The 126,533-nt window shown below is 44.5% G+C and overlaps 3 protein-coding genes and 1 pseudogene across 3 annotated transcripts; 2 read left to right on the top strand and 2 right to left on the bottom strand.

Moving 5' to 3' along the window:
• Positions 1 to 31,628: 31,628 nt before the first annotated feature.
• Positions 31,629 to 31,807, top strand: LOC121139078 (annotated as a pseudogene).
• Positions 31,808 to 52,928: 21,121 nt separating this feature from the next.
• On the bottom strand, positions 52,929 to 59,367 carry Tex43 (testis expressed 43). The gene is made up of 3 exons (XM_005069099.3): positions 58,359 to 59,367; positions 55,905 to 56,013; positions 52,929 to 53,240 (listed from the first exon to the last, which is right to left on the bottom strand). Exons 1-3 carry the CDS (start codon positions 58,442 to 58,444, stop codon positions 53,031 to 53,033), a joined length of 405 nt encoding a protein of 134 aa, XP_005069156.1. The 5' UTR covers positions 58,445 to 59,367; the 3' UTR covers positions 52,929 to 53,030.
• A 147-nt stretch (positions 59,368 to 59,514) lies between these two features.
• On the bottom strand, positions 59,515 to 72,489 carry Phax (phosphorylated adaptor for RNA export). The gene is made up of 5 exons (XM_005069100.4): positions 72,262 to 72,489; positions 69,517 to 70,100; positions 65,950 to 66,070; positions 63,143 to 63,226; positions 59,515 to 60,138 (listed from the first exon to the last, which is right to left on the bottom strand). The coding sequence occupies exons 1-5, from the start codon at positions 72,463 to 72,465 to the stop codon at positions 59,869 to 59,871; spliced, it is 1,263 nt and encodes a 420-aa protein (XP_005069157.2). The 5' UTR covers positions 72,466 to 72,489; the 3' UTR covers positions 59,515 to 59,868.
• An 11,113-nt stretch (positions 72,490 to 83,602) lies between these two features.
• Positions 83,603 to 118,296, top strand: Aldh7a1 (aldehyde dehydrogenase 7 family member A1). Its single transcript, XM_005069101.4, has 18 exons — positions 83,603 to 83,861; positions 84,766 to 84,819; positions 86,185 to 86,250; positions 94,616 to 94,696; positions 95,256 to 95,379; positions 96,903 to 97,035; positions 98,037 to 98,081; positions 100,484 to 100,561; positions 103,261 to 103,358; positions 107,000 to 107,041; positions 108,473 to 108,567; positions 108,947 to 109,031; positions 110,489 to 110,595; positions 112,177 to 112,293; positions 112,447 to 112,544; positions 112,688 to 112,761; positions 115,273 to 115,348; positions 116,224 to 118,296. Exons 1-18 carry the CDS (start codon positions 83,670 to 83,672, stop codon positions 116,276 to 116,278), a joined length of 1,620 nt encoding a protein of 539 aa, XP_005069158.1. The 5' UTR covers positions 83,603 to 83,669; the 3' UTR covers positions 116,279 to 118,296.
• The last annotated feature ends 8,237 nt before the right edge of the window (positions 118,297 to 126,533 follow it).

A 126,533-nucleotide genomic window follows, 5' to 3' on the forward strand; every position in this document is an offset into this window, starting at 1 on the left:
CTCTTTTCTGATTGCTTTGACACTTTACCTTGGCAAATTGAAACTTGTAACATTTCCATAACAAACAATATGACTGATTATTTCTCCACCACACAAAGGGAATTGAAATGGTCTCCAAAACTCAACAGAAACCCAATCTGTTAAAAGGATTATCTTTTGTTCAGAAGTATAAACTCTCTCTCTCTCACACACACACACACAGATACATCATCATCATCATCATCAGAGGACTGTTTCTATATTCTTATCATGGGATGGCATTTATAGAAAATTCTCTTAAACATACCCACGTGTGTTATCTTCTTATATAATCATCCTTGCCCAGACTAGCCTTAAACTCCTGGCCTCAAAGATCCTGCTGAGTCAACTTGCCTACATCCAGCTCTTTATGAAGAGGTGGGACCAGTTCTATAAAGATCAAGGACCTGTCATCTGGACCATTGCAACTATGATGCTTGTACTGGACAGGTTTCACACATCTAAGTGTTCCTTTTAGTTACTTGATTAAATCTACAAAATAATAGATCCCTGTGATATCTAAAGGGTTGGGAGCCTGATGGGAGATGTCCTTCTGAATGCTGTGAATATATGTTTCTCTTATTTGTTGATGAATAAAGCTGTCTGGGCCAATGGACAGGCAGGATGTAGCCAGGTAGGAAGTATAGGCAGGGCTACCAGACTAGGAGAACGCTCAGAAGAGGAACGCAGAGAGGGGTCTCAAGAGAGATGACATGTAGCTAGGCATTCTGCAATAAGCCAAGACCACATGGAAAAACAAACATTTAATAGTTACGGGTTAATAATTAAGTGATAGTAAGCCAATAGAAGCCTGAGCTATAGGCCAAACAATTTATAATTAATATAAGCTTCTGTGTGTTTATTTGGGACTAAACAGCTGCAGGACCAGGCAGAACAGAAACTTCTATCTACAGGAGCCAACAAGATGACTCAGCAGGTAAAAGTGCTTGCCACATAAACCTGATGACATAAGTTCAATCCCTGGAACCCACCTTGGAAGAAAAGAATGGACTCCTGAAAGTTGTTCTCTGACCTCCATACTAGTGCGAAGACAGCGCGTGTGCGCACGCGTGTGCACGTGCACACACACACACACACAAATAATAACAACAGTAGTAGTAATTATACTAAATTGAATCAAAGGTTTTAAACAAAGGATACAGAGAAACAAAAATAAAAACTAGCTATTTAGTAGAAACATCACTCATAAAAATACCTCACAAATAGATGACTGGTAAAAACATAAAGATCTGAGGTATGGTTCAGAAATGTAGCTTGCCTACTGTACTGTCTGTTTTGTTGTTGTTTTATTTTGTTTTGTTGTTGTTTTTGTCAATTTGACACATGCTAGTGCCATCTGGGAGGAGAGAATCTCAATTGAGAAAACGCCTCTAACAGATTGGTTTGTGGGGAAGTCTACAGGGCATTTTCTTGATTAATGACTGATGTAAAAGGGGACAGTCAGGGAAATGTAAATCAAAACAACTCTGAGATACCATCTCACTACTGTCAGAATGGCTAAAATCAAAAACACCAATGACAGTTTATGCTGGAGAGGATGTGGAGAAAGGGGAACACTCGTCCATTGTTGGTGGGAGTGTCATACAGCCACTTTGGACATCAGTATGGAGATTCCTCAGGAAAGTGGGAATCAGTCTACCACAAGACCCAGCAATTCCCTTCTTAGGCATATACCCAAAAGATGTACAGTCATACAACAAGGATGTCTGTTCCACTATGTTCATAGCAGCATTATTTGTAATAGCCAGAACCTGGAAGCAACCTAGATGCCCCTCAACTGAAGAGTGGATAGAGAAAATGTGGTCCATTTACACAATGGAGTACTACTCAGCAGAAAAAAAACAATGGAATCTTGAAATTTGCAGGCAAATGGATGGCACTAGAAGAAACCATCCTGAGTGAGGTAACCCAGTCACAAAAAGACAAACATGGTATATACTCACTCATATATGGATTTTTAGACATGAATCAGGGGAGTGCCAGCATACAATTCCACAGCTAGAGAGTCTGGGAAACAGAACCTTCATCCAGCAACTGATGGAAGCAGAGGCAGACACCCACAGCTAAACACTGAACTGAACTCCTGGAATCCAGTGACGAGAGGGAGGATTGATGAGCAAAGGGGTCAAGACTGGCTGGTTTAACCCACAGAAACAGCTGACCTGAACAAGGGGGAGCTCTTGGACCCCAGACTGATGGCTGTGTGGAAAGCATGGGACTGATCCAGACCCCCTGAATGTGGGTGTCAGTGAGGAGGCCTAGGCAATCTATAGAGTCTTGGGCAGTATTTATCCCTGGCGTACAAATGGACTTTGAGTGCTCATGCCACAATGAGGGATGCTCTCTCAGCCTGGACTCTTGGGGGAGGGCCTAGGCCCTGCCCTGGATGAAATGACAGATTCTGGAGATCCTCCATAGAGGGCCTCACCCTCCCTGGGGATCGGAGTAGGGATTGGGAGGAGGGCTGGGGAGTCTGTGGAGGGTGCTGGGGAGGAAGGGAGAGAGAGGAAGCTGGGATTGACATGTGAAGCAAGCTTGTTTCTAATTTAAATAAACAAACAAACAAATAAAAGGAGACAGTTCACTCTGGGAGGTGCCACCACTAGGAAGATGTTCCTAGGTTATATAAGACAGCAGATTGGCCAGGTTATAGTAGTGTATGACTTTAATTTCAGTACTTGGAAGGTAGAGGCAGGTGGATCTCTCAGCCCGTACCTTTTACAGGGATGGCTGGCATATCCCGCCCTCTACCCTGAACTTTCCAGCCCAGGACTGGGCCACCGTTCTCCTAAAGGCTCTTCCCTATATAATCCAGACATTTTGGTTACCCACCCCCTTTTTGTACCTTTGGCCTCTTGACTGCAGCTCCTGGTTCCCTCTCTCCCCTCTCCCCACATGGCCCAGCTCAGTCCGGTTGTTTCCACTCTGGACCCTCCTAGAAGTCCCTGTCTCTACCTACTCCCTCCCTTCTATCTACAATAAACTTCCTCCTCCACCACTTCTAGGAGCAGTCACGTCCTTTCCTTTCCTTTTTATTTCTTTTTCCCATTCACCTCCCCAAGTTGCTTTGGGTAATGGTGTTTATCACAGCAACAGAAAAGTGACCGAGACTTTGGTTTTGAACCCCATGACCACAAAAAAGAAAAAACATAAGAAATCTCCTTTTCTGTTGTAGGATGCCAGAAATGTCCAGAAAGGTTGAGTAGGCAGCTGGACTGCACACAAATAGCAGTTTCATGTCTTCTGCAACAAGCTAGGATATTAGACTTTATCCTTTTTTTCTCCCCTCTGTGTAGCTCTAGCTGTCCTGGAGCTCATTTTTGTAGACCAGGCTGGCCTCAACTCACAGAGAGCCACCTACCTCTGTCAGTGCTGGGATGAAAGGCATGCGCCATCACTCCCGACCCCAGTTTATACTTCTTAAACTCAGTCGAAAATACTTAAATTTGCATGTTATATGAATTGCCTTAGGGGACAAAATAAAGATTTCTAGGAAGCATGCTTGTTTTTCTTCTGCAAGGAAAATCAGTCTTCAAAAATGTTAGAAACACAGATAATCGCAACACTGTTGGGAGGGAATCTGCATACCACCAGTAAGATACTGGAGGCCTGGGAGCTTACTCTACACTGGGATTTATATCTCACAGGAAACCGTACTACGCTGATGTGCTTAGTGCATGCAGGCAGGATTTTCTCCCCGCCACAAGCATTTCAGAAATAAACTCCTAAGCCAGCGTTGCCCAGGAGCCGAGATAATTCAGTAATCCGCCCGGACAGCTGAGAAGGTAATGTTGGGTCAGAGATAAGCAGTGGCTGACGTTCTGAGCCCATCTCCCACCTGACAGGCCCAGGCCTGGGCTGTGAGGCACAGGTGTGCCCACTGTGTTGCCCAAGTCTTGCGGACACCATGATTCAGCCTCTGAGACTGCAGCTACATGCTCCTCTGGCCCCAAGCATTTGCCAGATAGAATAAATTTCCTAAGCTCATGCACGAGTGCTGAAATAAAATCCTCAGTTTTTGTTTTTTAATACCATAAATTTTACATCTCTCCTGGGTTTTCATGTCCCTCCCTCAATAAATACTTATTGAGTGCCTCCTGTGGCAGTGTTTTCCCTATGGTTGAACCAAACAGAAGACAGGTGCCCACATGGGTCTTGTTCAGTTTTCCCTAAGTCAACTAATTCCCTATGGAGTCATGGTTTAGAGTTGTACTCTGTGGCAGCTCCCAGCTGCAGGGGAGCAAAAGTGTCACAGCTTACTGATGACAGATGGAAGTAACAGCTTGGGCCAAAAAAAAAAAAAAAAAAAAGCCAAGTGTCTGGACCAGCAAGATAGAGAAGTCAGATTTCTTTAATTACACACACATCCAAGCTCCAAAGTAGTATAGAAATCTAATTGAGATGAAGTGTTTCCATGTTGTCACAATACTAATAGATTTGAGAATTAAAATATTGTGCCTATTAAGTAGATTAACATCCTCTGTGTACTCCTGGTTTCTTATGCAGTAGCCAGCACATTTTCCTTTGCAAGCGACAGAAACCCAACTCAAAGCAGCCCGAGCGCGCGACAGTTTATTGGTTTGTGTCATTGGCGTGTGCAAGGTGGGGCTGGTTTCAAGATGAGAGTTGCCCCGTCTCAGATGTGTTTGTGTGATTTTCCTCCCAGTTTAGGCTTGTGTGGTTGTTTGTGAGACTCCGTGTTTCGTTTGCTAGTTTCAGGATATGGTTTCACTATGTAGCTGGAGTTGGCTTTGAACCTTGTGACCACACTGCCTCAGCCTTGCGGATGCTGGGGTGTCGGCATGGAACACAGGGCGGATAAGTTAAATGGTGGTTGTTGTTGCTGCTGGAGTGTCAAGTTCTACAGCCGGTCCCTCCATTGCAGGCGGGCTTCTCCACAGAACTGGGGTGAAGGGTAAAATGTCGGAACCCACTTCCAGGTTTGAATAGTCACCAAAACCCACCAATACCTGAACCCTCAAGCCCACCAATACTTGAGCTTGAAATCCAACCAGTCCCTGAGGTTGTCTTGAAATCCCACCAACCCCCAACCTGGAAAACCCCACCCCCAAGAAACCCTATAGAAAGCTGCCTTCTGCTCAGTTCTCACCAGAGTGGAGGCAGCATCCCTCCCCAAGTTCCTCCCAACAAATCTCTTGTGTGAGTTTTGTTGTGCAGTGTGACTTTGTGGTATTCCTTGGCTCACGACTGCCAGGATGCCTTTCCCCTTAGAGGCACAACTCTTCCACTGGGGAAGACTTTCCCTTCAGAGCTGTAACACTTACATGGTGGAGGTGGTGGTGGGGTTATCAGGCACTATGCCATAGGTTACGTCTGCCCCACCTCCAAAGGAGAAAGCAGTTTTCCCCAGGGACTCTAACTGTCCAGCTTGGGTTTGCATACCCTGACCTGGAAAAATTGGGAAAGCAGGTAGGATGTTAGATGAGAAACGCCAGGAACCCGCTAGCGAGCAGGATCCCTGTTTACTTGCCGCACATAAATCATAAGACTGCATTGCTGTGGAGGACACACACCTTCCCCAAAGGAAGAAGAGATGCGAAAAGGAAAGCAAAAGACACTGCAGAAGGTTCCACTCCTAAACCTGCCCTTCCGTTTTGTTTCAGTCACGGTCCACTAAACTATTGAGTAATGTAGCTATACTTCTATCTCCATGAGTCTTAAACTTCAACACATAGCAGAATCATGTCTGTCATCAAAGCAGAAACAGCTGGGATCCAGCCCAGAGTTCTTTTATTTTTATTTCTAACATTTATTCACATATTATGTATACAGTGTTCTGCCTACATGTGTCCCTGCAGGTCAGAAGAGAGCACCGGATCTCATTACAGATGGTTGTGAGGCACCATGCGGTTGCTGGGAATTGAACTCAGGATTTCTGGAAGAGTAGCCAGTGCTCTTAGAGGCTAAGCCACCCTCTACAGCCCCCAGCTCAGAGTTCTGAGTCGGGGTCACAGATGCTGTTGCAGCATCTGGTGAACCCCTGCTTGAGAATGAACTCCTTTTCAATGAGTAGCATCCCAGGTATTTTACAGGAAAATGTGCTTGCATCTTTTGAGAGCATGTGGAGCTCTCCCACTGATTAACTTTGACCCTTTGGGCAGTTTCTTTCTTGTGTAAAACAGGAACCACTGTGCTTACCTTAAAATTTCATGGCAGAGATTAAGCTATACATAACACACCTAGAAAAGTTCCCAGCATACAGTATGCAATATGCTAACAATTGAAAGCATCTAAGCTGCTTCCAAAATAGTCAAAGAAGAAAATCACCCACGTTACTAATAATGGAATCAAATTATGTGCTAGATTCTAAAGATTATGCACCTCACTGAGTTAGCTGTGAGAAATCCCTAAACATTAGCAAATGGAATCCAGCTGAGCATTCACACACAACTGTGTTGGTCACCTTTGTCACTGCTGTAACAAGATATCTGACAGGAGCGATTAGGAAGGAAGGGTTTATTTTAGCCAACAGTTTCAGGGCCATTTCATCACCGCAGGAAAGTCCTGGAAGTAAGAGAGGGAAGTGTACCCCAGTCAAGAAGCCCAGTGAGAGGCACAGCTTCCGTTCTCTCTCTTTTCTTTTTCTTGTGTGTGTATGTGTGTGTGTGTGTGTGTGTGTGAGTACACTCATGCATGCACACGCAAGCATGCACATGTGTGGTCTGTGTGTGTGCATATGTATGCATTGGTGTGCACGTGCGAGCACGTGTCTATGTCAGAAGAGGAGTGTAAGGACTTCTCTACCACTCTCCCCCCCTTGTTCTCTTGAGACAGTTAAGGCAAGAAATTCCTGTGTTCCCAGAAGGAGTTGATGGACTGCAGGTTCGACATAGGCTTTGCTCTTTGGGGCAAGGTGTGGCCAGGGGGAGCACTGGATCTAAGTAAAAATTTTGTTTGAAGATGACCTTAACTTTATTGTTTTTTCTCTGTGATTTCATGTCTTTTTAAGGTTCAAGCATATCTCAGGACATGTATACTACAGGTAAGTATGAAAAAAATACAATCTAGCTGATGTTAATAAAGAAAGGGAGATGACCAGGACATGTATACAGCTACCACCTAAATTACTAACTGGTTTAGCATAAGGCCTTTTACTCTGGTATTCCAGATTGCAAGTGTGTATTACCATAGATTTTCTTGGTGTAACTGGTTAACCACTAAATGACGATTTCCCAGTTAGTTGTCTTTCTAGAAAATCCACAAGGAGGTGATACACAAAACCAAAACCAAAACCAAATTTTGAAAACTAATTATTTGAGTAAAAAATGACTTGCATCTGTGTAACTTGGCTTGGTGACATGACAGGCATCCTTTCTTTTTTCCTGCAGCCTCCAAGGGACACATCATGTCTTTCCATATTTCTTGGCAACACCTTTCTCCTAACCGCTCAGTGTAGTAGTATAGAGAATAAGCCCTGGGGAGATACAGAATAGAATTCTCTTGGTTCCTGGGGTCTAGCTGATTGAACTTGTTAAAATAAAGCAGGGGGCCATGTGAGTTGCCTTTCTCACTGCTGTGATGGAATGCCCAGCAAGAGACAACTTAGAGAAGCAGGGGCTTCCTTTGGCTCACAGTTTTAGGGATGTGTCCATTATGACCAGGAAGGCATGGCACCAGGCAGCTCCATAACAGTGGGAACTGGCCCTGGGAATTCTCACCTCAGCATCTTTGTGAAACAGGAAGCAGAGACTGGCTAGGGTCATGACAACTCTTTCAATTGTTATGCTAAGGCACCATGACCAAGGCAACTTATAGAGGAGAAAGTATCATGGCGGGATTGTGGCATCCAGCAACCCTCACGGTCTTGGTCAATTCTGAAGATGTTTCACCGACTCAGAAAAGTGGGCCAACTTAAAACACATGCAACGGCCGGGCGTTGGTGGCGCACGCCTTTAATCCCAGCACTTGGGAGGCAGAGGCAGGCGGATCTCTGTGAGTTCGAGGCCAGCCTGGTCTACAAGAGCTAGTTCCAGGACAGCCTCAAAAGCCTCAGAGAAACCCTGTCTCAAAAATCAAAAAAAAAAAAAAACACACACACACACACACACATGCAACGTCTGTCCGCTTCTACACTAGGCGACAGGACTCCAGGAAGGAAATGTACACTATCTCTTTAAAGAACTAATTATTCTGCCTATCTGGCTAGCATGGTTTAAGTAGAATTCACCTTCCTAGGGGTGGTCCTTAGCCAGTGATTGAACCAGCCCAACTGGAATGTTAGGTCTCCACCCAGGCCAGAAATTCCATTCTCTTGACCAGGGGTTTGGTTTCTATGTTAACAGAGGAAGAAAAGGACTCCTGCAAATGGTTCTGTGACCTGCAAACACACACACACACACACACACACACACACAGTCCATCATCTGTCTGTCTAATAAAGCTTTTTTTTTTTTTTTTTTAGCAAATCTAAAGGCTGTCCAACTAGAAGTCCATGCCCTATGATTCTTTGATTGACAAGACCAAGGTCTTCATGGGGTGGAAATGAGATTTCATCCCCTTCACTTTGGACATGACAAGCAAGTGCTTACATCAGACATTAGCTCAGCAGTGATGTCAGGCCTGCAGCACTGTGGCATGGAGGTACCGCCAGCGCTAAAACAGTCATCTTCAGATGAGAATGTCTCTAAGGTGGGGGTGACATGCACACGGGATGGGCATCTGCATTTAACTTAGCAAGCAGGACCAGTCATTGGAGGATTTGTATGCATTTGCAGAGAAGGACTCAGGACATACTCTGAACACACTGATAATCTGACTAAGGATATTCAAGAGGGGGGCAGCTCTGTACTGAAAATTGTGATTTGGAATGCCTTAGTTAGGTTTTTTCCTGAGACAGTCTCACTGCCTAGGTGGCTCTGCAATTTGCAGACTCACATGACAGTCCCACCTCAGCTTCTGAGTAGCTCCAACAACAGCCGCCATGCCTGGCTTAAACGTCAGGCTTTTGGAAACTAAACCCTGAGTCTTGAGCATATTAGGCCGGTGATCTACCACCAAGTTACAACCCAGCACTGTTACATTTTGAAGAGAGTTTACACTATTGCTTTCATTTATTTTTATTGTGAGTATATATCCTTGTGTATGCAAATACAAGGAAGTTAGAAGAGGATGTTGTAGGCTCAGAGGTTAAGAGCACTGGCTGCTCTTCTAGAAGTCCTGAGTTCAATTCCCAGCAACCACATGGTGGCTCACAACCACCTGTAATAAGATCTGGTGCCCTCTTCTGGTATACAGGGATACATCACTGTATACATAATAAATAAATCTTTAAAAAAAGAAGAAGAAGAGGATGTTGTAGCATGAATTATAATCGGTATTAATAGAAAACAAAAATCCCAGAGTCAGATATTAGGGAGTGGGGGTGGGGAGCAGAAAGATCAGAGAGGCAAAACAGTCATCCACAAGTTCTCACCTCTACTGAATCCTCAGACCAAAAGGGCGATCCTGTCTCTAGGAATCCTCAGATTAAATGCATCATCAGACTGACTGACCAGACTGACTGCCTAGACTGCATCCTCAGACTGTTGCCTCAGACTGCCTGCTCCTCAGACTGCCATGAACTGCTGTCTCCTCCCACCTTATAGTCCTCTCTCAGTCCAGTCATATCCTTCCTGTCTCCATCTCCTTAGTGCTGGGATTAAAGCCCTGTCACTCCAAGTGCTGGGATCACCTTCGTGTGAGCTCTGTTTCTCTTTTAGACTGGATCAATTTCATGTAGCCCAGGGCGGCCCTGAACTAACAGAGATCTGTCTCTATTAGAGACATTAAAGGTGCGTGCCACCACTGCATGGTCTCTATGGCTAGTGTGGCTAGCTTTGCACTCTGATCTTCAGGTACGTTTTATTTGTTAGATCATAAACAACAGGACGTCAGATCCTCGAGAACTGAAGTTACAGGCTGCCGTGAGCCTCTTGATGTGGTTTCTGGGAACCAAACTCTGGTCCTCTGCAAGAGCAGTAACCACTGAGCCTTCTCTCTGGCTCCTGCAGGATTGCTGTAAAATTCTAGAGCCCTTGCATTGGTCATGGGGACAACTACCAGTTTCATTTTGTTAAACACACAGCCAAGGCTTAGATCTCGCTGTTGGGTGCCATCCACGCCGTTGAACCAAATCTGGATGGGAACTGGGATTCTGTATCTTCACTCTAAGTTCAGAAAACATTAAGGACGTGTTATTTTGAACACTGAACCTAAACGCTGGGCATAGTGGCTCATGCTTGTAATCTCAGGCACTAGGGAGACTGAGGCAGGAAGATTACTGCTATTTCAGGGTCCCTGTGGACTACATAGCAAATTCAGCCTGACTTACAGAATGAGAAAACAAAACAAAAATCAAACAAACACACAAAGAAATTAAGCTGAAATTTGTCCTTTTGTCTAATGCAATGTAGTCTGAATTTAACCCATCTTCCACAAAACACCCTCAGGCAACCTGCGACCTGTTTTCAAAGCCAAACCTGCTTGAGCTTTAGGGGGTCCTAAGTCTCCTGCTTTCTCTCCGTGACACTCAGCAGCAATCTGGTTTTCCTTGTAAGAACTGACAGCCATGCTTGTGGGGAGACAGGGTGGCAGTTCCCTGTGCCTTTTATTAATTCCGGCCGGGATCACCCTGCTGTGCTGGAGGCTTTGTGTGTGGGAGGCCGAGAAACCTCAAAGTGGGTGTGACTGGTACAGCTTGGCTGCCTTCCCCGGGTCATTTTCATGTGAAGTATCGCTTTTGTTTCCCTCCAGGCAACTACTGGGCTACTTGGCAAACTCCAGGGTCCCTAGGGGTCACAGCCCAGCAACCTAGAAATAGTTGATCCAGGCTTCCAGATTCCAGGCAACCCCGCAAGTCCAGCTGCAGGTTGTAGCTGCTCATAAAGGAATGACTGTGTATTTTCTTTTTTCTTTTTCTTGATTTTTCTAGACAGGGTCTCACTATGTAGCTCTGGCTGTTCTGGAACTGGCTGTGTAGACCAGGCTGGCATTGAACTCAGAGATCTACCTGCCTCTGTCTCCAATGAGCTGGGTCTAAAGGCATCACCACTACCGCTGCGTAACTGGGTATCTTTAAAACACCAGCAAAGATGCATGATTCAGCAAACACCTATTGCTGTCTAAACAAAAGAGCAGCACAAGGATTATGAGCACATTTGGATGTTCACACAAGATTTTTCATTCAATTTCACAGTATCTTTACTATTCCAGTTCTGAAAACTTAATATTGCAGATTCTTAGGGAAAAATAGAAGACAGTAGTAGAGTGTTCCGTGGGAGCGTGCTGAGAGTTGAACCCAGGGCCTCATGCAAGTTAAGCATAATGAATCCTTTACTGAGTTATACCCCTGGCCCTGTAGAATATTTTATGAGGCTTTTTAAAGCCTCCTTTTGGAAGACTTGTCACTGAAATAACAATATTTGTCACCACAAAACCCCGGTGCATTCCTGGAAGCCAGTAATGGTGGTGTATACCCATCATCTCACCACTTGGGAGGGAGGAGAGAAGGATTAGGCTAGTTAGTATGTCTGTGGTGTGTGTGTGTGTGTGTGTGTGTGTGTGTGTGTGTGTGTGTGTGTGTGTGTGATCCACTATTTAGCCTTCAAACAAATGAGAAAGAAAAGAATTAATTAAAATAAGTGACTTTTCAAAGCGCCTGGCTGTTATCCTTTTGTCTTGGCTCAACTTAGTGGTGTGCTCAGAACCTCTGCAGGCGGCATTGCACAAGGAAACCAACGGGGCCAAGTTTGTTAAGAGAAGCTTTTTCTTTTGCTAGCCGCTTTGGTTATCCCCCGCCAGTCGCCTGGGCTCTGCCGCGCCAGCCTGGTTCTAGATCCGCATGAGTCCCAAATAAACACACAGGAGGCTATATTCATTATGAAGCTGTTGGCCTTGTTTGTCTCTTACTGGCTAGCTCTGCCTTAAGTAATTACCCCATAATTGTTAATCTAAGTATGTTTCTTACCGGAGAATAGTTCCCGGTGTCCTACTCCCATGGCGTCACATGTTGACTCTCCTGTGTGTCTCCTACCCAGAATCCTCCTGTATTCCTAGCCCCACCTATCTAGATTCCTATTGGCCAGACAGTGCTTTATTAGCATAAGACTTCCCCAACATCTCCTCTTTTCTGTTTAAACAAAAAGAAAGGTCTTAACTTTAACACAGTCAAATTGTATATAACAGAACAGTTATCAAGTAAGAACATAGTTACAATATTTTAGCAAGATTTAAAGAAAATATCATCCATCCCATCCTTGTGAGTCCAAAGTACTATATGTAGCTTATCTTTTATCATAACTAAGGAAAACTATAATTATAACTATCTGTCTTCAACTCCATCAAAGACAACAGAAGGATAATATATAAACACTAGGATTGACAGAGACATCTTACTGCCTGGACAGTCACCCGAAGTTCCTCTGTAACGTTGGGGCATCCATCTTCAGCCCATAGGGCACAATGTGTCTGGAACACTTCTCAGCAAAGCAGGAAATTTCAAACTGTCCATCTGCATTGGCAGTCTGTCAGTCATTTTTCTTTGTCTTGCAGAAAGTCTCGTAGACTCTTCATCAAGCAGGAACCCTGTAAGACTGAGTTCAGTAGTCACTTTCCTGTGGGTCCTGCATGTCCAGATGATACAACAACAGTCAAACAGTCTAGGCAAGAGCAGTTTCTTGCCCAAATGGCTAATCTTGCCATGTTGAAAGCAAACTCCATAACAAGTTTCTTCGATGCCCATCTTCCTCTCAGACGTAATTGGTGCTGTCAGGAGCAGACATTTCTCATTGTCAAGAAAAGCCCTAAACCATTTTAAATGCCATTTTCTGAAGGTCTTTGAGAGGTTTGAAGACTGTTTATCTATCTCAAATATTTTTCTGTATATCTAGAAAACCTAACTTACCTAACTATAAATTCTGACTATTGTAAGTAACTATCTATAATCTGTATTTAGTTACGCATTACATTTTAAAAGATCAGTATAAGCACAATACTTAATCAAGAGGAGAAATGTACATATCACAAAATTGACCTTGAATTTGTATCAATAAATGAAAAACAATACCCATACCATAATTCCCCTTTTTACCATTAAAAGAAGATTGGCTGTGATCACTAGCCAATTATAAACAATCCCATTTAAATGAAAACAAAGATTTATAAACAAGATGGGAATTGGGACGTCGCTCATTCCAAACTGCTTCCTGCTGGAAGGGGGCGCTGTTTATACCATGGGGATCATGACAAAACTCAGAAACCTGTATAAGTCCATATTTTCGGGGTCTGTAAAACTGCATCATCTTAGCTGTTTCAATTGTTGGAACACCTGGTCCACTGCTTCTGGGGGTCTTGGTTCGTCAAACCACAGAAGCCTGGAAGAAATCCTCAGCTTTTTATGTTCTGTGGAAACATAAATTAAAACTCCTTTTCCGAGTAACATATCCTTGTACTTAAATTTTGAAGTCAAGGCATTTTCAAAAGATAGAAGTTGGATTAATTCAGCAGCATTTATAATCAAGTGTACTTTAGCATTTGTTCCTTCCTTAGCAATCAAAAAACTGAAAAACACAATAGCGTACAGTATCCAGACTCTCTGTGTATTTTCCATCTTTACGTGGCTTATTTATTTATCTAATATTACTTTATTTCTTTCACTTTTATTTATTTTTCTCTGAGACAGGGTTTCTCTGTGGAAACCTGCCTGCCTCTGCCTCTGGAGCAATCCTACCGGCGTGTGCCACCACACCCGGCTTTTGTATTTATTTACCACTTTGCCGTTTCATTTTCTCTCTCAATCTCACGTATATTTTTAAACACACTGTAAACGTTTAGAGATTTTCTTCATCCAAGTCTGACTTTACTGTAAATCTTTACGTTTTTCTGGCCACGTGTCTTAACTGTAAAACCGCGGCTGTTTTAAACTGCCGTTTCAAGATGGCAGGCGTAAGCGTGACTGCAGCTTACCGCCTCAGTCCATGCTGACATCCAGAAAAAGCTGCCACTTCCAGCTGTATGTACAACTTTTCAATCGTTAGTAGAGTCTCTTAAAACAACCTTGTTGGTTTTTTTTTTTTTTATGTCGAGTCAGGAAGACTCCGGTAAGCGAGCCGCGTGAATCTCGGCTTGTGGCTAGCAAAACAGAGCACACCTGAGAAAAATGCTGCCACCAAAAATCTGTGCTTCTCTCCGTTCTTCTGTTTCTAAAATTCCTTTAAAGCTTTTGTCATTCTGCGTGGAAATTCATGATCCCACTCCTGATCACCATTATGTTAAGAGAAGCTTTTTCTTTTGCTAGCCGCTTTGGTTATCCCCCGCCAGTCGCCTGGGCTCTGCCGCGCCAGCCTGGTTCTAGATCCGCATGAGTCCCAAATAAACACACAGGAGGCTATATTCATTATGAAGCTGTTGGCCTTGTTTGTCTCTTACTGGCTAGCTCTGCCTTAAGTAATTACCCCATAATTGTTAATCTAAGTATGTTTCTTACCGGAGAATAGTTCCCGGTGTCCTACTCCCATGGCGTCACATGTTGACTCTCCTGTGTGTCTCCTACCCAGAATCCTCCTGTATTCCTAGCCCCACCTATCTAGATTCCTATTGGCCAGACAGTGCTTTATTAGCATAAGACTTCCCCAACAAAGTTTATAGAGCTTAGAAATGCAGTTCTTAGATACTTGGCACAGAGCAAGGAATCTGTCAAATTCTCAGGAATGTGAGATTCCAGGTTCATGGGTTGGTTTTTTTTTATTTGTTTTTTCTTGGTTCTGGGGATTGAACCAGCCCATATTTGGGTCATTTAGAAAGCCTCATAAAAACTCAACTGTGGCTAACTTAATAGCTCCAAACAAATGACTTCATGCTTCATGATGTAAGTGGCAGCATTTTAGATCACATCTGGACTTCCGCTGTTGTAACCTTCCCCGGCACACACTGCTGAAGGGGGTTGTGTGAGCAATTTGCACACCAGCCTCGGGCCTTGAAATCCTTTGCTTTTCCTATGGGAACTACAGGGGTGCGCCACCAAGGCAGGCTGATATTTCACTCTCTAAAAGTGAGGCAATGACATGAGTTTTGTTTTTTTTTAATTCTGAAGAATAGCCAAACCCAGTGGTATTCATCCCCCTACACACCTCCGAGTGTGCATGGACACAACTCCGTTTAGGACTGGCCCTTCCTCTCCTTATCAGGAGGCCCATTCCTGGGTGGAAGTTCTTTCTACAGGCAGAGTTGGCAGAGAAAGCAGTGTTGCGTGCAATGTGAGCTCCGAGGTTAAATCAGTTCCCCTCCAGCGGTTCCGGCCCTTCTGCCCGCTGCTTGGGTCTAAGATCCGCCGGTGAGTGTAAGGAAGGTGTTTTCCTACTGCTCCACTCCCTGGTGTGTTACACCCGCCTGCCTCTGTCTGGTACAGTCTTTCTCAGGCAAGAGCTGTCAGCCCAGGGAGAGGCCAGCTGAGTACCCGGGTTGAGAGTAGTGGTGGAGGACAAGTCTTTGTGGAGAAAGGAGCTTGTATTCCTCATAGACAAGCAGTGTCTGGGATGTGGACCATTCCGGGTGCCTGACAGGACCAGGAAGGACAGCTAGCAAGGCAACCCAGCAGACCGCGAACCACCACACACGCTGGATGGCCTCTGCTTGTCGCTGACACTGGCTTCCATGTTCCTGAGAGTATTCAGTTTGGTCTTTCCTCTTCCTTTCCTTTGCTCCAACAGATCTTTAAGAATTGTTTTGTCTGCTCTTGTGTGCACGAGGTGACATACTCAGTGTGCATACAGTGCCCAAGGATGCGAGGAGAGTACACCAGACCCTTGCAGCTGTCAGGAGCTGCCCTGTGGTTGCTGAGAACCAAACTCAGGTCCTCTGCAAGAGCAGTAAGTGCTCTTAACTGCTGAGCCCTCTCTCCAGACCATCTAGTGATTTCTTAATTTGGTCGGGGGGTTGGGGGGTGGGGGTGGGAATAGGGTACTATAAATGTTTACCTGAATGTTTGTCTTTGGCTACGCTACTCAGTTTGTAACTCCAGTGTGCAGAAAATGGAATGCTTGGCCTAAAGCCAAGAATGACTCAGATCTAGCTCACTGGCTGAGGCTTTCGAGATACAAGGAAAATATTCAGTGAGCATGGTGTGGGAGAAGGCGTGAAGATCACACGTTTATCCTTTGAAGTATTCTGTGACTAAATGTCCTCAGAGAGAATGGAACGGATAGTGTTTAGTTAATTAAAAAAAAAAACTAGAGTTTTATGATAGTGTCTCTAGATTCCATAAGGAAAATAAAGGAAAAGCAAAGATACTGTACCTAATGGAAACATGCAATTCCTAGGGGGATGATAATAGTGGTGTTAAACTTCCTGACTATTTTCTTTTTTTCCAAGAATCATCATTAGGAAACCAGGCAGTGGTGGCATACACCTTTGGTCCCAGCACTCGGGAGGCAGAGACAGGCAGATCTCTGTGAGTTCGAGGCCAGCCTGGTCTACAAAGCTACACAGAGAAACCCTGTCTCAAAAAACAACAAGAAAAATGAACCATCATTGGGCCATTTGAGTTCTATCCTTGAATGCCTCTTGACAACATTCATTGAATGGGTCTTATAAGCAGTTCACCTCAGGTATTCTTATTCTTTGACAATTCCACCTACGTCTTTACTATGTTTTTAAGATTACTTATTTGGGGCTGGAGATATGGTTGAGCAGTTAAGGCTGCTCTTCCAGAGGACCTGGGTTTGATTCTCAGCATCCACACGGCAGCTCACAACTGTCTGTAGTTCCAGGGAATCTGACATCCTCATACAGACAGACATGCAGGCAAAACACATGAAATAATCATTTCCCAATATATATTTTTTCTTTGAGACAGCATTTCTCTGTGTAGTTTTTGGCTATCCTGGAACTCACTCCGTAGACCATGCTGGACTAGAACTCACAAAGATCCCCCTGCCTCTGCCTCCCTAGTGCTAGGATTAAAGGTGAGTGCCACCACCACCTACCAAAATATTATCATTTTTTTACACCTTTTTGTGCATTCTAGGTCTCCAAGCTTTGCAAGACGTGGCTTTACCCTCTTAGTCTCCTCATCAGCCCAAGACATTTATAAAATGCCACTTACTTTTTTGCTTTCATGAAAATTCTGTCTCCACATATGGTTACATGAGAGTCAGAGCTTTGGCATATTAATTATAGAGACATTCACCATATAACATAAGGAATAAAAATGGGATCATGAGGCTGGAAAGATGATTCAGAGGTTAAGAGCATTGACTTCTCTTACAAAGGTCCTGAGTGGGTCACAACCATTTATAATGGGTTCCGGTACCCTCTTCTGGCATGTAGGCAGAACACTGCATGCATAATAAATAAATCTTTTTTAAAGTTGATTTGGTTGCTAAATACTGAGGATGTTGATCATCTGTCTATGTTTACTTATGCATTTTCTTCAGAGAACTATTTATTCAAAATGTTTGGCAGCTTTTACGTTGGTGCTTCCTTCCTCCACCCCTTCCTTGCTTCCTTCCTTCCTTCCTTCCTTCCTTCCTTCCTTCCTTCCTTCCTTCCTTCCTTCCTTCCTTCCTTCCTTCCTGAGAAAGGCTCCTCTCTGTAGCCCTGGCCGTCCTGGAATTCCCTCTGTAGACAGGCTGGCCTCAAACTCAAAGATCCACCTGCCTCTACCACCAAGTGCTGGGATTAAAGATGTATGTTACTACACCTGGTTGCTTTTGTTTTTTCTTATTGAACTGTCATTTATATATAACAGATACAGTTCCCTTTGAGGAACCTGCCTGAGTCCATTTTGTAGGCAGGAGCTATTATGCTGTATTCTTAAAAATAAGTTTCTATTTACTGAGTTGCTCTGTTTCCTGGAAACTTACTTTCCCCAATTCATACCATTGAGTTGTTTTTGAGAATACCTTTACCTGCTCTGACCTTCTCTGAACCCTCCCCAATCACATGGCGATCACACGATTTTTTTGCGATCTTTTTCAGTATTTCTTTATTGCTCCTTTGTCTCTCTTCTGTAAAACAATTCATTATTTTACTCCTTAAAGGAAGTCCAATAAATGAATTTCAGGATGCTCTCTTTAATCTGACTTAGGAGGCAGTTGCTGGCCTAAGTCAATCTTTCTTCAAATTTGTCTCAAATTATGGTAGTGGTCTTTGTTTGACAGGAACCTCCAGGTCACCCCTGCTGGACCAGGAAAGCCCCATTCCACTCTCTCTAAACCCTGCCCTCCCAGAGAATCTCCAGCAAAGAAGAGGCCCCAGTCCAGCATTCTTATCGACCATGGCAGCCCTCCCCTGAAGTTGCCAGCAGCCCAAGACCCTGCCTAAAGTAGTTAACTTTTGACCATACTTGGGCACAAACCTAGCTTATGGCAGATACATCATCACCCCCCCCCACCTACAGGCTATATAAGTTCCCTGCTTTAGTTCAGACATGTGACTTCTGTACCCTGATTTCTGGGGCTGGAGGACTCACCTGGGAGTTGCTTTGTTCAAATAAACTTGTTCCTTTACATCTCCAATTTGGCTTGATCTGGTCTATTGCATCATCAGATTCCTCAAATTCCAGAAAACTGTTCTTAATCATGAAATTTATTACAAATATAGACTTCTACAAATGCTAGAGTTATCAAAAGAATAAAGAAAACAAATTGCACTGAAAAATATGAAATCATAAAGACAGGAAATAAAAAGGAAGTAACAGAACCAAGACCAGATGTGGCTGTCATATGAGAAAAATGGAAATGTACTTGAAGTCCCATCTGGAAACAAAGAGATCTCCAGACTGGATCACAAAGCAACAATTCAAACCGTAATGTATGTGAAAGAAAAGCACTTTGGGTCACAAAGGGTGAAAATGAAAAGATGGGCAGGAGACATCCTAGTATCACACAAAAGTGATTCACAGGGAAAAGTATGAAAGGAGACCAAGGACAGACACCATTCTTGTTAGTCTTTTGTCAGTTTGTCACAAGATAGGGTCGTCTGGGAGGAGGAACCTCAGTTGAGAAAATGCCTCCATCGGATTAACCTGCAGGCAAATTTATAGGACATTTTCTTGATTAAAGATTGGCGTAGAAAGGCCTAGCTTACTGTAGGCAGTGCCATCCATAGGCAGATGGTCCTGGGTGGTAGAAGGAGACAGGCTGAGCAAGTCACAGAAAGCAAGCTGGTGTGTTTCTCTTATTAGATGGTGAATAAAGCTGTTTTGGCCAATGGACAGTCAGGATTTATCCAGGCAGGAAATCCAAACAGGGATAGAGAAAGACAGCAGGCAGAGTCAAGGAGATGCCATGTAGCTGCTGAGGAAACCAGAGGTCCTGGCATCACCAGTAAGCCAAGATTACATGGAGAAATACAGGTTAATAGAAAAGGGTTCATAATTAACAGAGAGCTAGCCAATATGAAGCTTGAGCAATAGGCCAAACAGTTTGTAATTAATATAAGCCTCTGTGTGTTTATTTGGGACTAACTGGATGTACTTCAACTGCCACCTGCTGCTCCTCTAACACAGACAGCCACCAACAGTTCTTAACCACTAGGTCTCTCCAGCCTCCCCCTTGTCTTTACTCCTCCTCCTCCTCTTCTTTTTCTTTCTCCTCCTCCTTCTCCACCTTTTGTTTATTTTGGTGACAATGAAATTGCGCATGTCAACATATGAGATGCTTCTTTAAAAATAATTATATCCAGCCGGGAGGTGGTGGTGTACTCCTTTAATCCCAGCACTTGGGAGGTAGATCACTGTGAGTTCCAGACCAGCCTGGTCTATAAGAGCTAGTTCCAGGACAGCCTCCAAAGCCACAGAGAAACCCTGTCTCGAAAAAAAAACAAGCAAACAAAAAAAACAAAATAATAGTAGTTATTTCCATTCGCCATTTATTTATTTATTTATTTAGTGTGTGTGTGTGTGTGTGTGTGTGTGTGTGTGTGTGTGTGTGTGTGTGTGCATGCATGCTCAAGTGCCTGATACAAGTGTGGAGGTTAGATGCCCACTTTTAGAAGTCAGGATTCCTCTTCCGCCATGTGGGTTCCAGGGATTGACCTCATTGGGAAGACTGGCAGTAAGAGCTTTGACCTGATGAACCATATCATTGGCCCTACGTCAGTGATATTTAAGGATCTAAATGACAGCATGGTACACAAGCTGAGACCCCAGCCGCTTAGAAAGTGAGGTGGCAGGATGGCAAACACAAGCCAGTCTGCAACTAAGAGAGATCCAAAGTTGGGGAGGGCTTGAGAAGCAGTCACCTGCCTGTCATCCCATCATTCCAAAGACAGGCAGCATTACAAGTTCTAGGCCAGCCTGCAATACTCTGACTCAACACTGAACCAACCCAATCCACACCCAACCCAAACAACAAAGTACCAAGCGTGGGATGTAACTCAATGGTAGAACATTCAGGTAAGCATTCCCAAGGCCCCTGGGTTCAGTCTCCCATAACACATGCAAAAGTTTGTGAGGTAAGATCTTCTAGTACAATCTGTCTGAACTCAGGAGGCATGGAGGGCTCACATGTGAACATGATTATTGTTAGAAGTGATTTAGAAGAAAGTTTCAGACACAGGGTTGCTTTGATCATAGGAGAAACAAATAATAATGAGAGCCCACTTGTCCATCTCCAACCTGAGAAGATGCTCAGTTAATTATAGGATTATTCATTGGGGGTAAGTTTATATGATAATAAATGAGGCTGTGCTACCAAAAATAAAAGGAATGTGCTGTGTCCTCACTCTGAAACATACTCTGAGCTGTCTTTTTCATAGCTGCAGTTAATAGTCTAGCCTGTCATCTGTGAAATGCTATGCATGGGGAAATTACAAGGTAGAAGCATCAAATGATGTAATAATAATGTAGCCAATGAAACATAAGAAAGTTGGGGCCTGGTGTTCCCACCAATTATGTAAATACAGAGGAGAATTGTAAAGTAGCAGATGCTGGTTTTCTTTCTTTCTTTAATTTTTTTCAGGATTTATTGTAATTGTGTGTGTGTGTGTGTGAGAGAGAGAGAGAGAGAGAGAGAGACAGACAGACAGACAGACAGACAGAAGGTGTTGGATCCCTTGTTAACGAAGTTACAGGCATTTGTGAGTCACATGACATGGGTGCTGGGATCTGAACTCAGGTCCTCTGACAAAGCAGTAAGCAATCTTAACTGCTAAGCCATCATCTCCAAGCGTCTTATTTTCTAAACAGAATTATATGGTTTAGGATTCAGTGAGATGGCTTAGCAGATCTTACGGGTGGGTAAGTCAAACTGTTCTCATACCTCAGCATCCCCAGTGTCTGGGGCTGTGGACGCACACCACTGTGCCCAGTTTAGCTGAGGTCTTAAGCAATTCCCCAACTTATTATTCCACTGGGAAGTATTTTAATATGAGTTGTTGATAGATATGGGTTTAAAATTATATAATAAGTGGACAGTAATTTGTTGGTATCTATGTTAATTCAGCATTTCCTTACTATAATTATGAGACAAATCAATTCATAAGGAGAACAGGATTATATATATATATATACATATATATATATATATGTTTTTTTCGAGACAGGGGTTTTCTGTATTGTTTTGGAGGCTGTCCTGGAACTCGTTCTGTAGACCAGGCTGGTCTCGAACTCACAGAGATCCACCTGCCTCTGCCTCCCGAGTGCTGGGTTTAAGGCATGTGCCACCAATGTCTGTCTTATTTTTATATTTTATTTATCTCACTCTGTGTGTATGAGTGTTGTGCCTACATGTGTGTCTGTGGATTACATGTATGTCTTGTACCTGAGGAGCATAGTAGAATGCATCCAATCCCCTGGGACTGAGCTTACAGCTTCAAGGTCCCAGGTGGATGCTGAGAATCAAACCCAGGTCCTCTGAAAAGCAGTCAGTGCTCTTGACTGCTGGGCCATCTTTCCAGCCCATAAGAACAGAATCATTTTTTTTAAAGTTTATTTTATTTGGGAGCTAGAGAGATGGCTCAATGATTAAGATCACTGGCTGCTTTTCCAGAGGATCCAGATTTGAATCCCAACACCTACAGGGCAACTCACAACTGCAGTTCCAGGGGATGTCATGCCCACAATTGCAGTTCCAAGGGATATGATGGCCCTGGTCTCTGAGGGTACCAGGTATGCACATGGTATCCAGACATACATGGAGGCAAAAACCCATACAATAAAATATGGAAATTTAAAAGGATTAACACACACAAACACAAGCATGCATGTGTACACACACACACACACACACACACACACTCATATTTGATTTTTTAAGATAGACTTCTCTGTGTAGTCCTGGCTGTTCTGGAACTTGCTCTGTAGACCAGACTGGCCTCGAGCTCACAGAGATCCACCTGCCTCGTGCTGGGATTAAAGGTGTGTGCCACCACTGCCAGATGGTTGTGTAGATGTATGTGTGGGAAAGGCATTGGATCCTCTAGAGCTGGAGTATCAGGTGGCTGTGAGCTAACAGACTCAGGTGCTGGGAAGTGAACTTGGGTCTTCTGGAAGTGCAGCAGGTGCTCTTAACTGTTGAGCCCTCTCTCTAGCCCTGAGAACAAAATTATTTCACTCTCCACTTTGAAAGTTTCCTTCCACAGTCATTGGACCGCTGGTGAGTCAGCCCATCAGGTAAGGGGATTGCAATAAACTTTTCATGGAGGCCATGTAAGAGACAGAGACAGGCATTCCACCGTGACCTTTAAGGACAAACCTCCAATAACTTAAGACATTGCTCCAGCCCTGGGTCTTCCAGCTTCCATGACCTCCCCGGATCCAATTACAGCATTATTATCTAAAACTCAGTTCATGGAGTTTTGGCTCAGAGGTTAAGAGCATTGACGGCTGTTACAGAGGTCCTGAGATCAATTCCCAGCAACTACGTGATGGCTCACAACCATCCACAATGAGATCTGGTGCCCTCTTCTGGAATGCAGGCATACATGCAGATAGAACACTGTTTACATAATAAATAAATAACCCTAAAAAAAAAAAAGAACAACTCAGCTCATGTCAGATTTCAGTTGAGTGACTGAGAAATGCATATTTTTGTTTGTTTGTTTGTTTTTGTTTTTTCAAGACAGGATTTCTTTGTGTAACCATCCTGCCTGTCCTGGAACTTGATTTGTAGATCAAGCTGACCTCAAACTCTGAGATCCACCTGCCTCTGCCTCCTGAAAGTTGGAATTAAATGTATGAGCTATCACCACCTGAAAAATGCACATTTTTAATCTTTTTCTTTTTGCCTCAGAATTCGAATATGTTATAACAATTTTCTTTGTCTCTTAAATATAGTTTATTTCGCTGTTTTTGAAATGGGGATTTGCTATGTTGCCCAGGTTAGCCTTGGATTTCTAAATGCCACTGCTTATCCCACCTCAGCCTCCTGAGTAGCCAGGACTACCACAGTTCCAGGACTTTTACATCTCTTCTGATCTCATTTAGTGCCCGAAGAATTGAGTAGCATATGAAGTATTAAATTTTATTATTCTTCTATAAACTTTTGTAGTGACCAGCCTCCCTGTTTTAGCAGCCATGATAGGCTACCACGTGCTTGCATGACCTTCCAGCTCCTGTCCTGGTCACTAAGGAGGTCAGATGCCCGCCCAGCGGCAAGGAGCCAATCAGAAGTTAGCTGGTGGGGCTGTGCTTTATGGACAGTGCACAACAGTGACAGTTGACCAATCAACACAGGGCAGGTCGTCCAAACTTAGAAGCGCACCAATCCTGAGACTGTTTCATACCCTTACGCGCTGCCCTTTACCATCCCTGCCTCGAGGTTGCTCCGGGTCTTTCTCCAGCCATCCGCCATGGTGGTGGGATGAAGGGCCCGAGCTAATGGGTTTAGCTCATTAAATAACTTTAATAAAAGACTCTTTGCTTTTACATCGAAATTGACCTCTTGGTGATTTTAGGGTTCAGAATTTGGGCACAACACTTTATTACTAAAAAACGTACAGGAAATTCACATACAGATTTAGACTAGAAAAACACTTAGCTTTATATCCTTTTTTCATAACTCTTGCCCATTTCCTGCATTCAATCCCTCCTTATCCTCTCTTCTAAATCTGATCCTTTAAATCCTAAATCTGAAAGAAAAGAAGAACTTGGGAGGGAGAGGGAGGTGGATCTCTGTGAGTTCCAGGATGGCCAACCAGAGCTGCATACTGAGACCCTGTCTAAAACACACACACACACACACACACACACACACACACACACACACACACACACACACACAACGGATGATTGATACCAAATCAAAACAAATCCATTCTCTCTCCTCTCTCTCTCCTCTCTCTCTCTCTCTCTCTCTCTCTCTCTCTCTCTCTCTCTCTCTCTCTCTCTCTCTCTCTCTCTCCCCATCTCCCTCTCTCTCCCTCTTCTTTCTCTCTCTCCTCTCTCCCCCGTCTCTCTCTCCCTCCTCTCTCTCCTCTCTCTCCTCTCTCCCTCCTCTCTCTCTCCTCTCTCCCCATCTCTCTCTCCCTCCCCTCTCTCTCTCTTTCCCCCATCTCCCTCTCTCTCCCTCTTCTTTCTCTGTCTCCTCTCTCCCCCAGTCTCTCTCTCCCTCCTCTCTCTCTCTCCTCTCTCCCCATCTCTCTCTCCCTCCCCTCTCTCTCTCTCTCTTTCCCCCATCTCCCTCTCTCTCCCTCCTCTTTGTCTCTCTCCTCTCTCCCCATCTCTCTCTCCCTCCTCTCTCTCTCTCCCCCAGTCTCTCTCCCTCCTCTATCTCTCTCTCTCTCTCTCCTCTCTCCCTCCTCTCTCCCCTCCATCTCTCTCCCCCCCTCTCTCTCCTCTCTCCCCCCATCTCTCTCTCCCTCCTCTCAGGTCTTCTGTGGCCCTGGACTGTAACTGAGGGTGACCTTGAACCCCTCTCTCCATAGTGTTGGGGCTCCAGGCGTCCGCCACCATGCCCCACTCCTGCATGCTATGCCGTCACTCTACCAACTGAGCTACATCGCTGTCCCTCAACCTACTTTTAAAATGTAATGGACTCAAATTAAATGTAGCCAAGAATATACAGCTAAAATTAGATAAAGCGGAGCTTTTAAAATATGATGCCGAGTTACTTGCTTAAGGACAGCGACTACACTTATTTATTCTCTTCCCGCCTCTGTCAGGGGTGCTGAGGGAATTGAAGGATCTGTTAGCTGAGACTGGAGGGCTGAGAGTTCAGACCAGCGAGGAGCAGATGACCCTAAACAAGCACTGCCCTCCCCAGAGGGGAGTTCCGTAATGGAGAGGGGGGTCCCCAGGGTCCGCCTTCTATGATTCCAGAGCAGAGAGTCCTGGCCCCTTACCCACTCTAGCCAAGCTATTCTATTTTGTTGTTTTTCAGCAAATGTAAATGTACCTGCCCTGATCTTGAGGGCTGCGGGACCAATTCTGAAGCTAGTGGGGAGCGTTAGTTAGAATTATCATTTGCTGGGAGCTATAGCCTGCCCAGAGGTAGCCCCAGGTCAACGGCTGGCTGCCTGCAGGAATTGGGATAGCAAGTTCTACTTCCCTGTCTCAGTCAGGGACGATGGCAAAAGGCTATCCTAACTTGAGGATGCACCGCGGGACTGGAGAACAGCCTGAGTTCTCAGATGCAATGCCATCGTAGAGCAGCTTCCCTCCAGGCCACGATGCCCTCTTGCTTCCGTAGGCATGTCTCCTGAGGTCACTTGCCAATAAACCTTCTGCACTTAGCTTTTGGTTTTCTGCAACTTTCATCCCGAACTTTTGGTTAAAAAGAACAAAATTATGGGCTGGAGAGATGGCTCAGAGGTTAAGAGCACTGATTGCTCTTCCAGAAGTCCTGAGCTCAATACCCAGCAACCACATGGTGGCTCATAACCATCTGTAATGAGATCTGGTGCCCTCTTCTGGCGTGCAGACATACATGGAAACAGGATGTTATATTCATAATAAATATATCTTTAAAAAAAAAGAACAAGATTAAAGCAGAAGCTCCTCCCACATTTCTTCTCTAGTGCCCCACCCCCAGTTTCTGGTAACTCATAGTTACCAGCCTGTGACACACCCTTACCAAATGTGTATGAGCAGATGTATATGTTCCACCGCTCTTAGTTTTTACACAAATGATAGTTTGCAAACCATTCTACTTTTTGCTTTTTCCCCTTTGAATCATATATTTATCTCTTAATAATATATTTTGCAAAGCCGTCTTATTATTTTTAATGGGTGTTTACAGTGGTTATATCATGCTCTATCTAACCATCACTCTATTATTAATATACATAATATAATATGTATTTCCATCTTTGGTATTACATACAGCGTTGTGTGTTTATTTGTCTTTTCAGACATATGTGATTATATCTCCAGAGTACATATCTAGAAGTTGAATTGCTTGATCAAAGTGTGTGTGTACTATTAAAATGATAGAGGGACTGGGGGCGGAGTGTGCTTAGAATGCAGGCCAGGCCCTGGGTTCAGTTTCCGGAGCCCAAAATAATGATGATGATGATGACAGATGCTGCCAAATTGTTCTCTTTAGAAGTTGAAAAATAAGACTACCTCAGCCAATGCCCCGAGTGACTAATGTTTTTGATTTTTATCAATCCAGTGAAGCAGCTGCTTCATCTTAGCTTTAACTTACATTTAAGAACATTGAATGTTTTATGTTTAAAAGGCATCATAATTATCTCATGTATGTGTATACATGTATGAGCTGTCTCTTCAAATCTATTGCCTCTTTTTCTATTGAGTTGCTGCTATTGTTATAGTAACTATTTTATTAGAATCCTATAGTTTAAACTGCAGCGCTTCTCACAGTTTGTGACCTGTATTTATTTAGGCTTCCTTTGTGGAGGGTTTTGCTATGATTTGTGTTTCATACAGTATGGATATTTTACTGAGAGGCTCGCCCAGTGTTGTCCAGACTGATCTTAAACTTAGGATCCTTGTCCCATCTCTTGAGCAGCTGGCATTACAAAACATGTGCCACCATACCCAGTGATTTTGTTTGGTTTTCCTTTTTGAGATGAGGACTCATTGTGTAGCTCATTCTGACCTTGAACTCAGGATTCTCCTAATTCACCCTCCCCTGTAGCTAGAGGTTTTCAGAATTGAGGTATAATGGTACAAAAGAAAAAGGGGCTGAGATAAAATTTGAGATGTGCTGGGAAGAACTGTGCCAATTAAACTTTGTGGTAAGATCAGAACTGTCCTATCATCCGCAGCCTCATCAGACCTGTCTTCCCTCCATCCCAACTTTTTTTTTTTTTATTATATATACAGTGTTCTGACTGCAAGTACACCTGCAGGGCAGAAGAGGGCACCAGATCCATTACAGATGGTTGTGATCCACCAAGTGGTTGCTGGGTATTGAACTCAGGACCTCTGGAAAAACAGTGTTCTTAACCTCTGAGCCATCTCTCCAGCCCTTTTTTTTTTTAAAGATTTATTTATTTATTATGAATACAACATCCTTCCTCCATGTATGTCTGCAGACCAGAAGAGGGCACCAGATCTCATTACAGATGGTTTTGAGCCACCATGTGGTTGCTGGGAATTGAACTCAGGACCTCTGGAAGAGCAGTCAGTGCTCTTAACCTCTGAGCCATCTCCCCAGCCCTTGTTTTTGTTTTTCGAGACAAGGTTTTTTTTTGTGTGTAGGCTTGGTTGTCCTGGAACTCTCTCTGTAGACCAGGCTGACCTTGAATTCACAACACCCACCATCCTGCTGCACCAACGCTGCCCCACTCATTCCATCTTCTAAATCCTCCTCCTTTCCTAGTTTGCTAATGCTCGGCTCACTTTCACCATTCTTGCATAGGCCAAGGCCTGGCTGGTGGAATGGTGCCACCCACACTCAGGATGTATTTGCCCCCTTCACAGGCATGCCCACAGATCAATTCATCTCTGCAATTCCTCACTGAAACTCTCTTACCAAGAAACCCTAAAGTGTATCATGTTAATGATTAAAACATTCACAGTACACATGTTTGGAAAGGCTCAAAGTCTTCCAGGTGCCTATATTAGAACAGGTTTATGAAATTAACTTGAGAAAATTAATGCTGGAAAATGCAAATTTGGCTTAATTTACAGGGAGTTAAGGGTAATGTTATACTTAAATATATGTGCAATAAAGAAACAGAAGAAATGAGTAGAAATTAATATACTGTCAAATAGGTCTTAAATGGCTGCTGTTTACTATTATGTCAAGATTCATGGGAACTGCCTGCATCAAAGCCAAATGTATAGTGTCACATAGGGGGCCTGAACTAAGTGGTGATGGCTTCAGAAAGGAAAGACATGGAAAACCTTGTGTATGCTGAACAGAATCAAACTAGCAAGTGATTGGTTGCAGAAAATAAGGAAGAAAAGATGTTGGGGCTGGAGAGATGTCTCAGAGGTTAAGAGCACTGGCTGTTCTTCCAGAGGTCCTGAGTTCAATTCCCAGCAATCACACAGTGACTCACAGTGATCTGTAATGAGATCTGGTGCCCTCTCCTGGCTTGCAGGGATATATGCAGGCAGAACACTGTATACGTTACAAATAAAAAAGGAAGGAAGGATGGAAGGATAATGCTGTATTTGAAATGTGGGCCATGTACACACATATGTTTCATGTACAGAATCTCATTCCTTAACAGTGGGACATGGATGCTGTTAGTTCCTTATGGAGCAAGCTCTTCCACCCTTAAAGGTCTCTTGTAGGTGTCTGGAGATAGATATTCTGAGATGGCTCCTCAGCAGAGAAAGTCAGAGATGCCTTAACTCTACATTCCTCCTTTTGCACTAGTGAAAGGAGTATAAGGAAGGTGGGGACCCAGGTCTGCAGCAAGTAGAGAAGATGTGTGACCAAGAGGCAGAAGAAGGCTTGAGACGTAGCTCAGGGATAAAGAGCTTGCATAACACGTCTGAAGCCCTGGGTTTGATGGTCTGACCCACACCCGAGCATGCGCGCTTCCAGTTTTCTGTACGTTCAAGTACGTTTATGAGTGGCCGTTGCTCATGGGGCACATGACCTCTATAATTTGAGAATATATGACACAGCTATTAAGCAAGACTTAATGTGATAGCCCAGGCTGAATTCAGTAGCTCTTCATACTATTGGAGATGGCTCAGCACCCTTCGCTGGAGAAAGTCATCCCAGAGAAAACACGCATGTTATAGAATGGGTCACACACAAGAAGCCAGAAAAAGGTCAGAAAAAAACTTTTTCTCACATGCATTTGGCCTAAGTTTCTTATACAAACCACAGGCAACCGAAAGCCTTGCTGTGAATGCAAAAACAAACCTGTGATCCTGAGAAGCAGATTATCTATGACAGCGTGCGGAACTTTTTCTTTTCCTGATTGTACGCTTTCCCAGGTCGTTTCTTTAGCTTGCTCAATTTTTTCCCCTTTGGCAGATGATTACTGATACATGCAATTTCGATTTTATTGGAACACAACTATGCCTGCTTGTTCATAAAGAAAACAAAACCTCACTCAGCTTGTACCTTAACGATGGATCCATTCTCAGCCTGTACTGTACGCCGGTGACATGGTCCTGGCCAGGTGCCTTGACTGATTTTGGCATTGCCTAACAGCCGTTCCCACTGGTCTTTCTTGGCTCTCATTAAGCCTTCTCTGAAGCATAAATCTTTCCCAATTACTCCCTTAACTGAACAGAATATCAAAACTCTCAAGACAGCCTCCAAAGCCACAGAAAAACCCTGTCTGGAAAAAACAAAAAAAGAAAAAGAAAAAATGTGTATATACATATACCTATATACACACACATTTATATTCTAGAAAGGTCATATTGTCTCCTTTTGCACATAATTTTGCAACTGATAAGACTGAGTCTAAGCAAAATAAATTTTTTAATTAATTTATTTATTCATTTTAGTTTAGTGGCTTTGGAGGCTGTCCTGGAACTAGCTCTTGTAGACGAGGCTGGTCTTGAACTCACAGAGATCCACCTGTCTCTGCCTCCCGGGTGCTGGGATTAACCCACCACTGCCTGGAACAAAATAATTTTTTAAAGATTCATTTATTTTACATATATGGATATTTTGTTTGCATGTGTGTCTACACACCAGTATAGGACCCTGCAAGACTATTGTTATAGATGGTGGCGAGCCACCATGTGAATGTGGGGAGTTGATCTCAGGACCTATGGAAGAACAGCCAGTGAGTGTAAACCCTGAGCCGTCTCTCTGGTAAACACTGAGCCATCTCTCTAGCCCAAAGATAAAATTATTAAACCAGGGGCTAGAGAGGTGGCTTGGTGGTTAAGAGCACTGGCTGCTCTTCCAGAGGACCTGGGTTCCATTCCCAGCAACCATATGGGAATTCATAACTATCCATAACTTCAGTTCCAGGGAATTCAATGTCCTCTTCTGGCCTTTGAAGGTACTAAGCATGTACACGGTGCACACACACAGATTCATACAAAACACCCATAACCATACATTAAAATTATAATTTAAAACATTTATTTAAACCAGACCTTATAGCAGGTTGGTAGAGAAACTAAGATTGGAATCCAGTTCCTCTGACTGAGAGGCTCTTAGCCTTTATGATATATGCTATAGGTGAATAAAGAGACTAGCAAGGTAGCTCTCAAGTGAAATGACTCCTAAGCCCATCAGTGGCATCTCAAAGGAAATGCTGCAGAGACTCTGCATCAGAAGGGACCTAGGGAGCATCAGGCTGATTCCCTGGAACATCCCTGGAGTTCACAGTGGAGTAGGACCCGCTACCATGACCACTCCTGAGCTAGGGGCTAAACACAACACACGTTTATTTGCTACTCCATAACCATCATAGATGCTCCTGGCTTATGACAGCCTTCTACACGGTGATTCAGGAATCCAGAAACTCCCTACTCCTGGCTTCCAGGCCTTTTGCAGACAGAAAGAGAATACAGAGTCAGCACAGAGAACTTCTCAGTCCTCTTGACCTTGGGAAGATACAATCCATTTCACACATTACGCTGGCTAACACTCTTCATGCAGCCTCATCTCACCAGGGCAGTCTGGGAGATACAGTCTATGAACGACCACTGACTTTGTACTCTTGGGAGTGGCAAGCACCAAAGTTTGGTGAGCCCTCCCAAAAGCAAGGGGGCTGGGCCTACACCCTAGCAACAGTTACCAATCCCAGGGAATGTATAAGGTGGGGGAGTGTAGCGCAGTAACTCTCTAGTTGTACCTGGTACAGACAGCATCCCTCAGCCCAATGCTAACCCTTGGAAGGAGTATCACGTCCAGGACAAGCCAGCCTGTGGGGACGATTTAGCAGGGCCAAAGCAGCATCTGGTTCAGCCAAACATTTGCACCACTCAGCTCCAATCATTTCTCATGGCAATGTCACTCCATCTGGTTTCTAATCGGCCAGGATTCTGACTGGTGCAACTTCTGAGCACTTGTGAGAGGAGGCTTAGTGTAATAAACACCCTGAATGGTTTGTTGCAGCTGGTCCTGAGCCGACAATAATGACAATCATCCTTAGGATGAATGCTCGCTTGTTGCCCCGTGAAAGGCTCTGATGTCATCCCTTTAGCCTACACAAGTGGCTGGTCGATTTCCTCCAAGGACTGTCCTCCACCGAGGCTCAGCACTGCTCTTTCTCACTTCCGGTTACTAGTGCAGTAGCGGCAATAGCCATGTCAGCTTTGCTGGGGGTGTGCTGTTGAGCCCATTCATAGCTCTGTTTGCTATCCTGTTCATAAGACAACTGTGGAAGAACTGGAGTGGCCGGATGTGCTGACCCCTGCGATTTCCCCAAATGCGGGAAACTCGACTGCATAATTTGTGGTAGTGGGGGACTGCGTTCGAGCTCTTCCTTGGGGGGCCGGGGGAGAACTGGCTGAGGCCGAAAGCTAGTTGAAACCTTCTAGGTGATAGTTCTGTAACGTTAATTTTAAAAATGATTTTATGGGGCTGGAGAGATGGCTCAGAGATTAAGAGCACTGACTGCTCTTCCAGGGGTCCTGAGTTCAATTCCCAGCAACCACATGGTGGCTCACAACCATCTACAATTCAATCTGGTGTCCTCTTCTGGCATGTAGGCAGAACACTGTATATGTAATAAATAATCTTTAAAAAAATGATTTTATGTGTTTAGGTGTTTTGGCTGCCCGTGTGTCTGTACACCAAATGCATGCCTGGTACCCACAGAGGCTGGAAAACAGCATGGGTTGCTTTGGAACTAAAGTTACACGGAGGTGGTTTTGAGTCTCCATGTATGTTCTGGGACTCAAACCCAGATCCTCTGTAAGAGCAGCCAGTCCTCTTAACCTCTGACTCTTGCTTATTGCCTCGTCTACTGTGGTTAATTTTGGTGTGCTTTACTGATATTCTTTTAAAAATTACATTTATTTGTTTATTGTGCGGAGGAGCTTGCCACAGCATGGGTGTAATAGAGGTCAGAGTATGACTTGTCCAACTCAGTCTTCTCTTTCCAGTATGTGGTTCCAGGAGGATGTAATTCTTTCTTTCTTTTCTTTTAATTTTTTTTTCTTTTTTGAGACAGAGTCTCACTATGTAGCTCTCTGGAACTCACAATGTAAACCAGGCTGGCCGCAAACCTATAGAGACCAGGCTGCCTCTGCCTCCTGAGTGCTGGGACTAAAGGCATAGGCCATGATGCTCAGGTGAGGATGGAATTCTGGTTGTCCGGTTTGGCAGCAAGCCCTTTTACCTGCCATGCCATCTTGCTGGCCCAGCAGCACTGTGGCTCAGAATCACAGATCTGACACATACTGGTTCTTCGAACCGTGCACGGTTCCTCCGATGGTGCTTTCTATTGGAACAGCTTCCTCTCCACTCACAGAGAATAACAGGGAGCCCCGCCCCAAGTTCTAGCCCCAACACCACTGTCTTCCTTCCCTCTATCTTTTTCTTGCAGTGTTGGAAGACAAGTACTACACCACTGAGCTACACACTTCCCTCCAGCCTTAGTGGTCAGAGAGGAGATGCCCTACCATGACCCAGAACACTGGAGCCTTGGAAACTTTGCCAGTATAACAGGCTCCTCCATGTTTTTTAGGGGTTATCTTCCATTTGCACTGCATGTTGTCTTGGCAGCATTTCAGAACACTGGGAATTTCTTTCTAACCAGGTTCATCTTGTTATCAACAGGATTGACCAATACAAATGTCAATGGAATGTCAATACGGCCCTTGTATGTATTTTTTGGTTTTGTTTTGAAGCAGTATCGCATTATGTAGCCAAGACTGCCCTCCAATTTAGGATCCTTTCCCCTCAGCCACCTCAGTGTTGGGGCTACAGTTTACCCCCATACACGCTGCACTGAGTTTTGCTTCTTGGTTGGTTGGTTCAGCTCAAAGCATCTGGGGAAACTTATAAAGAACCAGCCTAGGTCAGTGAATCACCACACTCTTTCTCTTAGGCCACACAGACCAAAACTTGCTCATTATGATACCAAGCTGAACATGCCAAGGTGTTCGTGTCCACTGTCTTTCCACTTTGACCTGTTGGTTTTAGGCCCTGAAATGAGCATGTCTGTGAATGCATCCACCATCTTTCCTTTAGAAGAACTTTTTATGCTATGGGTGTGAGTATTTTGTCTGCTTGTATATCTGCGTATCACAGTTGTGCTGAGCGTCCTTGGAGGCCATAAGAGAGGATCCCCTGGAATTACAGATGGTTGTCAGCCACCATGTAGGTGCTGGGAACTGAGGTCCAGGTCCTTTGCAAGCCGCAAGTGCTCTTAACTGCTGAGCCATCTCTCCCAATCTTTACCTTTTAAACTATGATCTCAAACTAAGCATGCTCCAAATAGGTATCTTAAGTTGAGCATGCTCAGAAATGTGCCCACCCCTAACACGCTTTCCTACACCAAAATGTATCAGTCCTTCAAGTAAACACCCATTCTTCCTAACTTCAGGGAGAGCATTGCTCTGCAAAGACGCCCCCCCCAACATGGCTTAAATACAAAAAATAACAATACAACTACATGAAATAAATGCAACATGGCTGCACCCACCAAGACAAGATGTGAACCACTGCATTCAGTCACAGAGTGACTAAGGTGGGGGGGGGGTGTAGCACAGTTAAAAAAGCCAAATTAAAAAACAGACTGAATGGAAAAAGGAACTAAAAGGAAAGCTCGCGACTGCTCCTAGGTATGGTGGAGAAGGAAGTTTATTGTAGATAGACGGGAGAGCAAAGTTGAGAGGCAGAGACATCTGGGAGAACAGAATGGACGTGACCCTGAGCCATGTGGGGAGAGAGGGGACCCAGGTGCAGCAGCCAAGAGGGCAAAGGCTCAAAAGGGGCGGGTAACCAAAATGTCTGGATTACATAGGGAAGAGCCTCCGAGAGAAGGGCAGCCCAGCCCCTGAGCTTGAGAGTTTAGGGTAGGGGCGGGATATGCCAGCCATGCCCTGTAACAGGTAGGGACTGAGGGATGCTGGGAGAACCTGGCGGCCAAGTCCGGATTTGATATGCTGTCTAGGCACTTGCGCCATTTGGTCCACGGTTTGATACTTCACGCAGACAAGTATCCATTCCCTGTAAACACAACTGTTGTTGTCTATTGTTGTCTAATGGGAATCGAAAAGAACACACAACAGAATTATCAGGCTAACGTGACATCTCCGTGGCAGTAAAGACGTTGCAGCTAGCGCAGGAGCTCCGGTTAGACTAGCGCAGGAGCTCCGGTTAGACTAGCGCAGGAGCTCCCTTTAGACTAGTGCAGGAGCTCCCGTTAGATTAGCGCAGGAGCTCCCTTTAGACTAGCGCAGGAGCTCCCGTTAGACGACGGCGAGTTGATCGCTTCTGGTGCTCTATGCTCTGCCACACTTCCCTTCACCTTGCCGAGATCAGACTGTTTAATTAAATGCAAATATGTGGGAATCCCTGTCCCTATATCCTGTAGGCTTTGGGAATTGTATTAATATCTACCGTTCTACCCAGGGCTCAGTACTGTTTTCAGTTGTTGCTATTTAGTTGTTTTTAGTGCCGACGATCAGAGACTCACAAGAAGTTGGACACACCGAGCAAGCCGTCCTGTGGGCCCAGCGTCTATATTCCCACATGTCTCCAATGCCAGAGCCAATGCGCCCTCAAGATTTGATGCAGATTCTGTCGATCATATTTCATCCCGGTGAACCACAGAGGAATTAGTTGCTTGCGTTGGTGCTGTGACAAAATACCTGCCTTGTTGCTGTGACAAAATACCTGAGAAGAACAGCCTCACGAAGGAAGGGCTTACATTGGCTTGCAGTCTGGGGGGTACAGTTCATCACAACTGAAAAACAGTAAGACAGGCAGCTGCTCATGTAACATCTGCTGCTGTGAAGCAGAGAGGCATGGAAGCTAGTTCTTAGCTCACTTTCTACCCATTTTGTTTTGTTTTTTGAGACAGGGTTTCCCTGTGTAACAGCCCTGGAGGCTCTGGACTGTGCTCTGTAGACCAGGGTGGCCTTGAACTCACCCGCCTCTGCTTCCAAGTGCTGGGATTAAAGGCACTTTGTCCTTTTTATCCCAGCTCAGGACACCCAATCCGGGGAATGGTTGAAGTGGGTCCACCTAATCCACATGGTCCCTCATAGGCAGGCTCGGAGGTTTGTCTCCAGGGGATTATAGATTGCCACTTTGACAATCAGTATTAGCCTTCATTTTAGCAATTACAGACTAAGAGTTTACCCGCAGATGCTGGGGTTCTCACTGCCATCTAGTGGACGAATGATGCAGTGTTTAAGAAGCACTTGTATCACCAAGCGTTCTCTGAGTGAAGAAGCAGAAGAGATGTTCAGTACTGCAAAGACTCCCAGTCATCACACAGGAATCCACAACCCTCTGTAACTCCAGGGGATGCTCTCTCCCGGCCTCCACAGTACCAAACATGCATGTGGCACATAGATATGCATGCACTCAAAACACTGATACATGTAACTTAAACTCGAGTGGGGTGTGGTGGCGCACGCCTTTAACCCCAGCACTCAGGAGGCAGGTGGACCTCTGTGAGTTCGAGGCCAGCCTGGTCCACAAAGAGAGTTCCAGGACAGCCAGAGCTGTTACACAGAGCAACCCTGTCTCAAAAAACAAACACAGCAACAACAATAACACCCCCCCTCAAAAAAAACCTTTAACAAAAAAGGACTTGTGGTAGGAATTTTACTTCTGTGAATCCAAAGGAAAGACTTCCCACTGAGGTAAAAGGTGAAGAAATCCAGACGCCAGACCCCTGAATGTGGGTGTCAGTGAGGAGGCCTAGGTAATCTATTGAGCCTTGGGCAGAAGATCAGTATTTATCCCGGGTATACAAATGGACTTTGGATGCCCATCCAACAATGTGAGATGCACTCTCACCCTGGACTCTTGGGAGAGGGTCTAGGCCCTGCCCTGGATGAAATGACAGACTATGGACACCCCCATGGAGGACCTCACCCTGGGGAAATGAGAGGATATTGGGGGGGTTGGGGGAGGGGCACGGGAGAAGGGGAGGGAAACGTTGAGGGACCTGGAATTGACTTGTGAGGCAACCTTGTTTCTAATTTAAATTTAAATAATAAAAAAAAAAAGAAATCCAGACTCCAACTAACTAAGCCCATGTCAAGCCCAGAATATGAACTGCACTCAGGTGCCCCCTCGAGAGGCTGATGTCCTCCTTTGTCATCAGTCTTTGCCGGGATCTCCTCTGGGAGCCAGGCATAGCCTTTTAGACATTGTCTCCAGACGCACTTCCACAGAGGAGGCGCCTGTCAAGCAGTGACAGCCCTTCACACAGCGATGGAGGCCCCAGCCCTGGCCGTCAGCAGGTCCACAAAGGGACCATGTGTAGAGTCTGATGAAGGGAATATGGACAGGGCAGCCAACGGCGTCCGCCCTGCTTCACACAGAAGACAAAATGCAATATAGAGACCACACGATAAGAAGGCCGCTGTGTGTGGGGCTCGGGGTAGTGCTGAGATGGAGACAATGTGAGCGAGCGCGCAGGACACCCAAAAGGAAAGACGACATGGGTGGAGTGTGAAGGAGGAGGAGCCGGGCGAGCTGGGCTTGCAAATGCCACAGGGTGTGAGGCGAGAGTAGCTGGCTTTCCCCTGGGGAGCATTGATAAAGTGATTTAGTTCCTATGTTAATGAATAATTTATACAGAGAGACACTTCTCCTTAGTAGTTGGAGGAACGCGAGGCATAGTATTAATTTGGTAGGCACTAAGACACAGAGAAATTTGAGTTCGTGACCTGGTTGGATTTGTTGTTTCTGCTTTCATTAGAATTACTCATCCACACATCAGCTCGTAGCTCATTCCAAATGTATCAGATCTTAGCTATTGCTGCTCTCATGAATTTTTATGAGATTACAAAGCAAGTCCAGGGCTGACCTTGAGTGTCTTGTCTATCTTCTCTTCATTAGGCTGTGCTCGAAGGAGCCGTTCCCGAAGGAGAAAACGTATTAGTCATACTGAAACGCTCCAACACAAAGGGGCCCTGGCCTTGTCGCTTCTGACACGAACACTGACCTTCCCCTCTGTGTCGCCGTCTGCCTTTGTAGTAGAAGCATTTTATCCCACTTGAAGTGATTCTCTGATAGCGCTTTCCTGACCTCACTTAGGAAGGCAAATGTCATGAGCAGTTCAGCCATTCTAGTGTGGTCCTCGCCAGCCTCCTGTGGTGTGTGCTTCATTCATACCGCCAAGCCCCCCTCTGGAAGAGGTAGATGGATCTCTGAGTTCGAGGTTAGCCTGGTCTACAGAGTCAGTTCCAGGACAGTCAGGGATACTCCTCATGTTCTTCTCTCTCTCTGGTGGACAAGACTTCTGTGTCATGCATGCACACTGAGGCACACATGAAAACACTCCAAGCACAGCTCAAAGCCAAATTAGGGGGTACAAATGTTCTATAGGCAAAAATAATTATTAAACTGACTCATCCACATATTTTTTGTTTGTTTTCCTTTTCAAGACAGGGTTTCTCTGGGTAACAGTCCTGGCTGTCCTGGAACCCACTTCATAGACCAGTCTGGCCTTGAACTCACAGAGATCTGCCTGCCTTTGCCTCTCAAATGCTGGGATTAAAAGTGTGAGCCACTACCGCCCGGTAAACTGTTTCTTCCAAGTGGAATCTTTGGATTTATTTCTTTCATGTGACATCACCTAGTCCACGGATTTCTCTCACTTTGTGAGTGGGGTCTGAGGATAAACATACATTTTTAACGAAGTCAGAAATTCCAGATTTTCTTTTATGGTTAGTGCTTTTTGTATCCCATTTATACACCATTAAAAGGCATGTGGGGACTGGGGATTTGACTCAGTCATAAGGTGCTTGCATACATGAGGTCCTGGGTTCAATCCCCAAACCACTGCAAATTTAAAAATGCACCATCACACCTACCCAGAGAGAGTGGGGGAGCTTTCTGAGCAGCATTTTGAGATGTAGCTTGCACAAAATGGTATGTATGGATGTTTAGACAATTAAGGGCTTCCTCTCCCTTGAGGAACCCATGCACATGCAGGCATGTCTTAAACTCCCCTACTGTCTCTTGGGAAGCACATACCCCTACCTGGGTGTGCCACGCTTCCTTCTGGGCGCCTTGCTTCTGACTGTTGCTCTTCCGCCTATTAAAATCATCCTAGCAAACTCCCAGCTACGCTCTCTAAGCTAGTCCTGAAATTCTTTTCGGCACTGAAGCCACAAACCCTGGTGTGACCTCAGGCTGTTGTTGGTGGCAGTGTGGAGATGTGTCTGTCCTCTCATCACTGACAAGTACAGGGATTAGGGGGTAGCGATGATAGCATTTGTTGTTGTTTGAGACAGGGTTTCCCTATGTGGCTCCAGCTGTCCTGGAACTCACGGTGTAGACCAGGCTGGCCTTGAACTCACAGATCCTCCCGCCTCTGCCCCTAAGTGCTGGGATTAAAAGTGCGCACCACAACTGCATGTACCACCACTATGTGATGAACACTTTTTAACATGGCATCCCTGGTGGTGCTTGTGCAACGCTGTAAATACACTAGTTACCACTAAATGGTATGAGAAGGGCAATCTTTCTTCAGACGTGTGTCAATGCAAACACACAATTCTCACCCAAAAGGGCAAGAGATAGCTTATTCTGGAGCCAACTCATGACCATGGCCAGGAACAGATTTAGGTCACACCAAATTACATGTTCCAACCTGGAAACAGTATCATGAAGTTTTTATTGTAATGAAACAAAGGAAGTAATAACTCAGGGCGCTTTTCAAACAAGTTAGGGAGACGTCAGAGAAGTGGGTTTCAGCTAAGTAGGGAAACCTCTACTGTAGCCTCCAAGGATGTCTGAAGACATTCTCAGCATTTGGGCTCAGAAGCCAGCGGTGTAAGTCAATACATTCCAAAGGAAATCTAGTCTCTGTTTGGGCATTCCGAGTGATTACCTACTGGTCGAAAGGCTGTTAGGACAAGAACAGAGGAGGGCAATGGATGGCTACTAAGAGGACTAAAGATGGGGTTTGGAGAGCTGGCTTGGTGGCTAAGAGCACTGGTTGCTCTTCCAGAGGACCTGGGTTCAATTCCCAGAACACGTGGCAGCTCACAATCATCTTCTCCCTGGGCAGCAGGCACACACGTGATATATATATATATATATATATATATATATATATATATATGTGTGTGTGCAGATAAAACATAAAATAAGAGCAATAAATTGGTATATATATGCAGAGAAAACATATAGACACATAAAATAAGAGCAATAAATAAATAGGAGGAGGACAAACCCACAAAAGCTGGAACAAGATAATTAGGCTCTGGTCCTGCAACATTGCAACTCTCTACAACCATTGGCCCTCCCCTCAGTCAATCAGGTGGCAGTTTCAGGGGAAGCTCCTTCCTGGGGATTTTTGTCTACATTCTTCCTGGCGACTGAGCATCACATTTTGTGCATATGGGGGCCACATACTGATTATTAAATGTGATTAGTGTCCAGTGACACTCGGAAAGGCTTCCTGGGATCAGATGTAAATGAGGCTGAGTAGCAGGCAGGAAAGCAGTCATCAAGAGAGAGGAGTAGCTGCCAAAGCCATTAAAGAAGAAACCAGGTCATATTAAAATTTACTAGACATTATGATCTGGATCTGATCTTTTAAAATCAATTAATCTTTTGTACTTGATGTAGCATGACATATATAAGAGCAATATTAAGATTAGAACAATATCATAAACACTGAACAAATGAAAAGAATACAAATTTTGTTTGTTTGATTGCTTGGATTTACAGACAGGGTTTCTCTATTTACCCTGGCTGTCCTGGAACTCTTTCTGTAGACCACATTGGTATCAAACTCACAGAGATCCACCTGTCTCTGCCTCCCAAGTGCTGGGATTAAAGGTGTGCACCACCACCACCTGGCCGTAAATTACATTTTAAGCAACCAAAACTTCCACGGTTTTTAAAAATTAGATTGACTATTTATCTGAATCTGAAACACAGGAAATATATGTAAGGTATCATAAGCATCTAACACTTATAAATACAAGTAAAACACATTAATTGCCTTGTGTTTTCTTAGCCAATTTAAATGAGTTAATTTGTTAAAGAATTAAGTCATTATATCGGCTACTTTGAAATTGTCTTTATCTTTTAAAAAGGCATTTACTTCTCATTAAAGTTTATGAGGCATTGAAAGTTGGCATATCTTAATTTTATTCTTTTTTCTTTGTGAGCTAACTGTTGGCATTTGTGGTAAATATATTAACCCTTTAACAAGCCATTTTATCTTTATTTAAAACTAAAAGCACAGAAATGAATAAATGTCCCATGTATATTATTAGGATTATGATTAATAAGATATGCAAATATGTAAAGCTTTATGTAATATATAAAAAATATGTAAACCTTAAGATGACTTTGTAGTAAACCTTGATGCAGTTCTTTAAAAAATGACAATTTAAAAAGGAATATTTAGGATTCTTGGTCTGCCTGCCTGAGCTTGGGGTCTGCCACTGTGGCTTCCATCCCCGGCAGTGGGAACCAAGGAACCTCACCATCCTAGTCTCCTGCTCCAACTATGGAAATAGGACTAGGTAAACCGGGGCCCGTTTCTGGACAGCCTGCCTGTGCTAGGGATCTGTCACTACAACTTCCATCCCAGCATCCTAGTCTCCTGCTCCACCCACAAGACTAAATCTACACTCCTGTGCCTGGGGTCTACCACTGGGGCTTCCATCCATTCTGGTGGGATCCAAAGCACTCCAGCATCGTAGTCCAGGAAGAGGAGAGCTACCAAATCACTGGACTTGCCTACACCCACTGGAAGGGAACCCTGGTCCCATACCCACCAGGAGAGGAAGAGGCTCTTTCTGCACCCACTGGAAGAAGGAATGGGAAGGAGACAATATAAAAACACACTCAGCAACAGAAAAACAAATATGACACCACCAGAGTCTAAAGACCTTACACCAGCAAGACCTGAACATCCCAACACAAATGAAGCAGAAGAGAATGACATTAAAAACAACTTCATGAAAATAATAGAGGCCCTCAAAGAGGATGTGAGAAAATCCCTTAAAGAGATGAAAGAAAAAACAATCCAAAAAATGCAAGAAATGGAGTAAAAGACAAAGCAAAAATTTCAAGAAACAATTCAAACAGTGCAAGGGCTGAAATCTGAAATAGAAACAATAAAAAAAACCACAGTCTGAAGGAATACTGGAAATAGGAAAGCTGGAAAAATTGTCAGATACTACAGATGCAAACATAACCAACAGAATACAAGAGATGGAAGACAGAATCTCAGGTGTTGAAGATACACTAGGAGAAAAAGATTAATTGACCAAAGAAAAATTTAAGTCCAACAAATCCCTAACACAAAACATCCAGGAAATATGGCACACCGTGAAAAGACCAAACCTAAGAATAATAGGTATGGAAGAAGGTGAAGAAACCCACCTCAAAGGGGCAGAAAAATTCAACAAAATCATAGAAGAAAACTTTCCCAACCTAAAGAAAGACATGCCAATGAAGGTGCAAGAAGCTTATAGAACACCAAATGGACCACACACACACACACACACACACACACAAAATCCCTTCAACACAGAATAACCAAAACACCATACATACAGAATAAAGAAAGAATATTAAGAGCAGCTTAGGAAAAAGGCCAAGTAACATATAAAGGAAAACCTATCAGAATAACACCTGATTTCATCATGGAAACTATGAAAGCCAGAAGATCCTGGATAGATATTCTACCAACACTAAGAGACCATGGATGCCAGCCCAGACTGCTATACCAAACAAAGCTTTCAATCACTATAGACAGAGAAAACAAGATATTTCATGACAAAACCAGATTTAACCAATGCATATCCACTAAACCAGCCCTACAGAAAATTCTGGAAGGAAAACTCCAATCCAAGGAAGTTAACTACAACCAGAAAAACATAGGCAATAGATAATCCCACTTTATCAACAGGCAAAAGAAAAAAAGTGTGGAAATCCACATACAATTCCAACAACAACAACCGTTCCAAAACAAACAAGAATGAGCAATCAATGGTCATTAATATCCCTCAATAGTAATGGTCTTAACCTGCCCACAAAAAGACAGGCTAACAGTATGGATTCGAAGACAGAATCCATCCTTCTGCTACATACAAGAAACACACCTCAGCTTCAAAGATAGATGTTTGTTACTTCAGAGTTAAGGGTTGGGAAAAGATTTTCCAATCAAATAGACCCAAGAAACAAGTGGGGGTAGCAATCCTAATATCTAAAATATTAGACTTTAAACTAAATCAAAAGAGATGAAGGAGGTCATTTCATACTCATCACAGGAGAAATCCACCAAGATGATGTATCAATTCTGAACATCTATGCCCCAAATACAAAGACATCCATGTTCGTAAAAGAAACATTATTAAAACTCAGATCACTTATAAAACCTCACACACTTTATAGTGGGAGACTTCAACACCCCACTCTCACCACTAGACAGGACTACCAGACAGAAACTTAACAAGGAAACAAAGGAACTAATAGAAGTTATGACCCAATTGGGTTTAACAGACATCTATAGAACATTCCACCCAAACAAAAAAGAATATACCTTCTTCTCAGCGCCACACGGAACCTTCTCAAAAGTACACCACATACTTGGCAACATAGCAAACCTGAACAGGTACAAAAAATTGGAATAACTCCGTGTGTCTTATCAGACCACCATGCTCTAAAGTTAGAGTTCAACAACACAAATTGCAGAAACTCTGCAAACTCATGGAAATTGAGTAAAGCGTAATTGCACCAGTCCTGGTCAAAGAAGAAATGAAAAAAAGAAATTAAAGTCTTCCTAGATTTCAATGAGAATGAAGATGCAACATACCCATACATATGGGACACTTTGAAAGCAGTGCTAAGAGGAAAGTTCATAGCACTAAGTGCCACATGAAGAAACTGGAGGATACTCACACTAGAGAGCTAACAGCACAACTGAAAGCTTTAGAAAGAAAGGAAGCAAACTCACCCCAGAGGAGCAGACGCCAGGAAACAATTAAATTGAGGATTGAAATCAATAAAATAAAAACTAGGAAAACAATGCAAAGAATCAATGTAGCAAAGAGTTGGTTCTTTAAGAAAAATCAACAAGATAGACAAACCTTTATTCAAACTAACCAAACAGCAGACTGTGAACATGCAAATTAACAAAATCAGAAATGAAAAGGGAGACATAACAAAGGACACTGAGGAAATCCAGAGAATCTTCAGGTCATACTTTGAAAACCTGTACTCACAAAATTTGAAAATTTAAAGGAAATGGAAATTTTCTGGATAGATATCACTTATCAAAATTAAATCAACAACAGATAAGCAATTTAAATAGACCTATAACACTTAAGGAATTAGAAGCAGTCATCAAAACCAAAAAAATTCCAGGGCCAGATGGCCTTAGTGCAGAATTTTGCCGGGAATTCAAAGAACAGCTTATACCAATTCTCCTCAAAGTATTCCATGTAATAGAAGCAGAAGGATCTTTGCCAAACTCTTTTTATGAGGCTTCAATAACCTTGATACCCAAGCCACACAAAGACACAACTAAGAAAGAGAACTTCAGTCCAATATCCCTCATGAACATTGATGCAAAAATACTCAATAGAATACTGGCAAATCAGATCCAAGAACACATCAGAAAAATCATCCACCATGATCAAGTAGGCTTCACTCCAGGGATCCAGGGTTGGTTCAACATACTAAAATCCATCAATGTAATCTACCATATAAACAAGCTGAGAAACAAAAATCACATGATCATCTCACCCGATGCTGAAAAAGCCTTTGAAAAAATCCAACACCCATTCATGATAAAGGTCTAGGAGAGATCTGGGATAACAGGAGCATATCTAAACATTATAAAAGCTATATACAGCAAGCCAACATCAAACTGAATGGAGAGAAACAAGGCAATTCCTCTAAAATCAGGAACACGACATACTTCATACTCTGTACCTCTTCAATATTGTACTCGAAGTTCTAGCTAGAGCTAGAACAAAAGAAGATCAAGAAGATACAAATTGGAAAGGAAGAGGTCAAACTTTCACTATTTGCAGATGATATGATAGTTTACATAAATGACCCAAAGAACTCTACCAGAGAACTCTTACAGCTGATTAACACCTTCAGCAAAGTGGCAGGCTACAAGATCAACTCAAGAAAATCAGTAACCCTACGATATACAAATGATAAAAGGGCTGAGAAAGAAATTAGAGAAACATCCCTCTTTACAATTGCCACAAACAACATAAAATACCCTGGGGTAACGCTAACCAAACAAGTGAAAGACCTGTATCACAAGAAATTTGAGTCTTTAAAGAAAGAAATTAATGACGATACCAGAAAATGGAAAGATCTCCCATGCTCTTGGATAGGTAGGATCAATGTAGTAAAAATGGCAATCCTGCCAAAAGCAATCTACAGATTCAATGCAATCCCACATCAAAATCCCAGCACAATTCTTCACAGACCTTGAAAGAACAATTCTCAACTTTATATTGAAAAACAGAAGATCCAGGATAGCCAAGACAACCCTGTTCAACAAAGCAATATTTGGAGGCATCACCATCCCTGACTTCAAGTTCTATTATAGAGCTACAGTCCTGAAAACAGCTTGGTGCTGGCATAGAAATAGACAGGTAGACCGATAGAATCAAATTGAACACCCTGATATTAACCTACACACCTAGGAACACCTGATTTTCGACAAAGAAGCTAAAATTATGCAATGGAAAAAAGATAGCATCTTCAACAAATGGTGCTGGCATAACTGGATATTGGCATGTAGCAGACTGCAAATAAATCCTTGTCTATCACCATGCACAAAACTTAAGTCCAAATGGATCAAAGACCTCAACTTAAATCCAGCCACACTGAATCTCTTAGTAGAGAAAGTGGGAGGTACCCTTGAACGAATTGGTACAGGAGACAGCTTCCTGAACATAACACCAGTAGCACAGACAGTGAGATCAACAATTAATAAATGGTACCTCCTGAAACTGAGAAGCTTCTGTAATGCAAAGGACACAGTCAACAAGACAAAAAGACAGAATGGGAAAAGATATTCACCAACCCCACATCTGACAGAGGGCTGATCTCGAAAATTTACAAAGAACTCAAGAAGCAAGTTTCCAAAACACTAAAGGATCCAATTAAAAAGTGGGGTACAGAGCCAACTAGAGAATTCTCAATAGAGGAGTCTAAAATGGCTGAGAGACACTTAAGAAAGTGCTCAACATCCTTAGCCATTAGGGAAATGCAAATCAAAACAACTCTGAGATATCATCTTATTCCTGTCAGAATGGCTAAAATCAAAAACACCTAAAATCAAAAACACCAATGACAGTTTATGCTGGAGAGGATGTGGAGAGAGGGGAACTCTCCTCCACTGCTGGTGGTAGTGCAAATTACTACAGTCACTTTGGAAATCAGTATGGAGATTCCTCAGGAAAATGGGACTCAGTTTATGAACAAGATCCAGCAATTCCACTCTTAGGCATATATCCAAAAGCTGCCCATTTATACAACAGGGATATCTGTTCCACTATGTTCATAGCAGCATTATTTGTAATACCCAGATCTTGGAAGCAACCTAGATGTCCCTCAACTGAAGAGTGGATATCGAAAATTTGGTACAATTACACAATTGAGTACTATTCAGCGGAAAAAAACAATGGAATCTTGAAATTTGCAGGCAAATGGATGGCACTAGAAGAAACCATCCTGAGTGAGGTAACCCAGTCACAAAAGGACAATCATGGTTTGTAGTCACTCATATAAGGATTTTAGACATGAATCAGGGGAGTGCCAGCCTACAATCCCACTGCCAGTGAGTCTGGGAAAAAGGGATGTTCTCAAGAGATATATGAGTAATTCCCCCAGAGAAGGAGAATGAGCCAAGGTCTCCTGAGCAAATTGGGAGCATGGAGGGAGGGGAGAGGGAACTGAGAAAAAGAATGGGGGATAAGAGGAGGAGAGAGGAAGACATGGGGGAGCAGGAAGGCTGAGTCAGGGGAAGAATAGAGGAGAGCAGGATAAGAGATACCATAATAGATGGAGTCATTATAGGTTTGAGGAGAGATGTGGCACTAGTGAGATTTCCAGAGATCTACAAGGATGACACCAATTGGCAAAGTAAGCAATAGTGGAGAGACTACATAAATAGCCCCTCCCTGATAATGAGATTGAGGGCTACCTATATGCCATCCTAGAACCTTCATCCAGTGACTAATGGAAGCAGAGGCAGATACCCACAGCTAAACACTGAACTGAACTCCTGGAACCCAGTGACAGAGAGAGAGGAGTGATTCCAAAGGGGTCAAGACCATGCTGGCAAAACCCACAAAGACACCTGACCTAACAAGGGGGAGCTTTTGGAACCCAGACTGATGGCTGAGAGGCCAGCAGGGGACTGATCCAGACCCCCTGAATGTAGTTCCAGTGAGGAAGCCTCAGCAATCTCTGGGGCCTTGGGTAGTAGATCAGTGTTTACCATGGTGTATGAATGAACTTTGGGAGCCCATTCCACATGGAGGGATGCTCTCTCAGTCTGGACACATGGGGAAGTGTAGAGTATAGTTTTTTACTTGTGTGCTGCTTGGTTTTTCCCCCACCAGCTGCCTGGGCTCTGCCACAGTTGCAGTCCCCAAATAACACACAGGATACTATATTAATTATGAAGCTGTTGGCCGTTTGCTTGGTTTCTTACTGGCTATCTCTGACTTAAGTATTTAGCCCATAATTGTTAATATGTATATAATATATATATTCTCTTTTTACAAGAATTTTGACATTTAAACTTAAGAGTTTGTGTTATTCCAACAAAGTCAGATCTTGGACCATCAGCCACCTCAATTAGCTTTACCAAAGTGATCACGTTGAGTGTCTTTCTCTTAGTCCTTTGATATTCTGTCCCTTCAATCTGCATAGCGGATATGTGGCCAAACTTACTTAGCCTGTTCAGGTAGTTGGAGTTAATACTTTTCCTCTTAAAGTTTTAGTTTCACTCCGAGCCAAAAGAAAACTGAGCCAGTTCAACAGCTTTAGTTTGCATGAACACCTACAAGTCGATTTGGTAATGAATAAATGATAAATGGAGATCGTATATACATAAATAATCCTTTATCAGTTCTTTTAAGAAGGAAGCTAAGTAGCTGGCAGGTGGGCAGCTTCCTTTACTGATAAAAATATTTTTTCGATGTTACTTTAGGCCAAAGCTTTTTACTATCTTAATTATATTTACCATGCTTGCTTTTGTGTCTAAAAGAAAAGGGTAAGGAGAGAAATAAAGGAAGTATAGATTCTTGGATCAGGAATTATCGACTGGCCTAGGTCTGGCAATGTTGGCCTGCCTCTGATCTGGGTCAGACATCACAGGCCTGTCCCACACAGCCTTTACCCAGTACAATGAAAGCAAGTGGGGATAAGGAGAGATTAAGGGGAAGTCTCCATCTCAGGAGGAATGAATAATGACATAAAATACAACTGAAGCCAGGACCCAGAGGCAGGGACGATTGTTTCCAACACATAAAGGAAGGCTTCAAGTGCAGACGCCAGCTGAACTGGGCTTGGAGCGGACGTGTCAGGCAAGTGGGGAAAAGAAGAGGAAAAGGCACAACCTGTACCGGAAGTCTGCAGGGAAGCTGCTTCAGAGGAAGCGGTGGGAATGCATCCACAGTGGGAAGTCTGAGAAAAACTCGCAATAAGACAGCCATTCACACGTCCCTTCAGCGTGCCAGAAGCTGTGTGAGTGGAGACTCATTGTGACCGAATGTTGATGGCCTTTCCAGAACACTATTCTGTAGTAAAACAAAGACGACACAAAAAGGCCGTGCCTGTAATCCCAGCACTGGGGAGGCAGAGGCAGAGAGGCAGAGAGGCAGAGGCAGGCAGATCTCTGTGAGTCTGAGGCCAGCCTGGTCTACAGAGCAAGTTCCAGGACAGCCAGAGCTGTTATACAGAGAAACCCTGTCTTGAAAAACAAAAAATAAATACACAAATGAAAATAAATAAATTTGGCCGGGCGGTGGTGGCACACACTTTTAATTCCAGCACTTGGGAGGCTGAGGCAGAGGCAGAGGCAGGTGGATTTCTGTGAGTTTGAGACCAGCCTGGTCTATGAGAACAGGATAGCCTCCAAAGCCACAGAGAAACCCTGTCTCGGACAACCCCCCCCCCCTAAAAAATTACATTTACTTTTAAATCCTTGATGATTTTATACATGTGTACAATGTATCTTGGTCATTCATATTCATCACCCTCCATCATCCCTCACCAACATAGTCCCCATCTTCCTCCATCTTCATGCCCTTTTGTCAATAACCCACTAAGATCAATTAGTGCTGCCCATACAGGCACAGCACCTGCGATTGTCCACTGGGACTTGGACAACCACCATTGGCTTCTCCCCCACCCCCCAAAAAAATGACTCTCCCTTAGCAGTCACCGACTGCCATTAGCTTCTCTTTTCCCCATTATGCAAGGTTTTGTGTTTTTTTACCTTTAAAAATTGTTGTTTTAAAAATAGATTTTTCTCTCTTATAATATATCCTGAGCACAGTTTCCCCTCCCTTCAGTCCTCCCAGCTACCCCTACCTCCTCCCTCCCCCAGATCCACTCCCCCCTCCATTTTCTCTTCAGAAATCAAATTGCATTTTACATGATGCAACAGAGCCCCCTTCTGGTCGAGCTGAGGAACTAGGAGCACAAAGATGGAACTTTCTGGTAAGAAGAGTTGAACGTGGAGTTGAGCATGAAACATCGTCCCATAGGAGTTGGCATTTGTGGTGATTTTTTAACTGTGACAACAGGACAGAGGGAAGAGTATTTCACACCCAAGGAAGAGCTTCTGTTGATGAAATACATGTTTGTACTTGCCTGTACTCCCAGAACTCCAGGGTTCTAGGCTAGTCTGGGCTACAGAGACCAACATCACCTTTTTGTCTCAGAAGACCCAAATTATCACCACCATCATCACCAGTGACATCACCACCACCAGAAGTACTAACACTGGGACCATTTTGGTGTTCTGGCTTCCGGTATTGTTTTTGGTTGTATACATTATTATTCACACACGCGCCTGCTCGTGCACACACATACACACATATGCCACCACTAACGACAACAAAACAGGTAAACTGGCCCCATCATACATAGATCCCCTCTTGTCAGAGCCCGGAGAATGCAGAGAAGGGTAAACAGAACTATTTCAACTCAAGCCACTGCTCACCTTTCTGCCTGCCTCCCCCCCCCCACCCTGTGGACTTTGCCTGCGTTGCTAGTTCTCAAGGCTCCCCAGATGGACAGAAACTAGTCACTGCTGGTTAAATACAATCACCAGGGATTTTAGTGTGGAAGAGCTACACCCACAGGCAGTTTGGACCTTGGAAGTCCCAGGGATTCACAATCACCGGGAAGGACCTCCCTGGCCTAAGTAAGATTCCTCATGTATTCGGGCTCTACTGGGAGGGACATCATAACCTCAAACTAGCCCATCATGGAGGAGGGAAACGTCGAAAGGAAGTGAGCATGAAATTAGGCAAGGGACAGTCTGAAAGGGACGCTCACTGGAAAATAACTTGGCATTCACAGAAACAGAAGGAAAACCACGTGGGATGAAGAGTTCCTTACTTTTGGACAGTTGTGACTAACATACCAGAGAGAACAGTTTAATGGACAAAGATGTATTTGGGCTCATGGTTTCAGAGAGTTTGGCCCGTGTCTCTTAGCCCATGAACTCGGGCAGAGCATTGTGGTAGCAAGAGGTGTGGAGGACCCAGAAAAAGAAGAAAGGACTGTGGCCCAGATGAAACTTTCACAGGCTCATCCCCAGAGACCCACTTCCTCTAGCTGAGTCCTGCTCCTAAGAATAGCTTCCAAAAATAGCTCCATCAACTGAGATCAAGTGTTTAAGCATTTTCCTGTGGAGAACTCTTAGGTCGGGTTTCTGTTGCTGTGAAGAGACACCGTGACCGTGACAGTCCTTACAAAGAAAACATTTGATTGCGGTGGCTTGCTCATAGTTTCAGAGATTCAGTCCATTACGATCATGATGGGGAGCATGGCAGCGTGCAGGCAGACTCGGAACTAGAGCTGAGAGGGCTACATCTTGACTCAGAGGCAACAGGAAGTCAACTGATGGTCACACTGAAGGAAGCTTGAGAAAAAAGAGACCTCAACGCCTGTCCCCCATAGTGACACTTCCTCCAACAAGACCACACCTCCTAATAGTGCCACTCTCTTTGGGGGCCATTTTCTTTCAAACCACAACAAGGACATTTCAGATTCAAACTGTAACAGACAGAAAACTTGATGTCATAGAATCGCTGTCTCAGAGACAGACTTCATAGAGAGTAAATGAGTTATTAGACTGTTCTGGTTACTATACAGTACATCTACAGATATTTATAAAGAAAGGGTTGAATCAGGTGTGGTGGCACACACCTTTGATCCTAGCACCGGAGAGGCAGAGGCAGGCAGAGCTCCGTGAGAGGCCAGCCTGATCTACACAGTGAGACCGTGTCTTGGGAAAAGCAAAGCTTAAACTCAGTGGTCAAGCACTAGCCCAGCACTCCAACACTGTGGAAGAAGGAGAAAGAAAGCGCTCTTTGGTGAAGCTTATCATTTGAAGGCTGAAAGTAAGACAGGGCAGACGAGCTGGTTCAGCTTCGGGTAAGTGGCTTCATAATCTGCCCATGGCCAAGAGTGAGATGATATCCAAAGACAGGCCTACCATGAGGAAGGCCCTAGAGTTGAGCCCTGATAGCAAGAGCATCAACAACCAACCAGGGGACTGGGGTGATTCAAGAGTTCTTACCCTCATTAGAACTAGCTCAGGGGTCCCCCGAGTGCTTAGTCTCTTCTGAGGGTGCACACCCAACTGCCCAAGGCTCAGATTATGCTTCATCACTTGTCACTGACGCTATGGGGACCAGACTTCTACACAAACACATGAACCCTTGTGGGGATGAGAGGACCCAGCCCACAGTATGTTAGTACCACTGGCTGTGAGCAATGTATTCAGAGGTCTCTGTGTGTCCATTTCAACTCAAGATTTTTTCCTACCTAGTCCTAGGGATATATGAAGATTCTGACTCACATCGACTCCCAGACTCAAGGTATCCTTTCACAGAGTTCTTGGGCTCCTTAAGATGTCCTATGGAGTTCCCATTCCTCATCCCTATAAAATTGTCTGGGCTTCATTATTTCTGAGGTTTTGAACACTAGTTGAGTGGCATAAATGTAAAGGCTATCTCCAAAGCTGACACTGAGCCTTTGCTTTCCCTATTTCAGCTGAATTTGCTTTTGTGGTCAATGGTAGAGAGAGCACTGGATTGATTTTCAGCAGGGGCAGGAAAGCTTGCTCTAGAGAAGTGGGTTAATCGGTTCAGATTGGTTTTAGAGGCAAGGTAGTGGTTATCAGTGAAAAAAATCTACACTTGGTGAACTGAACTCCTGGAACCTAGTGACAGAGATGGAGAAGTGATGAACAAAGGGGTCAAGACCATGATGATGAAACTCACACAGACAGCTGACCGGATTAGGGGGAGCTCTTGAATCCCAGACTGATGGCCGAGAGGCCAACAGGGGACTGATCCAGACTCCATGAATGTAGTGCCAGTGAGGAGGCCACAGAAATCACTGGGGCCTTGGGTAGTAGATCAGTGTTTACCATGGTTTATGAATGAGCTTTGGGAGCCCATTCCAAATAGAGGGATGCTCTCTCAGCCTGGACACATGGGGAAGGGCCTAGGTCCTGCCCTGGATGAAATGACAGACTTTAGAGATCCCCCCCCAAGGAGGGCCTCACCCTCCCTGGGGAATGATGTGGGGATGGGGGGGCGGCTGGAGGGCTGGTGGAGGGACAAGGGAGGAGGGGTGGGTGAGGGAGCTAGGATTGACATGTGAAGCATTCATGTTTCTAATTTAAAAACATTAAAAAATCTACACTCGGGGTAACTAACCTCTCGTTTCTTAGATATGTACAGACTATCAAGGAGATGTAGAAAATAAGTCCTCTGTAGGGAACTCCAGCTATTTTTTTTTTCCAAGACAGGGTTTCTTTGTGTAGCCCTGGAACTCTGTGTAGCCCTGGCCTGGAACTTGCTCCGTAGACCAGGCTGGCCTTGAACTCAAGAGATACATCTGCCTCCGCCTCCTGAGTGCTGGAATTAAAGATGTGCACCACCACCGCCCAACTTCTCCAGCTATTTCCTAAGTTTTGGATTGAATTTTGGGGCAGAATGACAGTTATCATGAGCGATGTTACAAACATAGACATGTCTGTGCTTTTCCACGATGTCAGAATTTATAAAACAACAAACTTCGAAGCCATGTTGGTTTCATCCTCTGTAGCTTTTCAAAGAGTTCCAGCTCCCCTTGACAGCAGCATTGGCAGACACAGGTTCTTTTATTCCAGTCTTAACAGCTAAGGTTAACTTTTAAGCACTGAGACAGGGCAAGAGATTGGACTGCTATATCATTTTATTCTTTTTTAGTAGTAATAGGATTTGAACCCTGAGCCTGTTGTACATCAGGCAAGCACACCGCTACCCCCAGGTTGGCACATCAAATCAGCCGCCTCCTGAAGCCATGGGAGATCACAGTGCTCTGGTATCTGGAGAGAGGTGAATGCAAAGGCATGTCGGCAATCTTTATCTCCGGCAGGCCTTTCTTCAGGACGACTTTTCGATCTTCCCCATGGCAAAGCCGCTCGCTGTAGCCCCAGAACAGAGAGTCCTCCAAGGGGCCAGCATAGATCCCACATGCTTCGGCTTGCTAAGAGAGAAAACACTCTGCTGAACAGCACCAGATGCCCTTTTCATGTTAGATTTAAAGACTTTTTCTCTTCTTGTTTTTTTTTTAAGATTTATTTATTTAAGCCGGGCAGTGATGGCACACGCCTATAATCCCAGCATTTGGGAGGCAGAGACAGGCAGATCTCTGTGAGCTCGAGGTTAGCCTGAGTGAGTACTAGGAAAGCTTCCAATGCTACATAGAGAAACACTGTCTCAATAAACAAACAACAACAACAAAACCCAAAATTTGTTTACTTAATGTACACTGGTGTTTTGCCTGTAATATATTCTGTGTGAGGGTGTCGGATCCCCTGGAACTGGAGTTACAGACAGCTGTGAGCTGCCATGTGGGTGCTGGGAATTGAACCCAGTTCCTCTGGAAGAGCAGCCAGTGCTCTTATACTGCTGAGTCATCTCTCCGCCCTACAATACTATTTATTAAGACATCAAATTATATAAAATAGATCCCAATATCAAGATGGAATAAAAGCCAGTTATGGTAGTACACACATTTAATCCCAGCATTTGGGAGGCAGAGTTAGATGGATCTAAGTTTGAGACCGGTCTTGTCTATATGCAAATTTCAGGACAATCAGGAATATACAATTCTCATCCTCTCTCTCTCTCTCTGTCTCTCTGTCTCTCTCTCTCCTCTCTGTCTCTCACACACACAAAACAAAATAGAAGTCAATAATAAGTGTATGCAGACTGGTATTTCATACCCGTGTTTTAATTTCTGTAGTGTTTTGTTTTGTTTTTTAAGTATTAGGTAAATCCCATGTGGGGCAGTGGTGGCACATGCCTTTAATCCTAGCACTCAGGAGGCAGAGAGGTAGGTAGGACAGCTAGGGCTACATAGAGAAACTGTCTCAAAAATGAACAAACAAACCAAAACCAAAAGCAAACCAAAGCAAAAAACTCCCCCCATATATCTCAAGGAAAGCATAACTTCTCTTATTTTATAGCAGTGTACAGGAGCATTTTATAAGGAAACAATTGAGCCATGGCTTTTTGTTTGTTTGTTTTGTTTTTGGAGACAGGGTTTCTCTGTAGCTTTGGAGGCTGTCTTGGAACTCTCGAAGTAGATTAGGCTAGTCTTGAGCTCACAGGGATCCACCTGCCCCTGCCTCCTGAGTGCTGGGATTCAAGGCATGCGCCACCAATGCCCAGCAATTGAGCCACTTATTTTACCCTATGTTGATATTTGTAATTTCTAAGACTTCTTTTATTTTTTAAAGATTTATTTATTTATTACATATACAGTGTTCTGCCTACATGCCAGAAGAGGGCACCAGGTTGAATTGTAGATGGCTGTGAGCCACCATGTGGTTGCTGGGAATTGAACTCAGGACCCCTGGAAGAGCAGTCAGTGCTCTTAACCTCTGAGCCATCTCTTCAGCCCCATCTAAGGCTTCTTTTTGTCTTGCCAAAACATATTCTTATTCAATAGTAGCTATTTATTCTTTTGAAAATTTTCAAATTATTTACACTGTAATACATTCTAACTCTTTAAAGAAATAACTTACTAGAAAGGTATGGTGGTTTCTGTCTTTAATCCTAGCACTGGGGAAACTGAGGCGGGAGGATAGCTGTTGTGATATTTTGTTTGTGCTCTGACAAATAAAGCTTGCCTGGAGATCAGAGGGTGGAGCTAGAGTTGACCATAGAGTTCTGGAGGTCTGTACAGACAGACAGGAAGTGATGTGGCTGGGCAGAGAGAGGAAGTGATAAGGTAGGGTGTAGACAGCAGCTCAGCCCTTTTCCATCTGAGGAGTCAGGGAAGTGAAAGGTGACCATGGCTGGTCCTTTACTTCTCTGATCTTTCAGTTTCTACCCCGCTATCTGACTCCAGGATTTTATTACTAAGACTAATTAGGAACACACTTCAGATAGTCATGAGTTCAAAGCCAGCTTGGGCTATATGGTGAATTCCAGGATAATCTGGATCCAGAGAGAGGGGTGGTGAGAAGGAAGAGAAGAGAGAAGCAGAGGAAGGAGAGAGGAAGGGAGGAAGGAAGGAAGGGAGGGAGGAAGGAAGGAAGGAAGGAAGGAAGGAAGGAAGGAAGGAAGGAAGGAAAGGAAGGAAAAGAAGAGTCCTATAAGGGCCAATCTTAATTGGGAAAACATTTTCAAATTGGCTGGCAGCACTGGGTGGAGTCTTACCTGTAGATCCAGCCCAGCTGTTTCCATGGTTTTCTGCTTGAACATTCGGCCCAATCTGAAAGCATAGCTCCTGTACTTGCAGCTTTACTGCTCACGACCTGCGTGAGTGTATGTGACCTCAAATGCTGTCGTGCGGCCATTCTATGTTTGCATTTGGGTTATTTTTGTTTACGAGCATATGTGAAAATACATAGAAAAATTGTTTTTTTTGTTGTTGTTGTTGTTGTTGTTTTGCAGAGCTATATATGCCTTAGAGAGCATTCTAAACTGGCTTTATTTTTGTTGTCATGTTTGGTTTATTTAGTGAGCATGTATGGGCACATGTGAGCATGTGTGTGTGAGCAGGCCAGAGGACGTCTTGCAGGAATCAGGTTTCTCCTTCCAGCCTGTGGGTCTTAGGTCAGCCTCAGACTGTCAGGAAAACACCTTCCTCTCTGACAGCCACAGGTAGCCTTTAATCTGAATATTTGTAAGAAAATACCTTCAGATTCACATTCCTGAATTTCATGTTTTCTTTCCAAGGCATAACGTAACGTGTCGGGATCATGCCTTGCTTTAGTGAGAACCGTGGTAAGTGAATTTCCTCACACCTGAAGATTAGGAAAGGAGAAAGGAGATTTGTGTCAATTTGTGTCCAAGTCATAATGTGACAATGGTTCTCAACCTGTGGGTCATGACCCTTGGGGGGTGTCAAACAACCCTTTCACAGGGGTCAGCTACGACCATCGGAAAACACATTTTTATATTATGATTCATAACAGTAACAGAATTTATAGTTATGAAGTAGCAACAAAAATAATTTAGTGGTTAGGGGTCACCACAACACGAGGAACTGTATTAAGGGATCTCAGCATCAGGAAGGTTGAGAATCTCTGCTCTAAGAAATGGATGTAGTTGTGTTCCTCACGTCCCAGAGCTGCACGGCAGAGTTGTGCTACTGAGGTTCAACAAACAGCCAGCCAGCCAGCTCGATGTAGTAGTTCAGCCTTTATCCCAGCAGTTAGAGAGCTAGAGACCATCCTACTCTACATACTGGATACTGGGTCAGCTAGGGCTAGAGTGAGACCCTTCCACAAAATAAACCCAAGTATCACCAAGATCAAGTTAGGGCTGGGTAAGTGTACCCCAACTACAAATGTACATACAACCCAGAGTTTTATTTTTATTTGGTGTATGTATGTGTGTGCAAGGATGCCTTTCAGAGGGAGGAAGTGGGCATGAGAGCCCCCGAGACTGCAACTAGAGGCAGTTGTGAGCTGCTCAGTGTGGGTGCTAGGAACTGAACTCTGGTCCTTTAGAACAGCAAGTGCGCTGGACCACGGAGCCATCCCTCCAGCCCCTACAGTCTGTTTCTAAGAGTGAACCAGTTGCTATGCTCCCCAACATGGTGATCATGGACTAAGCCTCTGAAACCACGAGCTTCTTACTAACTTTTCTGTAAATTGCCTTGGCCATGGTGTCTCTTCAGAGCAAAAGCAGCTAAGACAAAACTCAAATTTACTGTACTCTTGCATGTCCTAGACTGCACAACACATGGGCAACAGAAAACTCAGAACTCATCGAGAGTTTGTGGTGGACACCATGGCCCACCAACTCAACTAAGCAGGGCTCAGAGGCTGAACTGGCCTACATGGTTGTACACCAGGTCCTCTGCATATGTTATGGCTGCTAGCTTGGTATTTTTACAGCACCTAACAGTAGGAGCAGGTGTGTCTCTTTTGCCTGCTCGAGACGTTATTCTCCTTTTGGGTTGTTTTGTTTGGCCTTGATATGAGGGCTTTTGCCTTGTCTAATGGTAAAGGTATCTTGTTTTATCCTCTTAGGCTGACCTTTCTTGGAGCCCCTCTCTCTCTCTCTCTTTAATATTTATTTATTTATTTATATTTTTCCAGGCAGGGTTTCTCTGTATTGTTTTGGAGGCTTTCCTGGAACTCGCTTTGTAGACCAGGCTGGCCTCGAACTCACAGAGATCCGCCTGCCTCTGCCTCCCGAGTGCTGGGATTAAAGGAGTGTGCCACCAACACCTGGCCCTGCTCTTTTCTTAAGAGGAAATGGAGGAGTAAAAAGGGGGGCAGAGGGGAGGAAGGGAAGGTTAGGAGAAGAGGAGGAAAGATAAGGAAACTATGCTCAGAATGTATGGGAAGAATCTACTTGCAATTAAAAAAAAAACCAACTTAGGCTGCAGCAGAGATGGCGTGGCTGGGCAGTTAAGAGTACTTGAATGTTCTATCATGAGGACAGGGGTTCAGTTGCCAGCACCCACACTGGGCTGTTCACAAATGCCTGGGATTCCAGTTCCCTCCAAATCTGACACCTGCTCCTGGCCTCCAAGGACACAAACACACACCACACATATAGTGTGCTTGCCCATAAATCCATGCAGACACACACACATACAATGATTTTTTAAATTAAAAAAAAACACACAAAAACTCAGGGCTGGAGAGATGGCTCAAAGGTTAAGAACACTGGCTGCTCTTCCAGAGGTTCTGAGTTCAATACCCAGCAACCACATGCTGGCTCACAACCATCTGTAATGAGATCTGGTGCCCTCTTCTGGCCTGCAGGAATACACGCAGGAATACCACATAAAAAATACATATTTTAAAAAGAAGAAAAAAACACACAGAAAAATAACATTGGGGGCAGACAAGGGCAGGGGATGCAGTTTAGGTGGTAGAGAGTTTGCTTAGCACGCATAAAACTTGGGTCCCATCTTAGCACTTCTTGGTGGTGCATAACAGTTTCCCTAGCACTAAGAGTCCAAGGCCATTCTCAGCTATATGAGGAAGTCAAAGCCAGCGTTGACTTCTCCCGGGGGTGTAATGGTGAAGGCTGGTGAAGCTCAATGATAGATCACTTGCCCAGCTTGTGTGAGGCCCTGTACTCTCTAACACAATGCAAGGAACCACCACCCAGACCCTGAGGTCCTCACTTATTGGCAGGCTTAGATTGGTTCTCTGCTGCGCAGATATTGTCCAATTTCGGTAAAGCAGGACAGGCATCTTTTTCCAAAGCCATCACTGGAAGCAATGACAGAATTCTCACCTAGAACCTCACACAGTCCAATTCTGATGAGACTGCGATCGTTGATGTAACAATTGTCCTGCTAACGCCACAGCAACCTTTAGAAGCTGAGTATGCAGCTCAGAGCTATTTTCAGTGTAAGTCTTATTTTCTCTAAGTCTCTATCATCGATTAAAAAATGAGAATACTTGGAGACATTTCAAATTTGACAAACAGGAAAAATCTGTTGGGCTAGAGCCTACGGATATAGTTTAGTTGGTGGTATTTGCTTAGTATAATGTTCTGAACCTTAAGATTTATTTACTATGTATATAGTGTTCTGACTGCAAGTACATCTGCAGGTCAGAAGAGGGCACCAGATCTCATTACAGATGGTTGTGAGCCACCATGTGGTTGCTGGGAATTGAACTCAGAACCTCTGGAAGAGCAGCCAGTGCTCTTAACCTCTGAGCCACCTCTCCAGCCCTTAAATTCAATCTTGAACACCATATAAACCAAGTGTGGTGGTACGCACCTGTAATCTCAGCATTTGGAAGCGGCAGGAGGATCAGCTGTTCAAGGCCATTATTGGCTACATAGGGAATTTGAGGCCATCCTGGTCTACATAGTGAGTTCTAGGACAGCCAAAGGTACACATTGAGAACCTATTTCAGAAAAAAAAAAAAAAAAAAGAAGCTTCTGATATTTGCTTTCAACAAATGGCAAGCAGAGCTTCCACATAGACTTAAGCTTCCAAGAGTGCTTAAAAGGGCCGGTGAGATAGCTCAGCAGATAGAGACATCTGAGGTGCAGGCCTTATACCCCAGCCCACTTAAAAGGGGAGGATACCTGGCTTCACAAAATTGCTATTTATTATTGTATGCAGGAGGGAGGGAGGGAGGAGGTGTGGGGCCATGCACACAATAATAATAGCTTTTTAAAAGTTGCCAAGAGGTAGCAGAGCATGGTGGCATAAACGCATTATCTCAGCACTGCTCAGGCGGAGGAGAAAGACAAGAGGTAAGTCCATACCAAGACCCTGCCCGCCCTACAGGAACAATCGGATGTAAGAGCTGAGCAATTTATGCATATTATAGCATATTTTAATGGAATGTGTTAAAACCTAAGCATAGTTCACCACAAAGAAATCAGAAAACAAAAGCTTCTTAATGGCATGACAGTGAGCTGGACAGTGCGAGCGCAGGTAGAACTAGGCGTTAGCAGTCACTACATGCAGCAGAATGAGCAATGACACTCATGCTGTACACCTGTCAGACACGGCCGTCAATGGCATCTGACTGCCCACATACAATTTTACTTCAAACAAGAAACACAACAGCTCTCCTTTCTCCACACTCAGTGCATAGTACAGCAATCTCAGTAGAAATGGAAACTTTTTTTTTTACAAAGGTCTATTTTTCAAAACGTCCAAAATGTGCCTAAAAGATGTCCAAGTCCTGAGGATGATCCACCTCAATGGCCTCCTCAGCATCCAGCTTGGTTTCGCCGGTTCCTTCCTGGGCTTCATCAAGAGAGGCCAGGGCCTCATTAGTGTCACTTGCAAAAGTTTCTCGTGATGTATCATCATCTTCTTGAAAATTCAGACTTTTAATAGCTTGTTTCATTTTTTTCCCCAATAACTGTGTTCTTCTTTTTCTAGCAGCTTTTTTATTTTCATATTCTTTTTGATTTTCAATGTAGAAAATTTCCTGAAATAAAAAGAACGTTGGTTAAAAATAACAAGCAAGAAGCCACACCGTATTATTTGTTATATAACGAGGGAGGCCTTTTAAAATCATCTATTTCTCACAAAAAAAAAAACAAGTACTAGTGATCCCATTACCAGAACAGAGTTCATGATATCGTCAACTACTATAGTCAAAGCCAATCTACTGTTAGGTAGGCCATGCTCATTCTACCCTAACACACCGTCCCACACATCTGTTTGCTAAAAGAGGAACTACCTCGGGGAAACTTTGCTTAGAACTTTAACTGATCTCATGTGTGCGCGCGCACACACACACACACACACACACACACACACACACACACACACACACACACACGGAAACTTTGCTTAGAACTTAAATTATAACTGACCACACATACTCACACACACACATACTCACAATAAAAGATTAAAGATGTATTAACTTTGAAACATCCTAACTATACATGGCTACCTGTGCTACAAAATTAAACTGATCTATGTAAGAACATGCCACTTGCAAAATGTAACAATTCCATCTCTTAAAAAAGTATTATTGCAGGGGCTGGAAAGATGGCAGTTAAGAGTAATTGCTGCTTTTCTAGAGGACCTAGATTCAGTTCCCAGCACCAACATGTTGGCTTACAACTACCTATAACTCCAACCCTCCCCCCAGGGCTGAGAGCACTGTACACACATGCAGGCAAACACTCACACACACATAAAATAAAAACCAATACTGAAGAGCACGATGCTTCTTAACACTGGCACTAATGAGTTCCTAGGCTGGGCATCTAGCCTTTACCCACTACTTGTAGTATACGGCTACACCATCCCAAATTGTGAAGGGCAAAAATGTTTTTTGAGGAGTAAAACCAATATAAATAAATATATGCTTGTTAGGAGAGTCTCACTATACTACCATGGCCAGCCTAGAACTCACTATGTAGACCAGGCTGACTTCAAATTGTGAGGATCCTCCTGCCCCTGCCTCCCAAATGCTAGAATTGCAGATGTGTAATCCTGTAATTCTTGAAACCACATGGTGGTTTCAAGAGGTAAAATGTAACTTTACTTTATTAAGCATCTTGATCTTAAAAAACAAAAACAACAACAACAAAAAGACCCTTATATTTGGCAATGAAGTAAACGGTTATGAAGTTCCTTTCCCACCAAACATTGCAAGTCTCATTAAAAGGAAACCATCGGTGGGACATTCAGGATTCAGGAAGCAGAGGCCAGTCAAGGTTGCACAGTGGGACCCCTGTCTCAAAAACCAGAAACTATTACTTTCTGCTTTTCCCCCCAAACATGAACACATGTTTTCTATTTTCTACACTGAGTATTAAACTACAAGGTTCCCAAACAAGGATAAGCAATAAGCAAAAACCCCAAAGAAAACAGAAGAGAAAGAAAATGGAAGGGTCGAAGGAAGAGAGCAGAGGAAAACAGGCAGGGGAGGTACCTGAGTGGGCACCAATCCTGATGAGCCAAGTTCAACCACCAGTGTGGTGATATATATCATTGTTCATGATTTAATAAAGATTGTCTGAAGTATCAGAAAGCAGCGCTAGCCACACTAGCTAGCCATAGAAGCGGGGCAATGGTGGCACACACCTTTAATCCCAGGACTCAGGAGACAGAAGCAGATGGATCTCTGTGAGTCCAAGACCACCCAGGGCTACACGAGAGTGAATCAGTCTAAAAGAGTAACATACTCATACTTTTAATTCTAGTCCTGGAGAGGTATATAAGACAGGAGCCCAGTGTCTCAGGCTGCATTCTGAGATTTAGTCTCTAGCTATGCTGAGGAGAGGCTTGGTGGAGAGTTCATGGAGACAGGATCAGCCCTTTCAGCCTGAGGTAGAGGTGAGAGCTTGGCTGCTTTGGCTTCTGTTCCCTCGGGCAAGCTTTACTAAATAATAACTATCACCACACACCAGGACCAACACGGTGGAAAGACACTGCTCCCACCAGCTGTCCTCCCATCTCTACACAAATGCTATGGTATACACACGCACGCACGCACGCACGCACGCACGCACGCACGCACGCACGCACGCACGCACATGCATCCACAATGTAAACCAAACCAACATTAACAACAAAAAGTCTGGTTTTGGCTTCCAAACTCTACAGACTGACTCTCACCAATGTGACAATTAAAAGAGTAGCTGCAGCATCATGTGGATAGAACATATTGTCTGGGATGGCAAATGCTTTTACCATTGGAGACATCTAGCCAGTCTTACTTGACATTTAAGAAATTCAATCTTTTCTTTATCGAACTTGGTTTTTGTGCATACTGAGCATTCACTACACTACTATACCCTAGCTCTCAAATTCACTTTTATGGCACCTGTAAGATTTTTTCATTACATGCGTCAGAAGTAACTTGCAGGACTCCGTTGTTCACTTCCACCATGGGCTCCTAGGACTAAACTCAGGTTGTACACCTCGCTGTGCTCCTTCAGTCACTGAGCCCTCTTGTCAGCCCTACTCACGTGCTTAAAACTGACTCTCAAAAAGCTAGACTAGCCCGGCAGTGGTGGTGCACATCTTTAAACCCTGCACTTGGGAGACAGAGGCAGAGGCAGGCAGATCTCTGTGAGTTCGAGGCCAGCCTAGTCTACAAATTGAGTTTCAGGACAGCCAAGGCTATTACAGAGAAACCCTGTCTCAAAAACAAAACAAAACAAAAATAACAGAAAGAAAAGGAGACTCAATAGAAGTCCAAAAAGAACTAAGCATCTTTTTTCTCCTTTTTCTGAGACAGGATCTTATGTGGCTCTGTCTAGCTTCAAACTCACAGAGATCACTTTCCCCTGCAAGTGCTGGGATTAAAGGCATGTACTACCATGCTCAGCTTCTCTTTTGAAACGGGATCTTTCCTGGGAAGCAGCAATCCTCCTGTCTCTGCTTCTGGGTGTTGGGATTACAAATGTGTGCCCTAAGTCCTGTGTTTTGATGCATCATAAAGCCAAGGACACAGTCGTTGTCATTACCTTAATTTGTTCTTCACTGACGCTAGGAGTGTTTTTCAGGAGATTCAGGAAAACCCCACCAGGGGTTCTTCTTCGACTACCATTCTACAAAAAGAAACAAAAAATTAATCTATACACATTGCCATAGGCAAGTTTTTGAGACTATTTCAAATTTATTCTTTGACAACTGCACATGTGAAGACTGACTACTTATTAACAGCACTGGAAGCAGGGCGTCAGTGGCGCACGCCTTTAATTCCAGCACTCAGGAGGCAGAGGCAGGTGGATCTCTGTGAGTTTGAGGCCGGGCTGGTCTACAGAGTGAGTTCCAGGACAGGTTCCAAAACAATACAGAGAATCCCTGTCTCGAAAAACCAAAAACCAAAAAGAAGAAGAAGAAAAAAAAAAGTACTGAGACAGAAGTCAGGGCCTCTGTCATGCTAGCAAAGTGCTGAGTCACTGACTAGAACCCAGGCTCCCAGACCACGGCTCCACAAATGACCAGGACATATTTGAATAGAGGTACGCTTATGGAGACAGCCAGAACCAGATTTGAAACCCAGATCTGATTCTGGTTCTTTTTAAGAATTTTAGATTTAATTATATACTCTAAGATATACATACATACATACATACATACATACATATCTACCACTGCTTTACACTGATCATGACAGACTACTTCCCAATATTCTTAAAGCTGTCACAAATACAAATTAGCAAATAGGGCATATTTTGTACAAGACTGGGTTTTAATAAGCCACTGAAGTGAAAACAACAAATCAAAAACCAACCTAACAAACAAAATGCATGCACACACATATAGATTCATTAATACGGACTAATGGCCAAAAACATTATAAATCATTATTAAATGAAGCTTAACGAATATAATTTTTTCCTTAAGGCATGCCACAGTTCTCTAGAATTTACAAGTGTCAGTACCCTCATACTACCCAGCTAACCACCAGAAAATAGAACACAAAGATGCAAAACACATGGCACTACACTGAGAGACCTTGAGAAGGACACTAGCTCCCAGAGCAAGAGGCAACTGACTCATGGCATTAACTCCTGCAGCTAGAATTCAATGTGCACTCAAAGACCTCCAAGAACTACTTCATTCTAAGTAAAAAGTCAAATTTGAGCACAAAGTATTCCCCACGAGAACCTGCTCACAGTTCGAGTCTTACGGGGTGGTCTGAACGAGAATGGCCCCACAGGCTCACGTTTGAATGCTCGGCAGCAGCTAGTGGAACTGTTGGGAAGAATTAGGAGGCACTGGGCATAGGCTTTGAGGTTTCAAAAGACCTGGCCAGGCCCAGTGTCTCTCTCGGTCTCCTGTCTAGTCTTAAGGCGAGAGCTCTTAGTTACTGCTTCAGTGCCATGCCTGCCTGCCACTATACTTACAGACTCTAACCTTCTGAAATGCTGCCCCAAATTAAAAGTCTTTTTATAGGTTGCCTTGGTCATGGTGTTTTAGCACAGCAATAGGAAAGTAACTAAGATACCTTATGTCCTAGTCTCTCATTGATTTTATCCGATCACAAAGACCCCCTTGTTCTTATCAGGCACCAGGAAGATTTTAGGTCAACTGTACATGGTTGAAGCCCACCTTTTATTTAGTTGAATGTGGATTTTCTTACATTTTTAATTTTGAGCCAGGTGTGGGGGGCACAGCTTTGATTCCAGTACTCAGAGGCAGGTGGATCTCTGTGAGTTTGAGGCCACCTGGTCTACACAGTGAGTTCAAAGGCAGCCAAGGATATATAACAAGACCCCCCATCTCAAAAACAAAGAAAAATAAATTTTTAGTTTTGAAAAGATCACATTGAAAATGCCATATACCTTGAGTATTGGTATCCTGCCAAACTTTGCACCCAAGGCAAATTCTTGCTCACCTTGAGCATTTCTGGTCCCACCAGGTATCTCTCTATCTCTCACACCTTCCAAGCTGACACTGACACACACACACACACACACACACACACACACACACACACACACACACACACACACACACGCACGCACACGCACACACACGCAAACACGCACGTACCATTCTTGCAGTACCCTGTTCAGATCGCTACCCTGACCACTTATTTACACTTCTCTGCTCTCTTCCTCACACCTTCATTTGATCTATTTCTTTCCCATCAGGGCATACACTTGCTAATACACTTTAATTATTACTTACTCTTAAAATTTTTATATTAATTTTTTCAAGAAATGCCACAGCAGCTGGGCGGTGGTGGCGCACGCCTTTAATCCCAGCACTCGGGAGGCAGAGGCAGGTGGATCTCTTTGAGTTCGAGGCTGGGTTGGACCGATAGCCTCCAAAACAATACAGAGGAACCCTGTCTCCAGCTCAGCATTTCTCCTGTCTCTGCCTCTCTAGTGCTGGGATTATAGGCATGTGTCACCATGGCTGGCTTTATAATTACTGCAATAAACTGACTTTTTCTTGTCTTTGACTGCAATAGCTTTCAGTACAAAGCAGGCTTTCAATAATTATTCAAAGACAATATATCAAAAGTGCACTTGAATTCACATCTCAATATTCAGTAGACCAGTATTAACTCACTGGAACATATAAAGTTTTCTTTTTAAAAAAAATTACAGCCGGGCGATGGTGTCACATCCCTTTAATCCCAGCACTTGGAAGACAGAGGCAGGTGGATCTCTGTAAGTTGGAGTCCAGTCTGGTCTACAGGAAGAGTTCCTGAACAGACAGGGTTACACAGAGAAAAGCTGTTTCAAAAAAACAAACCAAAACCAATCAAACAAAACCCCCCAAACCAAACCCAGAAACAGTAAAGCAGTCTTACCATTATAAAAAGACCACCGTTCTGTTCAACTTCAGTGGTTTCCATCAAAAGTTCAATGGCTTTTTTGGTCCCAATTATCCTCACTACTCGGGCTATCAGGTCTTTCTTTGGTTCCTGTAACCTATTGAGAACACAAAGCAATTTAGAACTTGTTAAATCTACTTTAATCACCAGAGTAGTTTTCAACTAGAACCCAATCTTACTGACAATACCTGCTTTTCTAAATCTCCATCCATTAATGGTAGGGTCACTGACATGGAACAACCTGCTCTTTAGTCACAAAAAAAGAATGTTAACTCAAGTTCCACACCAACTCTTAAACTAAGGCTCTTTGTTCACCTTGTTGGATTATGGTAGTTCTCAAAATAAATGAACATGCAGAACAAGGTGAATTAATTCAACTCTAACTATAAAGACAAATAACGGACATATAGTATGCTTTCAGTTATTATGCTTCCAGATTAACCTTCCAACATCTACAAATGGTTTCTTACAGTTCAATCCTAAAGGCCTTACCCTCTGCACATACCAATTCTTTCTAATGTTAGACACACTATTTCATTCTACTCTTCAGAGTCGCTGGGAGTAGCGCTTCACAAGGAGTGCTGGGCATGATGGGACACACCTTTGGTCCCAACACTCAGGAGGCAGAAGCAGTGTGATTTCTGTGAGTTGAGGCCAGCCTGGTCTACACATTGAGTTCCAGGACAGGCAAGACTACACAGTAAGACCCTGTTTCAAAAAACAAAAAATACAGGGAGCTCGAGTAACTCTTCTAACTGGGTCAGACAGGGTCCATGGCTCCCAGAAATAAGAAAAACAGTGCAGAAGCCTTTTCAGTTTCCAGTCAGACCCAGACACTGGTTTCTCCTCACGGAGGCAATCTAACACTGTGGGAAAGGCACCAGAAAGGAGGAGCGAGTGACCAAGGTCCAGCTTCCTTATCTCTAGGGAAGATTTTGGTTTATAAATACTACATTTCTTCAGAATACAAACTCCAAACGTCTACTGCCTGCACGTATGTCTCATGTTTGATACCCAGGAGGCCAGAAGATACCAGATCCCCTGTGACTAGACTTGAAAAACCAGACTGATTTTGATTGTGTGTGTGTGTGTGTGTGTGAGAGAGAGAGAGAGAGAGAGAGAGAGAGAGAGAGAGAGAGAGAGAGAGAGAGAGAGAGAGAGAGAGAGAGAGAGAATGTTTTGCCCATATGTGTGCATGGGCACCATGTGCACACAATGCCCACAGAAGCCAAAAGAGGGTGTTGGGTTGCCTGTGACTGACGTTACAGATGGCTGTGATCTGCCATGTGGGTACTGGGAATCGAATCTGGATCCTCTGGAAGAACAGCCAGTGCTCCTAACTAATGAGCTCTCTCAAGCTCCCAAACATCTTCACTATTAAAAAGAAAAACAAACAAAAAACAAAAACAAAACAAAAAAACCTAACCAGTACTGGTGTTGCCTGAAACAGTTTCCCTAACAGTATACTATTTTCAAATACTAGTGACTTAGAGCTAATAAACATTAACTAGAATCTGAGCCTGTGAAAAATGCATGAATTGTCAATTTAGTATCTGCCAAACAATTCTATTTTCCATAACGAAAAGCAAAGGTCATTAACAGCGTTATTCATAATAAATAAATGTAGACTATCCATCCAGTCCGGAGATACATAAATCTATACACATTTAATAAAAATGCAGTGGTGATTGAATGCCTGTAACTCTAGCCCTTGGGAGGTAGAGGAAGGAGGATCAGAGTTCAAGACCCATCTTGCTACATAGTAAGTTTGAGGTATGGGAGACCTTTCTCAAAACAAAACACCCAAATCAAAAAGCAACACTTCTCATTTACAAATTAAGAAAATAAGTGTAGGCATAGTGAGTGGTGCACGCCTTTAATTCCAGCACTTGGGAGGCAGAGGCAGGCAGCTCTCTTGTGAGTTTGAGGCCAGCAAATTCCTAGGACTGGCTTTGGCTCAGGTTCCTTCATCAATTCAGTCTATCTCAAAAAAGAAAAAAAGGAAAGAGGGGTAAAAGTATTAACTAGTTTCTGCTACAGCATGAAGTCCGGCAGTGGTGGCGCCCATCTTTAATCCCAGCACTTGGAGAACAGAGGCAGGCAGATCTCTGAGTCTACATACAACTCCTTCCAGGACAGCAGAGCTACACAGTGAAACCCTGCCTCAAAATAACAAAACAAACAAAAAAAAACAAAACAAAACAAAAAAAACAAAACAAAACAAAAAAAAACAAAAAACAAAAAAAAAAAAAAGAAAAGGAAAAAAAGAAAAGAGTAGCCAGACATGGTGGCAGATGCCAGGACTTGGGAGGCAGAGGCAGGTGGATTTCTGAGTTCAAGGCCAGCTTGGTCTACAGAGCTACAAAGAGAAACCCTATTCAGGGAGGGAGAGAAACTACAAAAATGGATACTGCATGGCTGCATCTGTATGGCAAATTTACTAGGACAGAAAAGTGTATTTGTCTGGGAAGGAGAATAAGGATATTAATAGTAAACGGGCATATGGGTGAGGACACAAAAGATTTTACTGGGTGATGGAGAAAGATTTTTAAAAGCCACAGTTGTTAACAATAAAACTGGGTAATTTGTCTCCATAAAGAAATCAACACCTGAAAATGAATGATTATCATATTAACATATCAGCTATTTTATCTTCCAACTTAAGAATAACAGTAAAAATTGTGTGTGTGTGTGTGTGTGTGTGTGTGTGTGTGTGTGTGTGTGCACGCCATGGCATAAATGTGGAGGTCAGAAGACAACTTTCTACTTCTACCACATGGGACCACGGATTAAACTGACACCAGACTTGATGACAAGAGTCTAAATCAGATGAGCATCTTTTTTTTTTTTGGTTTTTTTCAAGACAGGGTTTCTCTGTATTGTTTTGGAGGCTGTCCTGGAACTTGCTCTTGTAGACCAGGCTGGTCTCAATCTCACAGAGATCCTCCTGCCTCTGCCTCCCAAGTGATGGGATTAAAGGCGTGTCCCACCAACGCCCGGCCACCTGAGCCACCTTGCCAGCTCGTTTTTTTTTTTTTCCTTTTGAGACAGTATCTCATCGGCTGGCATCAAGCTCCCATGTGGCTGAGAATGACTTTAAACCTCTGATCTTCCATTTCATTAGTACTGTGATTACAGGCAGGCAACACCGTGCCCAGTTTATGGGTGCTAAGGATTGAACTCGAGGTCTCATGCATGCTAGGCAAGCACCACACCAACTGAGCTACGTGTCCAGCTCAGTGTTATCTTTAAAAGACACAAATCCAATCACAGTCAAATATGCTTGGGTTAATTCCTTTAAGAAAAACAAAACAAAACGTCAGTCAGGCATGGCACACGCCTTTAATCCCAGCTCTGAGAGGCAGAGGCAGGTGGATCTCTGTAAGTTTGAGGCCAGCCTGGTCTACACAGCAAGCTCCAGACAGCTAAAACTATAGGGAGACCCTAAAACTAAACGAACACATAAACAAAAAAAGTAAAAAAGGAATATGTTAGCATCTGTTTTGCTTCCTGCAAATACGAGACATGTGGTCAAGTGCTTACCTGAAAGCAATTTCCTCAGCCACTTTCTCTGGGGAGTCACCTTCTGTGATCTCATAGCGGCCTTTGTAGTTCATTTCTACTCTGTTACCCAGTCTCTCTTTGACAGGCCGCTTCCGTTTGAGGTGGCCTTGCCCGTTCTCCTCTTCCTTTGACCCCGGTTTTTTGTCACCATGCATATATTCATCTAGTTCTTTGTCTAATTCTTTTGTGTACTCTTGAGATTCCCGCCTAAGTTTCTTAGCAAGCAAATAGTTGTAGGTCTCAGACTGCCTGCTTCTGTCAAGGGTACCTTCCATTCCCAGGATGCCAAGCTCGATGGCCACCGCATCTTGATTTTGTTCCTGAAGCACAGCCCCCCAAATATTGTTCACCTTCTTCCCTCCGTTGAGAGCTGTTTTCTGACTGCTCTGGCCAAACGGAAAAGGCTCTGGTTTGGGAGGAGGGTTAAGACATTTCTGTCGCTTCCGTTTCCAAAGAGAGCAGTCTTCATCCGAATCCACACTCTCCTCACTGGAATCCACGTTTTTAACAGTCCGATAGTGTGACACTGGTGCACACGCAACACTGCCCCCACCTAGCACTTTCTGCAAGTGAAAGAAATCACAGTCAGTTCCACACAGCATTAACTCCACCTACCATGGGCTATTGTTTAGTGATGTAGGCACTACCCATGCATGCCATCTCGGCATTCCAGAGGCAGAAGGACCAGAGGCTTAAAGACAACTTAGGTTCCACAGTGGGCTCAGGCCTGTCTGTGGAGCACAGACTTTATTAAGGAGAAGAGGACTTGACAAAGAGTGTACCAGAGATTCCATGGGAGCATCCAAAATCATCACCATCCAAAGACAGCTGACACTAATCTAGTTTCTGTTAATTTGGTTCTGGAAGATCTCCTCCTAAAAATTTGCCAAAGCCTTTACTTCTCACCTTCAAGAACCACATCTGGGAGGATGACATACATCACTGTTACTGGCAGTTAAGGCAGAGTTTGTTATCTTTCCCTCCAAAAATATATTTTCCAGTTGAATATATCAACTTCCTCTATACGGTTCTGTGGCTACTCCTTTAAGACATGATGGTATCAATCCCAGTACTCTTGGGAGGCAAAGGCAGACAAATCTCTGTAAGTTCAAGGCCAGCCAAGGTCTAAATAAGTGAAGACCCTGTCACAAAACAAACAAACAAACAAAAGATTTGATGGTAAGCTCCCATGGGGAAGAATCCCAGACATAGTACTTTTGTTTGTTTGTTTGTTTTTCGAGACAGGGTTCTCTGTATTGTTTTGGAGGCTGTCCTGGAACTCACTCTGTAGACCAGGCCAGACATATTACTTTTAACTGCAGGTTTCATCGGGTATAGTGGTGCACACTTTTAATCAGAGCTCAGGAGGCCGAGGCAGGAGGATCCTGGTTTTGAGGACACTTTGGGCTATGAAAATTGACCCTGTCCCAAACCAAACAAAAACAATTTCACAATATTATGTCAACCAAACTATTAATGTTGGGAGAGGGGCCTGAAAAATAAGATCCCAGTATTAGTTTCCTACATGTGAAATTAATCACTTGGAAAACTTAACCGACACATAATGACTACACAAATTTATGCAGTATAATATGATACTTCAATTTATGTCTATCTTTCATAATGATCAAATCAGGGTTGTTAGCTTATTTATCACTCTAAACATTTATCATTTCTTTATGATGAAAAAGACCTTATGGTGAACAAAACCCTCTTATGGGGGGGGAGGACACATGTGAATTACACTGGACTTATGAGTGGGAGGACTGGACTCAGGGCCTCCTGCATGCTAGGCAAGCACTCTATGATTGAGCTATACCCCCACTCCCTGGTTATTTAGAAACAGATGCCACTGTTAACTAGTCGCCCTACTATGCAATAGAGCCCCGAGTTTATTTCTTCTAATTGTAACTCTGCCCTCAACCTTTGCTTTTCTATGCTAAACACAAAACCAAGCATCTATTGAATTCCTCTTCGTTATTTAAAACGAGCAAGATGACTTAAGGCAGTAGATGAATAGTCCCCCAGCAATAACCGCAGGCAAAACTGGCCAGGCCTTACAGTGTGCATCATGCCAGTCCCCACCTGAAAACCAAAGCAGGGCAGTCAAAACATTTTGCAGACGACAGCGGCGGTGCCAGGGATTGGGTGCGGGAAGCAGGACTTTCCGAGGAGTAGCAGAAGTCCCAGAGAATTAGGAAGCTGCCTCGAGTGGTGGCGCACTGGGACCTCCCAGCACTTGTGGAGTCTAAGGGGCAGGACGACAGTTCAAGCGCCCGACCAGCCGTGGGATACATAGCGAGCCGCCGTCTACAGCCCTGCGCAGCTGAAACAAAGCCTGGTGCCTCCGTGCCGGCACGCGGAAGAGACCGCAACTCTCAAGACCAGGCCCCGGGTACGCAATGAGCTCCCTGCCCGCCAGGAGCCAATAAAACGCGCATCCGAAGCAGTCTCCGCTCCCCGTCCCCACGCTCCGCTTTGGGCGGCGTCAGTGCCCTGGGGCGGCTGTGCAGGAAGAAGGGAAGCGTGCGGAGGCACGAGCCGCAGGCGAGGGGACGCGCGCCAGTCCCGGAGGCCGCGAGGCCGGCGGCTCCGCGGGGTCGAGTCTCCGCCGGGGCCCCGCGGCCTCCGACTCGCCGCATCCCGAGGCCGCCGCCCGCACCCCTCCTCCCGGCCGCGCTCCCCCGGCGTCCGGCCCGGTCTCCCGCGCGCCCTCTCGCTCACCGCCATTTGCGCCGGCCTGTCGCTGGGTACGACCGTCATGTCGGAGTCCGAGTCGGAAAGCTGCCCGTCTTCCATGTCGCCAGCTTCCAGCGCCATCTTCCCGCGGCGCGCAGTGTCAGGAGAGCGCTTCCGGCGGACGGAAGGGACGCCCGATGGCCGTGCTCCGGCGCCCCCGTGCGGCCGGGCCTCCCAGAGCGTCACCATAACGAAGCCACGCACCCTGGAGATCCACCCCCACCACTCCCGGCACCCACGAGCTCGGGCGGCGCTCCGGGATTCCGCTCCGACCTCCGGCCTCTCACCCGGATGCTCCGGGCGAGCCTTCCGGCTGCTCGCCTCCGCCTCCGCCTCCGCCTCCCCGCCGCACTCGGCTCGCCCCGCTCGCCCCGCTCGCACGCTTGGCTGTGCGGTTGTCACTCGCCCACTTCTGTTCCCAGGCCGCCCTTGCTGCCTTGCTTTTCCTGAATCGCCCGCAGGCCCTTCTTCCAGGGCTGATAAAATGGCCCACCTAGCCCCAGGGTGTTTGGCTAATTACGGCTAGATTATTTTTAAAGTGCTGTTAATATTAATAATAGGCTTTAATAAGCACTCGTTTTAAAGTTTTGTTTTTCTTCTTCCCTTTAACCTAAACTGGTGGAGGCCAGGGCTGTTTTACAAGAAATAAATCATGTTATGTGCTGCCATGCCTTGTACAGAAGAACCATAAGACAAAATAAGCTCTTATTAAATATTAAATGTAAATATTAAAGTCTTATTAAATATTAAAATAAACTTTATTATTAAATAATGGATAAGTAAATAGATTATGTTCGTGAGGTGGCTTAGCGCTCAATTACAGATAATCTGGAGGTGCTAGCCCACCCCCCAACCACACCCATCTCTTCCCTTAGTTGGTAACTGGTGCCTGCGTGTCTAGGTAGTCCAGTTTATCTTAGGGTTGAAAAGTTACAGGCACTCTGACGCGTGACTGAGCCAACGGTGATCAGAAAAGGGGATCCCAAGACCCAGGACATACGGTAGATAAGACTGTACGTTCTGAGCCAATAGGATGGGACGTTCGGTGAGGGTGCTTTAAGAGGTGAGAGCAAAGGTTCTGTACCTCTCTGGAGTACCAGCCTATGGGAAAAAAACAGGATGTTTTGTTTTTGTTTGGTTGGTTTTTGCAATTGGGGCCTTTAAAAACCACTGTTTGTCAAAAAACCAAAACCAAAATAAATAAATGAACAAGTAAATAAAAATCGCTGCTTTGTGCCAACCTGGTACACCACTCCTTTTAGTAGGCCAACATCCATGTCCACAGGATTGTAAAATAAAAACTTTAACTTTCCCTAGTCTCTTGAATTTGTTGTTACAAAGTGAAGGTCTTGTTTCTCACATAATTGAGAGTTTTTAGTCCCTTCCTTGGTGACCTAAGCAAAGGACTGTCAGCCAAGCACCTGAACAGACTGCCCTCAAGCCAGTCCAGTAACTTAAAACATCGTACAAACACGATAGACACACAGACACGCAGACACACGATAGACACACAGACACGCAGACACACGACAGACACGATAGACACGCAGACACGCAGACACACGACAGACACGATAGACACACAGACAGGCAGCAGCATGGTGGGGTGCTCTGTTCAGAGCCTGCGTTTTATTTTTGTGCAAAGCTAGGATTCACACATAGTAGGCAAGAGCTTTACAACTGAGCTGTGCCCTCAGGGCCAAGCTTTCTGGTCCTCAGAACTACCTTTTTTAAGTCCCAGCACACTGTGCTCTGCTCAATACTGAATTTGTCTTACAACACCTCACAGCCCTGTAGCTAAGCATGTCTTGAGCTCCTGATCCTCCCAAGCACTGGGATTGTAGGCCCGGACCACAATACTTGGCACATTTTATCTTTTCTGGTATATTGCATATATGAGGTTATTTATGATGTATCATTTTATATCTGGCCTCTTTTATTTCATGTAATGCTTTTGGTATTTATCTATGACTTTATGAGAATGGCGAAGATTTTTTTTCCCAAATGATTCTATCACTTTTATTTAACTACTAATTAATGAGCATTTTAGTTGAATCTAAGCCAATCTTTGTGATTATAGTTAGTATTGGTCTGAGTTCTACAGAGAGACAATAAACCACATTTAGAGTTTTACAATATAGGACGACTGTATAAATTGGCTCATGTGACTATGGTGACAGGAAATTCACACAATCTTCCATCTGCAGACTGGAAACAGGAGATTTAGTGGCATACTCCTGGTTTGAGTTTGGAGGCTTAAGGAAAAGGAAAATCTATGGTATAAATTTGAGTCCAAGTCTTTTATAATATGGATATTTCCTCCAAGGTGATTGTTTTGTTTTGTTTTTGAGAGAGGGTCTCACTTTGTAGCCTTGACTGGCCTGGATCTCACTATGTAGACCAGCTACACTAGACTGAAACTCACAGATCCTCTGCTTCTGCCTCCCAGGTGCTGAGACTAAAGGTGTTCGTCACCATACCAGGCAGGGTTTATGTTTTGAGGAACTTGTTTCTAGAGTATGTGAGAAGGGCTGAGGAGATGGCGCATTAGGTAAAGTGCTTGCTGTGCATATATGGGTACCCGGGTTCAGATCCTGAGCATTCACTTGGATGCCATGTGGGTCTGGCAGCTCACCTGCAATCCTAGGCCTTAGGAGGTGCAGGCAGGAGATTCCCAGAGGACACTGACAACCTCAACAAGCTGGTTCAAGCTCTGGGTTCAAGTGCTTCAATATATAAGGGGGAGACGGCAGAGGAGAACACCCGATGCCGACCTCTATCTTACACGCACGCGCGTGCGAGCACACACACACACACACACTCATGTCTGCATGCGCACACGCACACGCACACGCACATGCGTGAACTTATGAAATTTAGCCTGGCAGAAATGAGACTGTTTTAAAGAGCTTTCTCTTCACCTAAATCTCTAAGTCTATCAGATTGTTGAAGCAGTGAACCCCAAGAAATGAGAATCTCCCCAGGGATCTCGTGCTGGAAAAAGGAAAAGGCACAAGGCGGGGAGGGACTGGGAAAAAGATTTTCCATGCTTCTGACTTGTCAGACTACAGCATGAGGATGAAACCCAGAGGACGATGGGTGAATGAGCGGCGGGAGGATCACACCTTGGTTCAGACTCTTTACAGTTCACACTCCTGGTTCAGACTATTTACAGTTCACACTCTTGGCCACGATTTAAACTTTACAATCATCTTGGGACCAAAGACGGACTTTAGGGTGAGTCATGGATCTCTTTGTCCTTCTTCCCAATATGGCTGCATTGAATACATCTCCCTTTTCTGATTTTTACTATTAACTTGGCTATTTTAATTGACTTTATGAGGAACTTGACTTCTTAGAGCACAGACTGTGATCTCCAAGTTTGATAACATGCACATAGGCCCAAACATATGCAAACATGCATATTCACAGGTTAAAAAAAAAAGGAAAGAAGAAATGCTATGGTTCATAAGTCTGATTTAAAAAAAAAGTACCTACCTTTAATCCCAGCATTCAGGAGGCAGAGGCAGGAGGATCTCTGTGAGTTCGAGGCCAGCCTCGTCTAGAAAGTGAATTTCAGAACAGCCAGGTCTGGTACACAGAGAAAACCTGTCTTGAGAAACAACAAACAAACAAACGTATCAATTTGCAGACTGTTCTTGTAGGTGTTAATTGTCTTTTGCCCAAATCCCATTTTCCCTCTTGGGACTATGGAACCAATCATCAGCTGAGAAGAAAAAGGAGACTTAGTTTTGGCTAAGAGCAAGAGAAATGGAAGATAAACCTTCAAGTCAGTTTAGCAATTCTTGGGCGTTGAGAAGTAACAGGTACTGAGTTAAAAAGGGAGGAAGAAGCCGGGCGTTGGTGGCGCATGCCTTTAATCCCAGCACTTGGGAGGCAGAGGCAGGCGGATTTCTGTGAGTTCGAGGCCAGCCTGGTCTACAGAGTGAGTTCCAGGACAGCCTCCAAAACAATACAGGGAAATCCTGTCTTGGGGGGGGGGGGAAGAGGGGATGGGTTTAAAAGGAGGGGTTATTCAGATCTTTCCATAGATTGGCTAGTGAGCATTCTGGAATTCAGGTGACACGTCTCCCCCTTCCCATCCCCCTTTTTACCTTTTGGTCACTGCCATGGTAATTGTTAAATGTCACCAATCTGTAGTGGTGAGACATAGGCCAGCAGTGTTTCCCCCATAGCCCGAGGAGTTCCTCACCTTGGGGATATGGAATGGGGTAAAGTTAAACCCTTGACTACACAGAAGAAATAAATTCCAGAACAGCCAGAGAGAAGCAAAGTCAGCAAGCCTGGTAAGAGATAAGGGATAGTACACACTTCAGTTTTAAGTGCTGGCTCTGACAGAGGTGGGGAGCAGGGCTGTCCATACTCAAGATGGGTAAGAGCTCAACAGAGAGTTGTGTGTAGTGGTCTCCAAGGTAAATGTGATTGCAACGTTCTGTTACATTGCTCCAAGAAAAGTAATCTACAGCAAGGTTTAAATATTCAACAAAGGAGCCGGGCCTTGGTGGCGCACGCCTTTAATCCCAGCACTCCGGAGGCAGAGGCAGGCGGATCTCTGTGAGTTTGAGGCCAGCCTGGTCTACAGAGCGAGTTCCAGGACAGCCTCCAAAACAATACAGAGAAACCCTGTCTCGAAAAACCAAAAATAAAAAAATATTCAACAAAGGTTAAGAATTAAGTAAAAATATATAGTCCAGTTTACTTTCTATGTTTTGTTTTTTCTGAGACAGGGTTTCCCCACCATCACCAGCTGGGTTTACCTCTCTTACATTCGAGAATTTCTTTTTACAAATGAAATTGGGAAGTAACTTTTTTTCTTTTTCTTTCTTTCTTTTCTTTTCTTTTTTTTTTTTTTTTTTTTGGTTTTTACTAGACAGGGTTTCTCGTGAAATAACTTTTACAAGATACATTGTTTAGATCTGTGAGAAGCATCCAGACCTGGTAAAACTGAACGCAAACATTCTGGCCCTGAGGTGTCTGTAGGAAAATAAGCATTATCTCTGTAGGCCATCTCGTCTTGTTTTTTTAACAGTGTTGAAATTTTTCTAGATTTTAGGGTGGACGCTCAAATAACAAAGATTTAAAGTTACCTTTTCAGCAAAGTCTCAATTCTTTCACTAGAATTTGAACACTTTGCAGCTAGTTTTCCTTTCTTTTTTTCCTTTTCTTTTCTTTGTTTTTTGTTTTGTGAGACAGGATTTCTCTGTGTAGCCCTGGCTGTCCTGGAACTCTGTAGACCAGGCTGGTCTCAAACTCAAGAGATCCGCGTGCTTATGCCTCCCAAGTGCTGAGACTAAAAGCAAGCACCACCATGTCTGGTTACAACTGGTTTTTCAAGAGTGGACATGACCAGAAAAATGTGATCATCTGGCCAGTTATGCTATAAACTCAAAATCTCCTGGACAGAATATAATTTGCCTGGTCACACTGAAATATGTGACCCGGAGGCATGTTCCATGATTTTGCTATTAAATTGTCCTAAAAGCTCATGTGTTGAAAGATTCTATAAGCGTTTCGGGATGGGTCGGGACAGGATGGAACAAGAGTGGGTCAGGTATTCTGGCACTCGGGAGTCACAGAATACTGAGTGTTACACAGCTCAGGTGGAGCAGGTATCCTGGAGCTCGGGATCCAAGGACCACCACTGGTTGCAGTAAGCTTAGCAGCTTACAGCCCAGCCTCAGAGAAAGGCTTCTCCAGTGTATCAGCTCTGCTCTGACAGGACAGGGTCTTCAGTTGGGGATGTTCGCCTAGTGTAGCAGTTTTGCTCGGCAGGAGGTTTCTCTGGCGAAGTTGCTACAGTTCAGCTCTGCTCCTCAGCAGAGCGCTCTTGAGAGGGGGGGGGGGGCAGAGTGTAACAGCTCCGCTCTGTCAAGGGAAGGTTTCCCGGGCAAGTGTTACAGCCCTGCTAGCTCTGCTCTGCCCAGGGTCGCCTATGCTTGCTCTGCTCTGCCTAGGGTGGCCTCTGCTCAGTCGCCGCTGCAAAAGAAGATCTTCACCCAAAGCTCATCCAAAGGGATTTATTGGAAGGCAGCTGGACCAGCCAAGCTGAACATACACAGGGTTTATATAGGGATTCTTGGGGGCGGGGAAGTTTTTCCAGGGTAGGGATTGGTCCGATTTCAGTGCTGAGCTCAGATTGGCTAGAGCTCTGCTCTGGGATTGGTTACTTTTCTGCATAGGATTAAGGTCAGATTTGGCTCTGGTTTCAGGGCCAAAGTGTGTTTCTTTCTCTGGTCCTTTTTAGCCTTTTGGTTCCAATTTTAGGGCCAGGGTGCATTTCTTTCAGTGACTCTGATTCCAGGAACAAAGTGTGTTCCTTTGACACTGGTTTTAGGGTCAGGGTACATTTCTTTGGTTCTGATTGCAGTGCCAAAGTGTGTTTCTTTGGCTCTGCTCAGGGTATGTTTCTTTGACTGGTCCCTTTTCCCTATAGTTCCCAACTGGTGTCATTACTGAGAAATGATTGATCATAAAAACAAGCTAATCTCATTAACCCATTGATGAATTAATAGCTGAATGGACTATTAGGAGGAGGTGGAGCCTGTAGGGACAAGTGGGTCTCTGGGAGTCCTTTGAGAGGTCTATTTTGTCCCTGCCCCCTCCCCCTTTCCTGCCAGCCATAAGGTGAGCAGATTTTTTTTCCTTCATGGTCCTCTATCTGTCTTTCCATGAGCCCAAAGGCAATACAGCCAGCCATGGACCAAAACCCCTAAAATTGTGAGCCAAACAGAATCTTTCTTCTTTTAAGTTGTTTTTCTCTGGTATAGTATTGCTGTCAAAAAGTGACTGACTTAGAAAATGTGTGAGCAACTCTCCCTTCTCCTTCCTTTATATTCTGCTACCAACTGCTTGGGGAGGGGGGGCAGATATGAGCCTATAACTCCCCCCCTGACTCGGTCAGCTGTACAGAACCTTTGCTGTAGTTTTTAGGGCAATAGCTAAAGACTTTCAGGTACCTTCCTGTGGTCGGCAAAGGACAGTGTAAACGCTGGAGATCAATAATCTGTTGACTATTATGGTCTTGTGAATCTTGAAAATACCTTAGTTACTCTTATCTTGGTGTGCTCAGCCCTGAAGGAGGAAGGTCACCAGCTTTAAATAAACACTCCTTAAATGATTAATATGTTGAAGTGCCAAGCTGAGATGCAAACCTTTGTATCTGGTCCTCAGTGACCCTGAGATATCTACAGGCCTGAGTGAAGAGTCAAGGCTTTCGGGAATAGCAGTTTCAGAGTCCCTATGATATTTCTAACTGTGGCAATGTATGGATTCTATTGATAACTAAGGATGTAGCTGCAGAGTTTGTCACAGAAAAAATATTTCCTATGTTTTTCTCTAAGAATTTTATAATTTTAGCTCTTACTTTTAGGTCTATAGTGTTTTGAATTAGTTTTATATGATGGTCATTAAGATGCCAGCCACTAGGCATGGCTGGCAGGAACTTTTAGGGGACAGACTCATATGCTTACTAGAGAAAAGATACTGCCCCTTACAGGACTGGTAATGTGACCACAAAAAATATGTGGTGTGTGTGTGTGTGTGTGTGTGTGTGTGTGTATGTATGCATGTATGCAAGCACGCACGCTCTCATGTGCAGATGCCTCCAGAGGACAGAGGCATCAGATCCCTTGGAGCTGGAGTTACAGGCCACTGGAGTTATAATGTGGATGATAGGAATCAAACTCAACTCTTTGGCAAGAGCAGTAAGTGCTCTTGACTGCTAAGCCACATTTCTAGCATCAAAGCTATTTCTTAGATCTACACTAAAACCTCTCTCTCTCTCTCTCTCTCTCTCTCTCTCTCTCTCTCTCTCTCTCGGCTTTGCAAAATAGGGTTTCTCTGTGTAGCCCTGACCATCCTGGAACTCACACTGTGGACCAGGCTAGCCTTGAACCCAGAGATCCATCGCCTCTGCCTCCCGAATGGTGGGATTAAAGGTGTGTGCCATTTATTCTATTCCTTAATCTGTTTTTCTCCTTGAATATGGGATGTAGCTCCATTCCACTTCCTGGTTCCCCTTTTTAAATTGTACATTTTGTATTTTTCCTTGCTCAGCTTGCTCCTTTTCAATATCTTCATTAGCGTTAACACTAATAAGTACACAACAGAGGTCTATGCTAGGATGTTTTGAGATTTCCTCTGTCAACAGAATTAATCCAAATATCTTCACTATAGTCTCTGGCAGAATATTTGGACAAGGTCAAAAAGCAGTCACATTCTTCACCAAAACTCACAAGAACGATATCTAGGCAACACACTAAAATTCTTCTCCTCTGAAACCTCTTGAGCCAGGTCGCCACAGTTCAACTCTTCTATGTTCCTACTAGCATGAACCATTAAACTATTCTGTTGTAAACCAAAGTACCTAAGTACAAATTCTTACAAACAAAGCACAGTTCAACCTATCACAGCAATGCCCCAGTCCTGGTACAAATTTTGTCTTAGTTAGGGTTTCTGTTACTGTGAAGAGACACCATAGCCATGCAACTCTTATAAAGGAAAACATTTAATGGGGCTGGCTTGCAGTTTCAGAGGTTTAGTTCATTATCAACATGGTGGGACATGGCAGCATGCAGGCAAACATGGTGCTGGAGAAGAAGCTGAGAGTCCTACATCTTGATTCATAGGCAACAGGAAGTGACCTGTGATCCTGGGCATAGCTTGAGCATAAGAGACCTCAAAGCCCACTCCCACGGTGACATACTTCCTCCAACAAGACCACACCTATTCAAACAAGGCCATGTCTAATAGTGCTACTCCCTTTGGGGTGATATTATGTCAAACCACAACACTAATGAACAGTGTTTGTTTTTTTAAACCCAAACCAAAAAACAAACAAACAAACAAAACCCCAAAAAACCCATGCTGTAAGAATTTTCCTGAAAATTATATTATTTGGTTTTTCTATTTGTCTGAACTAAAGTCCATCACACACACACATGCACGCACGCACGTGTGCCCTACCGCTTCATCTATTTGTTAGTGGATACCTAGGTTGATTCTATAGCTCAGCTATTGTGAATAGTGCCATATTAATTAAAAATGGATGTTAAGCCAGGAGGTGGCAGTGCATGGCTTTAATTCTAGCACTCAGGAGGCAGAGGCAGATGAGTCTCTGAGTTTGAGGCCAGCCTGGTCCACACAGAGAGTTCCAGGTCAGCCAGACTGTTACACAGAGAATCCCTATCTCAAAAACAAACAAAAAAAGGATGCCAGATGTCCATATTACATTATGATATTCTTTGTATATACCCATGAGGGATCTACCTGGATCATGTGACGGTTATACTTTTAGATTTTTTAACCCTCTATTCTAATTTCGCCAACAGCTGCATTAATTTACACTTCCACCAACAGTGTACAAGTGTTTCCTGTCCTCCATCTTCTCCAGTGCTTCCTTGATTTCTTCCTTTTGGCCATTTTCACTGGGATGAGATAGACTGTGCAGTTGTGATTTGCATTTCTTAGATGACAAACAATGTTTAACATTTAAAACAAGCCATTAGACATTTGTACTTCTTTTAAGAACCATCTTTTTTATTAATTTGCTCATTTAATAATTGGATTATTATTTTTAATATTTTAATTAATTTTTATTTCATGTACATTGATGTTTCTTTTCCAGACTTATTTATTATGTATACAGTATTCTGTCTGCATATATGTCTGCAGGTCAGAAGAAGGCACCAGATCTCATTACAGATGGTTGTGAGCCACCATGTGATTGCTGGGAACTGAACTCAGTACCTCTGAGCCATCTCTCCAGCCCTATTTTTTTTGTTTTTGTTTTTGTTTTTCGAGACAGGGTTTCTCTGTATTATCTTGTTGTTGTTGTTGTTGTTGTTTTTTTTCGAGGCAGGGTTTCTCTGTGGCTTTGGAGGCTGTCCTGGAACTCGCTTGGTAGTCCAGGCTGGTCTCGAACTCACAGAGATCCGCCTGCCTCTGCCTCCCGAGTGCTGGGATCTCTGTATTATCTTGGAAGCTGTCCTGGAACTCGCTTTGTAGACCAGGCTGGCCTCGAACTCACAGAGATACAGAGATCCACCTACCTCTGCCTCCTGAGTGCTGGGATTAAAGGCGTGCGCCACCAACGCCTGGCTAGCCCTATTTTTAATATTGTTTAGCGTTTAAAAATTTTTCATAGATTCTGGATATATTTATTTATTTATTTTAATTTTAAATAGCTTGTTTTACATGTTAATCCCAGTTCCCTCTCCCTCCCCCCTCCAGCACTCACTTTGTAACTCTGTAGATCAGCTGGACTCTAACTTACAGAGATTTGCCTATCTGTCTGCCTCTGCCTCCTGAGCGCTGAATTAAAGGCTTGCACCACCACCAGATTTTTAAGTAAAGTGTCATAGCATGTGCAAATAAGAATAGTTTGATTTTGATTCTTCCTTTCCTATTTGTATCATTTTGTGACTTTAGCTTCAGGGTAGAAAGCAATTGAAGAATATTGAAAATATAGGTGGGGATTCATTGAAAAACCCAACTTGGCCTGGGAATCACAAAGGCAATCAACAGGCTGGAAATGACTGAGCCACTTATTTAATTTGAATGCATGTGTCTAGAGTTGATGAGATGCTAGGAGTTCCCTCATACAGAGAGGCCTGGTTATTAGGGAATGACCCAAGGTTATTCTAAGAGGGTGAGGGGCAAGGAGATTGCAGAAATATGGAAGAAACGGAGAGTGAAGGAAGTAACAATATACTCAGGCAGCGTATTTAGAAGATGATGCATTCATGCGATACTTTTCATTTATTAGGAAACGTTTGTAATTTACCAAAGCAGTGAAAATAACCTTCTTCAGACCGTTGATGAGGTCTCCACTCATTGAAAAAACACCCAGGGATACAACAGAAACCAGTGACATTAAGGCTTCTTGAGAGCAATTAGAAATGCTGAGATTTTTTTCAGGTCTCAGCCCAGATCCACGGAATGAGCACGCCCAGAATACCCTGAACACTAGGGCCTAGGAGCATATTGTTTGAAATCTCTACTCTAACCCACTGGACTTCAGAACCAATGGGTGGCGCGTTTCCCCGCCCCCTCCGCCCCGCCCCCTCCGCCCCGCCCCGGCGCCGTCCCCGCCCCCAGACCCTGTGCAACCTTACTGTCCGGAGTGTAAGGTCAGGAAGACCCCGAGGGAGTGGTTGGGGGAGCGTGTCAGCGGGGGGTGGTGGAGTGAGGCTGTCCAATAGGTTTCCGGGGAGGGGTCTGCCCCATGAGCGTTCGCGGAAGGGGGTTGGGGCACGGCCTTCAATGGGCGGGGCAGGGGGCGGGGCCTGCCTTGCAGACTCTCCAGGGCTGGGGGCGGGACTGCATTTCCCGGACTCCCCTGCGGCAGGGGCTTCTGGCGTTCTAAGCTCGGTATGTGGCGTCTGGCTCGCACTTTGTGCGAGCGTACTGCGAAGAGCATCAGGCATTCCCGCCCACCGTGCAGGCCTACCGCCCTCATGTCCACTATGCTGATCCATCATCCTGACTATGCTTGGCTGCAAGAGCTGGGGCTCCGCGAGGAGAACGCGGGCGTGTATAATGGAAACTGGCGCGGCGGGGGACAGGTATGCGAGCGCCCCGGAAAGTTGCAGCCAAGGTTTGCTTGGGAGGCCGCGAGATGGGCGCCCCCATTCCCACCTCCCTACTGGAACTGTGGGAGGATAGACCGGCTGGGAAGTTTTAAATTTGTACAGTAGAAGTTTTCTCACTAAGAAAGACCAAAAACAAGTGAACTTTAGATTTTAGTGCTGTGAGCAATCGATGGAGGTTTGGAGTCGCCGGGAAGGTTAAACCCCAGGGTTTAAAGCCGTATGGCTCGCCCTGGCTAAAATCTTGTAAACTTTTTCCCCTTGAAGATTTGGTTTTCAGAATTTATTGCCTAGACTTGTCACCATAATAAAACGTTTTCTAGAATGCAGTGGACAGGTAAAGTTATAGTTGCCCAAAACTTGGGAGAGTGACGCATATTTTCAAGGGAAAGAAAGGAAGTTTTTTCAGAAACCTGACTTTCAGCTGTGCCAGAATCTGCTTTGGTACAGAAAATGCAAATTCTTTAACGTAGAAGAGCTAGGTAATTTTAATTGTTACGAAATTGTGAGTTTCGCCCTGTTGTCTCTTTTTAAATTTTTTTCCCTCAACCTACTTTTTTTGTAGCGTTAGCCATTAATGTCTGATAAAACCTAGCCTTTTAGCTACACTTTAGTTTTGTCTTTATTTGGAGACCTTTTCAATTTCATCAACACAGGCTTTTTTGTAGCTTGTCTGGACTTGGGCACTGTGTTTCCAGGCCAGAGGGTGTGAATGGATCTTACAGAAAGTTCTGAATGCATAGGTGAGAAACCCACTCCGAGGAGTGTGTTCTTGTAACAGGAAGGCTCCTGTTTTGCTTTTATTTTTCTATTTGGCATCTCCTCAATGGGAATAGTTATAATGTCTGTGCATGATTGTCATCTTTTTGTTTGTTTCAAGGTAATTACGTCCTATTGTCCTGCTAACAATGAGCCAATCGCAAGGATCCGACAGGTAAGTTGCTAAAAGTCAAGCTGTTACAGGGACCTGTGCTAGCAGATGTAAAGAATCATGCACTTCCTTGTCATTGTGAGATTGGGGATCAGCTAGAGAAGGTGACTAAGCGACAGGAGTAGGCAGACGGTCTTTTATTGTTTGGATACAAAGTGTGTAGCCTAGGCTAGCCTAGAGCTTGCTGTCTAGCTGACTTTGGACTTACCCATAGGCATGCAGTGCCATGCTAGATTTTTGCTGGGACTTGAACCCAGAGCTTCATGCATGCTAGGCAAGTTGAACTACATTCCTAGTTTCCCTCTGGGGTATTGTTTCTGAGTTATTCCGGAGTTTTTATTTTATTTTATTTTTTTTGACTGAAAGTTCTGATTCTTATCTGGGTTGGAGCCCAAGACTGAGCTTTCTAATATGGATCATGTGTCGTATCCAGATGAGGGTAGACCTTGATTTGAAACATTTGAAGAGCAAGGCTTTAAAGCACAGCTGGGTTATCTGTTCTTCTGTTAGACTCTAGCTGGTTTTTCTGTTTGTGCTCCAATATTTCTATACCCCTCCCCCACACCATGTGGGAATTGAACCCAGGGCTTCAACCATGCCGGTCAAGAGCTTTGCCCCCCAGCTGCAACTCCAGCCTTATAAACAGTCTTTGATAGGATTGTAGACTGTGAAGTTGCTATCATCTGTGAGTCTTAGGGACACAGAGATTTCCCATTTCTTTTGCAGAGATGTATGTATATTCCATAAGGCAAGTATCCTGTGGTCAAAGCACAAACCACAGCTCTCACCTAAGAGGGAATGGGAGATAGATTTTTTTCCTGGAGCCAAATTTGAGTGACCACCATGCCCTGGGAAGCACAGTTAGGGTACTCCAGGTTGTTCCCTCGGGGAAGCTGTTCTTGGAGTTTTATATATAGTTGCAGGAAAATGAAAGTCATACACATCAGTGCTACCTTAGACTGGTTGTTTCAGCAAGATGGGGGACTCTGCCTGTTATCTGATGACATTCTTTAGCTTTTGGGACTAGTATTCTGCTAACCTGATAGATTGCAAAAGATTTTCATTGTTTAGCCACAGGATGTTCCAGAGATACTCAGGTGAGCAAAGAATTAAAGATGCTGAAACTATCTGCAAGTTTTGTGTTTTCTTTTTGAGACAGGGTTTCACTGTGTAGCCCTGATTGTCCTGGCACTTACTCTGTAGACCAGGCTGGCCTCGAACTCAGAGATCCGCCTGCCCTGCCTCCCGAGTGCTGGGATTAAAAAGGCCTTCCACAGTATTAATCAGTATCTGCAGACACAGCCTCTTTCTAGGAAATCTCACTTATACTTTTTCATTCCTTTTCTCTCACCCCAATTCTTAACTTAGGCCAGTATGGAAGACTACGAAGAGACTATAAAGGAAGCCAAGGAAGCTTGGAAAATGTGGGCAGAGGTAAGTATAGTCCCCACTGCAGAACAGGTCACTTGCCATAATTGTGAAGACAGATAAGCACGTGACAGTGCTGAAATGTGTGATCTTGAGGACTGTGTTAATTCCCTCCATCCTAAAATAGTGTCCTCCCCATTTGGGATGACAAGAATGGGTAACTTCACAATAGATGAAAACTGTTGATCTCGTGTAAACCAGAGCCAAGAATATTCTCCTCTCAAACCTGTAATTGAACAAAAGAAGGGGCACTCTTTGTTCTCTGTTCTTCTTGCCTTTCCTGTCAGACTGACCAGGGATGAGATGTCTTCACAGCAGGTCTGGCTACAGAGCAGCTACACCATTTCCTCAGGGCTAAGGCGTTCCTGTTGGCCTCTGCCTCCTTCATCTCTGAACACCATTAATCATCAGTTGAAAGAGCCAAAGTGTGGCTGCTCTGTGGTGGATCACATAGCACTTCGGAGGCAGAGGCAAGCGGATCTCTGTGAGTTCGAGGCCAGCCAAGTCTATAAAATAAGTTCCAGGATGGCCAGGACTTTTACACGAAGAAACACTGTCTGGAAAAACAAAACAAAACAAAACAAACAAGCAAAGCCAAAATAAGAATTCTGAGGGCTGCTGGGCTGGGCCTCACTTATCTGCCGCTGTAGGTAGGCAGTCAAGGATTTTTCCAGCATCCCTCTGCCTCCATCAGAGTGTATTCATAAAGAGGGGAGACCCAGATACTTGTCTTCTGGAGTTGTCATGAGGATTAAATCATTTAGTCATGCATTGTTTACAAGTGTTTATGGCAGAGCTGGCACATGGCAAGCACCAGTACACCATAATGCCATGCGCTGGAAACTGAACTTAGGTCATCAGGCTTGGTGGCAAGTGGCCTAACCCACTTAGCCATCTCAAAGCTCCCTGGCTTTTTGGTTTTTCTTCTTGTTTTAAGGATGATGCATACCAAATTTAGTCTTCTTAACCTCAGCCTCTTCAGTACAGATGATTGTCAGAGCTGCCTCTGGGTGTTTCTCTCCCAGCTTCCAGGAGTTTACTCCAGAGCCATGATCTTTCCATCATGTTACATGATGTGTGCACAATTTCAGGATCACATTATTATGCCGACAAAGTTAATACATACTTTAAGAAACCTGGAGTCTATTATTGTACGTCTGTGTGCACACGGAGTGTGTGTGATGGTCAGAGGACAGCTTTGTGGAGTGTCTTCTCTGACTTCACGTGGGACGTCAAACTGACATTGCCCGGGGCATCCTTCACTCACTGAGCCATCTCAGTCATCCAGTTACTTTTTCAAAGGTGTTTGTTTAGTCATGTATGTGTTGCACTTATGTGCCTGTGCATGCATGTAGAGAGGCCAGGAGAGGCCATTGTTTCCTCATCTACCTCTGTGTTCCTTCCTCTGAAGCAGGGTTTTCACTAGGTTGGAAGCCGGCAAGAAAATCCCAGTAGTCCTCCTGTCTCTGCCCACTTCAGTGCCTTGAGGTTACTGGAATTTTCTGGGATTCCTGGCATGTTATGCTCCTTAAGATCCTGGAGCAAGTGCTGTTAACCTCTGAGCCATCTCTCCATTAAACTTTGTTTGTTGAGACAGGGTCTCTATTTGTCCTGGCTGCCCTAGAGCTTGTTATGTAGACTGACCTCAGGCTCACATAGATTCTCCTGCCTCTGTCTCCTGAATGCTGGGATTAGAGGCCAAACATTTAAAAAAGATTTTATGCATATGAGGGTTTTACTTGAGTGTATGTCTGTGTATCATGTGCATGTCTAGTGTCTTCAGAGGTCAGAAGAGGGCACTGATGGCTGTGAGCTGTCACATAGGTGCTGGGAACTGAATCTAGGTCCTCTGCAAGAGCAGCAAGTGCTCTTAATTGCTGAGCCATCTAGCCCTGACCTACCTTTTTCCTTTTGTTTTGAGACACATTATATGTGGCCCAAGAAATATCTTTTTGCCTCAGTCTCCCAAATGCTGGAGTCATTCACATGACTTTTAATGAGAAACACTTGTGCTCATGTATGTTTATCTAGAATAAATACAAACATGTTTAAGAACAGTTTGGTTTCAGCGGCTGTTTTCCTGAACTTGTGGTGGTGGTGATGTATGTGCCATAATGTACATATGGAAGTCAGGGGTCAACTTTGTGGAGTTGGTTCCCTCCCTCCCTCTTGTGTGGGTTCTGGGGATTGAACTCAGGTCTCCAGGCTTGAGCAGCAAGCACCATTACCTGTTGAGCCGTCTCATCTCCTGTTAAGTCTGTCTCCCTTGCTGCAGTGGTTGCTGTCATGATAATCTTTCTGGAATGTTGTGCTGTGTTGTTTTTGTTGCTATCTTTGAATTTGGGATCTCATCTGTTACTTCAGAGTCTTGTCCCACGTTGCCACATTGCCCTCAGCATTCCTTCAGCAGCTTGTTCATTTGTGAGTTGAGATGGAGTTGCTAGATAAGTCAGATGAGCCACTCTTGGATGAGAGTAAACTGAACCAGTGGGGGATCTATTTGTTGGAATCTGAGTTAAGCAACTGAGTTCAAAGTTTAGTGTAGAGACAAGCTTTTTCTAACAGTCCTCTTGGGCCCTGGTTAATGTGGCAGTGACTTAGAGATGGAGTGGCTGGGCCTTAGACAAAAAGCCAGAGCAAGCAATCCTGGACTACAGTCTCCCTCCAGGATCCTCGAGCTATCCTGGACTACAGTCTCCCTTGCTGTGGAGCTCCTCTTCTGCCTTCTCTCCTTCTGTTGGCTTTGCTTACATTCCAACAGAACATTGCTTCATTTCATTCCAGTTAAGCCTAGAAGTTTCAAAGGGAACATTATTCCTTAAGGGAAGTATAAGTACAAAGGAAAAGTAATTTATAAAAGCTGCTTCATCCATCCATCCATCCATCCATCCATCCATTTATTTTGAGAGAGAGGGTTTCATGTAGTTTAGGGAGCCAAGGCTGGCTTTGAATTCCTGATGCCTCTGCTTTCCCGAGTGCTGGTGTTAATAGGAGTGCACCTCCATGCCTTCCTTGAAAACAGGTCTCTGTCTCTGTCTCTCTCTCTCCTTTTGGTTTTTCAAGACAGGTTTTCTCTGTGTCGTTTTGGAGCCTGTCCTGGAACTTGCTCTGCTCTTTTGGCTTTTCAAGACAGACTTTCTCTATGGAGCTATGGAGTTGTCCTGGAACTTGCTCTGCAGACCAGAGCTGGCCTCAGACTCAGAGATCCACCTACTTCTGTCTCCTGAGTGCTGGGGATAAAGGCGTGTGTCACCACCCCACAGGTTTCTTTCTCTTAATTACAGTTGCTACAGAGAACCTAGCTCTAAGACTGAAACTCATTGCTTCCCCTCAATGTATGAGTTTTTACTTAGGGCTCTCCTTGTCTTGCTCCTCCAAGTCCCTTGTGTGTCCTCAGTTTCCCCTCTGTTGCTGGTGAGAAAGAGCAAGACTCTTCTGTCCCTTGAGGACAGAAATGGATCATTTCTCCTAAGTAAAAAGAAATAGATACCAGGTAGCTGTGAGTGTGCCTACATTATGTACCAATGTTCCCGTTTGGTTGTTTCTATATGAATGGGACTCACCATGTTATGCAGGCTGGACTTGAAATCCTAGACTCAAGGGATTCTCCTGTTTGAGCCTCCCAGTGGCTGGAACTAAAGATGTGCACCACTGTGCCCTCAGCTTGTATAGTTCCTGCCACCTGCTGTCTTATGTCTATTCTAGATGAGACTTCCTGGGTGGAGTTTACAGGGGTGAGGACTTCTGATGTAAACCACGGGACAGGGTCCTGGAGGTTTTTCTTTTCCCAATTAAAAAAGAGATTTATTTATTTCATTTTATGTGTATGCGTGTACTGTGTGCATGCCCGGGACTCTTGGAAGAGTGATAGTTTCCAGGTACCATGTGGATGATAGGGTAGAACCCTGATCCTTTCTCTGTAAGAGAATCACTTAACTGCTGAGCCATCTCTTTAGTCCCTCAGCTTTCAAAATTACATGTGAAAATTTATCTTGTGTGTGGTGCATGTGTACCCACTGAGCCGGGCAAAGTTTCATGTATGCCAAACTGGCCTCTCACTATGTAACAAGGATAATTGCCTTGAACTTCTGCTCCGTCTGCGTCCATCTCTTGAGTGTTTTGCCATCATGTCTGGCTTTATGTAGTACTGGATATCGAACCCCTGGTCTTACTTGTTCTAGACAAGCATTCTATTATCTTAGCTGTGATTCCAGCTACTGTACTTAATTGATAGCCTCTTCTAGGACAGGTCAAGTCCATACTAGAAATGAGGCCATCTTCTTGCTTCTTATTCCTTTCTTTCTGTTCTCTTCAAACCTTAATCCCGGTGTTCTCAATCCATGTTGTTCATAAGGATAATAAGCGAAACTGAAGATGTCACATTAAGTGATGTTGTTTATTAGTGTGATCTGGCATAGTGTCTTGTGAAAACGCCATGTCTAATCAAGAATCTGTGATCAATCAATTGCTAACTGTCAAGTCTTGAACATTTTAAAATACATGGCTATGTCCTAGTCTGGTTTTGTTTACTATAAATACAATAGACAAGTAATTTCTACAGACATTAAGTGTTCTATAGTATGTGTGTGTGTGGGGGAGGGGCTGGGCAATCCAGAGCTGAGGGCCACATATAACAGAATCCCAAGACAGCACGCAGACATTCTACTTCAGGTCACTTCCTCTGACAAAGTCACTAATGACGCCATAGGGAAGGGTTCTTTCCTTAGGACTTCATCTATCCCTACAGCCAGACCTGCAAACCACTGGCATATGACATTAGCATCTGTCTTAGAGATATACTGCCAACCACAGAGTTATATGCTGTGTTATATATATAGTATTGTAGTACACTTTATACTAACTCTTGTCTGGTCCCATGGTCTTCCCAAATCCTGTCTCTCTCCAGTCACTTTCTACAACTGGAGCTAGAGCGATATACTAAAGTGTATTTTGATTTTTTTGTTTTCCCTCCCTGTTTAAAAACCTCCTTGTGATCCTTGTTGCTTGCAGGATCTTTGGCCCTTGGCCACGTGACTCCTCCTTTTCTTCTCTTGCTTGTTTAAGCTGTTTTGCTTTTCAGAACGACTATATTTTCTCTGCCTTTTGGCCTTTGCGTATGCCTTGCTCTACACTTTCAAAGACCTTCTTCCCCCTCCCTTAGCAACACTAGCACTGGCCCGTCCTGGCTGCTTCCGCTGCACAGCCTTGCTCCTCTTCACTGGTTATCTGTTCTGATAACCACTGCAGTCACCTCACTGAGTTTTCCTCTCTGCTGGGCAAGAACTATAGCCACCGTTGACAGTGATGTTCCCAGGCAGTTTTATAGGAATCAAAAGACTGACTGGAGTAAATTACATGTGTGCCACATGGGACTGGAGAGCCACTCAGTGGTTAAGAGCACTTACCTGCTCTTGCAGAAGACCTGGGTTCGGTTCCCAGCACCCGCACGGCGGCTCTCAGCTGTTTCCAGGAGATCTGATGCCCCGTGTTGACCTCTGTGGGCTCCTGCACACAGGGAGGTAGAAGCCATTATACTTGTTCTCAGCCGGTGTTCATCAGCTTGGCTTCACTTGTAACCATGTCAGCTAAATTCAGTAGCAACATGATGACACCTGTGCCACAATGCCAAGCATGGGATCTGTGTTAATGTCACAAGGAGGGCATGTAGCATAAGGATGACAAACCTGGCCTGGCCGGATGGCCCAGCGGGTAAAGGCAAGCTCTATCCCCGAGACCCACATGGTGGCAGGAGAGAACCTACTGCTGCAAGGTTCAAGCTGTCCTCGGCACCGCTCTCCCATCGAAACAACACATGCTTTAGGGGCTGGAGAGGTGGCTCCGTGGCTGGGTGCTTGCTGCTCCTTCAGCAGACTAGATTTTGGCTCCCAGAACCCATGTTAGGCAGCTCACGAGGGCTGTAACTCTGGCTACAAGGGATCTGATGTCATCTTCTGGCTTCCAGAGATACCCACATGTATGGGTGTACGCACGCGTGCGCACACACACACACACACACACACATATATAAATAAATTTTCAGAAAGGTAAACCTTGTGGTTATATAAAATGTGGTGAACGAGGGTGGAGGGATGGCTCAGTGGTTAAGAGTACTGGCTGTTCTACACAGTGGCTCACAGCCATCTGTAAAGATCAGACACCCTCTTCTGGGTTCTGAGCGCACCAGGTACACAGACATACATGTAGTCTAAACACCCATACATGTAAAATAAATTCTGAAAGATGTGAGTGAGCATCAGCTGTAATTCTAAGAGACTGCCGCTGTGGACATCTTGGTGTAGCCTCCATGTTGAAGCAAAGCATACTTAGGATAGGCATACTGTCTTCTACCTTTCTGCTATACTGTTGAAGCTCTTCTCTGCTTTTCTTATGTACCCATTCATTTTAGAGACTGTTCCTTTTAGGGCTGTTGCATAATTAACACGTCACATTCTGATGGGTATCTCTGTTAGGAAAAGTGTATGACGACTGTTGTTTTAACTGTTTGTTTCAACACACACATAAGTTCAGTGTCGAGAGGTGGAGCTGTCTACTTCAAGAGGAAGAGTGTTTCCAGCATGATGCATTGCCACGCCGCCCTCCACATAAGCCGTTCTAAGATGTGGGGATGCCTCGGGGAAGAGGACAGCAAAGTGGACCCTCGAAGCTTGGTGTGGGTGGGGCTCTGAAAGATGGAGTGTGGGCATGTAATGAGGAGGGGTGGGTGTGGGGAGCCAGCCTACCATCTGTAGGAGGTGCTCTTTTTATTTTTTTCTTCTGAGACAGGATCTCTTGTAGTAGCCCAGGTTGGCCTAGGGCTTAATATGGAACTTATTCCATAGCAGAGGGTGGCCTTGAATTCCTGGTCCCCCTGTCTCCAGTTACTGAATACTGAGAATACGGGTGTGTGATTTTATTTTAGCTGCCTTCTAAAGGGGATATAGAGGAATAGCTAAAGGGGGTTTGTGGCCACTATTGGGGAAGTTGTGTCACTGTTTGTGAGTCACAGATCAGTGTTAACATTGTTTAGCCTACACTTTATCCCCAAATCCTGCCTTTTTCCTCAGTTGTCTATGTAATTAACTTTTCTAAAATATATGTTAGAAATGTACGTATATACATATATATATTTAGGAATATACATATATATGTATATTTTGCTTTTTTAATACAGGGCTTCACTGTGTAGCCCTGGCTGTCCTGTAACTCACTCTGTAGACCAGGCTGGCCTCGAACTCACAGAACCTGCCTCTGCTTCTGGAGTGCTGGGATTAAAGGCATGTGCTACCACACTGCTTGGCCTGTTTTTTTTTTTTTTTTTCAAAGCAGTGCCTCATGTAGCCCAGGCTGGTCTGGAATTGACTATGTAGCAAAGGGTAACCTTGAACTTATGATCTTCCTGCTTCTGTTTCCCAAGTGCTGGGGTTACACTTGTATGCTATCAGTCTAGTTTCTGTAGTGCTGAGGGTGGAGCCAAGGGCTTTGCGAACGCTAGGCGACCACCCCACTCCGAACTGTTTTTCCAGGCTACTCTGTTCTCAGTTGCTATCCCTGGATCTGCTCTTCCCCCTTCAGTTTCTTTTCTGTCCAGCAAAGAGTGGTGCTTAAAGATACAGTAAAGCCCTTTATCCTGTGCGGTAAGAACAAATAGGTTCCACATTGCCCGAGGGTAAGATTCTCTCTCTCTCTCTCTCTCTCTCTCTCTCTCTCTCTCTCTCTCTCTCTCTCTCTCTCTCTCTCTCTCTCTCTCTCTCTCTCTCTCTCTGCCTGGGGGTGGGGCATCAGGGGCACAGAGTCTCAGTTCCTTTGGCAGGCCTGGAACTGGCTCTGTACACCAGGCTGGCCTTGAACTCATAGGGATCAGCCCCCAATGCCCCACCTCCAAAGAGAGAGAGAGAGAGAGTCGGGGGGAAGGGAACCCTGTTTGCTGGATAGAGAATAGTACTGCCTGCCTCTCCAGTACTGGGATCAAAGGCTTGCACCCCCATGCCCAGTTGAGATTCCTTCTCTTTAATGCCTCTAACCTTCCCAACCCGCCCTTTATTCTCCATGATTCATTCTGTATTTCACGGCCAACTCTTTCCATCCTTCAGGATTCAGCACAGGTCTGAGCTTAGGTTTCCCCGTGTCTCACCTTGCTGTTTTCTCTCTTTCAGTGTTTGTCTTTAGACCATCAGCAATTGGTAATAGTTTGTTACCTTTTCGTCTATGCCTCCCAGAAGAGATTAGCTCCAGGGATGTTTAGCCCTGTCACAGTACTGATGTGACCCCAAAGCCTCTTCTGATGTTGCAGGTTCTTCTTCTGCAGTGCACATCTGACAGTGTGGTAGACATGGACATATATTTTGACACCGATATTCTACTCTTTTCTTAGATTCCTGCCCCAAAGCGAGGAGAAATAGTAAGAAAGATTGGCCTTGCCTTGCGGGAGAAGATCCGAGTACTGGGAAAACTGGTAAAGTATCTTTGAAGTCTGTTCGTGATCTCTTGAGTAGAGAGTAGGCTGTCATGAGTTTTCCTATGTACGTTGTGTTTTGTTTGACACTGAGGTTTTTGCTGTGCTGTCTAGCCTTGGCTCAAGTGATCCCTCTGCCTCAGACTCTTCACTGCTGGAGTCTGTGTGCTTCCTTTCTCCTCGAGGTTGAATCAGATTTACAAGGATCAACCTTATACATGTGTCCTAAGATTGTGATTTTTTTAAGAAAAACAAATTTTGAAATTCATTTTTTTTAGAGAAAAGTGAAAAAAATTGTGGTTTAAAAATCCTTAAAACAAAATCCAATGTGCATAAATGGAATTCTCAAAGAATTAATAAACAAAATTATATTTAAAAAATAAGACAAAAAGCAAGTAAATAAAGAAGTAAAAAGAAAGATAAAGAAAAAAAGTCATCAGAAAAGAACAGATTTTCTTAGTTTCTTACCTACATAAAATAACGTTTTTTTTTTGTCTTCAGCTTAATGTTAAATAGGGATTCTACTGGAGAAACAATGCTTTGGTTTTTATATTTCTAGGTGTCTTTGGAGATGGGGAAGATCTTAGTGGAAGGAATAGGAGAAGTTCAGGAGTTCGTGGACATCTGTGACTATGCTGCTGGCTTGTCAAGGATGATCGGGGGACCTGTCTTGCCTTCTGAAAGTAAGCCTGGCATCAGTTAACTGTTGCGCGCCCTGGAGAGATGGCTTGGCAGGACACGGCAATGTCAGTTCCATTCCCAAGGCCCACGGAGTGGAAGGAGAGAACTGAGTTTTGTTGTCCTCTGGCTTCCGCATGTGTGCACACTCAGACTCACACGCCACGTATGTTTTAGAGCGGAGGGCGATGCCAGGGAATTGGCATCTGTAACAGAGAGAGTGGAGGATAGGACCTTAGGCATGTAGGGGACTTCTGACCCAGCCTGGGCATGCTGACGAATAGGCCTCTTCAGGAAGATACCCTAAGGCCTCAAAGGAGATGGAGATGGGGGTAGAATCCTTCGGGTGGGGAAGAGGATTGTGTGACGTCGAGGATGGAGGAACAGGTCCATGTGGGGACTGCCTTGCTTCGGCACAGCTGGAGGATGCAGTGTAATGACCCCTGTTGTGAGGACTTTATCTTGAATGGCTACAGCATCTATACAGACAGTAGACACCTCTAACTAAGCAAGGGACTGATGGCAGCAGGGGCGAGAAGGAAGAGTAGGCTAGCCTTGCCAAGCCGGAGCTAGGGTGCTGGCCTGCAGGATGGCCTCAGTATGTGGTGCTATGCCAGGAGGTTCCCAGCCCTACTTCCGGTGTAAATGATGACAGGAAGTGCCACTTTCCTCCTGTGTGGTAGTGTATCATCTTAACCAGGTCTGTCAGAGTTTCTTGGCTCAACCAGCTATTGATTAAATAAGCCTTGGTGGAATTAGCTTTAAAGCTTGTAATTAAAATGTGAGTTTAGGTTTTTTATTTGTTTCTTTTTTTATACAGTGTCTCATGTATTTCATGCTGGGCTGGAACTTTCTGTGTAGTGGAGTAAAACCTTGAGCTGGTCTTTCTGCCTCCCCCTCCTGAATGCTGGGATTGCAGGCGTGAGCCACCACACCCAGTTTGTGCTGTGCTGGGGATCCAACCCAGGGCTTTATACATGCTAGGCAAGCAGTCTACCAAATGAACCACATATTCTGCCAAAATATAAACACCTCTATTCATACTTTTAATTTCCTTACAGTGAATAGAAAGTTTCTGTAATCCATTCAGCATGAGCCTGCAACACAAGCTTCCTCGTCTTGAAGTTGGAGAGGTCAAGAGACAACATAAGAGAACATAGACCCGAGAATCACATGTTCTATGCTCTGTTTATATTTTACCCTTTGAGTTCACATCTCTTGGGGGAACCTGCTACTAGCTCACTGACATGGCCCTATCTTCCACATGGGTCCCATAATGCCCTTACCTCTGCAGCTCCTGAGGTGTGAGGTGTAATGAACACCATTACAGTTGGTAAAGCAGTGTAGTAAGAAGCAATTCTGTCTTATATTAAGTGATATGTTCATATCTTTTGGCTATGTGAAGAGACCCAAGGAGGTATCAGGAATCGTCTCTGGTATAGTACATGTACCTGACCTGAAGAGGAATGATATAGGATTTTATTCTTAATACATTAATGTCCACTAAGTGAATGTTTACACACCGTAGGACCTGGCCATGCTCTCATTGAGCAGTGGAACCCATTAGGCCTGGTGGGAATCATCACTGCCTTCAATTTCCCGGTGGCCGTGTTTGGCTGGAACAATGCCATAGCGCTGATCACAGGGAATGTCTGCGTCTGGTAAGCCATGCTCATTTCCTGTCTCAGAATAAGACGGTCATGAATAAATATGCTATTCTTATGCAGTGCTCAAAGGGCTACCTTGTCCAGGACTTTTAAAATTTAATTTTTTTGAGATAAGATCTCACTATATATCCCAGACAATCTTATTGCCTCAGATCCAAACCCCACCCCCACCAATGCAGGGTTTACAGGTGTGCAGCAGTATGCCACGCCAAACTTATTAGTGTTAACTAATGCCTTCAATAGAATATTCTGAATCTCTCATAAAACAAAATGCAGTTTGAAGGCTTAATAATTTGTTACCATCTTTCTGAAGGAACCTATGTTTTCTGTTTGAGATTTCCCATGGCTGTGACCAACTGCTTGATAGGAGGGGAAGTTTATTTTGGGTCACAGGTGGGAGGCAGGATAGAGTCCATCATGCGGAGGCGGCATGGTGTGGGACCAGTTTGCTCATATCTGTTCAGCAGAGAAAGGAGAATGCTAGTGTTCATTTCTCCCTTTCCCCTTTCATTCTGTTCTGAGGTCCAGTGATGGGTCGGTTGGTGCTCCCCGTGTTTGGGGTGAGTCTCCCCCCTTCAGTTGATGGCCTCTGGAAGCACCTTTATAAGCACAACTGGTTTCCATGCTGTGTGTTTCAGCACTGGCCTAGGCAATGCTTAGAGCAGTCAAATTGACAGTCCTAAGTAAGACTCATACAGTGTTGAGATCAGCATGCTGGTATGTAGCTGGCTGGCAGATACTATAACAGTTCCGATGGTCCTGCAGCGGGTGGGCTCAGCATTACTCGTTTGCAGAGTTATGCTCATGAAGTTTCCTTATCCATTATGCCCAGAGACGCCACCTGAAGGATAGGTTTCCATTTCAATTACTAGAGTTATTTGTTGTCTAATTGGACAGAACCTTTTCTCCATAACTTTTTGTTTTTCTTTGTAATGAAAGGTAATTGCCTCTCAAGTTAATTTTCTTTCTCTCTCTTATTTTAAAAATGTCTCTAGGAAAGGAGCCCCAACAACTTCTCTTGTTACTATAGCTGTCACAAAGTAAGTATGTGTGGCTTTCTTTTTCCTGGGTATGATGTAATTTTGCATAGGTGATTGACAGGTGCTGGTTTTTTGTTTGTTCATCTTTGTTTATTATTATTATTTTTTGAGACATGATTTCTCTGTGTGCAGCCTGACTGTCCTAGAACTCACGTGTATGTAGTCCATCCTGGTCTCAAACTCACAGAGATCCACCTGCCTCTGCCTCCCAAGTACTGGGATTAAAGGTTTGCGCTACCTCTGCCTGGCTTGGTGCTGGTTTTGTTTTTGTTTTTGTTTTTTGTTTGGTTTTTGAGACAGGGTTTCTCTGTATTGTTTTGGAGCCTGTCCTGGAACTCACTCTGTAGACCAGGCTGGCCTCGATCTCACAGAGATCCGCCTGCCTCTGCTTCCTGAGTGCTGGGATTAAAGACATGCACCTGGTTTTTAATGGTGGGAAGTGTCCTGTTTGTTTCAGCATAGACATCAGATAACTTTCTTCTTTGGTTGTAGTAACATTTTTATATCACTGCAGTTTTTGTGGCTGTTTCTGAGCCATGACCTTTAATTTACCTCTTTGGAAGAATGCCGGATACTGACACACATGTTGAACTCTTCTAGACATTTTATCACTTGAAGAACAAAAACCTCTGCAGCAGAGAATAAATACCCTGGCACTTTAGGGACTGTATTTATTGGATAACTGTCCAACAGGTTTGTGGCTGAGAAGCCCTCTGCCCCTGGGCTGGGGATTGAATTTAGGATCTTACGTATGTTAGGCAAGCGTTCTACCATTGAGATATATTTTCAGTCAAGTGAATAGACCAATAACAAAACAGAGAGAACCAATTAGTGCACTCTTTTTTTTTTTTTTTTTTTTTTTTTTTTGGTTTTTCGAGACAAGGTTTCTCTGTGGCTTTGGAGGCTGTCCTGGAACTCACTTTGTAGACCAGGCTGGCCTCGAACTCACAGAGATCCGCCTGCCTCTGCCTCCCAAGTGCTGGGATTAAAGGCGTGCGCCACCAACGCCCAGCTAATTAGTACACTCTTTAACATTATTTAAAAGGAATTACATTTTTGTTAAAATTGTAAGTACCTTATTTATTTATATTTGAGACCTTTATAGCTCTGAGGTCATAAAATCAATACTATCAATTTATGAATCTGGAATTTAGATTCATTGACTTCTTCTGACCTATTTAATCTTGATGCTTATTTCCAGTGGTTGCATGATCTTCTTTCTAACTTAAGAAGTTTTGGGGCTGGAGAGATGGCTCAGCAGTTAAGAGCACTGGCTGTTCTCCCAGAGGTCCTGAGTTCAATTCTCAGCAACCACTTGGTGGCTCACAACCATCCATATGGGATCTGGTGCCCCTTCTGGCCTTCAGGTATACACGCAGGCAGAACACTATACATAATAAATAAATCTTCTTATTTTATTTTATTTATTTATTATGTATACTGTCTTCTGCCTGCATGCCAGCAGGGGGCACCAGATCTTACTTAAGGTGGTTGTGAGCCACCATGTGGTTGCTGGGGAATTGAACTCAGGACCTCTGGAAGAACAGTCAGTGCTCTTAACCGCTGAGCCATCTCTCCAGCCCCATAAATAAATCTTTTAAAAAAAGTTTTGATAGAGAGCTTGTACAAGAGTGTCTTCTGATCTCCACATATAACCATGGCATGGGTATACCTATTCTCACACGTACATATCACACACACACACACACACACACACACACACACACACTCTCTCTCTCTCTCTCTCTCTCTCTCTCTCTCTCTCTCTCTCTCTCTCTCTCTCTCTCTCTCTCTCTCAGCTATCAAGATGGCTCTGTCCTTGGATCCCCATAAAACAGAGCCCCATGGCACACATGTGCACACACACTTCAGACATAGACATTCATACAAAATAGATAGATGAAAATGTAATTAAGAGCCTGGCGTTGGTGGCACATGCCTTTAATCCCAGCACTCGGGAGTCAGAGGCAGGCGGATCTCTGTGAGTTCGAGGCCAGCCCAGTCTACAAAGAGAGTTCCAGGACAGCCTCCAAAACAATACAGAGAACCCCTGTCTCGAAAAACCAAAAAAAAAAAAAAAAAAAAAAAAAGAAAGAAAAATGTAATTAAGGCTGAATGTGGTGACATACACCTTTAATGCCAACACTCAGAAGGCAGAGGCAGGCGGATCTCTGTGACTGCCAGGTCAGCCTGGTCTACACAGCAAGTTCTACTTTAAACCCAAACTTCTGCTTGTGCTTGTAAATCTTAGCTATAATTTGTGAGGAAAACCTAGGTGTGAGTGTTTGAAGAGTTGGAAGGAAAACTAAAAGGGAAGCCATGTGAGAGGAATTTCTCTCTTGTTTATAAAACTATTCTGAGGGAAATGGTTGACTGACCAGTATCTGCCTTTTTCTTCCTAGGATCGTAGCCAAGGTTTTAGAGGACAATGATCTGCCTGGTGCCATTTGTTCCATGACTTGTGGTGGAGCAGATATTGGGTAGGTGAATGGATGAGGAGCATCGTTCTGTTGAAGGACCCTGGGTTGATTGCTGGGCATCTTCTACCATAATAACAAAACCCAGGGTGGCTAAAGAGGCGAGGCTACCTTCTATGGCCATTAAAATTATAGACCTGCTATGTTCTTGTTAGTGAGCAACCTTCCCGAGAAATACTTGTTTTTAGTTATTGACCTACTGATTTTCAGTGTTCATGGTTTGGACAGATATTAATTTCCTGATACTTGATTTATCTAGGGACCTATAAAACAAAGCTGTGACATCGAACTCTCTGCCTGGAGACTTAGCCTAGTTTCATTTCCTTAGCTGACCATAAAAGGGGGCAGGAGATGTAGCCTAGTGGGTAGAGTGTTTGTTAGTATTCAAGAAATTCTGGGGGCCGGAGAGATGGTTCAACCATTTAGAGCAGTGACTGCTCTTCTAGTGGACCTGAGTTCAATTCCCAGCAACCACATGGCAGCTCACAACTGTCTGTAACTCCAATTCCAGGGGATCCGACACTCCCACACAGAATATATACAGGCAAAATGCCAGTGTACATTAAATAAATAAAAGAAAGAAAGAAAGAAAGAAAGAAAGAAAGAAAGAAAGAAAGAAAGAAAGGAACCTCTGGGTTCAGTTCCTAGCACTGAATGTACCAGGGGTGGTGACACATGCCTATAATCTCAGGTCCCTGATGGTGGAGGCAGGAAGATCAAGAGTTCAAGGGCATCCTCAGCTGTATGGCAACTTTGAGACCCCATTTAGAAAAAAAAAGGGGGGGTGGATCTTGGGTTTTGTTTTAACTGCAACAAGATTCATATACCATAAAACCATCCCTGTGAAACTTAGGTTTTTGCTTGGGTCTTGGGATGGGAGCCCAGGTACTCTGTGTGCAGCCCAGGCAAGGGCTCTCCCACCTCAGCTCCTGCCAAGTAGCTTCTAAAACATTCAGGTTTGTGCAACCGCTGCTGTCTTATTGCAGGACGTTTTCCACACCCACTTCTCACCGCCTTCCCCAAGTTTGTGACAATCACTGACATCCTTTTTGTCTCTGTCAATTTGGTGCCATTTTGTATAAATGAAGTCATAGAATATGAGTTCTTTTGTGTGTGATGCTCTCCTTTGTGACTCCTCTTTTACTTAGCACAAGGTCGCAGCCTCTGGGTCTGGAATTGGCTAAAATTGCCCAGAATAAGCAGAAAAGCTGGGGTCACTCTTTTTTTTTTTAAACTAGTTTAGCCTTTGAGCAGGGAGGTTCTCTAGGAGTCAAGTCTCTCACCATGCTGGTCTAGACGTTAGGGTCTTATTTCCTTGTTCATATAGATGAGAATAATAGGAAACTTGTCCTACTGCCTCCCTGCCTCCCAACCCCCATAGTGCCCAGTGAAATGCCTGTAAATGCCACTGAAACACGAGTGCTGTATTCTTTGGCCGACTGTGTTCTTGCGCTCCCGACATCCTGTCCTGTTGGCCTTGGCATAGGCCATTAGCATACGTAGGACGTTACTGAGCGCAGCCACCTGGCCTACAGGCACTCATGATTGTAGGTTGAACCTGGGGAGTTTTTACCTGAGTGGTTAGATCAAGCTGTCCAGGGTGCCTTGCTCACACTAACAGAAGTACAAACAACGGAACAAAGAAGTTTCAGTCAGCAGTGTTTGAGCTACATTCCTGAGAGCCAACTGGAAGTCCTAGAACAGCTTTGAGTTTTTTAGTTGTATATTTTGGGGGGGACGTTTTAACTGGGGGGGGAAAGGCGGTTAAGGGAGGGACTGCTTCTGGAAACCCCGGGGCAGCTGCAGATGACATGAGCCTTCTATCTTCTTGTCTCCACCTTTCAACTGCTGGGATTATAGGTATAGACCACTGCATCTGGTTTTGTGTGGTGCCTCCTGAATGCGATGAAGCAGGCTGCATCCCCAACCCTAAGGGCAATGCATGCTACCTGGGTCCTGGAGAGATCGGCAGTGTTTGTCATGGGGATTTTTATTTCCAGGTAGTGCCTTATTGAGTGGTCCAGGGTGGCTTTGAACTCATCCTAGCACAGGCGGCAGGCCTTGAGTATGAGATCTTCCTGCCTCAGGCTCCCAAGTAGCTGGGATCACAGGCTCGTGCCGTAGCTTCTTTTCTTCTAAATAAAAGGCTTGTTGAGTTGTATGTGTGTTGTGGGTGTTTTGCCTGCACGTGTACCACATGTGTGCCTGGTGTCTGTAGAAACCAGAGTATAGCGTCTTCTAGAACTAGAGTTACAGACGGTTGTGAGCCACCATGTGAGTTCTGGATTGAATTGAACCTGGATCCTCTGGAAGAGCAGCTGGTCTTTTAACTGCTGAGCCAGCTCTCCAGCCCCAGGGCTGGCTTTTCTTAAAGTATTGCAAATTAGGAGCCCGAAAGCACCTGATGTTCCTTAAGGAAGCTCTCGGAACACATGGTCTCTGTTCCCTCTCAGTACAGGAAGAACTTTCTTCATGAGCTAGAAGGCTCCCTAAAGGGCTGTCACAGCTCACACAGAAGGTCAGCTTGCTTTCCCTGAGCTTCTGCTTGTGAATAGTTTGTTTCACCACCTCATGCCCTTGGGATAGACTTCCTTGTAACCTTGACTGCCTTGCCAAGGGCCCGTTCATGCTGCTTGTTGGTACTGTCGGGTGCCGTCATTTCTAGGTGCTTTTGCTTGGGTAACCCTCTCTGTTCCCTGCAGCACAGCAATGGCCAAGGATACACGTGTGAACCTGTTGTCCTTCACTGGGAGCACTCAAGTGGGGAAACAGGTGGCCCTGATGGTGCAGGAGAGGTTTGGTAAGTCCGGCTTTGTGACGAGGATTTGAATCAGTGCTTGATATTCACAAGTTTTTGCTGGGCCTGGTGATGCACTCCTTTAATTCCAGCACTTGAGAGGCAGAGGCAGGTGGACCTCTGAATTCAGAACCAGCCTGGTCTATGTAGTGAGCTCCAGTCACATTGTGACCTTGTCTCCAAAAACCCAACAAACCAAACAAAAAACTCAACAAAATAAACAATAAGGTCAGTAAGGTTGTATGATGCAAGATTAACTGTAAAAAATTATATTTCGGTGTAGTAACAATGACTTGAAAGTGAAATTTAGAAAACAGTTCTGCTTATGGTGACATTAGAAAACCAAAACTCAAATAAAATCTAAAGCAGTGCTAGCCTTTTGTTCCAAGTACCCATTGAAAGACATTAGAGCAGGAAGACATCGGGTTTTCATTTTTCATAGTTCAGGCTTGTTGTGATACCAGTTCTTCCCAAATGATCCGTGGGCTCGGTGAAGTTGCTGTCAGCATCAGCTGTCTGTTTTGTGGCTAGTGACGATTGACACCAAAATTCCTATGACAATGCAAAGAACCTTGAATATCTGAAACAATTTTGAAAAAGATTAATGATGGAGATCTCCTGCTTGCTGCTTTTACAACTTACGACAGAATTATTGCATGAAGTTGTAGATAGTGGGATAGGACCGAGAGCCCACACGTCTATTGCTAATGGGTGTTTTTCCCTCTCAGCCTGGTTGCCAGACATTTTCAGTGGGGTAAGAATAGTCTCTTGACAGCCACATGAATTAATATGAAATTTCCTTGTCTTACCCTAAACCCCAAACTTAACTAAAAATCTATCAAAGACCTAAATGTAAGAGCCAAGACCAAATTTTTGGAGACCTAGGAAATAAGCCTTTGTGACCCTGCGTTCTGCAGTGGTTTCTTAAATGACACCCAAGGCACAAATATTAGTAGTAACAAATTAGACTTCATCAAAAACTTTTTAAAGTGCTTCACCGTGTACCAGAGGAAGAAATTAAGAAGGGCACAGAATATTTGCAAGTCGTTTCTCCACTAAGGAACATGTGTCTAGAATATAGGAAATGCGTTTTTTGTTTGTTTTGTTTTTTTTTTTTAAGACAGGATCACTGACATGGAACTTGCCATGTAGACCTTGCTGGCCTTGAACTCATAGACATGTGTCTGCTCTGCCTCCTGAATATTAGGATTAAAGGTGTGTGTGGAAGTAGAAACTCTTAAAGATTAACAGTATAAAGACACATGCCATAAATTTTTTTTCTATAATTCTGGGTTTATCACTTATCCATATGAGACAAGTGCTCTACCACTGAGTTATATTTCCAACTACAAATAATGCAATTATTGGGGGCTGGTAAGGAGGCTTAGTGGGTAAAAGCATTTGCTATGTAGCCTTAATAACTGAGTTTAATTCCTGGAACCCATGGAAACAAGATGGACTTGGTGGCTTGTGTCTGTAGTCCCAGCACGCCCATGGTGAGATGGGAGAGACAGAAGAAGCACCTGGAAGCTCACGTACATAGCCCAGTGGTAGAAATAACAGGAGACACTGCCTCAAAAACAAGATGGAGCCAGGTAGTGGTGGTGGTGGCAGCGGTGCACACCTTTAATCCCAGCAGAGGATCTCTGTGAGTTCAAGGCCAGCCTGGTCTACAGAGTGAGTTCCAGGACAGGCTCCAAAGCAATACAGAGAAACCCTGTCTCGAAAAACCAAAAACAGAAAAGAAAAAACAACAACAACCCTCCCCAAACAACATGGTGGTAGGAAAGAGCAAACTCCCAAAAGTGATCCTCTGACATCCATGTGCCCGTTGTGATACCTGTGCTCTGTGTGTGCTTGCTCTGTCTGTCTGACCCACCCTCTCACATACTCAAATAAAGAGAAAGAATAGCTGAAAATGGGCAGTAGATAGGAATGAGCACCTCATGTGTTCAGTAAGCAGGAAGAGACGCTCAGCTTCATTCGTGTCTCTGTTCTCAGGAAGTCTTCACCTTCTCACCATCTCTTACTCAAAGCAGTAGTTTGTTCTTGCTTAAGTAGCAGCATAGTAGGATTGCATCCTCTTGAGTGCCTTTGACTATCTTAAGCGATAGGCACTTTTGTCTGGAAGGGGGTTGGGAACTGGCAGTTGGGAGGGGGGTCAGAGGGCAGTCAATGGGAGTAAGCAGAAGGGGTGGGCCTTCCCCTTTTGCCAGATACCCCTCGTAACCAGGAAGGGGAAATTGCTGTGCGAAAGACTCTCCTGTTTTCTTCTTAGCAGCTAGCGTAGTGCCATGCTGTTGGCGGTAAACCTTCCATAGGCCAGTTCTTGCCCCCAGAAGCTGGAGCTGTTGTCCAGCTGGCGGATAGTAGCCATAGCATTCATACTTAGTACCTACCCACTGAATGCTTGCTGTTTCGGAGCCATGGGGGTGACAGTGTACTCTCCTGTGCCATGCTCCTGCTACTTCAAATGAGTTACTTTAGAGGAAACATATTGAAAAGAGTAGAGTGATGACTGTAATCTATAAAATTGAGGCAGATCTCAAGTCTCTCTTCAGGGGAGAGTGAAAGGGGGCCCAGGCATTCAGAGGGCTCTGTATAACTTCTCTGGAATGTGAGTGAATTGGCGTCACATGTCAAGAGTTCTGGGCAGTGACCTAAGTAGATAATAAAAAACACTGATAGCAAGCAGCTAATATATTCAGCACTGAATGATTAATTAAATAAAGTTTGGTGTGTCATTGCAGTGGAATGACACGCATTGATTTCATTTTTCCCACTGCTGGGTATTACCCACTCTGCTATCTTTTGGTTCTTCCCACATCTGCTACTTTCCCCTCCTAACTAGGCCCCTTCTGTTTTCATTTGTGTCTTTGTGTGTGTGTGTGTGTGTGTGTGTGCAAGAGTCCGTTCTCTCCAATCATGTAGGTCTTGGGGATTGAACTCAGGCTTGGCTGCAGGCACCTTTATTTGTTGAGCCATCTTGTCAGCTCCTAGTGAACGTCATCAGTGTTGCTTCTTCAGGGTGAGGGTTTGTTTATGGGCTCCACCACTGAAGAAAATGTCTCCCCCTCCTCCATCAACCACTATGTGTAAGACCCCAGGGAGTGTTGGGACTCTGAGTTCCTCCTTTTCCATAACAGGGTGTTGATAGGTCCCATCCTATGTGGGTAACCACACAGATACTTTGAGTTAATTGTCATAGCCACATCCTGCCTGGAAGTCACTGTTCCCACTACTTCGGGGACCATGATAGAGTTGTCCTATGCCATTCATGGTGGCCATTCAGCTGTCATGCATTCTCAGTTCTCTGACTAATTATGAGCCAACACAGTCACTGCGGAGGGAAGTGGCAGCTATGTGCATGACGCTCTGTCATTCCCTCTCTCTAGAAATATATACACGCATGGGCTCACAGGCATGCAGTGTGGGCATTTAATTCATATCCCTTTTCAGGGTATTTCCCAAGAACACAGTCTTGTATGTAACTGTCGTACAATGCTGTAATTGTCGTTAATATCACTGTTAAGCTGCCCCATTAATCAGAAAGTAAATGAAAAGATAACTGGGATTGCTCCAATGAGAGGTGGTGTGCAGAGAGTGCTGAAATGGGAAATAATTGTGTCTGTTTTCTTTTAAAGGGAAAAGCTTGCTAGAGCTTGGAGGAAACAATGCCATTATAGGTAAGGCTGCTTTGCTTTGCTTTCTGTTCGGTTTGCTGTCCAGTCATCTTGAGTGTATGGAGCTGGCACAGGAACTCATCCATTCCATGCTCTGTGTGCTTGGGACTCAGTTCCCATCTTTAGGAATTTTCCTGAGGAGTCAGGACATGAACCTGCCTTAAAGGAAGAGGGAGCTGAGAAACACGATAATGTTGGGAAAATGTTATCTGCTCTAATGTGGTATTTCTTCTTCATGCTTTTCCTTCTCTTGTTGTCTAGAAACTGGCTGTGTGCTCTTCCAGAATAATCAATTGTTTCCTAAGTGACTTGCTGATTTCTTTAGATTTCAGACACACAAAGTTGACCTTTAGTGGAGTATTTGGGCTTTCATGTTAGGAAGGAACACTTGCTTTTTTAAAAGATTTTATTTTTGCTTCTATGTGTACGTGCGCATGTGCATGCATTCCTAAGGACCCAAAAGAGCTATCAACTTTCCTGGAGATGGAGTTATAGGTGGTTGTGTGCTGCCTGATATGGGTGCTGGGAACCAAATTTGGGTCCTCTTCAAGAGCGGTACATGCTCTTACACTACCAAGCTAATCCTCCAACTGCTGTGCAACTTTTAAAGCTGTAGTTTGCTCATCTGTATCATTGGATGATGATGCCTTCTGTCTGAATAGATGGAAGGAAGGACTTGAAGCTCTGTGCTTTGTTCTCTGACAGTTGATGTCAAGGACACAGCTAGTACAGAAACTCACACGTACAAGACCCTGGATTTGGTCCCCAGAACTAAGGGAAAATTCAAATAGTGGAACTAAAGAGTTGTAAAATGGATAGAAAGTCTAGCCTGTGTGTGTGAAATATCTTCTTTCCATCTTCCTGACCCAGGGATGCTTAGGTTGGAAGGGTAACAGTGACAGCATAGGAGGGGACAGTAGCTGTCAGAAGGCACGAGGAAACAGGGATTGTAAGTAGTAAGTTAGCCTCGAAAAGGTTAACTTTGTAAAGAGTACTCTTCTGAGGGCAGAGGGAGAGGAATGGGGAAGAAGGTAGTGACAGGACTTTCCCTGGATGTCTTCAGGGAAGCAGGAACAGGCTGTGATCTTCTGCTGTAGCAAGGGACAGGTTGTCTCATGTAGGAGCAGGAAGCTTTGTGGCAGCGGGGCGTGGACTGGGACAGGTGAGCAGTAGTGAGATGAAAGGTAATGTGATCTAGCTGAGCCTTAGTTTACCTGTGTATTGGGTAAAGGTCGTAGCTCCATTGCCCTGTCTGTCATCATCAACACTTCCCTAGAAGGAAAGCGCTCCTTCCCCTTGGATACGTGTCTCTACCGTGTCTGTTACGCAATGGTTACTTTGATGTTACTGTATTTTCTAAAGGCTTGTTTTACACTGTTTAGCAAACTGCTCTGCCTGCCTACTGCACTGATGGTACACTTGTGCTTTTTTAAGCTTTCGAGGATGCAGACCTCAGCCTGGTTCTGCCATCAGCTCTGTTTGCCGCCGTGGGAACAGCTGGACAAAGGTGTACCTCTGTGAGGCGGCTGGTGAGTGTGTCCACAAGCATGCTTGAGAATGTCCTTTTTCTTCCTGAATGTGTATATGTGTTGTGTACAGGTGCCCTCAGGGGGCCAAAGTGGGGAGGACATCAGGTTTCTTAGAGCTGGAATTCCAGGTGGTTGTGAACTACCCAGTGTGGGTCCTGGGAACCAGACTTGGATTTTCTGGAAGAACAGCAAGATGATTTATTTTCATGTAGTTAATGTTAAAAGTAGAAAAATATATAATTAAAAGCATGGTTTCGGTTGGTTTTCAGAGACTGTAGTATTTTAGTAGCTACTTATCAGTACTGTTGAAGAACTTATTTACTAAGTCTTGAGACGTGTATTCATTTTGCTGTTCCCCCAATGCCCATTCTTTACGTAGTTTTTGCATGAAAGTATCCATGAGGAAGTCGTACAAAGACTGAAAGGCGCCTACTCGCAGATCCGTGTTGGCAACCCCTGGGACCGTAAGTAGCTGGTTCTCTTCTTAAAAGTTATCCTCTTCTGACAGCCAGTGTTACCTGTATTTCTGACCTTCTGAGCTGGAGGTGGGGTGCCCCTTTCTGAGAGACTGAGGGGCATCTGATGACATGTCAGGGTTAGGACCTTGTACTTGACATGTGTAAGAGTTGAGGTCCTGTTGGTTGAATGAGGTGATGGTTGAGCTCTCCTTTTTACTGCTGTTGTTCTTCCCAAGGCATCACTGTCCACAGGGAAAGTGTTCGAGTCCCCAGACTCACCTTCTTCCAGTGCTTTCTTCCCTAACAACCAGAGTGGTTGCTAAGCTGTAATCATGCTGGGCATGGTGGTGTAAGCCTTTAAGCTCCTCACTCAGGAGAAAGGGGCAGAACTAGCTAATCTCTGTGAGTTTGAGACTAGCCTTGTCTGCATTGTAAGTTCCAGGTAGCTAGGACTACATAATGATATCTCATATTTTTCAGAAAGGGGGGGGTAAGGGAAGGGACAGTTTGGGTCTGGAATGATGGCTCAGGGTTAAGATGAGCAGGTACTGTTTTTGGGGAGAACTACAGTGCTCAGTTCCCAGTACCCATATCAGGTGATTCACAACTGCTTTTTGGGGGCGGGGTTGGCACAATGTCTCATGGTGTAGTCATGACTAGAATGAAAGACATTCACTGCCATGTCCAGCTTTAAAACTGTCTTCCACTTCAGGGGTCTGACCTCTGGCCTCTGTAGGTACCTACTCTCAGATGTCTCCACCCACACAAACACAAGCATACACATGATTAAAAATAAAAATAATTGAAAAATATAATTCACCCTTCTGCTTGGGACACTCCAGCGATTCTCACTGTTCTTAGACTAAAATCAGAATCCCTCTGTGGCGGATGCCCAGGCTTTTATGACGTTGCTCCTGCCTTCCTTCCCCTTACTGCCCACTAGACCCGTGTCCACTCGGCCTGGGCTCCAGTTCGCCCACCTTGGTTACTTCAGGGGTTCAGTTCCCGGCCGTCTACCTGTTTCGTTTCCTGCAGTCTACCCCATGGAACTGCACACTAGCCACAGAGATTATAATGGTCTTCAAGAGTGGGCACACTGTTATGAACATGCCACTCCTGTGCTTTTAGGGCGTCACTTTGATAACTTCCTTTAAGGCAGAGGTTAGCTAACACATTTGGTTGGCTGTTTGTGTCTGCCTCGAAGCCACCCCTACTCATTTGTGTGTTGTGGGTGGCAGCATTGGGACTACAAAGGCAGAGTTGAGTAATTGTGTTGGAAGCCACATACTTGATACAAAGCATAAGATATTAAGAATCTGGTCCGTCAGGGAGAGAGTTGCTGATTCTTGCTCTTAACTGAGGATGTAGGGAGGAGGGCTTAGCCGGTTAGTTTTGAAAGCCACTAACATAATAAAATGATGCTATTGAGGGCAAAATGAAGAGCTTCCCTTCTCTTTCCCCAGGGAATATTCTCTATGGACCACTCCACACCAAACAGGCAGTGAGCATGTTTGTTAGAGCCGTGGAAGAGATAAAGAAACAAGGAGGCACGGTGGTCTACGGGGGCAAGGTAATGAGGATTGTGGGTGGGTAGTCACAGCCTCGCTTCTTTCTTTCCCTTGAGCACAGATTGCTGAGAAAATCTGGTGAAGGGTCCTGGATGGCTGCATGGATGCTCTTCTCCCCATCCCTGTCACAAAGGGGAGAAGGGTTCTGAGGAACGCATGATGACACAGAAGAAACTCAGTCATGGTTGCCTTTAAGTCAGCCCCTGGGATTTGTATGGAAAGGGTCTGGGTGTGCTGTGGAATAAAACAATATTCAGGGTAGTTAGAGTTCATGTCTACTGGTTGTTTGGGAAAATTAAGGAAAGAAATCACAAACACACTGTTATTTTCAACACCTGAGAACTACATTTTGGTTGTAGTTTGAGACACCATTTTATCTTGTAACTCTGGTGGCCTGGAACTCAGTGTTTACCTGCCTCCGCCTGTCTTGAGTTCTGGGATTAAAGGCAAGCATCATTCTCCCCATTGAGAACTACATCCGAAAGCAGATGCCCCCGATTGGAGACACTTAATATCTGCTTGGATACCATGTGGTGTGTTCGGACTATGTATAGTCAAGGCCTTGCTTCATGGATTGGTCGCCTCCATCTGCACAAAAGGTGTACCCTCGTTTATTGCTTGTTTAGTTGCATTTCATTTAAAGCTTGTGGAGGCCCAGTCCTTGCAAGGCAATCCGAAAGCAGATGCCCCCAGATTGGAGACACTTATATCTGCTTGGATACCATGTGGGTGTATATTTGTGTGCTTTCTTTTCTTACATTGAGCTTTCTGTAAAGAACTTAACCTAACCGTTACAGAAATAGGGTTTGCCCTTGTGTGACACTTAAGTTCATGGTTCAGTATGCTCATGGAGGAACAGATAGAGTTGCATGCAAACAGTTTAGAGTACAGGGTTGATGCAGAACTTAGCGGGCTGGGGTGTTTCATGAGGAAAGACTATTACCCACTAAGTGGACAGGCTGTGTGGTTACAAATGCACCTTTTTGGAATTTTGTGTAATGTATATGAATTTCCTAGAGCTTGTATAACAAAGTGTCAGAAACTGATTTGGAAGCACTGGAAATTGGATGTTGAAGACCGGAACCAGAGTGCTGATAGAGTTAGTTTCTGGTGAACTCTCTCTGGGTTGTGGATGAGTCCTCACATGACCTTTCCCTAAAGGACAAGGGATGCTGGCCGTATTGAATTAGGTCCTATGTCCAGATGCCGTCACTCTGAGTATTGGTCATATTCAGTGTATGAATTGGGACAGAACACTATTTAGTCAGTAACACGATGGGTGCAGATTGCCTATTTTAAATTAACTTAAAAAGCATTTCAGCAGTCTGCCTCGCCAAATAACTTCAGTGTGGCACACGGCATGGTTTTTCTTTCCAAACACCTTTTTCTGTTTTTCTCTCTGACGGGTAGGAGCAGGAGGGCATTTTCATTCCAAACAGGATGCTGCTTTCTTTGGAGAAATAGTTTACCTGTAAAGGCTGTTTTGATTTTCTCCTCGTAAATGTAGGAATGATGGTGTCCTCTGATCTCAAGTCCTAGAAAAGGAAATCCATCCACTCTTCTTATTTCATCTTTCTCTTAAGGTTATGGATCACCCTGGCAATTATGTAGAGCCCACCATTGTGACTGGTCTTGCCCATGATGCATCCATTGTGCACGAGGAGACTTTCGCCCCAATTCTCTACATCTTCAAATTCAAGGTAAAAAGGGAAAGATCCAGACCATGAAAGAAAACAGATGTAACAAGGCAATTGAGTTTCTTTTGTGCACTAACACTGTATCTTATGAAATGAGCTTTGACCTGAGCATAGTAATACTGGTGACACTAACAGCTCCCAATCTTGTCCTTTTAGAATGAACAAGAGGTTTTTGCATGGAATAATGAAGTGAAACAAGGACTTTCAAGTAGTATTTTTACCAAGGATTTGGGCAGAATCTTCAGATGGATTGGGTATAACTTAGTCTGTTTTGAGTACTTATTGAGTTTGATGTGGTGAGTGATTGTGTTCATGGTGAGAGCCTGAATGCCTGGGCTTTGTTCTGTTTTGTTTAATTTCCTGTGTGTTCTCACTGTCTCTCTCCCCACACACACAGACCCAAAGGTTCAGACTGTGGCATTGTGAACGTCAATATTCCTACCAGCGGGGCTGAGATTGGTGGTGCATTTGGTATGTAGAGATTTGTTTTTCCTTTTATTTTGGTACTGGGGACTAAACCTAGGCTGTCATGATGCTAGGCCAACACTCTACACCAAGCTAAGAGCCTCTGCCCTCGTTACTCCTTTTCACAGTGAGCAGCAGAGGAACAGTAATGTTCACCTTTAGTTTGTCAAGAAGTGGAAACACAAGCTGGGCCATCATGGCATATGCTTTTAATCCCAGCAAAGCACTTAGGAATCAGAGATAGGTGGATCTCTTGAATTTGAGGTCAGTCTGGTCTACAGAATGAGCTCTAGGACAACCAGGGCTACACAGAGAAACCTTGTCTCAAAAACAAAACAAAACAAAAAAACCAACAAAACAAAACGAAGAAAAGAGGAAATGGAAATACAATTTATGTTCTGTAATAACCTGTGACCTAGCATGCCTGAAAGAACATGCACTCCAACCCAAGTTCTTACCAGAGTCCTCATCTTTGGCTTAGGTTGGAGCAGGGCCCTGAACTCAAGATACATGAGCCTTGAGATTCAGTGTTTTTCTAGGCAGATCTTAGAGCCAGAAAGGTTAAAACTTCTGCTTCAAAGCTAGGAAACAAAATACAACCCATTTGCAAATACCATGTAAAATGGGCTTAGAAATTGAGTGGGGGATAAGGAGTGAAGAAATGACAGACACGCAGAAAAGCTGAGAAATGGTGGGTTGTGCAGCCTGATGGAGACACAGCAGCAGCCTAGGACTCAGGGCATTTACCATCTAGAGTATGAACAGGAGGCAGGTTCGCTGACGTCCACAGGAAGGCCTGTGGGGAACAACTCAGGTTGTAGTCTTCAGGATGAGGGGGCTGTGCTTGAAATGTTCTGCACACACAGATTTTAGCTAACGCTCAATTGTTAGTGGGCACCCATACTTGGACCTAGGGAAGGCCTTGCCATTCTCGTGGATCTGAGGTGTTGAGATCCTTGGCATGGCTGTGCCCATGTCAACAGTATGCATTCACTCAAGACTTTATCTGCTCCCTCCTTGTATTTCACTAGATGAAATATTAAGCAGTTATTTTTCCTGGACCCTATGAGCTACTGATATTTCATTGTAGTTTTTAAAAATCTTTTTGGGTATATATTAAGTTTAACTCGTTAAAAATTATTCATAGTGCGGCCAGAAAGATGGCTTGTGGGTAAGGTCATTTGCTACCAGGCCTGAGACTCTTGAGTACAATCCCCATAAGCCAGAAGGAAAGACCTGCCTGCCCCTGGAGGTTGCCTTCTGGTCTTCACACTCACACTGTGGTATGAACACTTATGAACACTTGGACACAAAATAAATCAATGTAACACAAAAATTAAAAACAAATTAGCCAACATGGCTGAGTGTGGTAGCCCATGCTTGGAATCCCAGCTCTCTGTAGGCTGAGGCAGAAGGATTGCCATAATGAGGCCAGGCTGGACTGTGTACCAGGCCAGAAAGACCCAGCCTGAAAAAAGAAAAACAACAACAAAAAACCCGAAACAAAACACAAAGTATGGTAAAAATAAGTGGCCTCCCAGAACCTCCTCTCCTTCCCCTCTCTGTCTTTAAACATATGCACACGAAACCCAAGCAAGCAAAAAACCAATAAGACAAAAAAAGAAGTGCTAAAAGTAAGTAAAAAATTAAAAAAAACAGCACGGAATTCCCTTCGTTTTGGCTAACTACTCTGGAACATGGGGCCTCGATGTGGAATGATTTCCCCTTTGCCATTGGGTGTCACTTGCAAATAGTTGCTTGGTTAGGGGTGGGGCCCAGTCTTCATTTCTCCCTTATGGTGCTGGGATCCCATCTGACTTGAACCTGTAAAGGTTTTGTGTGTGTTGCTACAGTCTCTGTTCATATGACATCAGTTCTGCTGTGTCTGGAAGACACTTCGCTTGGGTTCTGCTCCCTCTCCCACGTAGGTCCCTAAGCCTTGAGGGAAGGGCTCTGATGGTGCCTTTAAAGCCGGGTGCTCCAGAGTTCTCACGCTCTGCACATTGTTCAGCTGTGGGTCTCTGTGTTGATTTCCTTCTTCCTTTTTTTAACTAAAAAAATTTAAAGATTTATTTATATGTGTGAGTGCTTGTCTTCATGTATATGTGAATACCACTTACATGCCTGGTCCCTGCAGGGACCAAAAAGAGGGTGCTAGGTACCCTGAACTGGAGTTACAGGTGGTTGTGAGCTGCCACGTGGGTGCTAGGAACTGAACCTGGGCCCTATCCAGCGGTGTAGACAGTGCTCTTAACCACCGAGCCTCCTCTCCAGCTGCCACTGCCGCCACCTCGTCCTTCTCCTCCATTTGCTTCTGCTTTTCTCTTTTTGGCGGCGGAGGGGGAGCACTTCATATATTACACATACCCCAGGCTGATCTTGAATTCATAATCTTCCTGCCTCAGTCTCTGAGGGCTGGGACTGTAGGTGTGTACTACCCTACCCAGTCTTGATCTGATAGCCCCGTATCCTCTGAGGGCCGCAGGAAAGGTGTGAGATGACTTTGTATCTCTGTAGGAGGGGAGAAGCACACGGGCGGTGGCAGGGAATCTGGCAGCGATGCCTGGAAGCAGTACATGCGAAGATCCACGTGGTAAGGAAAGGCTTTGCGGGGGAGGGTTCGCGCTTGAAGCCTTGGGAGTGGGCTGTTGCTCTTCTGTCTTCCGGTTTTGTCTTTGCTCAGGCTCTCTTGGTTTTGCTTTTCCAGACTCTGTATGTAGCTGCATCTTTTTGAGTATGCACGATACACTACAGGTTAAGCACACTAATCCTAAATGCTCCCAAATCTGAGCAGTTCTGCATTGGCATGCCGTAACGTGTGCGGAACTTCTGCAGCTGGTCATATGACGGGTGGTAGTCATAATGGAGGTATACTAGGAATGTATGAAATTACCTGGAGGCAGTGTTTGCAGAGGTACATGAAACAGGAATGGACTGTCCCCAAGGTGTCTCCTGAATACTCACATATTCCCAAATCAGAAAAAGGTCTAAAAGAGTCACTCCCACACATTTCCAGTGAAAGACTCTCACCCTCATCTAGCGTAACAACTATGATCCTTGTTGGATTCTACTCCAGAGGTGGGATATGGACCAGAGGACTGGGTCGTTCAGCATGATGAGGTGGGAGGAGCCATCCTTGCCACTTCTCCTGTGGTGGAGTTTTCTTGCTTTCCAGTGAAGTAGAGAGCACCATGGGGGGGGGGTCTGGCCTGTAAGTTTAAGGGTGGGGGGAACCAGCTTGGAAGGCTGAGCAAGACTTGGGGGGCCAAGTTGATAGTAAGTGGTGATGTGCATCTTCCAGACGTATGTTATTCTCTTTTTATGAGGAATCACACTGACATTGTTTTGTATACTAATTTTTTTTTACCAACTTGTAAGCTGTTAAGATAAATGGACCTATGTTGTTGTGTTATGAAAATGTTCTATATTATGTGTGCTCTGCCATTCATTTAATTCTCTTCTCCCCAGTACCATCAACTACAGCACGGACCTGCCTCTGGCTCAAGGCATCAAGTTTGAGTGACGATGCTTTATTTGGCATCACTTAGCCATTCCTGCGGCTACTCTGAAGAAGCCCAAGGAAACGCTGATTTTCCCTGATCGTTTTGTATCTAACAGCGTCTGATCTCCAGTGATCCCCAAACCTGACTAAATCAAGATACTAATTTTTCAGAAATTGAAATTAAATATTCTCAACCTAGCCACATTTAGCAAAAGATGGGTTTGGTGAATTTGTGTCACTAGTGACCTTTTTTTATTACAGTTATTTCTTGGTTAAGTAAATGCCATCATAGGAAGCTGGGGATATGGAAGACCGAATAGAGAGGGAAGAGAGTCCTTGCAGTAGAGAAGATGAAGGCTGTCCTCTGAGCAGTGTTCACTACTCACAGTCCCCTCCTCTGGCCGGGATTGAAGGGGAGAGGTACCCTCACATGCTGGGGACCACAGCACAGTTTCGTGTGCATGACTTGCAGTGTTCCAAATGACAGTGGGTCACTGTTGGGTGAGGCGAGGGATTTAGCTCAGTTGTGAATGGTTGCCTAGCATATGTGAAGTCCTGGGTTCAGTTCCCAGCACCACCACAACAAAAAATGCTGTAGTCAACGAAGGGTGTTCCCCCATGTATGACTCCTGCTCATGACTGTGTGGGGTAGACAGACCTTCATTCTTGTCCCAGAACTTGTCACCTGCTGGGAACTCTGGGGCTGAAGTCACTCATAAAAGCACTCCTGGATGCCTCGAGTGACCTCAGACCATAAGCCAGAGCCCGGGCTTGTGCTGATGCTCATAGGTTTCTTAGCCTGAATGCTCACAGTGCATGCAGGGAAGGTCACTGCTGAGCATCTAAGGTCTCACCGGGAAGCAGTGGCGTACCTGCTCTGTGGTGCTGTCACTCTGTACTGCATAGCAGCCACCACTGGGTCTACTGTCACACTGAGCCCCTGCAGATGCCTAAGGAGGATGGGACATTTGTAGGTAACTAGAGTCATGGTGTGGAAAGATTTGGATGACAGTAAAGAATTTGGGGGACTGATTTCAGTGTGGGGAAGCGGCGGGTGGCACACCAACCAGTTACAAATGTGTGTTCACACCTCTCTGTTGTCACCAGTGAGGAGCATTGAGTGGCATGCCCTTGCCATCACTGACTATGAGCCAAGCTAAATGCCGGTGACAGAGCTACTGAGAGGCTGTTGTCAAGAATGAGGGTAGGGGGAAAATAAACAGTTCATTTCTTGGGGAAAAATTGTTGACAGTGCCCCAAATTACTAAGTAAGAAAGTGACATGGCTTGCTAAGATTTGCAGGTGGATTCTGAATCATTGCTGTGGCCATGAGGACCCAGGTTGTGCTTTTTCATAACACACACAATGCAGTGAGCTGGCCAGTTTCTACTGCCTAATTAGAACTGTTTTCCTGAGATAGGCTTTCCCCCCCAGGCATCCCAAGAGCTGGGACTACAGGTGTGTATCACTGCCCAGCTTGATTCTTCAAAGCAAGAGAATGAAGTTGGAGCATCAGGAACTTGGAATATAGTCCCCACACCAGTAAATGAGTGTGGCAGTGCACACCTGGAGTCTCAGCAGTCAAGTGGTAGAGACGAAGATCACGAGTTCTAGGCCATCCTTCGAAACGAGACCATGTTATGATGAACACAACAAAAATAAAATCAGGATCAGTGTTGTAACTCTGGATGGCCTTGAACCCAGAGATCCACCTGCCTCTGCCTCCCAAGTGCTGGAATTAGAAGTCTGTCATCACACCTGACCAGTACTCATTTTGATCAACACACACACACACACACACACACACACACACACACACACACACACACACTTAAACACTTCAGTTGAATTGCTAAGGAGCTATGATGATGTGGCCACATGTGACAATGGCATTTATGTCCAGTGTGTAGAAGATGATGGAGAGTTAGAATCTTGGCCGAAGCTGATTCAGAGGTCCCTTTGAGACTTCATAATTTTTATGTGTTTCTAGCACAAGGACTTGTTTGTCATAATGTTTTTATTAAAACTTTGGCTTTTAAGCTGTCCTCTGTACTTTTTTAAAATTGGTTTAAGAAATAAAGATGGTGTGTGTGTACACGCACTAATGCAGGTAATGTGATGATTTTCTACCTACACATTGAGGCTGATTCCTTTAGTCTACATAGCCAACAGGAATCCCCCGTCTGTAATCCTCATTAGCTGCTGGAATGACAGGCGTCCCTACCCACCAGGAGTCGGTGTGGGTGCTGGGGCTCCAAACTCAGCCCTTCATGCTTGTGTGTCAAGTGCTTTTCCCACGGAGCCATGCTCCCTGCCCTGCCTGTTACCGTATTTTTATGTGTTTGGGTCTTTTCCGTAGATGTGTGTCTGTGTCTGCACCAATCCTAAGAGTGTGATGGACCCCCAGGGCTGGAGTTACAGTTGTGAACCGATGTGTGGGTACTGGAAATTGAATCTGAATCCTCTGGAAGATGCTGAGCCTTCTCTCCACCCCACCTTACCCCCCCCCCCCGCCCTTAAATGCAGGGTCCAGACTGGTCTTGGACTCCCTATGTAGCTGACAATAAGTGACCTTGAGTTCCTGATCATGCTGCCACCTTTCCAATGCTGGGATTACAGGTGTTCATCACCATGGCAGTTTGACACAGTGCTGGAGATGGAAACCTAGGCCTGGAGTGGCAAGCAATCTGCCCACAGAGCTAATTTCCATCCCCTTTATATAGAGTCAAATCTATTAACATTGTTACAGCAAATTTAGAGAATCAAGTTGGAAGTCTTTTCCTCTTTTTTTTCTTAAATGATATATTTATTTAATGTGCTTTGGTATTCTGCCTGCATGTTATGTCTGTCAATGTCAGATCCCCAGGAGGTTGAGATGTAGGCAATTGTAAGCTGCCATGTGGGTGCTGGGAATTGAACCCAGGTCCCATGGAATAATAGTCAGTGCTCTTAATCGCTGAGCCATCTCTCCATCCCCTTCCTCTGCTTTCTATTTAAGAGAGTATTTTTAAAAATCAGGGTAGAAAGTACAATCTTAGGAAGGGTAAGAGTGTCATCATAGATGCCAATATCCGTGTTCCCTTTCCCAGTTCTCCAGAGCAACCGACACTCACCATTCCTGATGCTCTTTGCCGCTGTGCTTTTAGATTTATTCTCCTAGATTTGCTTTGTTCTGAATGTGTGCTGCATTCGTGTCTGTGCAACATGTGCCTGGAGCTGGAGTTACGGATGCTTGTGGACTTCCCTGTGGGTCCTTGCGAAAGCAAGGGGGTATTCTTACTGCTAAGCCATCTCTCCAACACCTTAGATTTAATTAATTAATTGATTAATTTTCATTTTTCAAGACAGGGTCTCTCTGTGTAACAGTCCTAGAACTTGCTTTGTAGACCAAGCTGGCCTCAAACTCAGAGATCCACCTGCCACTGCTTCCCGAGTGCTGGGGGATTAAAGGTTGTGCCACCACACTCAGCTTCTTAGATTTTTTCTTTTTATTATTCTCCCTCTTCTTAGATTTATTTTTAACACACAGAACGTTATGTTTTATTGTGTTTAAGATTTATTTAGTAGGTATTCAGTGGTCTACCTGCATGTATGCCTGCTGGCCAGGAGAGGGCACTAGATGTCATTACAGATGGTTGTGAGCCACTGTGTGGTTCCTGTGAATTGAACTCAGGACCTCTGGAAGAGCAGCCAGTGCTCTTAACTTCTGAACCACCTCTCCAGCCCCCGGAAAGGTATTTTAGAGTTGTACATATGCTGTTTGATAATGCATGCTTTGTTTAATGATTAAATCAGGGCAAAGAAGTCCTTTCTTCTAGCTTTTTGAAATCCACAGAAACTGGAGAGATGACTCAGGGGTTAAGAGCACTGGCTGTGCTTCCAGAAGACCCGGGTTCAATTCCCAGAAACCATATGGCAATTCACAGTTGTCTCTAACTTCAGTTCTAGGAGATCTGACACCCTCATACAGACATACATGCAGATAAAACATCAGTGCTCATAAGATACATAGGTGAAATCCACAGTACACCCTGCTGTGTGTAATCGCATGAGCTTATTCTAGCTGTAATTTAGTAGCCAGTGGCAACAGCCCACCTTTTTCTAGGGCAGTGGTTCTCAACCCTTTAATATGGTTCCTCATGTTGTGGTGACACCCCCCCCCCCACACACACACCATACAATTACTTTGATTGCTACTTCATGACTATAATTTTGCTAGTGTTAGGCATCCCAATGTAAATATTTATGAAGATAGAGGATTGCCCAAAGGGGTCCCACAGGTTGAGAACCACTGCTTTAGATGTCCTTCCTGTTCTTCCTAGCCTCTTAAAATCACCTTTCTGCTCCTGATTCCTAGGAGATTGGCTTTTTCAGATTCCATAGGTGTGAGATCATTTCTGTGCCTGGATTATTCACCAAACCTCAAGTTTCATCCATTTTGCCACAGATAACAGGAGTCTACCCATCTTTAATGGCTGAATGTATATTTGGAAAATGAACTATATTTCATCTCATCAAGTGGTGCACACTTACTTGTGCCCTTGGCCACGGTGACAGTGAATTACTAAACATGGACATACAGTTCTCTTATAAATTAAGAATAACTAGGAAGTCTTGGGTTTTTTTTAACTGCATACATGCATCTTGATCTATTACAATTTTTAAGGTTCCGTGAAAACCTGTGTAGTTTTGTAGGGTTCTGTTTTACAGACCAAGTTGGCTGCACACTCTAGTGAAAGCTGGCTTCTAACTCCCCCACCCCAGTTCCTAGGATTACAGGTGAATGCCACCATGCCCAGCTCGATGTCTTAAAATTTAAATTTATTAGTACATATGAGATGATTTCAGTTACTGTAGGCTGCATTCCAGCCACCTATGTGGCTGAGAGTGGGAGAGTCTCAAGTGTAGTTATGGTGCTGACCTGTAGGGGCCACTGTTGCTCAGTGCCGTGTTTGAGCAGGTGTGTTGCGCTCACTGCCCAGTTTTCATCAGTCTCCTCACCTTCCAGCAGACTTCTGTTAACCACAGTGATCTCCTGAGCTCCCATGGGATAAGCCCCAAAGAGAAACACAGTTTGCAATTGTGGGTTCCTATCTCTTATGTTAAAAATATGATTATGGGGACTGGATAGATGGCTCAGCAGTTAAGAGTGCTGGCTGTTCTTCCAGAGGTCCTGAGTTTAACTCCCAGCATCCAAATAGTGACTCACAACTGTCTGACTCTAGTCCATTTGGCTGTAGTCCCATGGTATCCAATGCTCTTTTCATGCATGCAGACAAAACACCCACATACAAGCAGGGTGATGGTAGTGCATGCCTTTAATTCCAGTGCTCAGGAGGCAGAGGCAGGAGGATCTCTGTGAGTTTGAGGCCAGCCTGGTCTACAGAGTGAGTGCCAGGACAGCCAGGGCTACACAGAGAAACCCTGTCTTGAAAAACTAAACCAAGCCAAATAAAAACAAAAACAAAACAACCCCCCCCAAAACCCCAAGTGTCTGGGTACACCTGTGAGGGATTTCAATATACATATGTCTGGGTCCATGGTCCTACAGAAATCAGAGTCTGCATCTGCATTGATATCCATGAGGACCCAAGTTGGATTCCTAGCACTGAACACATATGGTAGACATGAACTCATGCAGACACAGACACACACACACACACACACACACACACACACACTTTGTTTTTTGTTTTTTGAGATAGGCTTTCTTTGTGTAGTCCTTGCTGTCCTAGAACTCATTCTGTAGACCAGACTGCCCTTGAACTCAGAGATTCACCTGCCTCTGCTTCCTGAGTGCTGGGAATAAAGGAGTTCACCATCACACAGGGCATATGAAGATTTTTTTTTGAGTCAGAATCAAAATAGTGTCAGATTACCCCTTGTCTGCTATGACAGTGAGCAAGATGCTTGTAACTTCAGTGAGAAGAGGGTACCAGATGGTAGTGGGCACAAGTCCTTGAGATGGGACACCCATGTTCCAGGTACAGTTGCCTAAATAATCACACTTTATAGCCAGATATGGTGGCACTCTCCTTTAATTTTAGCACTTGAGAGGCAGAGACAAGTGGATCTTAGTGAGTTCAAGGTCAGCCTGGTTTATATAGTGACTTCCAGGCCAGCCAGGGTTATGTAGAGGCCCTGTCTCAAACAACAGCAGTCACATTGTCTCAGGGTTTCTATTGCTATGACAGAACACCATGACCAAAAAGCAAGTTGGGGAGGAAAGGGTTTTTTGGCTTACACTTCCATATGGCTGTTAATTATTGAAGGAAGTCAAGGTAGGAACTCCAAACAGGGCAGGAACCTGGAGGCAGGAGTTGATGCAGAACCCATGGTGGGGTGCTGCTCTTGCTCAGCCAGCTTTCTCATAGAACCCAGGACCACCAGCTCTGGGATAGCACCACCCACCATGGGCTGGGCCCTCCCCTGTTGATCACTAATTGAGAAAATGCCTTACAGCTGGATCTTGTAGAGGCATTTCTTCAACTGAGGTCTCTTCCTTTCTGATGACTAGATTGTGTCAAGTGGACACAAAAGTTGCCAATACACAGAATACCATGACATTGCCATCCTCATCTCTCACATTTCTCATTGTAATCTAGGTGAGCTGGATGAACCATGAAGTCACAGTTGGGGTTGAACTCCGCCTTTGGGCAAGCACATGCCAAACAAGTCTGACGGCCTGCACTTAGTCCCTGTGAAGGTGGCAGGAGAGAAAAATCCCATGAAGTTGTCTTTTCCCTGTCATATGATTGCCACAGCTGACTGTCCCCTCTGATAGATCATGCACACAATAATAAATAAATAGTGAAAAGTCACACTTCGGTTTTTTTTGGTGGAAGCTGTTGTCCCTCCAGTTAGGCCAGGTAGGTCACTGCTCTGTTTACCTTTTCCAGTTGCACAAGTGACATTTGAAGTCTCTTCCAGACACAACAGTTCAATGGCTTTATTCTTCAGGTACTGATGAGCCAGGCACGCCTCCAACCCCCCTTAGACAGCCACTTCATCTAGAAGAATGAATGAAACAGGCTGTGCACTTCTGTGCAGAGCCTTTGTGTTATAGACATGCTTTAGCTGCTTCCACAGACTAGAGAAAATAAAGGGGAAACAGGGTTGTTCCCCATTAACTAGCCCAGGCAGAAACCATCCAGGGTGAGCCTGTGCCAGGTTTCTGGCTTCTAGTTGATGTCTTGCATGGCTGGGGATGGCTCACTGCCATGTCTGCGTTTCAGTGGGTGAATGGGGCAGAGAACAGCCTCTCAGTTTCAGGATGTGATCAGAAGTGGACACATACCTTTCACACGTTACATATGGGCAGAACGCAGTCACATAGCATGTGTGGCCTTGTGAACCCAACTTTACCCATGGAAGCTGCTCATTAGTCCAGAGCTCCATGTTGTCTGTTGAGTAGGAATGGGGAAGTAGCCTTCACCGTGGGCTGGAGTATCTTCCTCATGCGGTCTGACTGCCTGCCATTGAGATTCATGTCCATTCTTCTGTCATTTCCAAGGACAATCAAAGCCATGTGCTTCTAGAAGCAGCCCATCATGGAAAATTCAAGGGTGACCAGGAAAGAGGGGGGATGGAGGAGAGTGGACAAGGGGGACTTGGCAGTGTTGGAAACCCTGTGGTGGTCACTGGGTAGACCAGAAGGCCTGGCTACCTGGGAAAGACAGGCTGATAAAAGAGAAATGATAGCCAGAACAGTGCTGTTTCCAGCTGCCTCTGCTTCATTTTGTGTGCTCAGTGTTTCTTCTTTTATGGCCTCTGGCATCTAGGAGCCCTGGATTTGTGCTATGATTCCTGACACCAGGCCATACACAGGACACCAGGAAACCATCTCTCTTTTAAGGCATGATATCCTTCTCTGCAAATGATAGTAGTTTACAAACGTGGAAGTCTCATCTGCCACACTTCTTCAACATGTTTGAGCACAGCTGTAATCCTGAGCGTGAGAGCTTTGTGTCTGAAGTGTAATAGGCAGACAGTAGGACTTAGGGACAGGCTTCCAGACCATGTGTGTGGAGCGAGGCTTGGCCTGGAACACCAGGAGGCACCCATTCAATCAAGAGAGGCTCGGCAGTCTGGACAGTTGGGGCCACCCCCAATTCAAGGGTCTTTTGTTTTTCGAGACAGGGTTTCTCTGTGTAGCCCTGACTGTCCTGGAGCTTATTCTGTAGGCCAGGCTGGCCTCCAATTCACAGAGATCCTTCTACCTCTGCCTCTGAAGTCCTGGGATTAAAGACGTGTCACCACTACCTGGTCAAGGGTCATTTCTTAACAGTGGGGCTAGAGACTTCATCATCTGGGGTTAGATCCCTTATACAAATCTGGGACTTGGGCCATCAGAGTCACACTTATTTAAGAGAAAGAATGGGTGTGTTAAGTAGGAGGGCCATTGGAGTAACAGCAGGAGCCAGGAAGCTGCCTCTGCTTACTGCTGCTGTATCTCTTCCAGGAAGTCTGGGAAAGGAGACATTCTGTTTGCTGATGTCTCTCCAGGTTCTCTCACTGACAGACTGGCAGCAGAGAAAGAAGCAGAATTTTATTAGCGCACGCATCTCATCTTCATCAAGATGAAGGCAAGCTGTCACTGGCGAATGACTGCAGTGGCATAGTCCAGCATCTTAATAAAGTAAACACTGGTTTTATTTTTGAATGACAAAGTCAAAGGTCCTGGAGTCTGTGTGAGTTCAGGCTGTGGGAAGTGATGAATAGGTTTTCTGTACCCTGATAATAGGTTTTTCCGCCGATGCAGTAAGCCAGATCAAGCTGAATTAGAAAGTAAAAAAACAGGTTTATTTGGGCAAAGCAAGTCCCAGATCCTCCAGTCCCCAGGGATGGAGGCAGAGGAATGGGGCAGGAGAAAAATCACATTGCCGAGCTAAAGGAGGGAGCTTAAATAACCCTGTAGGAGCCTGAGGTGGGGTGGGGGAGGGGGAGAGGGATGTCCCAGTTATAACGCTTAAGGCGGGGATTGGGCAGCTGGCAGCTTCAGGGGAGGAGCCTCCAAGACCGTCAGGAAAACTGAACTGGACTTTTTTGGCTGTTTTTCTGAGAGGACGGAAGGGGCTTGAGAGAGAGGAATAACCGCTTTAATCGGGGGTGAGCTGGAACTTCCAGCCGAACAATGATTGGTTATAAAAACTAGCGAAGTTGTGATGCAGTGTCTTGGTGGGATCTCCTGACTGGGAGGGGTCATGTTAACTTTTCTGTTTTCTGGTGGAGACAGGAGGAGGGAAGCCTTTGGAACACTGTGCCCCGCTTTGACGCAAACCCAGGAAGGGGCAGCCAGCTTTTCTCCAGTCGGTTTCTTGATTGACTACGCAACTCATACTAGCCCTCGTGCCAGGGTGGTGAAATTGGAGGCTGTACCACGATGTAGACCTAAGAACCCGGGCTACGGACCAGACTGGTTTTGGATTACCATGAGCCAAGCAGCTGTACAGCGAACTCACAGTGCTCGCTGAATGGCTTGGTGGGTGTTCACGGGCAAAATCCAAGGGGAATGAAAATTGTGTCCCTTCCACTTCCATTTACTAAGTGCTCTGAGCCGGCTGCACCATGAGCTGTGCATGAGAGCCGGTGACCTCAGCTTGCACGGAGGGAAGCCTCTGTGTTTGATGCTCGTTTCTTTTTTCCGTGTGTGTGTGTGTGTGTGTGTGTGTGTGTGTGTGTGTGTGTGTGTCCGTCCGTCCGTCTGTCCGTGTCCATGTGGCTTACCTACAACAGGGAGGGCTACAGGAACTTTCTCACGATCATCTTCATGTTAAATGCAAACTCTCCTCTCACCCTGACAGCTCTGCAAAACACTTACGTTTCACTTACTAAATGGAACTCTACAGGGGCAGACCCGTGTCTAGCTCGTTCCCACTCTCTTCCTTGTGTTTCATAAGGTGGCTGGCACACGGTGTGGGATTAGTCAACCTTTGTTGACTAGCAGAACAAATTGGTGCTCCGTGGAGGTTGCAGAATCTATCTGTGGTGGAGATGGATCATTTCCTCCCTTGGCAGCTGTCCTCCCTTCCCTTGTGGTGGGTGCATGGCTAGAACAAAACTAACTCCTTAGGCTTGGACGGCGTGAGGGCGTGGCCATGTCAAAAAGCATGAAGAACCCTTACTCTAAGTTGCACGGACCCCAGTTCAGAACAGCCCACCCCAGAGCCTCTGACCTGAGAGATGACCTCCTGTCTTGTTTCTGTTGTGATTCCGGCGCTGTTTCCTGCTTGCAGTGAGGTCCGAGGCTAACAGATGTGTTGGTGGTGTATGCTAC

This window comes from Mesocricetus auratus, unplaced genomic scaffold (genome assembly GCF_017639785.1).
Source record: "Mesocricetus auratus isolate SY011 unplaced genomic scaffold, BCM_Maur_2.0 Super-Scaffold_6730, whole genome shotgun sequence".
Lineage (NCBI taxonomy): Eukaryota > Metazoa > Chordata > Mammalia > Rodentia > Cricetidae > Mesocricetus > Mesocricetus auratus.

What these genes read in the sequence shown, in the direction of transcription:
- Aldh7a1 (XM_005069101.4), top strand. Translation starts at nt 83,670, where the DNA reads ATGTGGCGTCTGGCTCGCACTTTGTGCGAGCGTACTGCGAAGAGCATC. An exon ending in CTTGGAAAATGTGGGCAGAG is followed by an intron (nt 86,251 to 94,615) that starts GTAAGTATAGTC and finishes CTCTTTTCTTAG; the next exon opens with ATTCCTGCCCCAAAGCGAGG. An exon ending in CGGTGGTCTACGGGGGCAAG is followed by an intron (nt 110,596 to 112,176) that starts GTAATGAGGATT and finishes CTTTCTCTTAAG; the next exon opens with GTTATGGATCACCCTGGCAA.
- Phax (XM_005069100.4), bottom strand. Translation starts at nt 72,465, where the DNA reads ATGGTGACGCTCTGGGAGGCCCGGCCGCACGGGGGCGCCGGAGCACGG. An exon ending in GCTGAGGAAATTGCTTTCAG is followed by an intron (nt 66,071 to 69,516) that starts GTAAGCACTTGA and finishes TGTTCTCAATAG; the next exon opens with GTTACAGGAACCAAAGAAAG. An exon ending in ACGGTGGTCTTTTTATAATG is followed by an intron (nt 63,227 to 65,949) that starts GTAAGACTGCTT and finishes TTCTTTTTGTAG; the next exon opens with AATGGTAGTCGAAGAAGAAC.
- Tex43 (XM_005069099.3), bottom strand. Translation starts at nt 58,444, where the DNA reads ATGGCTTTGGAAAAAGATGCCTGTCCTGCTTTACCGAAATTGGACAAT. An exon ending in CAATCTAAGCCTGCCAATAA is followed by an intron (nt 56,014 to 58,358) that starts GTGAGGACCTCA and finishes CCTAATCTTCAG; the next exon opens with GTGTGAGGAAATTCACTTAC. An exon ending in TCAGGAATGTGAATCTGAAG is followed by an intron (nt 53,241 to 55,904) that starts GTATTTTCTTAC and finishes TTTCTCTCTTAG; the next exon opens with CAAGCCGAAGCATGTGGGAT.